The sequence below is a fragment of the Hibiscus syriacus genome, unplaced genomic scaffold (genome assembly GCF_006381635.1).
Source record: "Hibiscus syriacus cultivar Baekdansim isolate YM2019G1 unplaced genomic scaffold, ASM638163v2 tig00110584_pilon, whole genome shotgun sequence".
In the NCBI taxonomy this organism is placed as follows: domain Eukaryota; kingdom Viridiplantae; phylum Streptophyta; class Magnoliopsida; order Malvales; family Malvaceae; genus Hibiscus; species Hibiscus syriacus.
In genome coordinates, this window is record NW_024062792.1 from 318,110 (window position 1) to 462,288 (window position 144,179).

Below are 144,179 nucleotides of genomic sequence, written 5' to 3' on the forward strand. Positions count from 1 at the left end.
GGATAATGGCAATGAGTGGTCACCGATCCTCCAACACCAGATTTCATGGCCGATCGAATCAAATCCTTCTTTGATTTTTAATAAGAAAATACAAAGAATTGCATTTTTTGAAGGGGAAGAAACAAAAATGTCCATATCTTAATTCAATTATCATTCATTGAAAATACCTTTCCTAACCCTTGCTCAACATTTATTACCTATGTACCAACAAAACCAACATTTATTACTCGAGCTAATTTCAAGCAAAGATTTCATTCATATTTACTTCATTATATTTATGGTGAGCAATGGGGAAGATCAATTTTAATTCTTACTCGGCGAACTCGGGTTTCGCTTTTGGTTGTTGCTTTCTATGTTATTTGGACTCTTCATTTCAATATATGTGTTCTAAATCATACAAGCACATGTATATTCGATTCTCTAAACATTTGAAAAAAAAAATCAAAATATCGATAGTGCTCATACCTGATACTTGTCCCTAACTCGGGGTGACGTAGGGTGTTTCCTCTCTGATGTAAGGCAAATCTACACCCATCAAAGGAAGTGAATAGACATCCTTATTGTTGTCCCAATCTAGGAATGACAGAAGCGATGCCCTTGAATTGCAAGTATGGCCGCAATAAAGAAAGATAAGTAAAAATGATTAGTAAGGATAAATGAAATGGATAAGTAATTAAAATGATAAAAAATGAATAAATGGAAGAAAGAGTAGGTTGCGGAAGTATATTGAAGATGATGTTGTTGGTGGCCTTCAATGGAAGATGGATGATGGTGTCGAAGTTGAATGAATGAATATGGAAGATGGTGATGAAGTTGTATCTCAATCATGCCAAAGAAGAAGCTATGCTAAGGAGCACAACCCCGGTCTTCGCAAACTTGCTTGAGGGATGGTAATGGTGTCTTAAACCCACTAGATATGAAATTTAGGAATTAAAAGAATCAAGATGGAAAGAATGACGCACAAGTATAAAAATATATTTGCTTAATCGATAAAGTTCTTAAAGAACCTTAAAGAGAGATTAACTCACAAAGAAATTTTTATATAAATGAATGAGATGATTACAAATGATGACAACCTCTCAATTTATAGGAAATGAGAGGGCTGGCCGAATAATTAGATGCCCATTCGGCTAAGTACATGATTAATTGAAGGTGCATGATGCTTTGGACGAATGAGGATGTCACTTGACCTTGTGTTGGTTCAGTTACTCCTTCATGAAAGGACTTGATGATTCGGCTGGAATGAAGGTGCATCTCCCTTGGCCGAATGGTTATGTGTTGCTTCACTTTGGCGCCAAGTCTTGTTCATGTGCTAGGCGTGTGGGGCTAGTCGAATGGTCATGTTGCTTGCCTCATACCTCTTCGTGATTTAAGTCTCCATTTGATGAGATCTCTTCACCAACGTGCACCTTGATGAAAGGGCACTTTCATGGACAACAACATTCATGAAAGGTCACAATTGTTGAAAGGTATCCTTTCATGTTTTAGCTAGTTCTTAGGTGAATGAGCTGGAGGTAAGTTGGCCATAGGTGAGTTGTAACATGGTGAGTGTTATGACAACTCCTTGTGAAAAGTCACCTCCTGGAAATGCAACTCTTCGAGAAAAGGTACGATTTTAGAAAATTTGACTTGACCATATTTGAAGTATTCTGAGCGATGGTGATGATGGTGCAGCTCCCCAGCTGAATTGAAGTCATCTTCTAGCTCAACGCAGCTATGAGCCCACTTGTCTCTGAACAACTTTTCACCAAATGTTCCTTATGTTCTCCTAAATGTCCCTATATGAGTGTCCTGCTGTAGCTTTCATCATTTAGCTCAAATCAACTCCCTTAGGTGTGGCCGAATGTACCTTCAAAAGAAAACACAATATAAGCTAAGTATTTAAAGTAATAAATATTACATATAAAGATGTGGGCTAAGGCTATATAATAATAACTTCATGCATCACATAATAATGAATGAAATGTTATTATCATAGCTATAGATGTAATATATGTATATAAATATATCTATGCCATAAATGAGATATGAATCATATATTCTGAATATAATCATCATAATCATAGTGTAGGAAAATAATAAGATGGAGAAAGTCCTCCTTTGAATCTTATGAAAGGTTGGAGATGCAAGGATGAATATGATGTTCAATCGGTTCACATCACTCTCTTTCCGGATGCAAGTTTCTTTCAAGGACCTAGGCAGAGTAGGAATGGTCAGCCATTTCTTAGATTTATAATAGCTTACCTTACCTTCAGGGAATTCGGATCTCCACAAAGCTGGAAAAACATGAGGATGCACCCTTGGAAGTTGAGACCACCATAACATTATTGTCACATTCTTGTCAATAGGATAGATGGTCATCAAACATTAGATGAAAAGTGCAATTCCAGACTATTTTCAGTACCACAATCCAATTTGAGCATATAAGTTCACCAAAACCAGATAAAATAGTCATGGGCATACGATATTAAATGCGTAATATTTACCGAAGAGTTAATTCGGGCTTACATGTTTATTTCAAAAGCTTCTGAGCTCTGCAAAATCCCAAAGGAAAGATCTTTCTCCTCATGTCGCATGTTATGTGTTCTTCGAGTTTCCAGATTCCAGCTTCACATTTAGTTCAATCTCCATATAATTTTAGCAAAATTGTTACGGTTACCTTTATCAACCATAAAGAGTAAAGTGTCGACGGCTTGTGCTTTGAAAGGATCCAATCTTGAATGGTTGAGCAGGGATCCAGGAGACATAATTCATTGTCCAAAACGATATCGATTTCGCTATCCTTGCCGGTTTTCTGCTCGGAATGGCACAAAATACCAAAAAAAAGTAATCAAATGCCATATCAAACCAAGGGAAAGGAAACGACGATGAAGCCATAGAGCCTGTGGATATTGAATAATGCAGACTTAAATCCAAGGATCGAAAGAATAGTTGATTCGGACAATGTATGAATAACTAGAGCAGATAAGTCTCACCACCACAAATAGACTGTATTTGATCGAAAAAGGCAATGAAATTACAAAGAGCAAGTGCTTAATTCTATCCGCAAATGTGGCGTTTGGTTCGCTAAAATGTTTTCGAGGGAACTAGAATCTGGAAGGAATTGAAATCTATCAGGAATTGGAATTCAATTCCATATTCTGTTTGGTTAGCAGAATATTGAATTGGAATTCAATTTCATATTCTGTTTGGTTCGCAAACATGTCAGATGAATTTGATTTCAATAATGTAAAATGACACGATTGCCCTTCTTGTTTTTTTTTTGCTTAATTTTAGTTTGTTTTATAAATTACATGTAGCAATATATTATAAAAATTTAAAAAATATTAAATTTTAATTTTATTGATTGATTATTTATTTTAATAAATTATAAAAATCATGCTAATAAACATCATAAGTTAAAATCATCCCAATTAGGGATGGCCATGGGTCGGGTTTTTGGTCCACCAGACCTGACCCGAGAACAAGGGAACCTCCATCCGAGACCCGACCCGACCCGAAATAATAAAAAATTATTTTTATTCAATAAAAACAGTGACTTAATTGAAAAAAATTATATATAGAGGGGTATTATTGTAATTATTCCTAAATATATAAGGTAAAATTATATATTTTTAGGTCGGGTATTTTTCACCCTAAACCCGAACCCAACCCAACCCGACCCGAATATCACACTTAAAAAAAAACTGACCCGATCCGACCGAAATAAAGTTTCACCCGACCAGACCCGAATATATGAATTAGAAATCTGACCCGAAATAATAAAAAAAATATTTTTATTCAATATATGAATAAGTTACCAAAAGATTGATGAGGGTAGTATAGTCAAATTTCAATTCCATCCAACAAGGAAATTGAATTCCATCATAGAATGGATGGAATTCACTTTCACTCATTTGATAGAAAGTTGAAGTCATGAAGGATTTCAATTCCCTTTGAAAACTTGAACCAAACATAGAAAAATGATAGAATTAAATTACAATTCCCTCTAATTCTAATATATTTCTGCTAACCAAACGCCACCTTGAACCTTTTAAAATACTGATAGCATTACCGAGATAAGTCTTTCGTAAGATATAAATGGTCACTAATGGCAATGCCTATGCAAATTCAGCACTTATGTTGTTAAATCTTTCTTGTTGATAAAGATGACAAAAGATAGTATGCATTTGCATGAATCCGCCATAGAAATGCACCTTAACAACTCCATAGTTTTCGACATCATAAGAAGAGTTGTCACCTTATTTTTTACAGCAGGAATTCCCTGAAAACTCGAAGCATTAGCTGCAGCAAATTGAGGTATACAGAGATAGTCAGTTGCATGAAAAATCGTTAAATTTGTGGGATCAAATTGATGGTGATTTAAACCAGGGAAAATAAAATATGTTTTGGGAACCCTAAATAAATTTTCGAATGATTCTTCTTACTAAATTAACGCAACAAAATTTATTCTCTATGTTAAAAAAATATTCTGCATATATTCCTGAAATATTCATTTCACAGTCGTTAAACACCGGAGAATATTGATTTTTTCATGATCTAACAAAACTCGAATAGAATGATGTGAATTACTCGCATTAGAATGTTTTGGGAACCCTAAATAAATTTTCGAATGATTCTTCTTACTAAATTAACGCAACAAAATTTATTCTCTATGTTAAAAAAATATTCTGCATATATTCCTGAAATATTCATTTCACAGTCGTTAAACACCGGAGAATATTGATTTTTTCATATGATCTAACAAAAACTCGAATAGAATGATGTGAATTACTCGCATTAGAAGACCAGATTCCAGCATTTCCTGGAATTGTTTCAACGGATCCATCGTTAATTCTTGATCCAAACGAGTTTTTGTTCATTTTCTCGATTTTCTAGCTTCCCTGTTTTTAGTTTTCTGGCTGAACTAGCTCCTTTGCTTCTGTTTGGTTGCTGGGAAAATCAAAAGGAAACAAGAAAAAAAAGGAAAAACAAATAACGGTACGTTGTAATGCCACGTAATGAACTGTTATGCACGTGTTGGTCACGTGCTTGATCCAGCCGCTCGCCTTCTTAAGTATTAACTGCGCACAAAACAGAATGTGCTAAAAGAAAGAAAGATAAAAAAGTTTCCATTAAGGAAAAAATAAAATAAAATTCGTTTTCTTAAAAAAAATCCCAAAGATCAGAGAAACGGAGAAAATTCCCTTTCTCGTTCTTCTTCTTAATCGAAAATCTTCGTTTGATTTCTTTGTCTCTCCTTCCCTCTTTCTTTTCCTCTAATCATTTGACAATCTCATTGTTTTAATTCCATTTTATTGATTTTTTCGCACCAAAACTGTTATCTCTTTTTTTTTAAGCAATGTGGTTCATTGACCCAATAATTTCCGCCTCCTATTTCTCCCAATTGAGCCGATTTTGTTATCAAATCGTCTGATTATAAATTTTTATTAGAGTTTTTGATTATTTTTTGCTGAATAATCAAGTAAATTTGATAATGGATCGTGTACTCGGTGGAAAATTCAAAATGGGCCGGAAGATCGGAGCTGGATCTTTCGGCGAGCTTTTCCTCGGTAAATCTGTTTCTCTTTTTTCTTTCCTCTTTGTTTTTTTACCTTCTAAATTGAAGTAATAATTAATATGATTTATGGGAATTTGTTTTGATAGGGGTCAATGTACAGACAGGGGAAGAAGTTGCGATTAAGATGGTATGTGCCTTGTGTTTCTGGAATTAAATTTTTAGTATATATTTGATTAGCTCGATTTTTGTTAGTAATTTACTGGTTTTATATTGATATGTCACCATCTGGTTATAAGAAATTTCTAGGGAATTGTTTTACATTTCGAGTCTAGCTACTTGTATTTGTAATATCAATGCAATCAGTTGGATTTTAAATATTCTGCGTGGAAAAGAGTTAAATCAAGTGATCATAATGTTATGAGAATAGTTATGTATAGTCATTTTTGTAAGTGTGAGTTTACAAAATTTATTGGATCAGAACATACGTTGCCCTTTGATGAAGTTGAGTTGATTGCTAGATTGGATTGAGTGAACGCTAAATTATTGAGCTTTGAACTTGTGATGTGTTGGGAAATGCTGACCAGAACACAGATTTGGATTAAAAGATATATTAAAATTTAGAATATGGCCTTGTGTTTTTGGCAGTTTTAAGTTTTGTATTTCTCAAAACCGCGTTTGTGCAATGTCTGTCAATATTTTGTTTTTCCCTTTTGACCAAATATCTCTGACAAAAGGTGGATATGCGGCTGAAATTTATGAAAATGTAACTAGACTGAGTGTTGTTGCTTCATAGAAGTACTTTAGATGTCACTACTGTGCATGTATTGTGGAATGAAAAGTGCCTTTTACTTACTGAAATGTTGCGAGAAGTGAATTTAGAACATGTCTGTCAATTCCCTACTTTAATCTCATTGGATATTGATCAGTATGATATATTTTTGCCTACATTTTTAGGAACCTGTGAAGACCAAGCACCCTCAGCTGCACTATGAATCAAAGTTGTACATGCTTCTTCAAGGCGGAAGTAAGATTTTGTTATTTTCTGTGCTGATTATAAATAAGTATAATGAGAAAAATGAAATCGATATAAAAAAGATTAGCTAAAGTTCATTGTTCTTTTTCTTTATTGTTTTTGATGAAGCGGGGATTCCCCACCTCAATTGGTTTGGAGTTGATGGTGACTTCAATGTTATGGTTATCGAGCTTCTAGGGCCAAGCCTTGAGGACTTGTTCAACTACTGCAATCGAAAACTCTCTTTGAAGACAGTTTTAATGCTCGCAGATCAGTTAGTATGTTTACCTGTCTTACTGGAGATATTTGTTTTCTGCCTGCTAGTTTAGCATCAAGTGTGACAAATTCTCCTATTTCTGTTGCCCTTCAGATCAACAGAGTTGAATATATGCACTCAAGGGGATTTCTTCACCGTGATATAAAACCTGACAACTTTCTAATGGGTTTGGGACGAAAAGCAAACCAGGTACAACAGCTAAATTCTTTCAATTTCTGGTTAGATTGTGGAGTGCTGAGTGCCACTCATTTGAAATTTAATCATAGTTCATGGTTGGTGAAACAGATAAAGGGTGAATTTTGGAGAGTGGAGTTTATTATTTTATATCTTGCTAATACCAATAAGTGGTTCTTAAGATTATCCATCAGTAAGAACAATTCATCGTTCACACTTACAATTGTAGCAGTTAATAGTTTCAGACTTCCATAAGAGAGTTTAAAAGAGAATAGTATCATGTTTCCGGACTAAAAGCTAATCCTTTTTTGTCTGAACTGTGAGTTTCAATGGTTCAATGTCTGATACATGGTAACCAAGAAGTTTAAGGAGAGGACATCTACATGATCTTGTATCGCTAATGCATCAATATGATTTTTCTTTTGTGAAATTTTCACATAAGCATTTTTACATATTAAATATGATGCAATTATTTAATTCAATGAAGCGTTAAATTAAGATATTGAAATAACATATGGGCAAGTAAAATTTTATCATGATATCCTCTTGTAGAGTTAATTGTTTTTCTTCATGTATAACTTTATTCAAATATTATTGCATGTTGACGCCTTAGGTCAGCTCTGATTATGTATTAAAGTCTGCTACAGCATCTCTTGCCTGTATCAATAGTTGATAACTGTATATTCTAAATGTTATTGCAGCTGTATATATTTGTTATGTGAAGGGCCATCAGCTAAATGTATCAACTTGCTACTAATCATCACATTGATTTTGTAACAGGTGTATGTTATTGATTACGGCCTTGCTAAAAAGTATAGGGATCTTCAAACTCATAAACACATACCATATAGGTATGCATTTACCGGTGTTGCTTATCCATAATAGTCTTACTATGAGTCCTTGTTTTCTGCAGTTCCGTTTATCTAGTATGTGACATGTTTTTCTATCTGAAAGGTAGGTACTTGTAAATTAATTGCTTATGGGTGGTGATTCTCATTGAATGATAGCGTCTAACTAAACAAGCTAGAAAAGGCGGGTACCAGAGTACTTTGGAAGTTCTTGAACAGTTGTCGTCTGCTTTTACTTGCATTCTTTCATGTTCAATTGCTTACATGCTGCTTTAAATTGTCCAAAAAGCAATCACGTTTTGACTAGCATTGGCATCTAGGGTTAGTTTCAATTGTTTATTTGAGTGGCTGTGTTCAATATTTACTTTGATTTTGCTATTTTTACAGAGAGAACAAGAATCTTACAGGCACAGCTCGATATGCAAGTGTTAACACTCACCTTGGAGTTGGTGGGTCAAGTGCCAGATTAGTTATCATCTTGTCTCTGCTTATTCATGTTAGTCATGATGTGAATAGTGCATTCTAATTGTTTCTCAATTCATGTGCAGAGCAAAGCAGAAGAGATGATTTGGAATCACTTGGTTATGTGCTAATGTATTTCTTACAGGGAAGGTCATAGCAATATAAACACTATTCTTTTTTGTGTTCTAAATTTTACGTAAAATCTATTTCTCTTTATTCACGTTCTTAAAATTTTTGTATTGCTGGAATTAGCCTTCCATGGCAGGGCCTTAGAGCAGGAACAAAAAAACAGAAGTATGATAGAATCAGTGAAAAGAAGATGTTAACACCTGTTGAGGTATTTTAAGTTTCAACTTGTCACTTGCATGTAGGATACTATGCTTATAGTTTAATGCATGGTGAATTCGTATTGAATTCGATAAGGCAAGGCTGGTGCCATTACCCTGTCAGTACACTTCCCTTGTTTGTGACTAATCACCTAAAATAAGCTAATCCTTCCGTTAGGTACTTTGCAAGTCATATCCATCTGAATTCGTATCATACTTCCATTATTGCCGTTCATTACGCTTTGAAGACAAGCCAGATTATTCGTACTTGAAGAAGCTTTTCCGTGACTTGTTTATTCGAGAAGGTAAGAAAGAACCTAGCATTGTTGTTTCAAGTTCAAAAATACTTTCTTCATACCTCAGCTATTACAAATGGATGGGAGTTGTTTGTATCTTTTGTAATGCCCAAAAATATTTCTAATGTCTTGAATACCCTAGTCTAAGTGCGTCTTAACACAAGCACTACCATTCAAAGCATGACACTTATGAAATTTAAAATTCGTGCACTATAGTGGAAACAACTTGAAGATGGCTTGTTTTCTGGAAACTTGATGACCTACCTTTCTAGTTTCTTCTGGTCTTGTCAGAGTCACTGAAATGTAGAAGAAACTCTGCATATATTGGTGTCTCTGTTTCAGAATTGATTGTACCCAAATATCAGTAACTAACTCATGCACCTTCAAATAGAATAAGGATGTTGCATACCAACATCTGGTAAAATGTGTTTTAAACATGTTGTGAACACATTTTGTTTTTGCAAAATCGATAGCGTGTCTGTCTGCTCATTCTGTTTCTGGCTGAATTTAACTTTCCTGTTTTCAAGAAGTTGCAAAATATTTCTTTGAACGCAGGTGGAAGGTGGTTTTTGACCCAACTTGGTTTTGTTCACAGGATATCAGTTCGACTATGTATATGATTGGACTATACTCAAGTATCCCCAGCTGACTGGTAGCTCTAAACAACGGGTCAGTGAGTGTGACTGTTGAGCTGTACATCTCTCCTATCACAGATGATTCTTATTTGCTTTGTTGTGTCTTTTCAGCCATCAAGTGGAAAAGTTGCTGTAAACACTGGAACATCTGCTGAAAGAACAAAGAAGCCATCAGGTGTCTTCCGTTCTCTGGAGAGGTTGTAGGGAGGAGGATATACTGTTGTGTTGCAGTTAAAATATTTAGAACGCTTAGAACATATTTGGATTTTCTGATTTTTGTAGTTTTCTAGAGTTCCTTCTAGATACATTTCTTAATTGCCACTATCATGCTCGAGGCTCTGATACTTAACCTTGCCAATTTACAGCCAAGTGATTCAACATGTTTCTGGGCTGCTACTTCATTAAAGAAAAATGCTTTCCCTGTGTTAAGCAGATGCTAATCGATTTTGCCCTCTTTTTCTTCCATGTTTTTGACTGTAGCACGAGAAACCCGGGATAGAGTTTCAGGTGCTGCCGAGGCATTTACTAGGAAAAACGCTTCAGGCAGTGGACATCTCATTGATCATTCAAAACAGAAAGTATCAGAGAAGGCATCACCATCGAATGATAGGGTATGCATCTGACTTCCTTGAACTTTGTTGTATTTACTAGGTTATTGTTTTCTTTCCCATTTCCTATATGGATCTGGATCTATTTCATCGAATATATTTGGATATAAGGATGTATTTAGAGTTGATCATCTTTTATTCCGAATGCTATTATGAACTTCTATCATGGTTTTCCAGGATAATGATTCTGGAAGGGTACGGATTTCTTCCACCCGCCCTAGCAGCTTGTCCAAGAGGGCTGTTGCCTCTAGCGGCCGGCCAACCTCTTCTTTAGGGCCCATCGATAGTCGATCGAGTTGGCTTCTTTCAGGTAGCAGTCGCCTCTCCACAAGCCAGAGAGTCCATTCAGGGTCCGAGAAAAAATCATCTCTCTCCCGAGCTACGGAACGAAATTCTTGCATGCATCATGGGGTGTCGTTGCTGCCAAATTCCATATATTTTGGTGGAATGTCGTATTATATATATGCGTGTGATTATGTTAGTGGTTGTGAAGCTATGTTGTTGTAGAGTTAATGAAGAGAATCAGATACTTGGATCCAGGCTTATTTTGTTAAATATTTATTCATGGGAAAAGCTATGTTGGCAGTTAGGCCTGTAAACGAATCGAACGCACACGAACGGAGGTATGTTCATGTTCGTTCATTTAATAAATAGACGAACATAAACGGACACGAACATAAACGAACAAAATATTTTTTGTTCATGTTCGTTTATCAAGGAATATAATATGTTCATGTTCGTTCATTTAATAAATAAACGAACATAAACGAACACGAACATAAACGAACACGAACATAAATGAACACGAACATAAACAAACATAAACGTTGGAGACCCTACCTTCCATTGTTCTTTCATGAAAAATAGTCGACAATGTAAATAACCAAATCTACAGTGATAAATAGCGTAAGAGTTTATTAGCAGTGATGAAATGTTTGAAGATATTAAATATTTTGATCGATCTTTTAAAGATATTAAATGATTCACACAACTTTAATTTAACGCTATAATATTTATCTTAGTGGTCCATGATTACATATGAACAATCATTTTTCGCTATTACACTCTTTTCAGAAATTGCATAGAAACCTTTGTTTTGTTTTCTGGCAAATTCTATATATTTTTCTCTTTATTGATGTTCATATACTTCCGATTGTTACCTTTATCTTCCCATCTATTTCTAGAAAAAAGTATGATGTTTTCTTGAGTTTTAAATGTGAAGATACCTGCAATAACTTTACATATCAACTATTAAGCCAAATAAAACAGAGAAAGAGATGAAAACATACCTGTAAAACTTTATATTGCACTATAATATAATTTGTTTTGAAGCTTTCAGCGATCGTCTCCACTCTCTAGTGAACACTAGGGTTTGGGGAAAAAGGGGGAAATGAATATAGGTGCGATGTGCCTCACAGGTTAACATATTGGATTTAATCTCCAAATAAAATTGGGTTAATTATGGAGTTGGTCATCAGAATATCAGATTAATTAATATTTTTAAGATACTTACAAATTGGTCACCAAAATTGATTTAAGAAGATTGAGTTAAACATAAATGAATGAACATAAACGAACATAATCGAACGAACATAAACAAACATAACCGAACGAACATAATCGAACGTTCACGAACGTAAATGAACGAACGAGACCTATGTTCATGTTCGTTCATTTAATTAAACGAACAAAAAATATTGTTCATGTTCGTTCATTTAATAAATAAACGCACATAAACGAACTTCCCGCCGCACGGTTCACGAACGGTTCGCTGAACGTTCAGTTCATTTACAGGCCTATTGGCAGTTGCAGTTCCTATTTTCCTACTTTGTCTTGTTATGTAATTTCAGTATTTGTAACTCTTTCATCTGTCGTTGATTAAAAAAATAAGTTTCATACTTAGTTTCAAAGCTTAGTTATTGTTCAATAACTTAAAAAGATTTTGAATATATAATACTTTATAATCACATCGATTATTAAAAAAAACTTTCATTTTAATCATGAACTCATGATATTTTGATAAAATATAATATATAAGTTAAATTATGCCACCTAAATTATTTTTTATGTATTTCATAAAATAAATTAATAATAACATAATATTAAAATAATATAAGAGTATACTTTTAATTTTAATTATAAAAATAATTAAAATATTAATTTTATAAATATTATTTATAATTTTTATTTTTATAAAATAAATTTATTTCATAATTTAATTGGAATATTGTTTATTCATATTATATTATATTATATCAGATTCAAATATCAATACATACTTAAATTATGCCAGCTTATTGGTGGATATTAATTCATTATTAAGAAGGACGTGTCATCGTGCATATCAACTGTTATTAATTCTTTAGCGGTCTAGTAATCGTACAGATCAAATGTTGTTAATTTTTTAACAGTGTAGTGACCGAAATAAAAAAATTTCTTAATGCAATGACTCTAATAAATAGTTTTTGAGTTTAGTGACTAAAGTTAAAGCATCCTAAGAATTTAGTGACTACTGAATATAGTTTACCCAAATAAGTACACCTACAAAAATAGAAGGAAAAATTACATAACAAATATGTTTTGAATAATGAGGTTTCTTAAATATATAATATAATAGAATTAAATGGGATTTTTTTTAAAAAGAAATTTAATTTGTATTGAGTAACTTAATATTGTATTAGTTCAATATTAGTTTAAAGGTTTCAATTATAGAATATTATTTTATTAAGTTTTTTAACTATTAAAAGTTACAAAATGATCTTTCAATTATAGAGTGTAGCTTTATTGAGTCTCTCGACTATTAAAAATTATAAAATGATCATCTGACTATTAATTATATTTTAAACCCGCCATTTTTTTATTAAAGAATGACGATATTTTTGAGATGATTGGTCGATTATGATATGACAAAATTTAATTTTAAAATATCAAACGACTATCATATCTAGTTCATAATGTTACTATATAGCTTAAACAACTGTCAAATTTTTAATAATCAATAGATTTGATAAAACAACACTATATAATTAAAAATATTTTATAATTTTTAATAATAAAAAATTTAATAAAATAATATTCTATAATGAGGAAGGGGATCATATTCGTTATTTTATTACAGACTTTGTTTTATTCGTGGAGATTGAACAAGAAGGATGATCCTTGCAGATGTGTCTTCTCCCCCACTGGACACGTGGAATTATTTTAATTTTTCTCAAGGAAAATGGTAAACTCTTTTTCTTTCAAGTAGAAAAAAATAAAAAATAATCTGCTGCTCTTCTTCTTCTTCTTCTTATTCTTAGATGTTGCTAATCTCTGTAATTTCTTAGCTGACCTACCTCCCGAATCTCTCTCTTAATTATTTTTACGAAAATTGTAAATCACTGTGCTTCGTCCCAAATCACTCACTTGCTAACGTCTAAAGAAAAAAAAAACGGAAAAATAAGAAAAAATTGTCCTAGCTCGGTTTACCTGTTTCCACGGAGATCTAGGGTTTCCAGTTGTTTTCCAGCTCAAAATAGAAGTTCCTCGTTCACATTTTTCAATTGCTTACTAAAAACAAGTTTCTAAGCTTATATATGTTGGTTTTGTTTTTTGGAAGTTGATTATATTTGATATGCGAGGAAACTTTGTTTGAGCTGTGTTTGGTTATGCGAAGAAAAGAAAATGGAGGCAGTTGCTGTTGGAGATATAGCGTGTTTGGATCCGGAGCTGTTGCAGCTCCGGGAGATGTCTCCGTTTGTTCTCAAATCCAATCCTGAATTCACGCAGAAGCTTTTCGAACAGCGGTTTTCGCTCCCCGATGCTTACAAGCTGGTACTCTTTGTTACCTAATTTCGAATCTTCGGGGGTGTTTGATTTGATTTGTTTTCTTCATATCTTGAATTGAAAATGATTAATAGTTATCGCGGTAGGATTTTTCTAGTCAGTTCCTTGCATTTTTCTAATCAGTTTATTGCTGGATTATTTGATGGTAATATACTTTTTTTTTAAAAAGAAAGTTTAAACGTATGATGATTAAACTATATTTGATGACACATTCTTTTGGTTCTGCTTGGTTTATTTTGGTTCATTGTAAATATGTATGTGAACCAAGAATAAATTTAGGTAATTTAGCGGATTCAATTGACGTGAAAGGAATATTTGACGTCGGATTGTTAATTTTCCAAATATATTTTTTTCAGTAGTGTTTATGTGCAAATTGATTTTATGTTGGAGACTTGCAGTTGTAACAATATTTCCGAAGTAGCTTTTTGTACGTTCTTGAAAGAGAGGAAGCCAATAGTCTCTTCTGTATTTATATTTGGAATGTTTACCCTGTCTTTGAAGCAGAATATTTGAATTCATTTGATTTATTAAAATGTCATCTGAGCCTATGAGCGGAGTTGACTTCTGTTTAATATTTTTACTTTGCCAGGTGACATCATTGGTTAATGATGCAAAGGCGTCTAATCCCTTGAATGTTCCTGGAAATGTTTCCTCTGGAAGTATAACAACAAGCAGTGTGACGCCAGACAGAATAGTGATTATCCTGTAGGCTAGCTCCGACAGACGATTCACAAGAGAAAATTCGCCCAAAAACCAGAGAAAAAAAGTCTCTAGGGTTTAATAAAATATTATAAAATCAATAACTGTCAAAAGCAGTCCACAAGCCGGACTGTTATAGCTAAAAAAATCGTCTTTATTCGAATTTTGCCAAAAATAGCAAAAATCGTATTTATTCGAATTTTGCCAAAAATAGCAAAATCCCGAAAATCACTCTAAATTGGATTTAAATTGACTTCCTACTTAACAATCGGTAAAAAATAACTAAATCTAGGATTCGGAAAAACGGCAGAATTTGAGGTTGAAAAAAAGGCCACATGGAGCGTAGCTCATGTGGAGAGCGTGCGCGTCGAAAAGAGCTTTCCGGATTGGGGTCTTATGCGCGATTCTGACACCTGTAGCCAAAGTTATGGCCAAAAGACTGAAACATACTCAAACGACCCCAATAAGGAACATGTCACAATCAATTCCCGCCTTTGCGCTGATCTGCCAACTCATGGTATCTCAGCGCCATCAACGTGCAATCTGACAGCTCAGCATCATCTGTCTCAGATCCCCCTGCATCAGTCGCCCCGGGTTGGAAAGAACTCGTCCTCGAGTTCAGAGTAGTGTCATCAGGATCCACAAAACAATGACTCAGGTGCTTCACATTAAAGACATCAGAAGTCTTCAAGTGACTGGGAAGTCGCAACCTGTAAGCATTATCATTGATCTTCTGCACGACCTCACAAGGTCCAATCTTCCGATCCTTAAGCTTATTATACTCACCAACAGGAAAACGATCACGAGTTAATACAGCCCAAACAAAATCACCAACATCAAAAAGTACCTGACGACGATGATTGTCGACCCGAGTCTTGTACTTGGTATTGCTCTCATGAATGGTCTGTTTCACCTGCTCATGGATACCCCGAAGATACTTTGCAATCTCATCTGCTTTAGGACTGAAACGTCCTATACGTGGAATAGGGGCTAAGTCCAACACCCCGGATGGGTTCTGACCATAGACAATCTCAAATGGGCTTAAACCTGTGGTTCTGTTTTTTGATCTGTTGTAGGCAAATTCTGCCTGAGGCAATGCCAAATCCCACTGCTTCGGCTTCGTTCCTGCCAAACACCTTAAAAGGTTTCCCAAACTTCGGTTCACCACCTCAGTCTGGCCATCCGTCTGGGGGTGGTAGGCGCTACTGAAATTCAACTGCGTTCCCAGTTTCCCCCACAGGCTCTTCCAGAAATGACTGATGAACTTAGTATCACGATCTGAAGTGATGGATCGAGGAACACCATGTAAACGCACAATCTCCTTGAAATAGAGATGGGCAATCCGGTCAGCATCCATAGTCTTTCTGCAAGCTACAAAATGAGCCATCTTGGAAAACCTGTCAACCACAACAAAATGAGCCATCTTTTTTCCCTTGATGCTAAGGGAATATGTATTCTTCCGTCCATCATGAATGACACTGCGATCATACTGCCAAGGTCGACCCAACAATATATGACACGCATCCATAGACACAACATCACACCAGGCATTATCAAAATATTTTCTACCAATTGAAAAAGACACCAGGCATCGCCTATCAACTGTTACCTCACTGTCTTTATTTAGCCATGACAACTTGTATGGCTTAGGATGACGGTCCGTCTTCAACTGCAATTTCTGGACAACCTCCTCGGACACTACATTCTCACAACTGCCGCTGTCAATGATCATTTTGCAGACTTTATCTGCAACTGTGCAAGTCGTGTGGAAAATATTGGTTCTCAACCAATCGTCCCCTGAATCGCCCTTGGGGGTAAGTAGACTCTTGCGAACGACCAGAGTCTCATGACCATCTCCATACAACACATCATCAGTCTCATCATCGTCATACACGGGTTCGCCAATCTCCTCATTCTCGTCTTCCACGTTGTCCTCAATCAACAAATTTTTGCCCTTTTGACTAGCAGGCTTCCTGCAATCAGTCGCCCTATGCCCTTGTTCACCACAACGAAAACATCTAATAGTAGGGTTAGAATTACCCTGCGGTGGCTGCTGAGCAGGACGGGACTCTTGAGGGCGAACTGGTCGACTGTTGTGATCGCTCCTGATCACTGGTCTCCTGTTTTGCTGTTTTTCAACAGCAAGTGCACGCTGGTATGCTTCCGAAACACTCCACAATGAATGAAGGCTGAGGACATCTTGCAAGGGCTGGCGTAAACCCCCCAAATATCGCGCCACCATCTGCTCCTCCGTCTCAGATAAATCGTTCCGGGCGACCAATTGGTAAAACTCCTCCGTGTAATCATCGACTGATCGCGCGCCCTGCCTCAACGCATGAAGTCGCTGAAATAAGGTTTGCGTGTAGCCGAAGGGAAGGAAGTGGCCCTTCATCTTCTTTTCATCTTCTCCCAATCAGTGATCTTGGCTTTGCCCTGTCTTTCTCGTGAACGTCGTAACTGTTCCCACCACGCAGATGCTCTGCCCTTGAGTTTGATGGCGATCAGTTTCACTTTCACACGATCGGGGACTTCCTTATATTCAAAAATACGCTCCACTTCATTAATCCAATCCACGAATCCCTCGGCCTGTAATGTACCAGAAAACTCAGGGAGATCGACCCGAAAACCGAGGTCTCCATGACGCTCCTCCCGACCACGGTGCTCCCGGAATCCTGCGCCCGGAATCCTGCGCGATTGTGATATGGGTTTTCGAAAGTGGAATTTGTATCGTGATCAGAGGCCTCACGATCCTCTAAATCCTGCGCCGCTAGGCGCTGGGTTAATTCTGCGACTTGCCTCTGCAAATCCGCAATCATCACATCCTGAACGCTGCGATCACGGCGTTGGGCTTCCTCATTCGGAACCTGCTCACGACGACCACGACCACGACCTCCAGCCATTGAAACTGGTGAAATTTCCCAAGAAGATGTTGAAGCTCTGACACCAACTGACGCCAGACAGAATAGTGATTATCCTGTAGGCTAGCTCCGACAGACGATTCACAAGAGAAAATTCGCCCAAAAACCAGAGAAAAAAAGTCTCTAGGGTTTAATAAAATATTATAAAATCAATAACTGTCAAAAGCAGTCCACAAGCCGGACTGTTATAGCTAAAAAAATCGTCTTTATTCGAATTTTGCCAAAAATAGCAAAAATCGTATTTATTCGAATTTTGCCAAAAATAGCAAAATCCCGAAAATCACTCTAAATTGAAATTCGAAATAAAATAAGCAATCTCCCAAAAATCCGGTCTAAATCGGATTTAAATTGACTTCCTACTTAACAATCGAAATATTACCATAAATAGTAAAAAATAACTAAATCTAGTGATTCGGAGGGGAAAACGGCAGAATTTGAGGTTGAAAAAAAGGCCACATGGAGCGTAGCTCGATGTGGAGAGCGTGCGCGTCGAAAAGAGCTTTCCGGATTGGGGTCTTATGCGCGATTCTGACACCTGTAGCCAAAGTTATGGCCAAAAGACTGAAACATACTCAAAACGACCCCAATAAGGAACATGTCACAATCAATTCCCGCCTTTGCGCTGATCTGCCAACTCATGGTATCTCAGCGCCATCAACGTGCAATCTGACAGCTCAGCATCATCTGTCTCAGATCCCCCTGCATCACAGTGCTCTACCTTCCTTGTTTCCTGCTGGCAGTGCTCCTCCCCTTTCACCAAGAAGGGTGTCTGGCTCCCCTCGTATAACAAAACAAAGGGCTGGTCCTTCAAACTTAGGTTCTCCACTGAAAGTAGTTAGCGAGCCTGTGAAAGAGTTCATACCCCAAGTTTGGATCTTGTTTATTCGATATCATAGTTTTCTTTCCGCGATTTCTTGGTTTTGTTTTATTGCTTTTATCTGCTGTATTTTCCATTATACTCTGAAATCAGCTCTAACTTGTTACATTTGTACTTGAGAATACCTCCAGTTTTACTTCAAAAATGGTCGTCCGCCTCCAAATGATATGAAAGAACAATGCATGTTTCGAATCAGTCAGTTCTTCTATGGCCATCCGGATGGGCTGCATCTGCTTGGTAAGATAAATGCTTGTGTTTTTTAACACGTTTCTGGAGCTCGGTCTTATGTTCATTTTTTATTTTCTATTACGTTTCAGAATTCAAATTAGTGACCAAGGAAATTTGCAAATTGCCTTCATATTTCTCCCCATCACTTTTCAGAAAAATTGATGTTAATAGCACTGGTGTAGTTACAAGGTATACTTTCTTGTTCATGGAAATAGAACAGCTATACTTGTATCTCATATCCATCATATTCTTTGAACTGCTGGGGTATTTATTTGAAAATTTCGAAAATTCCTTATAATTGCTTTTCAGCTGTGATATCATTTTCTTAATTTTCTTTATTTTGAACTGTAGCTTGTACTGAATTTTTATCTAACTGCTTGCAGAGATGCATTTATTGATTATTAGGTCAATAGCAACATGCTGACCATGGATATAGCAACCCAAGTATATACAATATTAAAGCAACCTGATCTCAAATACCTCACTCAGGTCTTTATGTATTTTCAAGAGCTTAAATCAACAACATTATTTTTTTATAGTCTAATAGAATATTTTTAAATTTGATTTCCAATTTGACAGGATGACTTCAAACCTGTGCTCTGAGAACTATTGGCAACTCATCCAGGGTTGGAATTTTTACATAGTACACCTGAGTTTCAGGAAAGATATGGTTTGTTTTTTATCTGTTTGATACCTCTGGCTGTTTCACATTTTTTTGGGGGTGCTTCTTCACATTTTGATATCACGCCCTCCCTCCTCTTTTTCAATATCTAAGGCATTTGAACATTGTACCAAACTAACTCCTACACTAAATGCTGAATATCTGAACTTGCAAATTCGAATGCATATATTTTTATGGGAATTTCTACGAATGCAGTTCACCCTGGTTCATTGATGAAGTAGTTCTGTTTCTAATATGTTTGATAACGTAAAATGATATGTTAAAAACTATTATTAAAATGAAAATAGCATATTAATAAAGCAGAAATGCAAACCTGTTCTTTGATGAACTAGTGTTGAAATTTGCGGTTCTCTTGATGGAGACTTAAGACTAGGGTAGTCGAGTAGTGTGGGTCACATCTGTAGGGTGTATCATCTCTGTCTTCTTTTAATGTCTTTGTAGTAATTTTCATTACTTCTACTTTTTATACGTTTCTGTTATTGGTATTTATGAAGGCTTAGAACTGGGCTTGTTATCTTTGAATTCTGTGTATAATTCTCTCTATGTTTCCTCTTTTAAATTTAGCTGGGTCTTACGTTACTGTCTATATGCAGAGATTTTTTTGCAGGGTTTTATTTGCAGGGATTACTTCCCATTAAAGACGTGCATAGGATATTAATGACTATATATGAATACTGTTCAACTATGTATTTATGTATTTATTTATACATACATTGCATTTTATCTATATTTTTTAATTTTCTGACTGCCGGAGGTCTTCCACGGAAGCTACTCTCAACCTGGCGTTGGGGGCAGCCTACTACTCTACCTCCCCCTTACCCCATTGCATATGGGAATTGAGTTTTGTTGTTGTTGTTGTTGTTGTTGTTGTAAAGGTTTCTAATATATGCTATCTGTTATTATTAAAATGAGGTACTATTTTCCTCCTTCCGCTGGTTGACCTTTTCCCATTTGAAATGGTCAATTACGAATGAGGTTTTTAATGAGACCTTCAACTTCTATAAAAAAAAAAGTTTAGCATGCTGGTCACATATCTTCAGTAAGAATGATTGGCAGTGTAGTTCTCATTCCAGTCTTTAGTATCAATGGCTATGCTTCCATTTTCTGAAATGCATACATTTAGGATGATGAATTTGCACAAGTTCTTATAAAACATCTTTTTTTTTTAGTTTAATCCAGAGTAATTAGATCGTTCTGATTAGGGGTGAGCAAAATTTAACTCAACTCTAAAAACCGATGTTTTGACTCGACTTTAATCGAAAAAATTCAACTCGAATTGACTTCTAGTTGAAATTTCATAAACTCGACCCGACTAAAAAAAAATCAAGTTCAAATCGAGTTGTAAAATACAACTCGAATAACTCGAAAATTATAGTAAGTAGTAAATTGATTTTCAAGTTTGAGTTGAGTGCATCGACTTTATATGATATATGTATATCACATATGAAAAAAATATGAAGAAATATATATATATATATGGTTATAAAAACCATTTAAATTAGAATCAATTAATATCATAATATTATAAATATATACAATTAAATTTAAACATAAACTCAAAAATTCAACTCGACTCGACTCGAAAAAATTTAAAGTCAACTTTGAGTTGTAAGATAGGACTTATCAACTCGAAATTTTTTGACTCGACTCGATCAAATGCTCACTCCTAGTTATGATTATGTTAGGATTGGTTATTGACCATTTAACGAGCATATGAGACCGTTGCCATAGAAACATATTGTGTGACTGAAAGTGAAACTAAATTATCTTACACCAATTGCAGTGCTTAAAGAATATCCGTCTTAACATGCCCGGCTGTTGCCCATTATATATCCTGTTTGCTGTTGTCGAAACGATTTTTTCTTAAAAGGTGAAAAAAGTGAGATTTTGAAAACCACATTAATTTTTAATTATCTCTTTTAAATTTAAAAACAAATGTGATTTAAAAGACCTCTCGTTTCGAAAAATTTTAGATTTCCTTTACGATCGAAAAATACAGTTCGAAGAGTCGCCATCAATCCTTGATTAGGGTGTGATTGGGCACCAAAAAAATGTTTTGTCATTTTAAATAAAAATTAATTTTAATTAAAACAACAAATTGAGGTATGCGTTACTAAAAAAATGAGTTCGGGAGTCGGTTACGTGTGGGGAAGGATTAGCACCCCCACAACGCCCTAAATCGGTACCTAATTGATTAATTAATGTATTTGCAATAAACTTTACAAATTCGAATTTAATTTGATTTTTGATCCCATAAAACAAAGATGTAAATTTAAAAACATTCAAAAGCACTTAAATAAATTAAATTAAAATTACCGAGTCGTTTTAGAAAGATAAAGAATGTTCGATTATTTACAAATATCGAGACCAGATCTTAAAAGTTATAACAACCTTTTCTCGATAAATTTAAATAAACGAACATTTCATTTTCTTTCGTTCCCAAATTTTAGGTGACGAACCAATTTTTTTGTTTCACTTTCGGGATACACTTTTATTTTAAAATTATTAAAAGCAGACCTCAAATCAGTTATGACTGCCCACTTAATACAATTTTAAATTAAAAGTGTATTACCCTTAGTCCGATTATGTAATAGGTCGAGTTATGCAAATGAGGTTACCATGCGAATCGTGTAAAAAATGTCATGTCAAAATTGATTAAACAAAATTAAAAATATCATACAACGTGACATACAAAAAATCATATACACATATTTTAACTAAAAAAAAAATCATAAACCATGCATATTAACATATTATGTACACATGTGACCTAAAATATAAAAACAAAATCATAGCATGCTAAACTATAAATTAAAAAAGTATATATATATATACATAAATATAATGACTAAATTCAAATACACATAAAATTAAACATACTAATTAAGAATTAAAACAAAGACTTAAAGAAAAACAAACATAAATATAATGGACTTAAGCCTAAAATAAAGTATGGTGATATGGTACATACATGCATACAACGACATTGACATATATTAGAATTATACAATAAAACATACTATTAATAATTCGATTTCATATTCAAAATTACCATGAAGGACCAAAATAAAATAAAATAAATATAGGAATGCAAAAATGTAAATCTAACAATAAACTAAACGAACATGCCATAGGTCCAAAGTGTAAAGAAAATAAACAGCAAGCCTTTTCCATAAAAATTTCATTTCTAGGCACCTCAAACCTAATATAACCCAAGTGTTACATGGGACCAAAATGCAAGTTCCCAAAATTACATATCAAATGTAAAAACAGTAAAAAAATAGCCCCAACACAACACTGGACTGAAATGAAACACGAAGAAAATTAAGAGACAACATTAATATACTAGCAAAGCTCGATTTAGGGATCAAGACGATACAGTTCAAAGCTGCGACGACGCCGTTTTTGGCATACAAATATATAGGATATATGGGGTGAATATTTAACCTAATTCACTTCTTCTCTCAACCCCTAAGCCAGACAACTCCCCCATCGCCGCTTTTCTCTGGTTTTCTCCCAACCTCACCTTCTTCATCCTTCAAACCCTAGACGAAGCGTAGCCCTCAACCATGGCAACCACCACGGCTGCCACCTCCAAACTTCCCCGACAACAAACCTCTCAACCGCTAAACCAAAGCCCCAACGCCTAGGCTCTAACCGAACCCTCGAGACCCCTCAAAACCAAACCTACGTCCACTGTAGGTTTCCTTCTCCCTAAGTTTCAACGAGAAAATGACAAGAACCCCTAGATCCGAGGGCAATCCCGACCGAGACCTACTTAAAACCCATCAAATAAGTTTTAAAACCAACACGCATGACTGGAAGATAACAAAAAAAATGAAGGATTTACCTTCTCACGGGTCGTGGGTTCCTAGAAAAGACGACCAAGGCTTCTGGATTCAAGAGGTAAGTCTTTTTTCTTGGTTTTTTTAGAATGGTGATTTCTATTTTTTGGACTGTTTTTGGTTTCGCTGTGGTTGATTGTTTTTCTTCCTCTCGTCCTTGTCGATGGCTGTTAGTTTCTATTTTTCTTTTCGTTCTCCTCTACTGCCGATAATAGATGTTAACCTCTTTTTTTTAGTCGCCTCCCCTCCCCTGTTTACAATGCTTTTTCCCTTTTAATTTTCTATGGCAGTTAATTCTGATAAAAACTGACCCTCCACGTTTTTTTGGTTTTCAACTCCCAAAAACTACTTTCATTTGCCCATGATATAGGCCCAGACAAATTAAGCATCTACAGCTGCCCCTCTTTGCTCATTGTTGTGCAACGAGAATAGAGCAAAGATCAATAGATGATCAAGTTTGTCCGGCCATTAGAACTTCAGAAGATTAATCCGCTTCTCTGCTATTTCAGGATAAGCGAGACTTGAAAAGATCTTCAAATGGCGGGTCTGCTCCCTATTCTTTCAGGGAGTATAAGACTCAAACAATCTTCGGCAAACGTGTCTGCTCCCTATTCAGTCAGGGAGTATAAGACTTGAACAATCTTCAATAAAACGGGTTCGCTCTCTATTCCTTCAGAGAGTATAGAACTCGGAAAATCTTCAATAATCGGGTCCGCTCCCTATTCATTCAGGGAGTATAGAACTCGAACAATCTTCATAAAACGTGTCCGCTCTCTATTCCTTTAGAGAGTATAGAACTCGAACCTCATAAAATGTGTCTGCTTCACTAATCTTCCGTGAAGGCTTACAAATGGTTTGCTTCACTACTCTTCCGTGAAGGCTTAAGATTGACCTGTTTCAAAGGTCCAACCTGAAAATCAAACATTATTAATCATTAATGTATGTTTGAAAATATTATATTCAAAAATTTAGAATTTGATAAAATTTCTGAAAATCCATCTCCATCGCGAAAACTTGTCTGGAAACCATTGGATACGTAAATCTGCTTTGGCTCAGTTTTCGTATAAACATCATTCTTTTCAAAATCTCCAAACCAGTTATGTTCATCTCGATGCTTCAATATCTTCAACTATCCCTGGGAAACCTGTAACTGCTTAAGTCATCATGCAATTATGAATCCCATGATCCTATTTATGCCTAAAATGTATGCAATTTAATGCATTTTCTTCTTCGAATGAACTCCATTTCCTTTTGATCTCGATGGAACTCGGTTTCATCTTGGGCACAAACATTTGACCAATTCACCCCAGCTAACAATCTCAATTCCATATCTCTCGGCTTAACAGGACCTTGACTCATTTCTTTTTTGAAACCCACCAGTACCCATGACCAACTTCTTGATCAATGACAATCTCTTTGGGTTTTCTTATCATGGCTGAGATTTCTTATGAATTCCAAGATTTAAGTTTCCCGTAGCCACACAAGCTTACACGTTTAAACCATTGTCAGCTTCAGAATACCTGCATTTTCCAAAACCTTTTGCACAATAATACAAAATGATCTCATGTACTTCAAGTTAAGCTATATGTTTTAACTTTTCAAAATAAGATGCTTACAAAAGGGAAACGAACAAGGAAAGACATCTCTTTATTTATATAAATACAGAGAATTTTAGGCAATTAAATGGCAAACTTTTAACTGGAAACAGTATAAAAACAAAAGAGTAGGCGTCTTCAAATATCAATAATGCAAATGCTTTTGAACTGGCACGCCGTTAGAATGTCTCGAGTGTAGCTTCTATCCAAAAGATCTCCAAAATTGTGATGTTTAAGAGTATGAAACTACTTCTAAACTCTCAAATCTCTATCATTGGATGCCCTAAACCAGTATTGAATCTCATGTGCATTCAATTTCTCTTGGTTATTTCAATCAAGACTCACTCATTAATCTTTGGTCTCAATCTTGATTACCAACTGTCATTGTCCCATATCAGGAGCTCTTTCCATTTCCAAAATCAATTCAGAACCTTCCACCGTGCACGAATTCTGAATTTCAAACTCAACTTAAGTCGCTCTTTGCGGGTTTTCAACTTGAGACCTCCTTTGGTTTCAAGACGCCCTTTTCGGGTTTTCATCTTGAACCCTCCTTTTATTTCTATCTTTTTTTTTTTCTTTCTTTCATTTTCATTTTTCATTTTTCATTTTTCATTTTTTTTCATTTTTCATTTTTTTTATTTTTTTTCCTTTTTTATTTCTCCTTCAAGCGAAATATCTCTTAACAGCGTCGGAATTCACTGGATATGGTAATTCTGATCCGTCTATTTCAGTTAGGACTAGAGCTCCCCCAGAAAAGGCCTTCTTGACAACATAAGGTCCTTCCCAATTGGGCATCCATTTTCCTCTGAAATCCTTCTGAATAGGCAAAATCCTTTTAAGCACCAAATCTCCCTCATGGAATTCTCGAAGGCGAACTTTCTTACCATGTGCCCGTGTCATACGTTTTTTGATACATCTGACCATGACAAATAACTTTCAATCTCTTTTCTTCAATCAGATTCAATTGGTCATACCTAGCCTAAACCCATTCTGCCTCATCGAGCTTTACTTCTGACAAAATCCGAAGTGAGGGAATTTCCACCTCAATAGGTAAGACAGCTTCCATCCCATATACCAGAGAAAATGGAGTTGCCCCAGTTGACGTTCGTACAAAAGTTCGATAGGCAAACAGAGCAAATGGCAACTTCTCATGCCAATCTTTATAGGTCTCAGTCATCTTCTCTATGAGCCTTTTGATGTTCTTATTAGCTGCCTCTACTGCCCCGTTCATCTTTGGGCGATAAGTGGTGGAATTAAGATGCTTTATTTTGAACTGTTTACAGACCGAGTCCATCATCTTATTGTTTAAATTCAACGCATTATCGGAGATAATCCTCTCTGGTAAACCATATCTACAAATGATCTCATTCTTTAAGAATTTGCATATTGTAGACTGGGTAACATTTGCGTAAGAAGCTGCTTCCACCCACTTAGTGAAGTAATCTATGGCTACTAGAATAAAACGATGGCCATTTAAAGCTTTGGGAGAAATTTGTCCAATAACATCCATGCCCCACATTGAGAATGGCCACGGAGCTGTCATTACGTGCAACGGATGAGGAGGAGTATGTATCCTATCTCCATAAATCTGACACTTGTGACATTTTCGGGCATAATTGATACAGTATGTTTCCATAGTTGACCAATAATACCCAAATCTCATAATCTGCCTAGCCATAGCATGCCTATTAGCATGGGTACCACATATTCCCTCATGCACTTCTTCAAGAATCAATTTGGCTTCTTTCGTGTCCACACATCTTAACAAGACCTGATCCAGACTTTTCTTGTATAGAGTCTCACCATCAAGCACATACCCTGATGCCATTCTTCTAATGGTTCTCTTATCATTCTCAGTGACTTGTTCTGGATAACTCTGATACCTTATATATTGCAAGATATCATAATACCAGGGGTTTCCATCTTCTTCCTCTTCAATATTAAAACAATGGGCTGGATACTCATAAGCCTTCATTTCAATGGGCATCATATTTGAATGCTCGTTCATCTTAAACGTTGCTGCCAGTGTGGCTAAGACATCTGCCATTTGATTCTCTTCTCTGGGGAGATAATTGAAAGTTACTTCTTCAAATTCTTCAACAAGTTCCATAACTAACTTACGATATTCTACAAACTTGGGATTTTTTGTATCCCATTCTCCCTTGAGTTGGTAAATTACCAAAGCTGAATCCCCATACACTTTGAGCATATTTATTTTGCGATCAACGACAGCTCTAAGACCCAGAACACAAGCTTCATACTCGGCCATATTGTTTGTACAATCAAAATTAATCCGATTGGTGAAAGGATAATGCTCTCCCTCTGGTGAGAGCAAAATCGCCCCGATTCCATGTCCCATGGCATTTGAAGCACCATCGAAGTTCAACTTCCAATATTTGCTAGTGGATGCAACTGCTTCTTCTACCGAAATAGCCATTAAATCTTCATCTGGGAAATCAAAGCTCAACGACTCATATTCTTCCGAAGCCTGCTTGCAATGAATTCCGCTATAGCACTTCCTTTAATTGTCGTCTGGTTTATATACTGGATGTCAAACTCGGACAATAAGATCTGCCAACGAACTAATCTTCCAGATAATGCAGGCACACCCATTAGATATTTCAAGGGATTAAGCTTCGATATAAGCCAAGTAGTATGATACAACATATATTGTCTAAGCCTTCAGGTAGCCCATACTAAAGCGCAACACAACTTTTCAATGGGTGAGTATCTTGTCTCACATTCAGTGAACTTCTTGCTGAGATAATAAATAGCCATTTCTTTCTTCTCGGTTTGGTCACGTTGCCCCAGCACACACCCCATTGAATTTTCATAAACTGACAAATACAAAATCAATGGTTTGCCTGAGATAGGTGGCGCCAAGATTGGAGTGCTCGACAAATATCTTTTCACTGCTTCAAAAGCTTTTTGACAATCCTCACTCGATTCCCCTGAGTTATTCTTACGAAGAAGGCAGAATATGGGATCACACTTTTCAGTCAACTGCGAAATAAACCGAGCTATGTAATTCAATCTCCCCAAAAATCCTCTGACTTCTTTTTGTGTTCGTGGGGGTGGCAAGTCTTGAATAGCTTTTACTTTATCTGGGTCTATTTCAATTCCTTTTTGGCTTACTACGAATCCCAATAACTTCCCAGATGTCACCCCAAAAGTACACTTATTTGGGTTGAGTTTTAGCTGGTATCTTCTTAGTCTTTTAAAAAGCTTTCTCAAATTCCCAATATGTTCTTCCTCTGTCTTAGCTTTGACAATCATATCATCGACATAAACTTCTATCTCTTTATGCATCATGTCGTGAAATAACGTCACCATGGCCCTTTGATATGTTGCCCCGACGTTCTTCAATCCAAACAGCATTACTTTATAACAAAACGTTCCCCACATGGTAACGAACGTCGTTTTTTCCATATCTTCAGGGTTCATCTTAATTTGATTGTAGCCAGAGAAACCATCCATAAAAGAGAACAAAGAATTTCCAGCAGTATTATCAACTAGCGTGTCTATATGTGGCAAAGGAAAATTATCTTTTGGACTAGCTCGGTTGAGATCCCTATAGTCGACACACATTCGAACTTTTCCATCCTTCTTCGGTACTGGGACAATATTTGCCACCCACTCAGGATATTTAGCCACTTTAAGAAATCCAGCATCAAATTGTTTCTTCACTTCCTCTTTAATCTTGAGCAGCATCTCGGGTCTCATTCTTCTCAGTTTTTGTTGTACCGGTTTACATTCAGGCTTTATTGGCAGTTTGTGAACAACCAGTTCTGTATCTAAACCCGACATATCTTCGTATGACCATGCAAATACATCCTTGTATTGTTGAAGCAATTCTATCAAATCATGTCGACCTCCAACTAACAAAGTGGTACCAATCTTTACTTCTCTCTTATCCTCATCTGTCCCTAAATTCAAAATCTCAGTAGACTCTTTATGAGGCAGAATCTGCTTATCTTCATTCTCCACCATTTTCAGCAATTCAAAAGGTAGTTCACATCCTTCATCATCATCACAATCCTCGATTTCTCCTTGACATATAGGCTTCTCAAAATCAATCTCCGGGTCAGAATCATTGGCATTCATATTATTGATATCTGAGCTCCTGAAAAAATAATGAAAGAGAAGATATATATACATATATACATATGGGAAGATCTTTTCCCATATAAATAAATAGAAAGAAATAAATACATACATATATACAACAAAGAATGAATGAATGAAATGCATGGGAGAATGTTTGCCATTTGGAACTAACAGAATGCATCTTTTATTGAAAGCAAGAAAAAACAAACAGCTTAACCCTTTACATAAAATAACCTATTGCCCCAGGGTATGAACAACAGGGAGAAAGTTCCAGTGCATTACTTTGTAAAAGATTTGTAAACTACAGGTAGTTCTTCTGCGGTCCAATTATTCATCACGAAGCCCGGCGGTGCAGGATAAATGCCCATAACTCTCATTTCCTCAAATTCATCATCAGTTATAACGTTAATGCCTAAATCTCCCAAGGCATCCTTAACCATCACCTCAGTGTTCCTTGAATTCCCTTGAAACATATGTACCATAGATATGAAAATGTTGCTCAACGGCGGGAAGATCATGGGTTCCCAGCTAAGGTCTTCACCAGCTAGTATGGCCTTTCTCATTTCCTGAACTTTCTTAATTCCCCTCAGCTTATCCCTCGGAGTTGGCTGATACCCCAAACCAAATCGATCTCTTTTAGTAACAGGGCATATTGGATTCACTAGTCCTTGTAACTGACTTCCTAACCTTTTCCCAACTTTTGCTCCTCTTCCAAGGGTCAGCTTGAGTCCCATTTTGGTACAATTTGACAGTCTAGGCTTTGGTATCTTCCTGCCTTCAGCCACAAACGTAGCATTGACAAACTCCAACGATCTGAAAGAACACTCGACCGCTTGCTCATCCACTTCAATGTACGGAGCAGTAGTAGAAACAGAAGCAATAATGTCCTCTTCAGCATGAATACATACCAACCTTCCATCAATCACAAATTTGAGTCTCTGGTGCAACGTGGACGAAACTGCACCGACTTGATGAATCAAAGGCCTTCCCAACAAACAATTGTATGTAGGCATAATGTCCATTACGAGAAATTCCACTTCATAAGTTACTGGACCAATATTCAGAGGAACATCAATCTTGCCCAACACTTCTCTTTTAGTCCCATCGAAAGCTCGAACCACACTTTGACAGGTTCTCATAAGTGTACTATATAATGGAAGCTTCTTTAGAGTCACTAAGGGCATCACATTCAAAGCTGAACCATTATCAACCAAAACCCGGGACAACACATGCCCTTTACACTTAACTGTGATATGCAAAGCCTTCTGACTACCAATCATCCCAGAAGGGATCTCATCCTCAGAAAAAGATAAAAAATTATCAGCTTGTATATTGGAAACTAACCGGTCCAACTTTTCAATGGGAAAATCTTTCGTAACAAAAGTCTGGTTCAAAACCTTTAACAGAGCATTCCTATGGGCCTCTGAACTCAAAAGTAATGATAAAACAGAAATACAGGCAGTCAACTTGTGTAACTGTTCAACAACACTGTACTCACTGTGTTTCAGAAACTTCAAAAATTCTACCGCTTCACTCTCGATTACTGGTTCATTGATAACAGGCTTATCTTCTTCTATCTGCACATCAACCTTTTTCCCCTTATCAACTGCAACATTTTTCTCAGACTCTTTAGGTGGATTAAGAGAATAACACATACCGCTTCTAGTAAAGCGTCCCACCTCATCTACTTCCTCATTCTCTTTTGTTACATCTCCCATCTGGCAATCATATCTCCAAGGCACTTGTTTATTATCCCGATATGGGAATGGAGATGGAGGTGTAATAACCACTTTCGGAGCTACCTTCTCAGCAACTCGATTCTTGGGAGTAATAATTAGGGGACAACTGGCATTGTATACCCCTTTAGACGATCCTTCTGAAGCGCAAACTTCGGCTTCATCTTCTTCAGCAATCTCTCTAAAGAACTCAATTTCTTTACTGTCCATCATGTCTTGTACCAAAGATAGGAAGTCAGGACATTGCTGAATATTGTGTCCTTCACTGTTATGATACAGACATACCTCTCCACTGTTAAACTGTTCACCTGTCAAACTGGGCTTCAACAATCCTACCTTGACCATCTGGCACCACACCCAACTCATGGGTGATACCACCTCACTAACATTCCTTACAATTCTCTTTCCTTTCTCTTCAGTAATCGCGTTAACTCCTGTCCCTGCATGGCTTGGCAACGGATTCTGAGCTATATTTGGCTGCTCACTATCACCAAAGTTGATGACATTCCTCGTTCTCAAAGCTTGGAAAACCTTCTTAAAAGCAGTACAATTCTCAATGGAATGCCCAGGGTTCCCTGCATGGTACTCACACTGAGCACTAGCATCATACCATTTGGGAAAATGAGGTTGCATTGGTGTCACGTGATACGGCGAAACCACATGCCGATCATACAAAATCTGAAACAATTCCTTATAAGTCATCGGGATGGGGTCAAATTGAGGCCTCTCTCTCCTCTGGTCCCTTGCCCCTTGTCTATTATCATTTTGTGTTGACGACCCTGCTCCTTGAGGACGGGAAACAGTGATGTTATTAGAATCGTACTGCCTCACATTACTGACTTCGCTTTCCTTTTTCCTCGTTGGTGGCCTCTTACTAGACTCTCATCCTTCGAGCTTTCAACTCTTAATCGCCATTTCAATCATTTCTCCTGCTGTAACCACATCAGCAAAACTTCGATAAGGATTACCGATAAGATGCGAGAAAAAAGGAGCCTTTAAGGTGTTGACAAAAAGCATATTTGTTTCCTCCTCTTCCAATGGTGGGTGGACTTGCACTACTACATCTCTCAATCTTTGAGCATATTATCTAAAACTCTCGTTAGACTTCTTTTCCATTCCTTGCAACATCATCCTGTTGGGCCTAACATCTTTTACATGTTTGTATTGCTCAAGAAAGGACTTAGCCAAGTCTTTCCACAGTTTAATATTAGCTATACTCAGCTGGTTATACCACCGGATTGTCGAGCCAGTTAAGCTTTCCTGAAAACAGTGTATCAACAATTGATCGTCCCCTATGTATCCGGTCATCTTCCTACAAAACATTGTGATATGCGCAGAGGGACACCTGGTACCATCAAACTTCTCAAAGTCAGGAACCTTGAACTTTGGAGGCAAGACCAGATCAGGAACTAGACTTAACTCCTTTGCGTCAAATCCATAGACACTGGTATCTTCCTTCATGGCTCTGACCTCTCTTTCTAACTGCTTCTATTTCTCTTCCAGTGGATTGTTTTGGTTTTTCTTGGCTTCTTCATCAAGGTCCGGAACTTGATGATATTGATGTTCTTCCTAATATAAACTAGATCCAGGCTGTACGTTAGCAGAAGCACCGACTGGATTAATGTGCACCTTCCCAACATGAACAGGGGTCACTTGAACGTTCTGAGATTGTTCTGGGGTTAACCCTGGATGATGAAGTGGGTCCTCAGTCACACCTTCTGGCATAGGGCTTTTCCCATGTTCTGGATTTCTTCCTTCCAACATACTCGCAAACTTAGCAAACATCTCTTTTTGGGCATTCATCATATCTTCTTGCATTTTCTTGATATTATCTTGTAACTCCAACCGAGCCTTCTCAATTTGGGCAAGTTTGTCCTCCATAACTTTCTTCCTGGTTCTGTAGATATGCTTGGGATTTTCCAGTATTACTCTGTCACAGAGTCATTTTGTTATCACTGATATTTATTAATGAATATGAGATATATGATTATGAATGAATAAAATGCGATGCAAAAATTTAAATGTATTAAAAATGCATATGCAAAATGCAGGGTGTTGATCCTGGAACGACTCCTTAGAACAACTCTTTATATTAGAACGACGTTCAATTACAAAGTTGAAACATATCACAAATAGATCTGCACCATCTCTCCTATTTCCTGTACATGTGCAAGTAACTCCACGATCTTCTGGTTTTCTTCAGCCTCAGGATCCAGTTCTTCAGTCACATCAGTAGCTTCCTCAGATAGAATGACCAAATATTGAGCTATTCCCCGCGCGTGTTCTTGGTAACAAGTAATAAAGTCCTCTTTTTGCTTAACTCTCGCCTGAGCTCGCTCCCATCGAAAACACCACTGTATATCCCCCTCATAGGGAACTATCGATAGCTCACTTTTTTGCCTCTGAAAATCTTGAACCATGGCTTCAAGCTCACTCACTTATTTTTTCAGACTTTCAACCTCCCCTGGCTCGAGCTACCTTCCGTGTTTCGGTATCGTCGTAATGCAGTCTCTAAACTTGAAATTTTCTCCTTCAACTTTTCATTCTGAGCTTGACTCTTTTGTAACTGCTGCTCTAAAGAATCCTTTTCTTTCGATAAAATCTTCACTTGGTGCCTGCTTTGCTTGAGCTCTTCTTGACTCTCTCCGGCTACTCTTTTGAGGCTTGCCACCTCTTGCCTCAATTCGATAGACTTACTCGAGCTAGAACCTGCCTGAGCTTTTACCATTCGCTGATAATTTGACCGAAGATCGTCAAAGTCTAGCCGAAGTTGTTTCTCCACTTTTTTAATTTGATCTGCTCTACTCTTCTGAATGTCGATCTCTAATCCCTTTTGATACACTTCATCTTCCAGTTTCTGCAAAGTCATTCTCCATTGTCTTCGTTCTGCTTCGAAATCGCGCTTGGCTAACTTTAATGGAGATGGCACCACTCTCAACTGTTTCTCCACCGGCTGAATATTTTCAGGATTCACTATCGGGATGTTGTCATTTACTCGACCGCTTCTCCACTGCTCGTACTCTTGAGATAACTCGAGATCATAAGTGAACAGATTCACACGACGAGTTTATTTCCAAGCCTCAGCAACCCCTTTAACTTTACCCTTATACTGATCTCCTTTGAATGCAAAATCCGATCCTACCAAGTCCCACGTGGCTGGAATGAACTGCCTCGATCCATACTGTCTGGAAACTAGTAGTGGTGCATACCCAACAGAACCCCATATACCTGGCAAAGGAACCCAATCTCGCTCTCCGCATCGGTAAAGTATATCCGAAGAGGTATTCCACGAAGCTCGCCACAAAATATCTCCATCTCTGATATCCTTGAAGATGACCATCCATTTTTCTTCGGTGAAGCCCCCAGGCCATTCTTTAGAAAGAAAATCTTTCAAAGGTGAAAACCCCTCTAGAAACACTCGTCCTGGTGCTCTTTCAACATGTTTGAAATGACTCAGAATCCATACGAGCAGCAAAGACGCACATCCTATAAAGCGTCATTCTCCCTTGCGCCTACAAGAACTCAAAGACCGGAACATCTCAGCTAGAGTAGCTGGAACAGGATCCACGCGCTTGTCTAATCTTTCAAACATGTCAACAACTGATACGTCTACATATCCTAGCACTTTTGGAAAAATAACGAGCCCATAAATCCCTAAAGAAAACAAGTCAAGCTTCTTTCTCTTATCAGGATGATGAGCAATTACTTCTTTCAGAGCAGCCCAAGAGATGCACTCACAGTCTCCCTTCTACTTAATGTTTCTGACTACCCAATCTTCACTCATTCCGGTCATCAATAGTAATTTCTTCTTAAATGAAGGAGTGACTGGCAGCTTGGTATATATTCTATCTATCTGGGACCTCGGACAATGGACCAATGCTTGATACTCCTCTATTGTTGGTGTTAGATCCACTCTACCAAATGTGAAACAGCCATAAGCCGGATTCCAGAACTGCGTCAATGCTCTAAACAGATTTTGATCAATAGGAACATCCAGAAGATAAGGAATATCACTGTACAACTGATAAAACATCTCCTTATCGGCTGCTTCCCATCTTCCCCATATCTCTCTTAGCTCACTCAGATCATTCTGACGTACGTTGATGTGAGTGTAACCAAATAACTCTGACACATATCCAGGCATCACGCTATCCCCATTGGTCAATTGGGACTGTTCCGACCACCTCAGAATATCTGCATTGTCCTCAAACTCTTTCTGAACCGTTCGTTCCATATTACTGGCCTTCTATATGGACATCAACCCCAAATCAACACCATGTAATGGACAATGCAATGCAAAACAGAAAAGAAACAAGGCAAAAACAACAAAAGATCAGTTAGTAAACATAAAGCAATTAAGTCAGGTTAATAATTTGTTCAAAAATCCTACCCACATATGTTGACTACCCTATCATGCTTTATCAGATCCTACCCAACATGATATCTACCCCATGCTTTGTTATCCACAAAAAGAAATCCTAACCGCATGATATCTAATTCGCATGCTTATTCAAAAAAACAAACCTAACCGCATGATATCTAGTTCGCATGCTTGTTCGAAAAATAAACCTAACCGCATGATATCTAGTTCGCAAGCATTTATTCGAAAAATGAAAATAAATGACTCAAAAAAAACTTTTCTTCTGTACCCTCCTCACGGGATTCTTAAGGTTCGGGTTTGGTTCAACCTAAGTTCAGGCTCTAGGTTCACTATATGCCAGGTTAGGTTCTAAAGTAATAGGTTCTCGAATTGTCCTTGCCGGTGCCCCATTGGACTGCTGAACCCTCAATCCTGGCCCATCACAGGCTTTAGGGGATCGAGTTCAATTTCGAGGGAACACACCTCCTTATGTCCATGCGGAGGTGATTACCATCACGAGGACCATAAGGCGTGAGCTCCAGGAGCGATCCACTATCTCATGCGGAGGTGAAAACCACACGAGGGCATAGTCTCTCACTCCTACTTAAATAGGACGGAGCGGGGTTTTAGCTCATGTGATGATAATGCAGCTGTGCAGTGTGTGAGGAAAAGCAAAAAAAAAAAACAATAAAAACACTCAAAATCAATTCCTAAAACAAACAATTATTCTGAAACTATTAGCAAACAGATTAGTACAACTATTTAATTGTTAATCGAATTAAATTAAAAAAAATCAAAATACAAACAAAACTTATTAAAAACCAAACAAGGGATCAAAAATCAAATTAAAACGAATTTATAATTTTCAATTGCAAAGACAATTAATTAATCGACTATCGGCCTGACTCTCTAAAAGGAAGGTCCCCAGCAGAGTCGCCAAGCTGTCGAAACGATTTTTTCTTAAAAGGTGAAAAAAGTGAGATTTTGAAAACACATTAATTTTTAATTATCTCTTTTAAATTTAAAAACAAATGTGATTTAAAAGACCTCTCGTTTCGAAAAGTTTTGGATTTCCTTTACGATCGAAAAATACGGTTCGAAGAGTCGCCACCAATCCTTGATTAGGGTGTGATTGGGCACCAAAAAAATGTTTTGTCATTTTAAATAAAAATTAATTTTAATTAAAACAAAAAATTGAGGTTTGCGTTACCAAAAAAATGAGTTCGGGAGTCGGTTACGTGTGGGGAAGGATTAGCACCCCCACAACGCCCTAAATCGGTACCTAATCGATTAATTAATGTATTTGCAATAAACTTTACAAATTCGAATTTAATTTGATTTTTGATCCCATAAAACAAAGATGTAAATTTAAAAACATTCAAAAGCACTTAAATAAATTAAATTAAAATTACCGAGTCGTTTTAGAAAGATAAAGAATGTTCGATTATTTACAAATATCGAGACCAGATCTTAAAAGTTATAACAACCTTTTCTCGATAAATTTAAATAAACGAATATTTCCTTTTCTTTTGTTCCCAAATTTTAGGTGACGAACCAATTTTTTTGTTTCACTTTCGGGATACACTTTTATTTTAAAATCATTAAAAGCAGACCTCAAATCAGTTATGACTGCCCACTTAATACAATTTTAAATTAAAAGTGTATTACTCTTAGTCCGATTATGTAATAGGTCGAGTTATGCAAATGAGGTTACCATGCGAATCGTGTAAAAAATGTCATGTCAAAATTGATTAAACAAAATTTAAAATATCATATACACATATTTTAACTAAAAAAATCATAAACCATGCATATTAACATATTATGTACACATGTGACCTAAAATATAAAAACAAAATCATAGCATGCTAAACTATAAATTAAAAAAGTATATATATATATACATAAATATAATGACTAAATTCAAATACACATAAAATTAAACATACTAATTAAGAATTAAAACAAAGAATTAAAGAAAAACAAACATAAATATAATGGACTTAAGCCTAAAATAAAAGTATGGTGATATGGTATAAAAACAAAATCATAGCATGCTAAACTATAAATTAAAAAAGTATATATATATATATACATAAATATAATGACTAAATTCAAATACACATAAAATTAAACATACTAATTAAGAATTAAAACAAAGAATTAAAGAAAAACAAACATAAATATAATGGACTTAAGCCTAAAATAAAAGTATGGTGATATGGTACATACATGCATACAACGACATTGACATACATTAGAATTATACAATAAAACATACTATTAATAATTCGATTTCATATTCAAAATTACCATGAAGGACCAAAATAAAATAAAATAAATATAGGAATGCAAAAATGTAAATCTAACAATAAACTAAACGAACATGCCATAGGTCCAAAGTGTAAAGAAAATAAACAGCAGGCCTTTTCCATAAAAATTTCATTTCTAGGCACCTCAAACCTAATATAACCCAAGTGTTACATGGGACCAAAATGCAAGTTCCCAAAATTACATATCAAATGTAAAAACAGTAAAAAAATAGCCCCAACACAACACTGGACTGAAATGAAACACAGAGAAAATTAAGAGACAACATTAATATACTAGTAAAGCTCGATTTAGGGATCAAGACAATACAGTTCAAAGCTGCGAGGACCTATATAGATATTACCCCAACTTCTAAAACGCAGTTCATCTCCCCCAGACAACAACACACTGCCGTTTTGACCCTCTGGAACGACGCCGTTTTGGCATACAAATATATAGGATATATGGGGTGAATATTTAACCTAATTCACTTCTTCTCTCAACCCCTAAGCCAGACAACTCCCCCCCTCGCCGCTTTTCTATGGTTTTCTCCCAACCTCACCATCTTCATCCTTCAAACCCTAGACGAAGCGTAGCCCTCAACCATGGCAACCACCACGGGTGCCACCTCCAAACTTCCCCGACAACAAACCTCTCAACCGCTAAACCAAAGCCCCAACGCCTAGGCTCTAACCGAACCCTCGAGACCCCTCAAAACCAAACCTACGTCCACTGTAGGTTTTCTTCTCCCTAAGTTTCAACGAGAAAATGACAAGAACCCCTAGATCCGAGGACAATCCCGACCGAGACCTACTTAAAACCCATCAAATAAGTTTTAAAACCAACATGCATGACTGGAAGATAACAAAAAAAATGAAGGATTTACCTTCTCACGGGTCGTGGGTTCCTAGAAAAGACGACCAAGGCTTCTGGATTCAAGAGGTAAGTCTTTTTCTTGGTTTTTTAGAATGGTGATTTCTATTTTTTTTGGACTGTTTTTGGTTTCGCTGTGGTTGATTGTTTTTCTTCCTCTCGTCCTTGTCGATGGCTGTTAGTTTCTATTTTTCTTTTCGTTCTCCTCTACTGTCGATAATAGATGTTAACCTCTTTTTTTTAGTTGCCTCCCCTCCCCTGTTTACAATGCTTTTTCCCTTTTAATTTTCTATGGCAGTTAATTCTGATAAAAACTGACCCTCCACGTTTTTTTAGTTTTCAACTCCCAAAAACTACTTTCATTTGCCCATGATATAGGCCCAGACAAATTAAGCATCTACAGCTGTTGCTCAAACAGTTCACATTAACTACTACCTCAGTGTTTTTCAATTGTTTGCAAGTCCAGATTGTTTCTATTGTTCTCAAATATGTTGCTCGTTTGATCTGACGTTGCTTGTTAACATAACTTTTGTTTCACATGGCCAGCTGAAACTGTTATATACAGAATATATTACTACATAAATAGATCTCAGAATGGTCACCTCACTCTTATGGAGTTGAAACGGGGAAACTTGATTGATGCCATGCTACATGCTGATGAGGAAGAAGACATTAATAAAGTTTTGAGGTAGGGGCTTGGATTGGAATAAGTTTGAATAGTTTTTTCATGCATGCTTAATACATACCGTCTGATAACAGTTATTTTCATATTTCAATCTCTCTCCTTTTATACTGTTTGTATAGGTATTTTTCATATGAGCACTTTTACTTGATATACTGCAAGTTTTGGGAGCTGGATACAGATAATGATTTCTTGATCGATAAGGAGAACCTTATCAGATATGGTAACCATGAGCTTACCTACCGGATTGTTGATAGCATATTTTCTCAGGTTTGTCCCAGTCAGATGGCATTTTTGTTCCTTGGTCCAAACCACATTCCATATGCAGAAGAAGCTTTTCATTTAATTGAACTTTGTCCACTCTTCATTCTCTATCACTTCTATTCTTCTCTGATTGACTTAAATTTATTCACAGATTTGGATCTTTCACTCAATTTGTGTTTCTATCCCATCCTAGGTTTCAAGAAAATTTACCAGTAAAATTGAAGGAAAGATGGGGTATGAAGATTTTGTTTACTTTATCCTTGCAGAGGAGGACAAGTCGTCCGAGCCTAGTCTTGAGTATTGGTATGTTTGTGCACTTTCTTTGTAGAGTCGAGGGTATTACGTTGGATCTTGTTCACAGATTATCTATTTTGAAGTTTATCTTCTTAGTGTTGAAGTAAATATACCTCTACTTATCATATAAATCCACTTGTTTGAAAATGCCCCCTAAATGTTTAAAAAAGCTTTTTTCCCCACATTTATTGCCAAAAAATCTGAAAATATTTTTCAGAAGCTACTGATTGGGAAATTAGTCTCGATCAAACAAAAATATATCTGATGTAAATGATTCATTAGCATCTTTATAAATTTTCCTTAATATTTTCTGCTGGTACTTTCTGAGGGTGGAAAATAGCAGTGTGTTTTCAAGGGCTGGAGCTTCTGGATGATCACGTTAAGATTGGAGTTCCAAGTATTTATTATTATTGTTGTCTAGTTTTTCAATGTGGGTTTTTCCTTTTGTAGGTTCAAGTGTATAGATTTGGATGGCAATGGAATTCTAACACGTAATGAAATGCAATTCTTTTATGAGGAGCAGTTGCATCGAATGGAATGCATGGCACAGGAGCTTGTCCTCTTTGAGGACATCTTATGTCAAATAATTGACATGATTAAACCAGAGGTTCACCATTTTATTCTTGCGCTCTTTTTATTTCCTTGCCTATTTAATATGATGCGAATTGGATAGTGTTCATGAAAAATGACTCTTAATACTAATTTTGTGCTAAGATCTGCTTGTAATTTCAAACTTCAGATTTCTGTTGGTATAATACAACTGTCTGGAGGGCAGGTTACTGGCAAATTATGTTTAAATCTCCTCATGTTCCCCTGGAAGTAGATATTTCAAGGTTGCTTCTAATAGATCATTTTGTGTGATCTAATGATTAATGAACTAATTATATTCTGAACTGCTTTTACCATATGTTGGTTTGGGCTTTTAGGAGCCGAGATTCAATGCTCCTTTCTATATTCACTGCAAACTGAGATAGATTGTTTTACATGTTCAGCAATTGAAGCTTTTCTTATTTGCAGGATGAGAGCTATATCACATTGCGTGACCTGAAAGGTTCTAAACTGTCTGGAAGTGTTTTCAATATCCTTTTTAATCTTAACAAATTCATGGCCTTTGAGACTCGTGATCCATTCCTAATACGTCAGGTAAATGCAATACTTTAACTCTTCTTTAATATTACCATCACCAGGAACTGTATACCTTCATACATCTATGCAAGTTTTGATAACAACCTTGTTTATGTTGGAACAAACAGGAGCGTGAGAACCCTACATTGACAGAGTGGGACCGATTTGCACATAGAGAATATATTAGACTTTCAATGGAAGACGATGTTGAAGATGCCTCTAATGGAAGTGCAGAAGTTTGGGATGAATCACTTGAGGCTCCCTTCTAAGTTGAATACGGTTAGCTTGTCCGGTTTATGTTGTGCTGTTTTGTATTGTTCCGGCTTTTTCCGAATTCCAAAAAGAAAAAGAAAAGAAAATTAGATGCATAGAAGATTTTAGTACCCAATGCATTGTGTGCTGGCTATTTCGCAACTGCACCAAATCGAAGAATAAAAGCTAAAGTGACAGCAAAATATTGAAAATCAAGCAACCTAGAAGTTCATGCAATCTCGACAAATGCCTGCTCGCTACATATTTTTCTAATGATCCGTCATACTACAGGTGCTCAGAGAAGAGCTCAACACAATCTTGTCTTGATGACCAAGGAAGATACATTGGAACTCATAGGAGGAAAACTTTGGGCTTGTCCTTCTGGGACAGATGCATGATGCACGCATGATTTGAAAAAGCACGATGAATCATGCGATTGGGGCCAGCTTTATCTAAACAATTTTTCATATGGACTAGTTTTGCTGGGAGACTATAATCGAAATCCAGGTATAAGAAAGCTAGAACATTTCAATACCCTTTCCGTTCTCGATTTTCTAAGATACAATCTAAGTTCATATTTTCCTCTCTGGGGTCCAGGTTGGATCATTCAGTAGTAATTTTAGTGCTAGGATTGTCATTTTAGCTTTCTGTTTATGTAGCAATCTTGGTTTGGATTAATGGTTTGATTGTGTAGTAATTTATTTTAGTTCTCATTTCGATTCTTTTGCCATTTAGTTGGTTTATGAAAATTTGCAAATCTGTGGTAAGTTTGATTCTTTATCATGTGTTGGGTTAATGGTGTTTAAGCTTGTTGTAGCATGTTTATTATGTTGTACTTAGAGTTATCGGATGTAATTCTCTGCTAAGATCGGTTTGGAAAGATTAACATTTGTTGGGCACTGTCGTTGGTATTGGTTGGACATGAAGATTTTTATTTTAAACATGTTTGGCATCTTAAACATGAATTTAGTGTTTGTTTTACTGAAAAATGTTCTATTATTGTAACATATTTATTTAATTAAGTTAAAATTATTTAATTTTACGAGATATTTATTTATCTTTGTTAATCAGTAAATTGTATTTATTATAATTGTTTAACAATAAGTTAAAACAAAATAAAACTAATATACTATTTAGGAATATACACATATCAGCTCTTTAGTCCAGCCACATATTCATTGTTAAAACAAAACTAAGCACAAGCATGCATTATCAAAACACAACTCCATCCGATTTTGATTAGATTACTCAAATTTGTTGGTTAGGGGGCTGAACAAAGTTTGTAAAAATGCACCTGTTGCACTCTTTATTCTTTCACCCCGAGCATATCTTCTTTACTGAAATACAATAAAGCAGAGCCATACATTATCACAACACACTTCCGTCCTATTCTCTATAAATTACATACACCTGAAATGCCATTTATTCTCGCAAAAGGAAGTACATCGATTACACATTCGATGTAATCAACTATATACATTTAGGAGCCCAAAACACATAGAGCTTGTTACCAATATGCTCCAGCTTTGCATCGTAAGCATGCCTCCAAGACCTTATGAAAAACAGGGGAGCCACCACTCCCCGAAATCCCATTACAAACCCAACAACCATGCTCACGTAAAACCCATTCACTTCACTTCATCCACCTTTCATCGATTTCGTTATTTTGGTGTGTAATGTTTTGAATAAAGAGAATAAGAGAGTAATTTGTTACCCAAGTCTGTTCCCTATCACCAAAACCCTTTCATCGAAGATTACACCGGAGCTACCGAGACATGTAGTCAGAGTTACGGCCGTGGTAATATGAAGCCGGAGTTGTGACCTCTGGTGTTTATAGGAGAGTTTGGGTTTTTGTTTTAAGGGTCGGTTTTTGGATGGAATAGAAAGATAAGGCTTTGATTCTGTTTAGGTTCAACCGGCCACTAATGGTGGTGGTCGGAGAGAGGATAGAGCCGACTTACGACGATGGTGGCCTCGGTTTGCGATGGGAAAGTTCTCGGTTGAGGGTTAAACGAGGTTTTAAAAAAGGTGTGGTGACGGTTTAAAAGGTAACCGTTTAGCTTGCTCTGATGAGATTATGGGGTAGTCGGGGTTTCAAATGGCCATCGCTTACGGTGACCGGCGAGGTAGTTTGGGCTTTTGGGGAGAAGAAGGCAGCTGAATGGCAAAAGGGGAGTTGGAATAGAAAAGAATAAAGGGTGGCTGATTAGGATTAGAAATTAGGTTAATTTAATGTTAGGAATAAGTTTTATATCAATCAATTTGGGTTAATTATTTCGAAGCCATTAAAACTTGTTGGTTTACTTCTCCTCCTCCTAGTTTATGCGCGAAATTGCAACCTGGTCACTTGTAATGTCCTTTTCAAACTCATTTTAATTGTGATGTCCTGATTTTGTAAGATACGCTTTTTATTTATTAGAGAATTTTAGACTTATAAAATACGGAAAATTAAGATTTAGTCCTCTTAACTTAGGCTTTTTTTATTCTGGTCATTGTCATAATTCTATTTTTTTCATGTTTAATTTACATTTACGTTAATTTAGTCACCATGCTGAATTTTTTATGTTTCATTCATATTAGCTCCCTAAATTGATTTGTTAGTTATAATTTAGTCCCTAAATTAATTATATTATTAATTAACGATATTAATTTAGTTTAATTTATTTTGTAATTTATAAATTATTAATTAGTTTTTTTAAAAAAAATTGTATTGTTAATTTTGTTTCATTTAGATTTTTTATGCATGCTTGTTAACTTTTTTAATTACTTTTAATTTACTTTATTTTAAGTTTTATGTTTTCTTTAATCATTTAGATTTTAGGGATAATCCTTTAGTTTCAGTCCCCTTTAATTTATTCCTCACAATTTAGTCTCTGAACTTTTCTTAGGTATTCATTTGACATAAGTAATTAGGGTTAATAAATAGAGCCTCCATTTTAGGTTTATTTTCACTTTAATCCCTTAATTTAAGGAATAATTCTATTTGGCTCTCGCATTAAAATGCTCGAGGGTCCATTTTGATTATTCGATTCAATAATTTATTAAAATTGATTAGGATTAATATTGGAGCATCCATTTTAGGTTTAGTAATCTAGGTTCTTTAAATTACATAATTTGACACTTTAAGGTGGACAGAAACCTTAATTAACCCACCTACCATAATTAGGGTTTTAAATGGTTGTTTGTTGCATATTGATTTTAAAATAATAAGACAATGTTCATTTATCAAGGAATTAATAGTGTATCTTCCGAGCTATGCTCAGGGGGTGACATCTAGTAATTCCTGAAGTAAATCAACATCCTTTTCAAAACATATATCATGATTTCTTAAACTTTAAGAAAATTTTTGTTTACTTAGATCAATAACGAAACTTTCACATTAAATGCTCTAGGGTGGTCGTTGTTGGTCTTAGTAAACCAACATCCTTTTCCAAACTTTGCATCCTTAATAACTTTTAAATTAAATAAAATCTCGAACTCAAAATTTTCAATTTTTAAATATAGGGTAATCGTCTAGGTACCAATTTTTGGGTGTTGTGACATGCTAATCCTTCCCCATGCGTAACTGACTCCTGAATCCAATTTCTGGTTTTACGCAGATCAAAATTTGGTGTTTTTGATAAAATAAAATTGTTTTATTAAAACTATATGATTTTAGGTGTTCCAATCGCACCTTAAAAACAATTGGTGACAATTCCCCTCATTTCATCAAAAATCATTTCAAAAGAAAAACTTTATCGTTGCAACTAGTCAGCTTTTCACCCGAAGCTTCGGCTGGTTGCGACACTGCCAAGTTGCCTTTTTCTTCTTTAATGTTTCCGCCAACGATCTTGCATATGCATATATAAGAGTTAAAATGCCTTGTTCCAATCTCTTTTTTCCTAGTTTTGGCACATTTGCTTTGTGTTGAGCTAAGGAATTAGCAATTTTAAACGAAGAGAGAGAACAACTTATGTTTTCCTTATTTTTATTATAGTAAAAAAAGAAAATAAAGCCATCGGATTTCAAAATGAAAATTGGAAAAAACCAATACAGTTGGCCCTTTCCGTCTCCTTTGATATATTTCACGAAAAATTTGGACCAGTACTTCATAATTGCTACATTAAAACATAGGAAGATATGTGAATTAAATAAAAATTAAAACAAAAGATGAACTCGTGAGTATATTATATCATTAAAACACATGAAAATTTAAACAAAATATATATACAAATTTATGTTCTAACAATGAACATTTGGTTTACTTATTAAATTATTAAATTTTTTTAACTGAAATGTTGAGGCATAACATATTGTGATATGTGAATGATATTACTCAATTTTAAGAGAAAAAATCACCATGATCTATGTATTATGCTTTGAATTTAAATACTCATAGATAATACAAACCAAATGAAAATATATTAGATCATTTCCACATAAGATGGTTTGTATTAGTGAAATTCTAACCATTATTCTAGCAATTAAAGTTGTGGTCATAAAGTACTTCACAAGCATGTATTTGAAGAATGTTGAAAACTAGCTTTGTAAGTATTTAGTAAGCAAGTATTTGGGCAAAACACACTTCATCCATATATTTATTATTGAAATACCTAACACACTTTCATCCATATTTCAATATATTACACAAACCTTGTTAATGTGTTGAGGTTGATATTGGAAGTTTAATATGTTTTGTAAGACATCTATAATATTGTTTATTGGTTATTTTTTTTAGTCTTTTTTAAGTTAAGTGTTGCTTTTACACTTAACATCTGTAATTTTCCTTTCAAGCAAGCTTTTGCTTTGTAATCATGTTTTAAATTGGCTTTATTAGAATGCCTAAGAGTGCAATCTGATGCAATTTCCATCTTTGTTCAATATTGCTTTGATCTTTTGCATTCCCTTCTCTTTGTTTTATGCTCTTCCTCGTCTTTTTGCTTTGAAAGCTTGTTTTCTTATCTTAAAGTTAACAGTGGCGTCAGAGCGGTTTTCTTAAGGGTTGTAAGTTTCCATTGCTGTTATTGAGTGATTAAAACACTTTGAGAGTTTGAGTTTTTTGAGTACTTTCAAAAATGGCTTCTTTGAATGCTCCACTCATTATCATGTTTGGGCATTTAAGATGAAAGTTTATTTAAGGTCTCTTGGCTTGGGGAGAGTTGTAGAAATTGACAAAGATCCACTAGAACTAAGACCATATCTTACTCTTGCTCAACTTAGAGCTCATGATAAAGAAATGTTAAAGAAATATATAACTCTAACGTGTATTCACTCCGGGTTGGCAGGCCATATTTTTACCAGCATTATGAATCTTGAAACACATAAGAGTGTTTGAAATAAACTTAAAGAAACTTATGAAGGAGGTGTTAGAGTAAAGAAAACAAAGCTCTCGACTCTAAATAGAGAGTTTTTTATGCTACAAAAGAAGGATGATGAGTTAATCAAAGATTTTTCAATGAGGTTGATGGACATTGTAAATCAAATCTGTCTTTATAATGAAGATTTACCTGGTGAAAAGGTGGTGGAGAAAGTCATGATTAGTGTTACTTAAAGGTTCGAAGTAAAAATTTCAACTATTGAGGAATCTTGTGACATTTCAAGATTGACCATTGTTGATCTTGTTAGTAAACTAGAAGCACATGAACAAATAGTGTCTATGAGAGTAAATGAGGCAAGTGAAGGTGCTTTCCTTACCGCTCATGAAAGAGTAAAGTTCAACAATTTTGGGAAGAAACCTGAAGGCTCTAAGGGAAAGTTCTTTGGTTCCTTTGCTAGTGGTCATAATGGAAAATTTCCTCTATGTCTTGTTTGTAAAAAGAAAAATCATGCTGAAAAGGATTATCGGTTCAAGGATAAGGGCAAGACCAAAATTAAGTGTACCTTTTGTGATAAGATGGGCACACTGAAAAATTTTGTTGTACTAAGAAGAAGCAAACAAAGAAGCAACCTCAACAGCAAGTAAATGCAAGTGAAGAGAACCAAGAGCAGGGTGATCATTTGTTTATGGTTTCTCATGTTTTCAAACCATCTCATAACTCTATTTGTCTTGTGGATAGTGGGTGAACTAGTCATATGACACTTGTGACAGGATACTTCAATTCACTTGATTAGTCTTTCAAGACAAGTGTGAAGTTGGGAAATGGTGCTACGATTCAAGTTCAAGGTAAGAGTTTGATTTGTGTTAATACTCTTCAAGGTAAAATAACTATTTACAATGTTCTTCTTATTCATGATTTATAACAAAGCCTACTGAGCATTCCTCAAATGATATAAAGTGAATTTAGTGTTTAGTTTAGGGGTGACGTCTGTAATATATCCAATGTTTGTGGTTCTAAGTTTGCTAAGCTAAAAATGAAAAACAAGAATTTCTATTTGAAGCTTGATGTTGATTGTGAACATATTTTCTTAGAAAAGGATGAAGTTAGTGCTATTTGGCATAAAAGAATGGGTCATTTTAACCTTAGAACCTTTAAGTACTTGGAATTGAATGGCTTTGTAACTGATTTGCCTAAGATGAATATTTATGATGAAAAGTGTGAAACCCGTCAGCTTGGAAAGTCTCATAGGTTGTCGTTTTCCCATGATTGTGTGATGAAAGCTAATTTGAAGTTGGAATTGGTGCATTATGATTTGTTTGGTCTAATGAGTGTTTTATTTCGTTAATACTTTGTTGCTAATTACTTTGCGGTATCCTCTTGATATTGCTAATTTGGATAATTTATGTTCAATTCTATGCATGACTCTATTTTGCAGAAAACAACAATTAAAGGACAAGTTCTATAGATTTTTTTTATTTTCTAGAATCAAGGTTGGACATATAGGCATGACTTTGGACATGATGTTGTCGACATGGCAGAATTTGCATTCTAGTCAGCGATAACTTCTAGAAGACAATCCAGTCAGTGGAATCAAGGAATAAAAGCCAGGCAGACAAAACTCTATTGGATTTTAGAGTTGTGATTGAATTCAAACATCGAAATTCCTTTAAGCATCTCGACATCTTCAATTTAAGAAGTGCACATTGGCTTGATCGACATTGTGATTTACTGTTGGGGAGGAAAATCGGCTTGTAGCAAATTCAAATCTCTCATAACAAACTAGTGGTGGTCGATAAGGGAAATTACGATCGGGTTCGATTCTCATCGAGACACCATAATCTGAGCATATGCTTTTCTGACTTTGGACATGATGTTGTCGACATGGCAGAATTTGCATTCTAGTCAGCGATAACTTCTAGAAGACAATCCAGTCAGTGGAATCAAGGAATAAAAGCCAGGCAGACAAAACTCTATTGGATTTTAGAGTTGTGATTGAATTCAAACATCGACATTTCCTTTAAGCATCTCGACATCTTCAATTTAAGAAGTGCACATTGGCTTGATCGACATTGTGATTTACTGTTGGGGAGGAAAATCGGCTTGTAGCAAATTCAAATCTCTCATAACAAACTTAGTGGTGGTCCGATAAGGGAAATTACGATCGGGTTCGATTCTCATCGAGACACCATAATCTGAGCATATGCTTTTCCAATATTAAACCAACATTTGAGTTAACGTCGATAGGTGACATTAATCAAAACAAGGGCTAAATTCCAAGTATTGGTTTTGGAAAATTAGTTCACCAGAGAGAAGCGTAAGTTACAAGGGTTGGGCCTTGTATACTATAACCGAAAAGTATCCGAAGCAAAATCTATTTCAGTGATTGAGATGAATTGAGGCAAAACGAAGATGGAGGCTATCTTTCATCATATTTATTTTTAATAATTTATTATTCTTGCATTATTTATTTATTTGTTTTCATGTTATTTAATTTATTTTTTTTAAACCACCTTCTTTATTTTTCTTATAAATTTCTTGGTTAAAGATCAATTCAAATCGACATTGGAAATTTCTAAATCCCTGCAGATCAACCTTTTCTTCTTTATACTACGTTCTTAGCTTATTTAATTGAGAAAAAGACATTTATTTGAAAATTACAACACTTGTCAAATTGGCGTCGTTTCTAGGGATTTCCAAAAATTACTAATATTGTTTGTTTTGATTTATGACTAGAAAAATCCAGGTGAACTAGTTGACTATGACCCTGAGATTGAAGCATATGCCCAAAGACTAACGCAGACACAACGAGAAAAAAATAGTGACAATAGCAACCCGAACTGGACACACTTTCTGATTTTGAAACACACCTTGAATTCAATGAAGAACCGATTCTAATGGCTGAACAAAAAAAAATTAGCTGCAGCTTCCGCTGTACAACAACAGTTGTGCATCGTTTTCCCTCAAGGTAAAACATTGTTCAAACTAAAAATGGGTTTAATTCATCTTCTGCCTACTTTCCATGGAATGTCGAATGAAAGTTCTCACAAGCACTTAACTGAAGTTCACATGGTTTGCTCTAGCATGAAACTACATGGAGTATCTAAGGATCAAATTAAACTTTGTGTTTTTTCTTTATCCTTAATTACCTAACTCGAATAAAGATTGATTATTTTTATTTACCTCATAATTCTGTTAATACATGGGCTGATATGACTCAAATTTTTCATGACAGGTTCTTCCATGTTGCAAAAGCGAGTGAACTAAGAAGAAATATCTTAGGAGTGCGACAAAAAGGTGGAGAATCATTATACAACTACTGGGAATGATTCAAAAAACTTTGTGTTAGCTGGCCACAACATGGACTGGCATTATTAAGGATTACATCCTTTGGAGATGAAGATGATTGACGCAACTAATGGAGGAGAACTCGTTAATATGACTCCAAATGCAGCCAGAAATCTAATTTCAAATATGGCTGGTAACTCTCAACAATTTGGCTCTTCTAGTGAACTTACTCGACGAGTTCATGAGATAAGTACAATTTCATTAGAAAATAAAATTGATAAATTAGTTGATATTGTTCAATCTCTTGTTGCATGCAAAAAACGTACCGCTAGACTCTGTGGAATATGCACAATGTTGGAACATCTCACGGATTGTTGTTCGATATTACAAGACAATCCTACAACACAAGTTAATATAGTTGGAAATTCTCTGGGACCTCTACAGAAACAATATAACCCTAACTCAAATACATATAACCTAGAGTTGATGGACCATCCAAATTTCAACTATGGACCAAACCTGAGACCAAATCAGCCATATCAATCGAGACCTCATCCACAACAACCAAATCAACCACCGAAACATTCATTGAAATCAATCATTGAGCAGTTAACACTATCTCAAGAAAAATTTCATAATTGAACTGAAGAAAATCTTTAAGAATTGGATAAACAAAAAAGCAACTAGATCAGACCGTGGGACACTTGGAATTGCAGAGAAAGTTACCATCTCAAGTCAAGGCAAACCCACATGAAAGCATTAGTGACATCACCCTTTGGAGTGACACGTTTATCATGCCAATTCCTAAATAAGTTACCACAAAACCCAAAGAAAATGACCATGTTGTCACAAATTCTAGGAGAAAGAAATCGATGCAAAGGATGATGCCGCAAAATTTCAAGAAAAGAAAGAAGTCCATGTAAGATCCTAGAGGAAAAAGAAAGATGCATCTCCGACTTCTCCCACGGTATCTCCCTATGCGACACTACCATATTTTCCCTCAAGGTTAGTTAAACTTAATAAGTAAGCGGAGGAGAAAGAAATTTTAGTCATTTTCTGAAAGGTGGAGATTAATATACCGATTCTCGAGATAATACAAAAATTGTCAAATATGCTAGATTCTTAAAAGATATTTGCACAACCAAAAAGAGACTTATCGGCAATGAAAAGGTAAACTTAGGCGAGAACGTCTCGGCTATTTTTCAACGTAAGTTTCCACCAAAGTTAAAGGACCAATGTATGTTTGTTATACCCTGCAAAATTGGTAAGGTAGGGATTAAACTTGCTATGTGTGATCTTGGTACTTCTATAAATGTTATGTCATTTTCTTTTTACAACTTACTTTCTGTTGAGCCTTTAAAGGAAAGTAGAGTAATGATTCAGCTCGCTGACAGATCCGTCATCTATCCCGAAGGACTTATTGAAAACGTATTGGTTAAGGTAAATGAGTTAAATTTTCAGATAGATTTCTATGTCATCAACATGAAAAATGGCCGAAACAACACCTCTGAAATCCTTCTTGGTAACCCATTCTTAAGCACGACTAACACTAAAATTGACGTTACAAGTAGAACTCTCACCATGGAATTTGACGGTGAAGTGGTGAAATTTTACGTTTATAGGGCAATGAAACATCCTAACTCTATGGCTAATGTTAGCTTTGTCGATATAATTAAACCTTCTGTGAATGAATATGTTGAACATAACTCTTTTGGTGAGTTGTACAAAAATTCGAAAGTTGGAATTGATATTGCTTCTAACGTGGACTCACAGTCATCAGGCGAAGAGCTAGGTAAGAATTTAAATTTCATGTCTTCTAAATCTAATGTTTTTTCATCTATTTTGCAGGCATTAAAGTTGAAATTAAAATTGCTTTTGAAACATTTAAGGAACATATTTTTGGGTGAAGTAGGTAATTTATCGATTTTAGATAAATTTCCAAAGCTGAAAATAATCCAAAGAAAAACCTCTGAGAATGGCATAATCTACAAGGATAAAAGAAGGAAAAAAACCATTGAAGTGGAGAAAGCGTCTCTCTCGAAACCTATAGTCTGAATCAGTTCATTGAGCTAAACGATGTTAAGCAAAGCGCTATAATGAGAGGCGACCCATTTTTACGATTTTCTTTATTTTTTATTATTTTATTTATTTATTTTATTTTCATTTTTAGGAACATCAAGGAAACAAGCGATTTGATGGAGCTCAGTTGCATCAATTCGATTAAGCATCAAACTAGAATTTTATTTAAGGCGTGAGGAAATTTCAATGATGATACAAACTTTGACAAGCTTCTCTTTCTAACTGTTCGTCACTAACCATGGGGAGTATCTCTATTCATTCTCCTATGTTTTAATTTTTCATATTGGGACAATAAGCTTTAAGTGAGGGGGTAAAGAACGCTTGCATCAAATTATCGTTCGCTTGTTTATATGCTTGAAATTGAGTTGCCTTGGCTGATTTATTGAAATCTCTTGTTATTAATCTTGATTCTTGCTTTATCTAATTGATTACCTTATGAGTTTGTGATCACACTTTTATTGGATTTAGGGTGCATAATAATGAAACAACATGATTGATATTTTTCTTTAAAATTTTGCTTGATATTCCATGAGTTAATTGGTCGATGTGTTCCTTGACTCGAAACACAATACACTTTCTTGTGAGATTTAAGCCTAAACATGCATACCTTATTATTGCTCATTTGTTTGATTGAGTGTTTCAGATTAATTTTGATATTTTACAACTTGTGATTAAATATATATTGAGACTAAATGTTGAACTTGATGCTTTAATATGATTATAACACTTAGGATTAACCCATTTCTCTACCTAAACTGCCTTTACCTTTTCTTTGTTTTTACAACATTATAAAACCCGAAACCTTTCATTTTTATTTTTACCCTCTGTTGTTACTCATGTTAAATGAAAAAAATTGATTCGAATAAGTGTTCGAACATAACAAAAAAAAAACAGCAAATAAAATAGCAAATAAAAAAAATGAAGAATAAGGAAAAGGTTGATTGTTTGATTACACTTATTCGAGTTTATTTATTTCGTTGAACTCGTGGCTTTAACTTATATATTTTTATATCTCTTGTCTTGACATTTAAACTAATTTTTCGGCCTTATCCCTACCCTAACTTAAGTCCCGTTACAACTTTATTAAAGACCCTTTGATTAAATGCATCTTGTTCATTGTATTAGTGGAGACTTGATTTTCTTACAAGCCTATGGTAATGTCTTTATTGAACTTGGCTTTGAGCGATTTCTTTTACCCGAAACACTTTGAGCAATATTGAGTGAATCCTTATGAGGTATTGAGTCTTGTTACATTGAAATTGATGGATAATTGGGATATCTTAGCTTTTCGTTAATATCTTGTTGCTAATTACTCCATGATATCTTCTTGATATTGCTAATTTGGATCGTTTATGTTCAATTCTGTGCATGACTTTATTTTCTAGAAAACATCAATTAGAGAGCAAGTTCTGCAGATTTTTTTATTTTCTAGAATCAAGTCTGGACACATAGGCATGACGATGTCGATATGGCAGAATCTACACTCCAGTCAGCGATAAGTTTTAGAAGACGATCCAGTTAGCGGAATCAAGGAATAAAAGTCGGGAAAATAAAAACTCTATTGGATTTGAGAGTTTTGATTGAATTTAAATATTTGGAATTTATTATTTAATTAATTAGGATTTTAGTTTGCTATTACTTAGGAACTTAATATTTGAATGTTCTTGGGATTATTCTTAGGATTTTATTTTCTTTAGGTATTTTATTCTCATTAGGAATTTTATTTTCTTTAGCTTTTCTCAAGCTATAAATACCCATCAGGGTAAAGCTTGAAAGATGTATTGTTTTCTGGGCTTTAATTAGCTTTGAGATTTTTATAAAGATTATTTTTCTTCTTCATATTCTTTATTTTCTTTCTTTTTTCCCCATGCTAAGAATGGTTTCCATCATGCTTAGTTAAACTTCTATTTAGCCGATAGCTGAGTGACGACTCAATCTGTTTCATGAGAATTGTAAAAGTGCTTCACATCCTTAGATTTCTTTCTTGATTTTCGACAATCTAGGATTGGAAATCAAACATTCCTTTAAGCATCTCGACATCTTCAATCCAAGGAGTGCATATTGGCTTGATTAATGTTGTGATCTACCGTTGGGGAGTCAAATCGACTTGTAGCAAATTCAAATACCTCATAACAAACTTAGCGGTGGTCTGCTAAGGGAAATCAAGATCATGTTTGATTCTCATCGAGACACCATAATCTGAGCACGTTGTCACGAAATTGGGACTTTTCCCCAGACTTTGGGCTATTTTGGCCATGTTGGGCCACATCTGGTCTTGGAGGTTGATAGAATAGTGTAGATTATTCTAGAACACTCAAGACTTGTATATATTCTAGAAGCATTCTAGAGTCTTCCATGTTAGGTAGGAAATTAAGGAGCATTCTAGAGAATCTCTCCCTACCGTAGGATCAAGTCAATCTCCACCGTCCATTGAGGAGGTGAGATGCTATAAATAGATGTAGATCATTTGTAAATCATCCAAGAGTTGTAAGCTTTCAAACATATCAACAAGCTTTCTCTCAAAGTTCATTCATTTCTTCTTTGTTTCCTTGTCAATCCTTTCCCACATTAGCACGAGTTTGAGTGAGGCTGACTTAGCTATCGCGAGGGGCGAAAATGAGCTAAGGTCGCACGAGGCTTATTGAGAGATTAAGTCCGTGACAGTTGGTATCAGAGCCGGTAAAGGTGTCAATATTGTGCACGTGTCTTGTAGAAATGGTCGGGAACTCGAACGAGTCGACTGTTGCTGAGGAACATGGGAGAGAAGCTGCACCCACCAACCCGAAGAAGAAGAGGGACCAAAGTAAGGCCCATGAGGGCGCTTTCTTAGAACCGATGGCGGCGGAGTTTGGCGAGAGGCTGGAGAGGGTCCAGCACGACTTCAAGACGTTGGAGGGCCATGTCTTGGAGCAAGTTGACACACTCAAAGGAAATGTCGAAGAGACCAACAATGAGGTGGAAGCTCGGTTCATACGGCTAGAGGATATGATCCAAGCTGTACGTGAAAGCATCGAGGGGATGCGAGAGGACTTGACGCTCTGCAAGAGAGCCACCGTTAACGGGGGTGCTAACAATGTCTCCACCCCGAGGGTCGAGTGCCCCAAGCCGTAAGGGTTCAACGGGGTAAGGGACGCCAAGGAAGTCGAAAACTACCTATGGCGAATAGAGCAATACTTCGAGGGAATCGGCCTTAACGACGATGCCGCCAAGGTAAAGACCGCTGCCTTATATCTTTTCGATACTGCTATGTTATGGTGGCGTAGGAAACATGCCGACATTGAGCGAGGGGCTTGTTGGTTAGATACGTGGGATGAGTTCAAGAAAGAACTCAAGAAGCACTTTTATCCCAAGAATGTGGTCTACGAGGCTCGCAAGAAATTGCGGGAGTTGAAGCAACGGGGGTATTATGTGGGACTATGTGAAAGAATTCACAACCCTTATGCTTCAAATTCCCAATATGTTCGAAGAAGATCTCTTGTTCTCTTTCATTGACGGACTACAAGGATGAGCCAAGCAAGAGATGCACCGTCAGGATATTAGAACGGTTGATGAGGCCATTGCCATCGCCGAGTCACTCGTCGACTTCCAACCCTACTCCCACACCAATGTGGCGAAGAACAAGGATAAGTATCCAGCAAGAGGTGGGGGAGAACGGCGGGAGAATAACCAAGGTAACCGAGACTGAGATCACCGAATGCCACAAGCTAAAGAGGGGGATTGAGATCGGCGTCCGGGTCGAAGGGACTACGAAGAGAAGAAAAAGGCCTTCGTTCCGAAAGGAGGATGCTTCTTGTGTAAAGGGTTGCATCCGATGAGTAGTTGTCCCAAACTTGGTTCATTATCCGCCATCGTCGATCGTCAAGATAGAGTCTCAAGCTGAGATGGGGCCACTCCAAGTTCTAAACGCCTTGAAAGCCAAGTCATTGACACTAACACCGAGTAATGGGCTCATGTATGTAGAAGCGGTGATCAACGAGAAGCCGACAAGAGCTATGGTGGACACGGGGGCTACCCACAACTTCGTGTCTAAAAATGAAGCCAACCGTTTGGGCCTGAAGTACACTGAGAGCAAAGTATGGCTCAAGACGGTAAATGCACAAGCGACACCACTCTATGGCGTGGCACGAGGGGTCGAGCTATGCTTAGGCACTTGGAAGGGCCGAGTGAACTTTTCTGTCATTCCCATGGACGACTTCAAGGTAATTTTGGGGTTGGACTTCCTCCGACAGGTAACCGCTTTTCCTATGCCTTCCTTTAGTTCTGTTTGCATCTTGGAGAAAGGGTCTCCTTGCATGATCCTCACAGTCGAGGCACCAAAAGAACAAGATCGAGATGCCACACAACTCTCGACCATACAACTTGGTAAAGGCATCAAGAAAGGGGACATTGCTTACATGGCCATGCTAAAAGAAGATGACGAGATCGAGAAAACGGATGACCTACCATTGATCATCCGTGAAGTCTTAGAGGAGAACAAGGACGTAATGCCGCCCGAATTACCAAATAAACTTCCACCAAGGCGTGAGGTGGATCACAAGATCAAGTTGGAACCCGGTGCCAAGCCGCCTGCCTTGGCACCCTACCGAATGGCCCAACCCGAACTTGAGGAACTTCGAAGGCAACTCAAGGAGCTAGTCGATATGGGAATGATTCGACCTTCGAAGGCACCGTATGGCGCACCGATACTCTTCCAAAAGAAGCACGATGGGTCGTTGCGCATGTGCGTCGATTATTGGGCACTTAACAAGGTAACCATTAAAAATCGCTACCCGATCCCTTTGATTACCGATTTATTTGACAGACTTGGATGAGCCAAGGTGTACACGAAGATGGACCTGCAAAATGGCTACTACCAAGTTCGAATAGCAGAAGGCGACGAGCCAAAGACCGCATGCATCACTCGATACGGATCGTACGAGTGGTTGGTCATGGTGGTGTACTTGGACGATATCGTGGTATATAGTAACTCCATTGGAGAACATGTAGACCACATGAGGATTGTGTTCAAGATACTTCAAGAGAACGAGCTGTACGTCAAGAAGGAAAAGTGCACATTTTCCACCGAGGAAGTACACTTCCTTGCACATGTAATCGGCCACGGGAAGCTATTGATGGACGGGAGCAAAATCAAGGCCATAACCGAGTAGGAGCCGCCGACCAAGGTAGGTGAGATGAGGTCTTTCATTGGTCTAGTAAATTATTATCGCCGGTTTATACAGGTTACTCAGTGCGAGCATCACTATTGACGGACCTACTCAAGAAGGGAAAGACGTGGGAGTGGTCCAAACAATGTCAAGAGGCCTTTGAGGACTTGAAGGCAGTAGTTAGCCAAGAATTTGTCTTGGTCCTACCTAACTTTACCAAGCCATTCGAGGTGCACTCTGATGCATCTGACTTCGCTATCGGGGGAGTACTAATGCAAGAGGGACATCCGGTAGCATTTGAGAGCCGCAAGCTGAATGACACCGAGAGGCGGTACACGGTGCAAGAAAGGAGATGACAGCCATCATCCATTGCTTGCGGGTATGGAGACATTATTTACTCGGCGCGCACTTCACCATCAAGACCGACAACGTGGCGACGAGTTATTTTCAGACTCAGAAGAAGTCACCAAAACAAGCTAGGTGGCAGGACTTCCTAGCTGAGTTCGACTACACGTTGGAATACAAGCCGGGCAAAGCCAACGTCGTAGCCGATGCCTTAAGTCGAAAGACAGAGCTTGCAGCGATCTCTTTAGCCAAGGGAACCGTGTTGGAACGCATCAAGGAAGGCTTTGAGCAAGATCCACTGACAAGAGAATTAGTAAAGCTGACTAGCGATGGCAAAACCCAACGGTTTTGGGTAGAAGACGGTCTACTCTACACCAAGGGACGGCGAATCTATGTTCCAAAGTGGGACAACTTAAGGCGAGATCTTATCAAAGAGTGCCACAACACCAAGTGGGCTGGTCATCCGGGTCAAAAGCGCACTATGGCATTGCTAGAGACATCATACTTTTGGCCCCATATGAAGGATAGCGTGGAGCTTTACGTGAAGACTTGTCTTGTGTGCCAACAAGACAAAGTAGAGAACCGACAGCCGGCGGGATTACTCGAACCTTTACCAATTCCCCAAAGACCTTGGGATTCAATCACCTTGGATTTCATTAGTGCATTACCCAAGTCCGAGGGATACGGTTTGATCATGGTCGTCGTGGACCGATTTTCCAAGTATGGGACTTTCATACCATGCCTCAAGGATTGCACTGCGAAGGAGACCGCGCGAGCGTTCTTCAAGAACGTCGTGAAGCATTGGGGCTTACCAAGGAGCATCATTAGTAACCGAGACCCTCGATTCACCGAACGCCTATAGACGGAATTATTCAAGCTCCTTGGCACCGAGTTAAATTTCTCCACAAGCTTTCACCCTCAAACTGATGTGCAGACCGAACGTTGTTGGAGTGTTACTTGCGGCACTTCGTGAGTGCCAACCAGCGAGATTGGGTAAAGTTGCTAGACGTCGCCCAATTCTCTTATAACCTGCAGCGGAGTGAAGCCACAAGCCGGAGTCCGTTCGAGCTTGCAACCGGACAACAACCGCTCACGCTGCACACATTGATAATGCCACTTGACGAGGGCAAAAGTCCTGGAGCCACCAAGATGGCTAAGTCATAGGAGGAGAACGCCGACATCGCCCGCGCATGTTTAGAGAAAACGAGGAAGAAGATGAAGAAGTGGGCGGACGAGAAGAGGCGACATCGAGAGTTCTCCGTTGGAGACTTAGTCCTTGTGAAGCTTTTGCCACAACAGTTCAAAGCTCTTCGAAGCGTTCACAAAGGACTAATACGGAGACACGAGGGACCGTTCCAGGTACTTGCCAAGGTGGGTAAAGTGTCTTATCCCTTTTTTTATTTTTCTTACAGATTTCTTGGTTAAAGATCAATTCAAATCGACATTGGAAATTTCTAAATATCTATGGGTCAGCCATTTCTTCTCTATACTACGTTTTAGCTTATTTAATTGAGAAAACACGTATTTATTTGACAATTATGATGCTTCTCATGGTCCAATGAAGATACATTCCTTGAATGGAAGCAAGTATTTTGTGTTGTTTATTGACGATTTAATAAGGATGTAATGGGTTTATTTCTTGAAATCTAAGTTGAATGTATTGACATCGTTCAAAGAATTCAAGAAATTTGCTAAAAGCCAAAGTGATTGTAGATTAAAGGTTTTAAGAATAGAAAATGGTAGAGAATATGTTTCCAAGGAGTTCAATGATTTTTGCAAAGACGTTGGGATTCATCATCAGCTCACTATTCCTCCCACTCCTCGACAAAAATGGAGTTTGTAAAAGGAGTATATTTTTTTTTGAATATGTCAAGATGTATGCTCACTGAAAAACAACTTCCTAAGTCATTTTAGGCAGAAGCTGTTGCTACCTCGGTGTACTTGTTCAATAGGTTAGCAACTAAGTTTGTAAATGGGAAGACTTCTCTCGAAGCTTGGTATGGATTTAAGCCATTTGTGGAACACCTTAAAGTATTTGGCTTAGTTTGTTTCGGGCATATACCTGCCAATATGAGGTCCAAGTTAGATGAAAAGTCTAAAAAGGGATTTTTATTGGCTATTCCTCTCAATCCAAGGGGTATAGGGTCTTCAATCTAGAAACTAAGAACATTATGGTAATAAGAGATGTTATTTTTTATGAAGGTTCTTATTGGAATTGGGAGAAGAATGATATGCAAAAGCATGACAACAGACCTTAGACTGAAGAGACCATTACAATTGATAATGTTGAGAGGTGCAATTTCATCTTTGTTGAACCAACAAGTTTTATTGAAGCTGCAAAGGTAGCTGAATGAATTGAGGCAAAGAAGGTAGAAATTTTTGCAATTAAGAAAAATGATACATGGTTCTTAACTGGTCGACCTATTGACAAGAATATTATAGGCGTAAAGTGGGTGTATATGACTGAGTTCAACCTTAATGGAATTGTGTTCAAGTACAAGGAAAGGTTAGTGGTAAAAGGGTATGCACAGATAGATGGAGTTGATTATGGTGACACATTTTCACCTGTTGCCAGAGTCGACACCATCAGACTGATCATTGTTATAGCTGGTCAGATGGGATGGAATGTATTCGATTTGGATGTACAGTCTGCTTTCTTGAATGGAGAGCTTGAAGAAGACATATATATGAGTCAACTTGAAGGTTTTATAGTTTTTGGAAATGAGCATCAAGTGTACAAGCTCAATAAAGCTTTTTATGGCCTGAAACAGGCACCAAGAGCCTGATATTATAGAATTGATTCCTATTTGCAGAAAATGGGATTTCAAAGGAGCATCAATGAAGCTACTTCGTATCTTAAGAAAAGTGAGAATGATTATTTTTTTATTGTTTCTCTTTATGTTGATGATCTATTGGTAATGGGAAGTAATGTTGAAGTTGATTCAACATTCAAGTTGAATATGCAAGAGGAATTTGAGATGTTTAATATTCGCTTGATGAGCTATTTTCTCAGCATGGAAATAAATCAAATGAGGTTGGTATCTTTATTTCAGATCAGAAATATGCCTTAGATGTTCTAAGGAAATTCAAGTTGGAATCATGCAAAAGAGTTGCTTCACCATTTTAACTTGAACCTGTTAAAGAATGATGATGAGTAGCTTGAGGATCCCTCCTTTAGAAGCTTAGTTGGAAGTTTGTTATATTTTGACAACAACAAGACCAAATTTAATGTTCCTTGCAACATTGCTATCAAGATTTATGAGTTCACCAATTGATGTTCATTTGGGTGTTGCTAAGAGAGTTATCATATATGTGAAAAGCACAATGTGTGAGGGGTTGAATTATTTGAAGATTGGTAGTGTATTGTTGAATGGATACTCTGACAATGACTGGGCTGGAAGTTTGGATGATACGGAGAGTACATCTGGATATGTTTTTTTAATCTTGGTTCAGGTGTAATTTGTTGGAGTTCAAAGAAGCAACAAGTTATGGCTCAATCAACTGCTGAAGCTGAATACATTGTTGTTGCATCTACAGCAAATCAAGCAATTTGGTTGCGAAATTTGTTTTCTATCTTGGATTTGAGCAAGAAGATGCTATTGTTCTACTTTGTGACAAGTCTGCTATAGCGATTGCTGAAAATCCAGTTCAGCATGGTAGAACAGAGCACATAAATGTAAAGTTTCATGCAATTCATGAAGTTGAGAAGAATTTGCAGATTAAGTTGGAATTTTGCTATTCAAAAATACAGGTTGTTGATTTGATGACAAAAGCTCTTTCGATAAATATAATTCTCTTTTTCAAACACGAGCTTGGTATGTCCAATATCAATCTCAAGGTGGAGTGTTAATGTGTTGAGCATGATATTGGGAGTTTAATATGTTTTGTAAGACAATTGTAATGTTGTTTATTGGTTGTTTTTTGAGTCTGTTTTAAGTTAAGTGTTGCTTTTACACTTAACAACTGTAATTTTGCTTTCAAGCATGTTTTTCCTTTGTAATCATGTTTTAAATTGGGTTTATTAGAATGGTTAAAAGTGAAATATGATGCAATCTCCATCTTAGTTCAATTTTGCTTTGATCTTTTGCATTCATTCTCTTTGTTTTCTGCTCTTCCTCATCTTTTTTGCTTTGAAAGCTTGTTTTCTATAAAATTTTCAATATATATGAATCTTATATGATAAACTACAAACACACGCAAACATTAATTATACATGTTATTGTTTCCCCATTGAACTACATACACTTAGTAGCCCAAAACGCATACAACTTGTTACGATTGTGCTCCAACTTTGCATAGTAAACATGCCACCAAGACCTTATGAAAAACAGGGGAGCCACAACTCCCCAAAATCCCATTACAAAACCGACAACAATGCTCACATAACACCTTTTCACCCTACTTCTTCTACTGTTGTCTCCATTCTTTGTAGTATCTGTCAGAAAACCTTCAGCGCTGTAGCTTTTCTGAGGGGAGGCTCGCAAAGATAATTGCCCAAGAAGGAAGAGATTTCAAAGCTTTGAAGCTGAGTGGCTGTTGGGATTTGTCTAGTTAGGTTGTTGTAGGACACGTTGAAGTGATTCAAGAAGTTCAAATTGGACAAACTTGAAGGGATTCCACCATGCAATTGATTCATCGGCAAATCAAGAGATTCCGTCAACTTCAAGTTGCCAATGTTGTCTGGTATATTTCCTGTTAGGAGATTCCTTGAAAATTTTAATGACAATAGCCCAATGAGAGTTTCAACTTCTTTTGGAATCTCTCCTATGAAACTGTTATCTGATAGATTCATGCTGGTTACAAGTCCTAGTGCGGTACTATACAAGTCCTCTCGTCCTTTCAGTACCAATGACGCACCCATAAAAGAAATGCTTGTTTCTGCATTAGCATCATTGTACAACCACTCAGAGTAGTAGGTATGTTGTTTTTCTTCAGTGGCCATTGCACTTAAATGTCAAACAATTTGGAATAGCTCCTTAAATGTTGTTGTGTCCAAGGTCCAAGTTCTGAAGATATTGAAGAGCGCAAATTGTACGAGGAATATGACCATCAAAGTTATTTGAACGGAGGCTTAGTACCACAAGATTAGAGAGCTTGTCACCAATCCATGCTGGTACACTTCCACTGAAATGATTTTAACTGAGATCAAGAATAACCAAATTAGTACAATTTTGCAAAGTGGAGGCTAATTATCCAAACATGTTATTGTTCCGAAGGTTTAGCATTTAAAGACTTGTATCTCCCAAAGAAGATGGGATTTTTCCTGTCAAATTGTTGTTTCCCAAATTTAATAACTTCAATCCCTGCCCAATGTTCCATCAATCTGGAATTTCTCCAGAGAGAAGATTTGTATCAATGCAAAGAACTAGCACTGATGTCACTGATAAATTGCAAACAAATTCAGAAAGGGATCCTGAAAATAAATTCCTTGATAAACTTAAATATTCTAATGGACCAGAGAATCGGTTTGACAACAGTCTTGGCAGTGGACCAAAGAATCGGTTTGACAACAGTCTTGGCAGTGGACCAGAGAATCGGTTTGAGCTTAGGTCAACAATGTTTCCTACATTCAAATATGGAATCCTTCCAATAAGTTGATTAGAGGAAAGATTCACATATTCAAATTGAGTGGAAAGTTTCAAAAACCAAGTGGGTAGGACTTCTGAAATTCCTGCATGAGAGATATCTAAAGCATACAACTTCGTTTGGAACTTCAACCACTGGGGAAACTTGGAGCCAAGATGCCATTGGCTCAATTTGATAATTCCAAATTGAAACGGAGGAATCCAACTTGAGTTTGATTCAAATCTTATCATGTTTTCGAATGCCACTGAAGTTATCAACCTCGTGAGATTAGAAAAGTGAGTTTCTAATACAACTCATTCCAATTGATTTTGCCCAATATTTAAGAGTTTCTAAATTTTTCAACTGCCAAAAACTTAAAATACCATTTAATTGATTTTTTGAAACATGAAAGACTTTCAAAGATGATAACTCCCCTATCAACAATGGAATGGGACCAGAAATTTTGTTTTGAACAAGGTACAGGATAGCTAAATTTTTAAATTGGCCAAGTTGATATGTTAAATGGCCAGAAAGTTTGTCATATGCCATACTCAATGACTCTAAGCTATTCAAACCGCATTTAGACAAACTCTCTAGGATTTGTGAAATGTCTAGATCAATTCCATTATATGACAAATCCATGTCCTTCAATTTGCAAAGATCTCCCAAAGAAGCTGGTACTTTTCCTTGCATCTGATTAGCTGAAAGATCAAGGTGAATGAGAGAGCTCAAGTTTCCAATGGCAATCGAAATTTCACCTTGTAAACCTTTAAGAGCAAGAGTAAGGAATTGAAGATGGTTTGAACTATACAAGGAGTTTGGTATGGATGAATTGAGTGAGTTGAAACCAAGATCAAGGACTTCAAGAAACGACATGTTCCCAAAATAATCTGGAATTGGGCCTTCATTAAGATTTATTGTTTTATATATTTTGCTTCGGAAAAAAAAAATGAATGATAGGCCAGTAGGATTCTCTGAATTCCTTGTAAAATTTTGTAATTTAAGTTGATCACTTAATGGAGTACTTAAAAAAGGCACCTACTCCAACCATATATTCATTTTTGAAATACGATTAAACATAGTCATGCATTCTCAAATAAAGAACCACCAGATGCCCTCATCCTTCAGTTTTGGGATGGACACATAATATTATATTAGGGGTGAAGTTGATTGCGAATTTATATAATTTCAGGGAAGAAGCAGATCATCAATAGAAAATACAAAAAAAAAATCTAAAACGCGTTATAATTTGAAAAATTCAAGGAGTGACTGCCCTAGCCATCCTCTCAGTCCACCTCTATTGTTGTACCCTTACGCCTGTCTCCAACATACCAACGTCGAGCTACTCTTCCCGTCACTTGGATACCCATACCTCACAGCAGTAATCATCAACACTCAATTATTGAGACTTCTTGCACTGTGTTCACTGGTGATTTTGTGGTTTCTCACACTCAAGTTTTGTCTGAAACTTTCAAGTTGTGATTAATCGTTGCTGGCAAGTTGGCTTTATCTTCTTTAATGTTTCCACCAACGTTCTTGCATATGCATAAGAGTTAAAATGCCTTGTTCCAATCTTTTTGTCTGGTTTTGTAAGTATTTTCTATTTAGTAAGCAAATATTTGGGCAACTTACTTATAAGTACTTTGAAATTTGAGGCCATAAAGGAATGGATCTTGATGGAAACCCTAAAAATATACAATCCAAGAGGTCTCTCTAGGTACAAGTTCAAGAGGTGTTTTGAGTGTTTAGAAGACTTTATCGTTTTGATTTTTTATACATACAGTGAAACTTAACGTGCTGGACGATGAAATTACAACATTGTATTGAATTCAGGCAGTAGTTAGAAGTAATTATTTTTCAATCTTCTACTCCTGTTTACGCTATGAATTGAGTTTTTTTTATTACATGAAATTGCAACCGTAGAAGCTACCACGGATAGCTACAATGATAAGACGAAATGAGAATAAGGAAAATGTAACATTTGTCATTGTTGCATTTGTATGGCAGCAACCACTGCTGCAAATCAATATTTCATTGTTACCACCACGCCACATTGGAAACAAATTATTGAAATCAATCAGAATTCGAGATAATAAAGGGTTTGAGTGCTTTGCAAGAAACTGTTTGCACAAGGGAAGATGCCATTGTTATGATCATTGCTCGACACTACCAGCCACTTGCCTGGGCAAAATGGTACCGGAGGCTACCCAGGATTGTTGCTCGGCAGCTCGTATCCGTGACTTTTACATGGAGATGTCTTTTCATTTTGAAAGTTCAGTCATTCCGTTTATAGGAAGCATTGTACCATCAGACACCTATCGCATTTGGAAGAAGGGTTTGAATCTCCGTGCTGATATGACACTTACTGGATTTGATGGGTTTCGTATTCAAAGATTGGATCAAACATTCCTCTTTCTAGGAGAAGGCTATACTTCTGAGGATGGGAATCTTTCGCTTCCTCCAGGATCTTTGATTGTTCTTTCTCACAAGGAAAAAGAAGTTACAAATGCTCTAGAGGGGGCTGGTGCACAGCCCACCGAATCAGAAGTTGCTCATGAAGTGCAATTGATGTCTTAAGCTAATATGTATAGGCCTGGTATTGATGTCACTGAGGCTGAACTTGTTGCTCATTTAAATTGGAGGCGACAAGAGAGAAGTGAGATGGTTGGAAACTGGAAGGCTAAAATCTATGGTATGCTTCATGTGACAGTCAGTGTGAAGTCAAGGAGGGTTCTTGGTGCAATGACTGATGAAGGGATTTTTCCTGTGGACGAGGAAGAAAGGATGTGTCACGATCGGGAGAGAAAAGAGAAGAAAAGAAGGAAGCGAAGATGAAATTGGGGGAAATGAAATCAAGGGTTAGGGATTGATAGAGAATTGGGAATGAGTACCTGATTAATGATCATGTAAGGAGCACGAGGAGTTAATTACCATCAGGAGAGCTGAGACCACGAGCAGCAGCAAGCCCAGTTGGTGGCCCTTTAGCTGAGAAAATAACAAACGGTTATTTGGAATCTACAACTGGCATTAGTTAGATTTGTTGGTACCTTGTAAACAAATAAAACAGTAATATGTAAAGAGACAATCAAGCATATTTTGAATGAAAATCCTATTTCTGTATCTCTATTCTGCTCTTTACTCTACGATTTCTTCTTCTCTATTTCCCTAATCTATCTTCTTCATCACAAATTGGTATCGAGAGCCTCGGTTTCTGGCAAGTTTGGTGGCATGCCCAAGAAAAATCAGAACATGGCAGAAGATTTAGCTAGGTTGCAGAAACAAATGGAGGAATTGACAACACTGGTGAAACAAGGACAAGATGAGTCTAATCTCCTAAATGGTAGGAGAATCAGGATAACATGATTTCTGCATTGGAGTCTAGGATGGCTACGAATCATGGTTATGTTGAGGAAATTTTAAAGATTCTGACTGGTAGGAAGGAGGATCAAGACCAGTCTGCTGAAGATCAGGTACAGACCCCTGACTCATTTAATATGAGTAGCAAACAACCTGTTAAAGTGACAGTAATTAATGATAAGACTCGGTTTACTTATAAACCAGATGAACCTGGTATTCTAAAGTCTAAACCGAATGATTTGCATGTTCATCTAGCTAGCTTCAAAAATGATAACCAAATGGGGGAGAACAGTGCTGCTAGAAATCAGTTAATGGCTTTAGAAGTGGATAAAAGAGGTACAGGGGGGTCTTCTAGTATGTCAGTGATTATGCTTTGAGCTACCTTTTTTTTATGGAAGTAATCCAAGAGGTTGGCTACAGAAATGCTTAAAATATTTTTCATTATGTAGTATTGCTGAGGAGCAAAGAGTGGAAGTAGCTACAATGTATTTAATTGGTAAAGCAGAGATTTGGTTTGATGGTTATATTATGCAAAAACATCATGTGACATGGCATGAGTTTGAGGCAGATTTATGTTATAGGTTCTGTGATAAAGCCTTTGTGGATATAGTGGAGGAGTTTACAAAATTAGTCCAGAAAGGGTCGGTAGAGGAATATCAAGACAGATTTGAAGAGTTACAGCCTCATATGCTCTTATAGAATCCTACTTTAGGTGATAAATTTTTTGTCTCTTTGTTTATTAGTGGATTATGGGATGACATTAAACATAGAGTCAAAGTTCTAGACCCTAAAACATTGTCTGAGGCAAGCAGGCAAGCTAAATTGTATGAGCTATCTGTTGAATTTGAGAGCAAAAGATTCAGACCTTTTGTAAAAAAAACTAGCTTATTCAAACCTTATACTTGGTTCTAAGCCTAACCAGCTGCCATTACCACAAAAGAATGTATCCAATAATCCACAAAGACAGAACCTGATAGACTACAGAAGACAAAACAATTTATGTTTTATGTGTGGTGAAAAATTTATTCCAGGCCATCAGTGTAAGGTAAAACAGTTGAATATGATGATTGAGGATGACACTGTTATACCTTCAGATAATTTACCTACTGATTTGGAACAAAAAAATCTATAGGAGGAGGAGAACTTAGAGATATCAATGAATGCTATCACATATTGTATTGGCCATAATACATTAAGGATTCAGGGAACTATTCAAGGGAGACCATTGAATATTCTGATTGACAGTGGGAGTACCCACAGTTTCCTAACACCTAAGTGGGCTGATGCTGGTATTTTAGTGAATACACCTTTTCCTTTGGCTATTACAGTGGCTAATGGACAACAACTTTTTAGTTCAGCAAGGTGTAATAAGGTGGAATGGCAGATGCAAGGTCATTCTTTTGTTCATGACTTTAGACTCCTAAAATTGGGGGGCAGTGATAAGGTGTTAGGGGTGGATTGGATGAAGTTGTTCAGTCCAATTTTGATGGACTTTAACAAATTGACTCTGAGTTTTGTTCATCAAGAGGAAAATATTATTATACATGGCCAGCAACCCTAAAATATTTTGCAACAAATTTCAAGGGCTACCATGCTAAAAATGACAGCCTCTGATTCTGCTATTTTGGGCCATGTGGTGTTGTTATCTATGTTTGAAGATTCAAAGACTATTCCTACAGCTCTACAACCTCTCTTGAATAAATATCAGTCTGTTTTTGTTGAACCTACAGGTCTACCACCTACAAGGAATCATGATCATGTCATTCCTTTAAAACCTGAGTCTGCTCCTATAAATTTGAGACCTTACAGATTTCCACATAATCATAAGGAGGAGGTGGAAAAACATATAGCTACCATGCTCTCCTCTTCTATTATTCAACCTAGCAAAAGTCCTTTTGCTTCTCCTTGTCTTCTTATAAAGAAAAAGGATGGGACTTGGAGATTTTGTGTTGATTACATAAAACTAAATAGTATGACTGTGAAATACAAGTTTCCTATTCCTGTTGTGGAGGACCTCTTAGATGAACTACATGGAGCAGTTTACTTTTCAAAAATTGATCTCAGGTCTGGTTATTGGAAAATCAGAATTAAGGCTGAGGATATTTACAAAACAGCATTCAGAACTCATCAGGGTCATTATGAATTCAAGGTAATGCCTTTTGGGTTTACTAATGCCCCTGCTACATTTCAAGCTCTAATGAATGACTTGTTTAGTTCATTTCTTAGAAAATTTGTTTTGGTATTTTTTTATGATATCCTAGTCTATAGCACCTCTATGAATGATCATATTAATCATTTGGAACTGGTTTTGGAGATATTGCACACTAACCAGTTATTTGCCAAGTTGTCCAAATGTTTCTTTGGACAAACTCAGGTAGATTATTTGGGTCATATTATATCAGCTGCTGGAGTTTCAACTGATCCTACTAAGGTGGAATCTATGAGGAATTGGCCTATTCCTAAATCTTTAAAATCTTTGTGTGGCTTTTTGGGATTGACAGGATATTACATGCGATTTATAAAGGATTATGGAATAATCAGTAAGCCATTGACACAAATGCTTAAGAAAGATAGTTTTACTTGGAACAGTGAAGCTTTACATGCTTTTGAAAACTTGAAACAAGCCATGTGTACTGCTCCAGTTCTAGTTTTACCAGATTTTGGTAAGCAGTTTTATTTGGAAATAGACACCAGTTCAGGAGGCATTGGGGTTGTTTTAACTCAGGAGGGCAGACCTATTGCTTACCTTAGCAAGGCTCTTAGCCCTAGACATGTTGCCCTCTCGATATATGAAAGAGAGTACTTGGCTATTCTACTAGCAGTCTCTAAATGGAGGCATTATCTAGAGAGCACTCCTTTTATAATCAAGACAGATCATGAATCTCTTAAATATCTGTTGGAACAGAAGTTGACTGCTGCTATTCAAAAGAGGGGGTTGACTAAATTATTGGGCTTGGATTATACTATTCAATATAGAAAAGGTAAGTCCAACATAGTAGCTGATGCACTATCTAGACAATGGGAAGATCAATCTCACTGTTTTGCAATGGGGACTACCTTAATTATTCCTAGTTGGGTTCAGCAGGTTGAGGAAAGCTATAAAGAGGATTCAGTAGCTACTGAATGGATTTCTGTCTTAACTGTCAATCCTAATGCAGACTCTAGATGGAAATACTCTAGAGGTATCCTTAGATATAAGGATAGAGTTTATATTGGTGTTGCTAGAGCTCTAAGATTACAAATTCTTCAAACCCTACATGATTCACCTCATGGAGGTCATTCTAGAATTCAGGCTACTTATCAGAGAATTAGAGCTTGTTTCTACTGGCCTAAGTTAAAATCTATGGTGGTAGTTTACATCAAGTCTTGTTATGTATGTCAACAGACTAAAGTAGAGAATGTTCCTAAACCAGGACTTTTACAGCCATTACCTATTCCTCAGCAGGCTTGGGAGGTAATCACTATGGACTTTATAGAAGGTTTACCTACATCCTTGAGAAAGAATTGCATTCTGGTAGTGGTTGATAAATTTACCAAATACAACCATTTTTTAGCATTATCACACCCTTATTCTGCATCTGATGTGGCTAAATTGTATTTGGATAATGTCTACAAGTTTCATGGGCAACCTAAGTTAGCCATTTTTGACAGAGACAAAACATTCACTAGTCTCTTTTGGAGAGAACTAATGAAACAATTGGGGTCTAAAACCTTATTTAGTACTGCTTACCATCCAGAGACTGATGGTCAAACAGAAAGGGTTAACCAATGCTTGGAGCAATATTTAAGGAGCTTATATTTTTTCAACCAAAGCACTGGGCTAAATGGTTGCCTCATGCAGAATGGTGGTATAATACTACCTACCATTCTGCCCTAAAGATCACACCCTTTCAAGCACTTTATGGGTACAAACCACCTACTATGGTTTGGTATACAGAAACTAAAGTGCAGTCTGTCAATGAACTAATGCGTAGCAGAGAAGATATTCGAAGGCTAGTTAAAGAACAACTTGAGATAGCAAGTAACAGAATGAAACAAAAAGTAGATAAACACAGATCAGAAAGAGTTTTTGAAGTGGGGGATTCTGTTTACCTGAAGCTGCAACCTTATCGTCAGACGACACTAGCCCTGAGAAAGAATTTAAAATTAGCAGCAAAATTCTATGGGCCATATAAGATTACAGAGAGAATCGGGGAAATGGCCTATCGTTTGAGCTTACCTGAAACATCGAGGTTGCATCCTGTCTTTCATGTCAGTCTTTTGAAGAAACATATTGGAGATTCTGTCGTTTCCTCTACGGACCCTCCTGCCATAGGCATAAATGATCAGTTTCGAATCGAACCATATACAGTTTTGGGAAGACGAATCATTAATCGCCAAAACAGACTTGTGACTCAGTTGTTGGTACGGTGGACGAACCTTGATGAGACACATGATACGTGGGAGGATTATACTGTTATTCGAGGCCAGTTTCCAGGCTTCGATCCTTGGGGACAAGGATCATCTCCAGCAGCGGGTATTGTCACGATCGGGAGAGAAGAGAGAAGAAAAGAAGGAAGCGAAGATGAAATTGGGGGAAATGAAATCAAGGGTTAGGGATTGATAGAGAATTGGGAATGAGTACCTGATTAATGATCACGAGCACGAGGAGTTAATTACCATTAGGAGAGCTGAGTCCACGAGCAACAACAAGCCCAGTTGGTGGCCCTTTAGCTGAGAAAATAACAAACGGTTATTTGGAATCTACAGCTGGCATTAGTTAGATTTGCTGGTACCTTGTAAACAAATAAAACAATACTGTGTAAAGAGACAATCAAGCATATTTTGAATGAAAATCTTATTTCTGTATCTCTATTCTGCTCTTTACTCTACGATTTCTTCTTCTCTATTTCCCTAATCTATCTTCTTCATCACAGGATGGCAAATGGTGGTGAAAATGACGAGTATGATGATGTATTGACAGCCGAGGAAAGGATGCAACTGAATTCAGCACTTCATATGGGAAATTCAGATGGTTTTGATGATGACGAGCATGGAGTTGTTGACTGCAAAGAAAATTGATCAGGATGTTCCTATGAAAATTGTGAATCAAATGGTGATGCTAAGGAAAAGAAGAGCTGGTTTGGCTGGAACAAGAAAGGCTCAAAGAATACTGATGATCCTGATGATTCAAAGATTGGGAAACTCTCAAAATCGGCTCCAGAAGGTAGCAATCTGAGACAAGCTGATAGTCATAGATCATCATCCGAATTTGCGAAGGAAGATGCTGCGGATGGCAAGAAGGGTAAAGATAACAGCAGCAATAAAAAGAAGAAAGGGGGTAATACTGATTCTAAACTTGAGAGTGAGTACAAAAAGGGCTTGAGACTTGTTTTGTGGTTAACACTAGATTTCCCGTTAAAGACACAGGAACTCCTGCCTTTACTTGACATATTAGCCAATAAGGTCAAGGCTATAAGGAGATTAAGGGAGCTTTTGACAACTAAGCTGCCTTTGGGAACATTTCCTGTCAAGGTAATTTAAGCTTATATCAAGCCAACAACGCAAACATTTATCTGAATTTATGGTAAAAAATCAGTTTAGGTTTCAATTGTATGCATAAATAATGATTTTATTTGTGTCTGAAATGTTCTATTTAATTTGATTTTTTTGGTTGGAACAGAGGAAGTTATGATAAAAGATACTGAAGTAGAATTCATGCTTCACAATTGACTAAGAGTGGTAGTACTCTGAAAATACAGAGCGATTAATATATTTAGGCAGGGAAAAATGTACTAGGTTAGAGAAAATTCTTAAATTGCTACGAAGAACACTTTGCTGCCCATATTTTATTTGTCTCCTGTGATCTAATCACCTCATTTTTTTTTCACATCAATTCTGACAAACACAGGGAATGAGTCTGTTAGTGGTATCCTTGGTCCTATGGTGCTTTAAACCCATATACATGTAATAATGGTTGAAAATTAACTTGAAAAAGTGCTGAAGTAGGGGGTTGCTTTGTGTTTACCAGTGAATTGAGGTCCGGTTGTGCAATAGATTGCGGCCTCATTACTATTTGAGAAATGCATTCTTATATACATACATGTGTATCAGAAGTCGTTCTTATATTATTAATGGTTTACTATAATTTTTTCTGGTTGAAAATCTTATGACGGCTTGGCAATTGCTCACCCGAACCTGTGTTGTTGGTATTTGTGTCTGATAATAGAAGGCAAAGATGGTTTTTGTGTGGAGGTGGTGGAGAGATAAAGTTTATTTGATGGGAATATGCTCTTTTACCATCTTTCTTTCTGTTGGATCTGCAATTCCTGCAACTGTCATAATGCATTAGTGCCTGATGCTTTTGGACCCTAGCTGTAGTCACTAGGTGAAGGCTTGTCTTATATAGGTATTAAGATTTAAGAGTGTCTTCGTCATTTAATCTTTCAAAATGACATTGGAACTATAAACTATGCTAAAATGTGGGATGGATATTGAACCTATAAACCTCTGAAGGTGAAGGCACTTTATGATCAATATTTATGTTCTCCATATCCTGGAGTCTGTTCTGAAACTCTACATTAAAATATGTAGATATGATTCAGGGTTTACAAAGCATGGTTTTGGTTATTATTTACATTTCTACCTTTGTATTTCTAGTTTAGGAGGCCACCTTTTTGACAGTAATTATAGTGAGGCTGCAAAATACCCTATTTCTTCTTTTGCCGGTTCTATTGTACTTATTTTGAACACTTATATCATTAATTTAACTTTGAAACTGGCCCTTATAAGATCATTATAATGTTTATATGGAAACTGTTGTGCAAGTACTGTAGAAAGTGTTGTCTGATGAGCGTGACATGCTTTCTTAACAATTTGTGTTGTGTCAGTTCTGTAAAATATTTATATTTAAAAGAGCTTTCTGTTAAGTTTTGAATGAATTCACATTGATACTTCATGCATTCCCTTTTCTAGGTTGCCATTCCTATTGTCCCTACTATTCGAGTCCTTGTCACTTTCACTAAATTTGAGGAGCTTCAGCCGATGGACGAGTTCGTGACCCCTCCTTCCAGCCCTGTTCATTTCCTGGATGCTAAGTCAAAATAGTCAGAGGGTTCAACATCATGGATTTCGTGGATGAGAGGGACTCGTGGTGGCCAGTTAAGTGATAGTGATGGACGAGTTCGTGACCCCTCCTTCCAGCCCTGTTCATTTCCTGGATGCTAAGTCAAAAGAGTCAGAGGGTTCAACATCATGGATTTCGTGGATGAGAGGGACTCGTGGTGGCCAGTTAAGTGATAGTGATAGTAATCGATATAAGGACGAGGTTGATCCTTTCTACATACCATCCGACTATACCTGGGTGGACGCAAACGAGAAAAAACGTCGCATGAAAGCCAAGAAAGCCAGAAGCCAGAAGCACAAAAGGCCTGCCATAGCCAAAGGTGGGGATGGAGGCCAGCAGGTGAATGAAGAGGTGGAAGAATAAACACACGATCCCGGTTGTTTTACTGTTTTAGTGGCATCTTACAACAGATTGAGGAGGCAAGTCTCCTCCCTACACCCATCTGACGTTTCACTATTTGCAAATAGCCAAATGGGACAGTTGATTTGCTGAATGATTGGTAGCGTAATCACTTTGATTAAAGAAGAGCCTTTCTTTCTGTTGTTTTGTTATGTGATGTGAAATTGGAGAGGGACCAAAATCTCCTCGTTTCTTTATTAGCTTTGTTTCAGTTCTAAATTTTATTGAACATTACATCTTTGTATCCAAGTTCTTGGTCGTCAAAGTTTCAAATCACAGTTTCATTTCTGTGATTGTTATTCTTTTACCTGCCAATTTCTTGCCCTTTCGCCACCACCTTTCGGCTCACGTAAAGGTAAACATCGAGTGATTAATCAGATTCAGGTGTAACTGTCGATCGAAGAGTCGAAATAAAATAGATGCTCATTTAAAGCTGAGACAAGGGATTTGCTCCATTTAATTGCAACTATATTCTACATATGTAGTCAGTGATCTCGTTACATGCAAACAGGCATAACATTATTTGCAAAATGGCATGTATGAACAAATTTAATAGCTATATATTGTTTATCTACTATATACATGCCTACAGTCATTCTCTGGTTCACAGGTTTCTCTACCAGAACCTATCCTTATTGACGCTTAAATACCCAGCCATTACTTTCCCTCCGGTGTTCCTCATGCCATCTATGAGAAAGCACCATGTCGATCCCAATGCACCGATAAAGAAGTCTGATTCGACTGCCATCAAGAAGTTTACAAGAGGATAGTTTGTGCTGGTTTTCCTTCCAAGACTTGCCTCGTATGCAGCCATTGATGCATTCCCGACTTGGCGTTTCACGTTTGTGTAGTAGAAGTTCCAAAGAGGGTATGATTTCGTTTTATCGATCACTTCCTGAGATTTAGTTATATCATTCGTCATATTAGATAGATAGCATATGGATTGTTCTCAGGGTAAAAATTTTAGAAAATGCTTACCTGCATTTCGGTGGAGAGCCAAATGTTGTTGAGATGCGGAAAGCGCATTCGAATTCGGTGAGCAAGTCCCATATATTGTTCGAATTCTACCACTTTCATTTCACATGCCTTGTCTCCCATTCTTACATGCATGCTTAGCAATGGCCTAGGAACCCAAGGTCTGTGATTTGACCACACAAATTCTTCAATATCCGACTTCGGCTTGTTCGTAATCACCTGTCAAACAAAGCTCAAGTGGGAAATAGTCACCAGGGCAATTTAAAACGAGAATGAGTTCAGTATGCATAGTAATGGTTCATCAAAGTAGGTGATCATGATTCAGCTCTTTCTAGTAAGATTTTCATTACATCAATCGAATTAAGGATGAGTGTTGGATAAGGATATGTATCCGACACGGTTCAGAGGATCATTCCCCCGCACCTTTGTCTGAATTGAGACATATATCACCAGGGTTGGGAAGATGCTCAATTCAGTGTAAACTACAAGCCGAAATCAAATCCGAAAAGGCTAAGGCTTAGATGAACAAACCTTCGGCCACTCTCTGTCAATGCTTGCAAGAACCATTTTCGCAGCTTCTTCCCCAAATGCAGCATGCCGAGCGATGTTCAATAAACCACAAGTATACTCTGTTTGAAATCTCATTAGATATCGAATAGCCTGTTTAAGTCAAAGAAAACATCAGATAATATTCGCAGCACGGATTTCGCGTACGAAAGAAGGTTGTCACTCACATTCTCATATTCAACACGTTACAAAAGTTGAGATAACACGAACATACCTGTGCTCTCCACCACCTTCGGTCCATCTTATGGTGAATGGCGATTAAACTTCCGTTTATATCTGTCGTAGGCTGCAAATAACTCCAAGGATCACCCCATACCCTGATCAAATAGTGAAATCATTGATAGAAGACACACTAATGTTTTCCGAGTTCATGTTTATACATAACACATATAACAAATTTGCAACTGCTGTGAATTATACCTTGGAATCTTCCCTGTCCATATTTCCTTAGATTTATAATCGTCTTTTCGTTTTATGGTTCCCTTTTCCCATGCCTCTTTGTTCTTCGTAAGCTTGAATGCAAGATCTCGGCATTCCCGGGATGTCTCTAGGAAGAAGTAGCAAGACCAACTACTGCATGATGCTGCAATCAACATCATACCAGAACAATGCTGTTGTTAAGATTATTCTTACAGTTCCAAGAAAATGTTGCATATAAAGCAATAAATTGTTACGGTTCATACCTTTACAACCATCGTGGTCGGCTCGATTGTAGTGTCCGGTAATGAGCACCCTTTTCTCATTAATTGCAATGGCAAGAAGCCCTGCCATACCGGCAAGCTGAGCCCCAATGCCAAAGCCGGGTAATACTTCCCAGTCAGCCACGAGAAATTTTATGTTAGGATCACTGCAGTTTATTGGATGTTGATGGATCCAAATGTCACGCTGCACTTTCCGGGTAAGAGGGTAGTTTTCTTCATCCGATCCCACAATCTGTAAATAAAAGATCCAAATTTTCAGAAACGAACGACGCCAAAACATACCATAACGTGAAGTATGCAAACACAATAACAGAATGAACAAGTATGATCACATCTGCAAGCATCTACGGATTATGTAGCTAAGGAACATACCCATGGAGGATGAGCACTGTCCGAGACTGGCTGATGGTTAAGGCGTCTTACATTCCCATCGGTCGCAGTTGCTGGATACATGTTTAATGAACCCTTCCAAGTTGTCCATGGGGGAAATTTCCCAGCTCCTGAACGTGCATCGAGACGCTTATTCACTCGTGCACTTAATTTACAGTTCTCCAAATGCGGGGCATCCGGTAAACTTGATTTACTTAGTCCGAATCGTTGCAAGAACTCGTTTTCTTGGGGTTGCCTATCAGCTAGTAAAGCACCCCATGCTTCAGTCAATAAAGAAACTCTCTCACCATCATCGCTCTCTGGTTCCCTTTGCTTCAAATCCACCCATCTCTCGGTTTCTTTTACTTTAAAGTTGCAATCCGAACTCGAAATAACATCTACATTTCGATACAAGAACACACATTGATGTTAAAACAAACATGAATATGTTCGACAAAGTGTAGGACATGTTTATGTATCCGATCTAACCCCGAACCCGAAATACAAATAACATCTAACAAAGTAAAAATAAAAGAAAAAGAAGTTGAGATGGTGGCTTGTAGCTAAAGTATGTCAAGTGATTAGGATTAAAGAAACTAATCATCATTATCTACAAAGTCAAAAGTCATCTAAACAAAAAAATTGTGCAACAAGTAATGCCAAAACTTTTAGTTTGCTTCAACAACACCCTTGGAATATCATGTCCATCAAACCATCAAATTTTGACTGAATTTCACTGGAAAAATTCTCATGAATTCATATGAACATCACATCATCATCTGGGAAAACTAAGAACTTTATGCCATTAACATACAAATAAATAGAATTGAGGGGTAAATTACAACTTACTGATAATCTCAGAGCTTGAATTCCATGGAGAAATCCCCATTGACAGTGATGAAAAGGAAATCCCAGTAAACCCAAAAGTACCAACAGATGTAAGAACAGCCAAAAACAAAGAAGTCAAGCAAATTCCACAGAGAAAACCCACCACACAAATCTGACATGGAAATGAATTCCCCATCTGTAGAGCTCTCTGTGAAACAACTCTTTCCAAAAACTTATGGTTTGTTGGCTCCATTGATCCTTGTTTTAGCTATGAACTTACAAGAACAAAGGGCTCCTACGGCAACTTTAATTCACATGAAAGTGTTTTATTGTTTAAAAAAAACATGTTGATGCTTTCATATGAAACAACAGGAAAAAAAGTTTGCTGTACGTTCAACCAATCAAAGGAAAACAGGAAAGCAGAAGAACAAAACACATTCAACAAGTTGTCACTCTCATATTCTCAACCTCTTCATTAAATTACTCCATGGCTTGGGTGGTCCATTGCTATCTTTCTCCTTTCAGCTGCAAAAATGAATTCAAAATTCTCATCGGAATTCACTTTCTTGAAGAGAAAAAAACTTGCAGATTATCATAAAAACCATGAAAGAGATGAACGGAGAAGAAAGGGAGATATTCAAAACAAAAAAGGAAATTTCAAAGATAAACCTTGAAATTTAATTCAATAACAGTAAGCAAAAAAGATGAACAGCATGCAAAAAGGACACATGCCACTAAAGATCTACTAAAAAACAAAACGAATGACACAAGAATCTTTCACTTTTCCTCAGAACCAAACACCCCACAGTAGTAAAAAGTGTGCTTGTGGTCATTTTTACTTCAAAATTTTTATTATTTTATACAAAAATTTAAATATTTTAAGTAAAAATCAGGAAAAAAATGAATAAAAATTTTACAGTAACAAACAAATAATATTAGAAAACTCATTATGTTATCAGTTTTTCAAAGAATAAAAATTTAGAAACAGACATCCCTTAACGTAAACATATGATATACTTTTATTTATTATCTCTATAGGATAAAGTTGTGTCAATTTTAGTTTTATCTTTTAGTTAGAATTTTGTGTCATTGAAATTGTTGTTTAAATAACTCAAACCGGTGTCGGTTGTGATTCTATATCGAGCTAGTGGAGGTGTAACAAATAACATTAATATTAAACTACACGTTTAATATCTCAACTATTATTTTTATTCTGTTTTGGTCACACAATTATTATTTTTTTCCAAAATTATACCTAACATGGACGGATGTATAAAGTGGAGTAGGAGAGCAGCTGCATCCCATTATTTTAGAAAAATTGTTAAATTTAGTTCAATGGGTTAAGAGCATGAGAAAAAAAGAAAGAAATTTGCATATCCATTTTATTTTTAAAAGATAGTATTAATATTTTAGACATCTATTTTTTAATTTTTAGATTTGTCATTGATGCCTAATATTACATATTGATTTTATTTTGATCACATTCCGTTAAAAAATTAACAAAACTTCTAATTGGGGATGTACTTAACCCTTAATGGGCCAAGTGCATTCTCGTAATTTTAGATAAGTTATTAAATTTTGTTCAATATGATAAACAAATGAGAAAAAAGCGCATATATATTTTGTTAAAGAAAGTGGATTTTAATTTTTTTGATCCGCTACTATTGTTTACATGGTATTTTTCTAAAATAAATCAATGATGACAATATTATTTTATGGTGAAATATCGATATCATCGTTAGTTTCTTTAGTACTGGATGATCTATATGAAATCAAAACGTAATGTTATGTATGATTTTAAAACAAAAATAATTAAATGACTAAAACGAAATAACAGTGATAATTGTGACATTGAAAAGATAGTTTACCCTCACATTAAAGAAAGCAAATATATAAGGCCTTTTTGTTTGGGAGCAGGTTTAAATATCCTTTAATTATTTTAAAATTTAAAATTTAGTTATTATATTTCTTCAAAAGTAAATTTGTTTTTTATTTTTGTACAAAGATTTTTATTAATTATCAACATGTTCATAAAGCTAAATTCTAAAATAATATGATTTTTATATATTTAATATATTCTGGTAAATATATTGTAGAAAATAAAACCGGTCCGGTTGCCACGGTGATGATGATGAGGGTGGGCCACTCACAGCACAGTGGGTTGCTTGTTACATAATTATCAACATCATTCACAATTCATTTACAATAGAAAGCTAAAAAAAAATTTGTCTAATTTACGATAATTTTAATATACCGTTAAAGAAAGATGTAATTGAAAATATTATTTTTTTAATATTTATGATAAAATACTATTTGAAATATTATTTTTTTACTGAAAATGTTAATATTGAGAATTACCTAAAATGTTTAACATTTTCGATAAAGCACTACATAAAATATTATTTTTTTACTAAAAATATTAATATTGAGCGTTACCTAAAATGTTATTTTTCTATCAAAAATTAGGTAATGAAATTAACATTTATGATAAAAATAAATAATATTTTAAGTAACACTTTATTAAAAATATTAAAAATATATTAAAATTTTGGATATATTTTTTTCTTGATTGTATATTATTATTATCGTACACCCAAACTACCCTAAAAAATACATCAATTTCATGCCACTGTTCCCTTTCTTTTTCTCTAGAAAGCTACTCCCAATACCATTTTATTATATATACTTTTGGTTTATGATTTTTATTAAAAATATATATATTAATTTTGATCGATGTGATATTTACGTGGAAGTTAATAAGATAAATATGATGATTTATTATAGAAATGTCCATCCAGTTCAGTTGGTAGAGCACAATACTCTTAATTTTGGGGTCGTGGGATCGAGTTCTACGGAGGGTATTTCATAATTTGGAGGTCTCCTACGGAAGTTGCTCTCAACCTGGCGTTGGGGGCAGCCTACTATTCTACATTTCCCTTATCCCATTACATATGGAAATAAGGGTCAACTAATTTATTGATGATTTATTATATTAATGTGATTATTTACATATGAACGAGGACTATATTCTTTTTATTTTTAATGGTATAATTGATTTTGATTGAGAGTTTAAAGTCTTATTTAATCTTTAAGAAATAATAAATTTAAAAATATTATAACAAAAAAAATAAAAACACTAATTTTTAAAAATAAGTACAATTTATAAAATCAAAAGATAAAATTGATATGATTTCCTTAGAAGAGTCCTGTCAACATTCTTGAACATATTTTCAATAGAACTAACCTTATACTATAGTAACAATAAAAATTAAATTCTTTTCATTTTGTACACCAAATAGTAATAAGCATGCCATAAGATTAGTTGTCTTTCGGTATTTTATTATTTATTATATAAATGTTTTATGAGAATAAATTTATATATGATGAGATATATATATATATATATATATAATTGGGAGTTAGAAAATTTTGATCAATTGGAAAAATATTTTAATTTTGAGAAACAACAATAAAAAAATCCTATCCTTAAAAAATACCAATCCAAACGATATCTTGTGCAAATAGCATTTTGCTCTTTAACCTAATTTAATTAACGAGAAAGTCCAATTATCTAATAAAAATTATTAACAGTTTGTTATGATTTCAAAATATATTTTAGATTATTGACAATAAACAGATATTTTATACGATACAACTATTTAAACTCGAATTATTTATAAAAATATTATTTCTTTTTAATATTTTGCATCCTTCTATAAATTCAAATTTTGAGTTTTAAAAAGAAATAATAGATCTGCTATTTTCCTATCACATGAACTATGTCTATTAAAAGGATATGGGAAACTGAGAGCAAAAGGACAATATTTTTTTAACAAAAACACAAATGTTAAAATGTTTAGTTGAATAATTGCACCACTTCAATTATTGCTCTATAAACGAGGCAAGTTTTGCTTTAATTGACACACAAGCAAAAACTAAATCATTTATGCTGCTCGTGAGTTTACCGATGTCGCCAACGTCGTTGGTGTGTGAGGAGTGAAGGAAAACAAATTCCTCACATTATCGAATCAAGCTCTCCATTCGTTCATAGTTGTAAACCGAGTTAGGTTTGTCTTAAAACGCTTAGAACTATTTAAAAAAAAAATTGTAATTTTTAGTCATTTTTAGTCCCAATAAGACCTCGCATGCACTGTCGCTGCGTGTGGGGGCTTGTCTACCGCCCTGGTGGGCTTCTATAAGCGGGTCAACTCGACCCACTACTTAATCCGTACTCGTGTTCGATCCATATCTATATCCGACCTGTATACCTATCTGGCCCAAACCCAAATATAAACTGGCCCATTTCATAATCGGGCCGAATAGTACTGAGTCGAGCCGAGTCGAGTCATTGATCGTTGACTATTACCGTTGACCATCACTGTTGACCGGTGTTGACTTTTTTGAAAACCTCCATTTGACATTTTTTCGCCATCTTGAGTACGGTTTTTTATTCTGTTTCACCAAATTCTGACATAAAAACCCCAAATTTATTTTTTAATTATAGTTATATAATTATATTTATTATTTAATATGTTTTACCTTAAATATTATGTTGTAGTTAATTTGAATCATTTTGTTTCACTTAATTTTATGGTTTTTAACTTATATATGTTATGACTTGCTTTGAATATGACTTGTGATATAAAAAATTATTTTTTATTAAATATTTTTGGTATTTTTATTTAATTTTTTAAATAATTATGACGTTGTCCGGTTCTTCCGACCGATCAGACCGATTCGACCGATTGAATCAGTGAACCGATAGCATGACCGGTTAACTAACCGGTCTGGTTCTGAAAACCATGTTCACAACTCATTTACAATAGAAAGCTAAAAAAAATTGTCTAATTTACAATAATCTTAATATACCGTTAATGAAAGATGTTACTGGAAATGTCATTTTTTTAATATTTATGATAAAATACTATCTGAAATATTATTTTTTACTAGAAATGTTAATATTAAGAATTACCTAAAATGTTTAACATTTTCGGTAAAACACTACATAAAATATTATTTTTTTACTAAAAATATTAATATTGAGCATTACCTAAAATATTATTTTTTCTATAAAAAATTAAGTAACGAAATTAAAATTTATGATAAAAATAAATAATATTTTAAATAACACTTTACCGAAAATATTAAAAATATATTAAAATTTTGGATATATTTTTTTCTTAATTGTATATTATTACTATCGTACACCCGGACTACCCTAAAGAATACATCAATTCCATGCCACTGTTCCCTTTCTTTTTCTCTTGAAAGCTACTCCCAATACCATTTTATTATATATACTTTTAGTTTATGATTTTTATTAAAAAAATATATATTAATTTTGATCGATATGATATTTACGTGGAAGTTAATAAGATAAATATGATGATTTATTATAGAAATGTCCATCCAGTTCAGTTGGTAGAACACAAGACTCTTAACCTTAGGGTTGTGGGATCGAGTTTCACGGAGAGCATTTCATAATTTGGAGGTCTCAACCTGGCGTTGGGGGCAGCCTACTATTCTACCTCCCCCTTATCTCATTACATATAGAAATAAGGGTCAACTAATTTATTGATGATTTATTATATTAATGTGATTATTTACATATGAATGAGGACTATATTCTTTTTTTTTTTAATGGTATAATTGATTTTGATTGAGAGTTTAAAGTCTTATTTAATCTTTAAGAAATAATAAATTTAAAAATATTATAACAAAAAAAATAAAAACACTAATTTTTAAAAATAAGTACAATTTATAAAATCAAAAGATAAAATTGATATGATTTCCTTAGAAGAGTCATGTCAACATTCTTGAACATATTTTCAATAGAACTAACCTTATACTATAGTAACAATAAAAATTAAATTCTTTTCATTTTGTACACCAAATAGTAATAAGCATGCCATAAGATTAGTTGTCTTTCGGTATTTTATTATTTATTATATAAATGTTTTATGAGAATAAATTTATATATGATGAGATATATATATATATATATATATAATTGGGAGTTAGAAAATTTTGATCAATTGGAAAAATATTTTAATTTTGAGAAACAACAATAAAAAAATCCTATCCTTAAAAAATACCAATCCAAACGATATCTTGTGCAAATAGCATTTTGCTCTTTAACCTAATTTAATTAACGAGAAAGTCCAATTATCTAATAAAAATTATTAACAGTTTGTTATGATTTCAAAATATATTTTAGATTATTGACAATAAACAGATATTTTATACGATACAACTATTTAAACTCGAATTATTTATAAAAATATTATTTCTTTTTAATATTTTGCATCCTTCTATAAATTCAAATTTTGAGTTTTAAAAAGAAATAATAGATCTGCTATTTTCCTATCACATGAACTATGTCTATTAAAAGGATATGGGAAACTGAGAGCAAAAGGACAATATTTTTTTAACAAAAACACAAATGTTAAAATGTTTAGTTGAATAATTGCACCACTTCAATTATTGCTCTATAAACGAGGCAAGTTTTGCTTTAATTGACACACAAGCAAAAACTAAATCATTTATGCTGCTCGTGAGTTTACCGATGTCGCCAACGTCGTTGGTGTGTGAGGAGTGAAGGAAAACAAATTCCTCACATTATCGAATCAAGCTCTCCATTCGTTCATAGTTGCAAACCGAGTTAGGTTTGTCTTAAAACGCTTAGAACTATTTAAAAAAAAATTGTAATTTTTCGTCCCAAGAAGACCCCGCATGCGCTGTCGCTGCGTGTGGGCTTGTCTACCGCCCTGGTGGGCTTTTATAAGCGGGTCAACTCGACCCACTACTTGATTCGTACTCGTGTTCAATCCATATCTATATCCGACCTGTATACCTGTCTGGCCCAAACCCAAATATAAACTGGCCCATTTCATAATCGGGCCGAATAGGACTGAGTCGAGCCGAGTCGAGTCATTGATCGTTGATTATTACCGTTGACCATCACTGTTGACCGGTGTTGACTTTTTTGAAAACTTCCATTTGATATTTTTTCGCCATCTTGAGTACGATTTTTTATTCTGTTTCACCAAATTCTGACATAAAACCCCCAAATTGAGCATGTTAAACAAAAAATGCTTATTACTTTTAGCATTTCTGCTTATTTATCTGGGGTTTGATTATATAATTGATATTGGAGTATATTTTTTGATTCCCCTAATCAAGGGTCGCCTAGATCCAATGCTTAATGTCGGTATATCAGTATAGTCCGCATATTTTCAAAGCTACTCATAGGTTTCCGTAAATTGTTTAGTTAAAGTTTATTACTTATTTTATTAAATTTTTTATTTAGTACTGTCGCTGGCCGTGATCTTGAGAGTAGCCTACCGTCTCAAACTTCTCAAATCAGTACAAGTGTGTTCCTGTTGGAGTTACATTGTTGTTTTAAAATATATGTCTAAACTATTTTAAATTTTTTATTTTATTAAACACTCTAACTGCATGATATCTAATTATCATATGTTTTTGACATTATCTCTGGTTACCGTATTTTTGTATATAATTATGATATATGACATGTTTTAACGTTTTAATAAATTAAACTATTGTTTTCACTCAAATGCATGCACATTTACTATAATTGGTGGGTATGATTGGAGGAAGTATCTCAGGCTTAGTCTATGACTTGTAAGTCTTAACCGCATGCTTCTATGCTTTGTGCACAAGGTAAGTCCTTACCACATGCCCTTATGCTATTAGTATAAGGTCCTTACGAGGTGTATAATGGGTGTATAATTCAGGGGAACCTACATATTCTGGTATTCAGATGGGGTAGTGTTCATGTTTTCAAAACCTATTTTATAAGTAATTTTTATCAAAGTATTTTATATGTATGTTTTATACACCCCAAAGAGCACACTAGGCTTTTTAACTCATTCTTTAATTTTGAACTTTTCAGATACTAATCGATAGTAAGCTAGCAGACTTGGCATCAGGAGGATCAAATATTCTCCATTTTTTGTATCATTGTATATTTTTATACGTCTTTTTTTTTATATTTTGGTGACATATGTTTTACTACTACTTTTGTATTTGTTTACCGGTATTTTGTTTCTTGACATGTATATACATACTTCTGATGTTAGTACATGTATATGTTTATTGTTATACGTACTATTTTAACTAAAATGATTTTTGTATACGACATGTGGCCGTTTGGATTCAATCGTAACTCTAAAGCCTGGTTTAGGGGGTTACACTTGATGTATCAAAGCTTTCGATTTTAAACATTTGGACTATGGATGAGTCTTAAATATTGTATTTTCAAAGATTTTATGATAATTTCAAATATTGTGTCACTTTATTTTATGAGTTTTAAATAAATTCAAGATTTTTTATGCCAATCTAACTTAGGTTTAAAAATTTTATGTAGAGCCTTATAGACTATTCAGATGAGCACTTGAGGGAGTAGGCCAGGTCATGGCCATGATTGTGGTCGTGGACAACTAAAACATCCCTATATTTCCGTAAAAGACTCGTCGTTAGCCAAATATCCTCCTACTCTGCGCGTCCATTCGTCTACCTCCCAATAAAAGCTAGTAACATTTGTAAGAGATCTTCTTGTCTCCGAGCATGAGTATTCTAAGTTGGATTAAAGTACGATTGATAGAGTTGTTTATCAAATGTTTCATAAAGCAACTAGAACTCATGCTAATATGTCTGTTGTGGTTATATATAAATCTTTGGTGGTTGTTGAAGTAGTTTCATTTGAGGACATTAATGGGGGACCTCCGAATGATACCGAGTATTCGCTAGATGATACCGAGAGGACTATGGATAAGATAGAGTTTAGGTCTGAGCAGAAGTTGAATGTAGCACTAGTTTTGATTAAGATGAAAATATTGAGATGATGGATACTTACAGGAGTGACTTCAAGAGTTTCAGAGTTTGGAACAGAGTGACATGTTTGTTATTGATTATGAGATTAAGTTCATTAGGTTGAGTCGTTATACTTCGGGATTGGTGGACACCGAGCTGGATCGATGCTTGAGGTTTAAAAATGGATTGAGATATGAGATTAGGGATATGGTTGCTACCCACCGGGAGAAGAACTTTGATACCTTGGTTGAGATAGCCAAGACTGCTGAGGAGATGGAGTAAGTAGGTTTGAAGTGTAGGAGGAATAAATATCGATATCGATTTATGGACGAGCCTTCTCAAAGAGGTCATTTCGGGGAAATTATGAAAGACATCATTTCGGGGAAATATATGAAGAAAATAGGTACTTGTTTTAGGTTTGAATGAGGAGACCATTTCTTATGAGATTGTCTGGAGCCAACTCTCACCGCTCAGGCATCATTTCAGATTCCTACTCGTACTCAGAGTACAACTCAGACTCCAACTAAGATTCATAGTCAATCAAGAGCATCTGGGTCTACTAGTAGAAACCAACCTTCTTAGAGTAGGGGTACAACTCAGATTGAGGCCAGACAACCTACATTGGTTTATGTTGCTAGACATCAATATGATCGTGATGAGCTTGATGTTATTACATGTACTATTACTATTTATTCAGTTATATACTTTGATTTATTTGATCCTAGATATACCCATTCATATGTATCGTGTTTGGTATCTAGGGGACTTAATAACCCAGTTGAGAATACCGAGACTTTTATGACATTTTAGAGTCATGTAGGTCAATCCATTGACTTGGACCGAATTTTTAGATGGTGCTCTATAGAGATCCTTGGCGAGATCTTCTTGGTTGAGCTGATGAAGTTTCCATTAAAAGAGTTCAACGTGATTCTTGGCCTGGATTGGTTGGATAAACGTCAAGTTAATCTCAACTATGAGACCAAGAGAGTTGTTTTGAAGACTCTTAATGATAGGAAGATAGTGATGATCACAGAACGTCGTGGGTTTCTAATGAATGTTGTGACCGCTTTGTTAGCTAAAATGATGATTAGGAATGGTTCAGAGGAATTTCTCGCTTATATCCTAGATACCAAGGGTTCTCGATCTAACATAGAAAGAATATGATATGTTAAAGAATTTTTTGATGTTTTTTCCGATGAGTTGTCTGGTTTACCACCAGATAGAGAAGTTGAGTTGGAGATTGAAGTATATTCCATTTCGACTTCAATTTCAATGGCTCCTTACCATATAGCCCCTAAGGAGCTTAAGAAACCGAATGTCCAACTTTAGGAGTTGTTGGATAGGGGATTAATTTGTCATAATCGTGGGGTGATTCAGTTTTCTTTGTCAAGAACAAAGATGGGACATTGAAACTCCGTATTGATTACAGAAAGCTGAACAAGCTTACAATTAAAAACAAATACCCTCTGTCGAGGATTAATAATATGTTTGACCAGTTCTGGGGTTACTATATTTTCAAAGATAAAATTGAGATCTAGTTATTACCAACTCAAGGTGAAAGATTCTGATGTCCCAAAAACTGTCTTACGTACTTGATATGGGCATTATGAGTTCTTGGTGATTCATTCGGGTTAACCAATACCCTTGACGTCTTTATAGACTTGATGAATTGGGAGTTTGACCTTATATGGACCAATTTATGGTTATGTTCATAGACGATAGATTGGTATATTCTCGGACTGATGTAGAGTATGATGAGCATTTGAGGATTGTTTTACAGACCTTGAGGGAGCATAAGTCATTTGCCAAGTTGAGAAAATTTGATTTCTGGCTCAACGAGGTGGTTTTTCTAGGATATATCGTATCTGTTGAGGGTATTCAGTGGATCCAAGTAAAGTATATGCTACTCTAAGTTTGAAGTAACCTAAGAATGTCTCAGAGATTTGTAGCTTCTTGGGCTTAGCTGGCTATTACTATCATTTTGTTAAGGGTTTCTTCATCATTGCAGTTCCTCTAATAAAACTGTTAAGGAATGATGTCTCGTTTGTCTAGTTCAAAGTTCAGTAGTCTAGCTTTGAGAAACTGAAGACAATTCTAACAAAACCTCTAGTGTTGATTCAACCCGAGTCAGGGAAGGATTTTTAGTTTATAGCGATGCTTCTCACTCTGTATCAGGATGTGTTCTGATGAAGGATGAGAAGATTGTAGCTTAAGCGTCTCGTTAGTTAAAGTCGTATGAGCATAATTATCTCACTCATGATCAAGAGTTAGTTGTTGCTATGAAGATCTGGAGACATTATCTCTATGGAGAAAAGTGTTATATCTATATCTATCATAAAAGCATGAAGTATATGTTTACCTAAAAAGAGTTGAATGTGAGGTAGTGTTGCTGGTTGGGGCTTCTAAAGGATTATGATTGTGAGATAAAGTATCATCCGGGCAATGTCAAAGTAGTTGCTGATGCCTTAAGTCGTAAGACAATATATGATCTGAGAGCCTTATTTGCCAGGTTGAACTTGTATGATGATGACATACCATTAGCAGAGTTATATGTTAAGTCAACCTTAGTCAATGAGATTAGGGCTAAGCATCTCCTAGATAGCTCATTGCTTTCTACTACCAAGAAAGTTGAGCAGGGATCGAGTTCAGAGTATACTCTTGATCAGGATGATACTTTGTGCTTCCATGGCCATTACTGTGTTCTTAATGATGGTGAGTTGAGATATACCATTTTCCAGTATGCTCATATAATCCCTTATGTTATGCATCCTAGTGGGGACAAGATGTATAAGAATCTCAAGTATCATTACCAACATGTTAAAATGAAGGACATTTTTTATTATGTGGTGATGTGATTGACATGTCAACAGGTCAAGGCAGAACATTGGCATTTGTCTGGTCTGTTGCAACCCATTATGATTCTAAAGTGGAAATGAGAGCACATCATGTTGAACTTTGTGACTAGGTTACCTCTGACTCATTCTTAAAAAGGATTATGTATGGGTGATAGTTGATAGATTCACCAAGTCAGCTCACTTTATTCATGTTTGAGTTAATTATTCCCTCGAAAAGATGGCTAGGTTATTTATCTGAGATTGTCATACTTTATGGTGTTCCGTTGTATATTATCTCTGACCAAGACCTGAGATTTACTTCTAGATTTTGAAAGGCTCTGCATGAGGCTATGGTACTCGTCTGAACTTCAGTACAACGTTTCATCCTCAGACTGATAGATAGTCCTAAAGAGTGATACAAGTTCTAGAGGATACGCTACGGGGTTGTGTGATTTACTTTTGTGGTAGCTGGGATGACTTTTTACCGTTAGCTAAGTTCGCTTACAACAACAGTTACCAGGCTAGCATCCGCATGACACCTTTTGAGGCTCTGTATTGACGTAAATCTCGTACTACTATTTGTTAGATTGAGTTGTATGATAGGAGGACATTGGGTCCGAAGTTAGTCTAAGAAACATAATATTTTCATATTGATATGTGATCGCTTGAGAGAGGCCTTTGATAGACATCTTATGCTAATCAGAGGAGGAAGGATATCAAGTTCATGGTTGGGATCATGTTTTCCTGAAGGTATCTCTGTGGAAGAAGGTGCTAAGATTTGGACGCAAAGGTAAGTTGAGTCCGAGATTCATTGGGTTGTACCGTATTCTGAAGATAGTTAGACATGTTGCTTATCAGCTTGAGTTACCTCATCAGCTTAGCCGCATTTATGATGTTTTCCATATATTTATGTTGAGGCGTTATTGCTTGGATACGGGTCATGTTATTCAGATCGATGATGTATAGTTGAGACCTGATTTGTCTTATGAGGAGGGGCCTGTTCAAATTTTGGATAAGGATGAGAGAGTTCTTCGAAACAGACATATCCCGATGGTCAAAGTTTAGTGGAGTCACCGTGGTCCCACATATACTATCTAGGAGACATTGGAGTCTATGGAGGCTCAATTTCCGCACCTATTCAGGCCAAGTAAATTTTGAGGAAAAAATTTCTTTTAAGGGGAAAGTTATCACATCCCAAAATAGGGCTTAGAACTTTTTTAATATTAATTTTGAGACTAAATTAAAATTTAGTTAAATTTTAGGGACCAATATAAGTTTTTAATTAAATTTTAAGCTCAAATCAAAAAGTAAACAAAACCCAATTACTATTGGCATAATTATGCCATTTCCTAAGTTGGGTTTAAAACACCCCAAACCTCAAATCTTCCACTTTAGGAAACTATATTTCCTCTCCCTCTCTCTCCCCCTAAACTTTCCATTTTTGGGCATTTCTTCTCCAAAAATATTTCAACCTCATTTTACTATCTACAGCTACTTCATTTAGTGCACTGCTCGTACCTTTGGATTCCTTGTTTCGTTCTAAGTTCACCGGTGTCTGCTTTGTCACCAACATCACCAATATATGAGGGGGGGTGAAGGAAAACGAATTTTTGACGTTACCAAATCAAGTTTTTCCCCATTCACCATTGTGAAACAAGCTATGTAAGTGTATTAAAATGCTTAGAAATATTTTTATAATATTTTTTGTAATTTTTTGGCAAAAAATACATTGTATGTTCCTACACACGCCGCAACTGCTCATGGGGCTTGTCTACCGCCCTGGTGGACTTCTAGAAACGAGTCAACCTAACCCGTTAACCTAATCCATACCCATGTTTGGTCTATAAATGTATCCAACCTGACCCGTGTACCCGTATGGCCCAAACCCAAATTCAAATTGGCCCAATCAGACAAGCCCATTTCTAAATCAGACCGAATCGGTTCAATCAAATTGAAATGAACTGATTGAACTGGACTGAGTAGAGTCAAGTTGAGCCGAGTCAAGCTGTTGATCATTATTTGCCATAGTTGACCGTTGACTTTACCTGTTGACCGGCGTTAAATTTTTTGAAAGCCTCTCTCTTGATGTTTTTCGACGTCTTGAGTATGATTTTACGATACATTTTGCCAAATTCTGACCTTAAAGCCCCAAATCGAGCCGTTTAGACTGAAAATTCTTAATATTTTTAGCATTTCTGCTTATTTATCTGGGATTTGATTATAGAGTTGTTCTTGGATTATATTTTCATGAATGTACTCATGATTTCTCTCATCGAGGTTCGCCTAGATCTGGTGCTTCCCGTCTGATAGATCAGTATGATTCTCGTACTTTGAGTGCTACTCGTAGGTTTTCGTAAATTGTTTAATTAAAGTTTATTACTTATTTTATTAAGATCTTGATTCAATTATTCCAATTTATAGGATATAGCACTGTCACTAACAGTGATAGACAAACCCGGGAGTAAGCTATCATCCCAAACTTCTCAGATCGGTACATGTGTATTCCTATTGGTCTTATAGTGTTTTGAAATATCTGTCTGAACTGTTTTAAATTTTTGATTTTATTAAACACTATGACTGTATGATATCTAATTACCATATACTTTCAGTATTATCTCTGATTATCGTATTTATGTATTTGATTCTGGTATATGACATGTTTTAACATTTTTAATAAATTAAACTATTATTTTCACTCAAATACATGCACGTATACTATCATTGGGGGTATGATTGGAGGAAGTATCTTAGGCTTAGTCTATGACTTATAAGTTGTTACCGCATGCTCCTTTGCTATGTGCACAGGGTAAGTCCTTACTACAAACCCTTATACTATCAGTATAAGATCCTTATCGGGTGTACATGTGGGTGTATGGTTCATGGGAACCTATACATTCTGGTGTTTGGATGGGGGTAGTGTTCATGTTTTCAAAACCTATTTTATACGTAACTTTTACCAAAGTATTTTATATGTATGTTTTATACATCTCAAGGAGCACACTGTGCTTTTTACCTCATTCTTTAATATTTAATTTTTAGATACTACTGTAGACTAGCAGACTTGGCATCAGGAGGATTCAATATTCTCTGTTTTGTATCACTACATATTTCTATACACATTTTCTATTATATTTTGGTGACACATGTTTTAGTACTACTTATGTATCTGTATTACCAATATTTTGTTTATGGACATGTATATACAGACTTCTGATGTTAATATATGTATATATTTATCGTTATACGTATTATTTTAACTAAAATAATTTCTGTATACGACAAGTGACTGCCTAGATTTGGTCGTAACTCCCAGGCCAAGTCTAGGGGTTACAGTATGAACCAGACTATTTTGGGAATTAAATTGATGATTATTGTCTCTAGAGGTCCTGGATTTGAACACCAACATTAACAAATGTATTTGATCTTTCATTGTCAAATAACTTAAAATCTTTAGAACATATAACATCTTAAAATCACTCCAATCTAATAAAAGAGAGTTTAAACTTTTATTTTAAATAGATTGAAAATTATCAAACTCTTATTTATTTAGGTAGGTTAGACCTTTATGCTACAAACCCTTAAAAATGAACCTTTATTTGAACATTTAGCCTAGAGGCGGAACACCACGAGGACTTATGCGATTCCTCAAAATTTTGAAAAATTATAATTTAGATATCTAAATTTTTTAATTTAATTTGGTCTCCAATAAAATTTGAGAATTTTAGATTAAGCTTTACATTTTTTAATATTTTAAATTAAACCCCTCCCATAATTTTGAAAAAATTTCATCAAGTCTCTCAAATTAAAAAAAAAAACTAGTTGGAACCCAATTATTTTGAAAAAAAAAACTAAACCTTTCAATTTTTTTTTTTTGTAAAATTTAATTTAAACCTCTAAAATTTTTAAAGTTTTAAATTATCCCTAAATTATATCACTAGTTCCGCAACTGAGTTAGTCCAACATATTATGCGGAGAGATAATTTCATTGTATGGGTAAATGGAAGATTTTTTTTTATAGAAACAACTAATTTTATTAAAAAATAGAAAATATCTAAATTATAATGAAGGTTTACAGCCACAATTGTAAACTAAATACGAGAAAATTAGTCAGTTAAGATTACAAGGACCATACAAGGAAAAATGTTAGAAAAACTAACCAAATAAACTTGGATAAATGTAGATATGAACATATTTGATAGCACTGACAAACAAATCACAAAAGGGGACAGAGCTATTGAAAGATCACCGACAAAATCGTAAATTAGAATTGAGCGACGTGTAAAATACTATCCACGAACACAAATTGTGTATCCAAATCTAATCTGAGGGTCTAAAGCATGGAAGATCAACATGATAACAGATAAAATATCATCTTAATCAGTTGTGGTGATGTAAAATCCAGTCCTGAAAAAAAAATGAAAATAATGGTCAAACGACCGAAAACGTGACATAAAAGTAGAAGAAGACATGTTATAAAGGTAGAATTATTAAAAATATAATAAAAGAAGAAAAAAATAAAGACATACTATAATAAATCAAAGAGAAACAATGAATACCGACAGTTGAGGATTAATATCAAAGACTGATATCATCGTGAATTACAAAGATGAAGAAAAAAGAAAAGAAATTATCGACGACCAACGAAAAAATGGGTAAATGAAAATGTTAGATTCAAGAGTCAAATATATCATCATATATGTTTAAAAAAAACTAATTTTTTTAAATGATAAAAAAATAATGATTTTTTGAGATAGATATTGAGAGTATACATTTACTTTGATAAAATATTTAACGTAATATACAGGTTTTCAATTTTTATTGATATCTGTATACGAAATTTTAATTTGATTCAGTTCACATACTATAATTTTACGTATATTTATATGCATAAATTATTATATTCACCTAATATAAAAATTAAATAGATATATTCATTTTTTATAATGTGTACAATCGAATAAAAATCAAAGTTCCATATTTTTAACTGTAGTAAAAAAATGTGTATAATTACATCAAATGAAAGTTCATATATTATATTTCTCATTCGACCAAAATTTTGTTTTGATATTTATATATGTTTATGTTGGACATGTGAAAACGAAAAATAACCATGAAGATATCCAAAAAAAAAAAAAAAAAAAAAAACTGCGAGAAAGGTAACAATAATTGAATGAAATTGATAGAGATAGATCCATTATTATTGCCTTTACCCTACACATCTCCCAATTATTAAGCAGAAAATTGAAATTTATAAGGGATATTTATATAGTACGAAAATCATAATATACGGTTAAAAAAAATTCTATCGAAAATGTTAATATTCTTTTAATATTTACGGTAAAGTATTATTTAAAATATTATTTTTTATCGAAAATATTAATTTCGCTACCTAATTTCCAGTAGAAAAAATAACATTTTAGGTAGCACACAATATTAATATTTTCGTTAGAAAAAAAATATTTTAGATAGCCCACAATATTAACATTTTTGGTAGAAAAAATAATGTTTTAGATAGTATTTTACCGAATATATTAAAAAATATTAATATTTTCAATAGCATATTTTTTTAGTCGTATATTAAGAATATCGTACCTTAGGCATCTTCAATTTATAAGTACTCTCAAGAAAAGTGAAAACCCAACGGTTGCATTAATCTCAGTGCCAAATCTTTGCCTTCACTTTAAATTTAATCAACGTTTTATCTGCGCGAAAATAATATAATTTTAATTTTATATATTTATCGTGTCCCATCAGTAAATCGTTAAAAGTTTAACAATCATTAACTTTCAGTGACCAACGAAATGAAAGTGACCAAATATTATGTTTTATTAAATTTAATGATTTTTTTTTATAAAACTCAAACGAAAGAGATTAATTATGTAGTTTATTACAAATAAAAAATAAAAATAAAGGATCAAATGCTAATTTTTCGAAAATCTTGGGGATCCAGGGCCTCTCTGGCTTCCGTGTAAGTCTGCTTTTGCTACAAGATTCTCCAGAAGGATGGGCATTGGAGGTCATCCTACCGCCTTTATTAGGAAATTCGTTTGCAACATTCTTAACCTTGAAGATAAGGTTCGAACCAAAAAGGGCCTTGTTGATTATAATTACCATAAACCACGAGCCATAACCATCCACGAATCGGCCGATCGGCTGCGGTGCTCGACATCGAAGAATATGTCCACCAATACTCAACAAAGGAGATGAAAATGGTGGTATATAAACTATCAAGACTTTCTTTTCTTATCCCATGTGAGATTAAACTTTGTAAATTCGTAAGCATTTCTAACATTCCCCACAAATGTACATACCACTAATGTTACTCACCCACCGGAATCCGCAGTAAAACGACACAACAGCGAAGGAAATCAAGGCAGGGAACTTGAGGTTGTTCAACGTCCAATTGGGGCTATGATCTCGGAGAACTCTACTCCCGGGGTGGGATCTGAACCACCGTCGATCTTTAGTACTCCATGAACATCTACGATTATTGATAATCCATCGGTTGCGGTCGTGTCAGCTACACTGCGGTTGCTGTCGTTTTGGAAACAAGCAGTCTCCTGCTGCAGCCACGCCTGCTCCAAATTCCACAATACTTCACCCATTGTCGGCCTTTCACTTCCCTTATCACTCAAACATTTGCTTGCAGTGTTTGTGAATGTTTTCAAACATGTTGGATGTATCTTGCCTTGTAGATAAGGGTCAATGATTTCGTCAAGCTTTCCTGATCGACAACAAAACAAGGCCCACTCAGCCAAATGTACCTTCTCTTGCTGCTCTTCCTCCATCTTCTCTATTCCTCGTAGAACAGCAGGCCTAGCACATAGCACCTCAAACAATACTACCCCAAAGGAGTACACATCTGATTTCTCAGTTAATTTCAGACTTTTGTAATATTCCGGATCCATGTACCCGAAGCTTCCCTTCACCATAGTAGTAACATGAGTGTTTGATTGGGTTAGCATGTTGGGACCAATTTTCGAGAGTCCGAAATCCGAAACCTTGGCCACCCAGTTCTGATCTAACAATATATTGCTGCTCTTCACATCACGATGTATAACGCTGTGCTTTGAACCTGTATGAAGGTAATGCAACCCTCGAGCTGCTCCGATACAGATTGTGAGCCTTCGAGTCCATGAAAGTGGAGGCTTCTTCGTCTTGTACAGATGATCACGTAAGGTTCCGTTAGCCATATAATCGTAAACAAGTATCATTTCCTCCTCCTCCTCGCAGTATCCGATCAAAGAGACTAAGTGACAGTGTCGGAGCTGTGATAGCAGAAAAATTTCGGTTTGAAACTCGTTTAGACCTTGGCGAGAACATGGATTGGCTAGTTTTATCGCAACGATACCGGTGCCACCATTAATGGATCCCTTGTAAACATTCCCATAACCCCCAGCCCCAAGAAGTAAAGCATCACAGAAGTTGTTGGTGGCTAACTTCACCTCATGAAATGTGAAGATCTGGCTGTGATCCGATGGTTGGGACTGCATACAAGTTTTTCTCTGCCCTTCTGAACTTGTTCCGACTACCGTTTGCCAAATAAAACCTAGGAATGCTACTAGGAAAATGGAGAGCAAGACTCCGGCAAAAACATTATAAGCTTTATAAATTGGACCATCTTTTGTCCATGGATTTGAGACTGAGTACTTCCCCATTCCAAATGAAAATGATCCTGCAAGACTGTTGTTGAAATCGGACAACTTCAAAATTTCTAACCCGTTTAAGATCGCTGTCCTCCGATGTCTTGATTGAACCATTGCTGTTTTGTATTGAAACTGACAGATTTGTTCTCCTCTTGGTATGTTCAGAAAAATCTACAATGTAATCTCTATAAACCGGAACACCAGCTCCATTGGCCCAGAGAAATATGTCTGCCTGATCTTCCGCAATTTGATCCTTAATATAGACATGGAAAACTCTTTGACCAACACCCTTAATCTCATTTGAGATCTCGCAAAAATGGAGTCTAACAAGGTAATAGAAACCAGAATCGATCGGCAGTAACCATGTAGTTCCATTTTGATTACTTGCATCAGAAGCAACTGTCCTTGCGGAAGCATAAACTTGCTCTGGAGCAACGTATGCCGGCATTGCAGAACTTTGCTTTAAGCGAACATCCGAATTAATGATACCGGGTTTAATTTCATCAGTTGTAAAAAAACTCACATCGGGTATCCATTGCCGAAACATGCCAGTATCTTCTTGCTCAGGGATCAAATCTCCCCCTACGTTCAGTCGGTACATCATCTCGAGAGCTGTCAAGTTCATGATATAATACGGAGAAGGTTGTCCGATCAAGGGCAGCGAAACAACTTCTCGGATGTAAAGATTTGAAGGCATGGATACAACCTCGATCTTGTTCACAAATGCATATGCATCAGAAACATCTGGTGACGGGGTGAACGTCACATTTAGCACCTGGCCATCGACTTCGACACAGAATTCCTTCACGGTGTATGAGAAAGGATCATGCGGCCGGTATTCAGAATATGAAGCAGCGGATGTTTTCAGAAGAGTGAAGCGAGTAGCAGTAACAGAGAACAGTGCTTTGGAAATATGGAAGCCAGAATATGAGAAAGGATCGAAATGAAGTCTAATGAAAATGGGACCTGGATATACAGGAAAAGTATATGTGAATGGTTTCTTGTGGATGCAAGGTTGTAGATTTTCTTGACCGTAGTTGGGTTCCTTGGAGTAAACTTTTGAGACGACAGAGAAATTAGTTATAGGAACGTGAAGGGAACCAATATTATCCATGTCTCTAAGGGGTTGTAGAACAGATGAGGAACAATCCAGGATTCTAATATCTTTGGGCTCATAAGGAGATGCTAGTTCAACCGAGAGAGCCACCGGACTATTATGTGTCAAAAGCAAGAAACTATAGAAAAACAACATGGTAAACATGGAGGGCATTGGGCTTCTGGTTGTGTTTTCTGTCCTCTTAGACATGCAATTGTGGATATGCATAGGCAGATAAGAAGGTTTACTGTTATTTAACTATCAGATAGCCAATGACAGGAAGTATTGAAGTTCCCATAATTTGGAAACAAATTTCTAAGAAACTCATACAATGACCATTTCAACATTTTTGGAGTACACGAGAAGAAATATGCCAATATGGTCCCATGGATGTAACTCAGTTCCACAATTTGAAAATTTCAAAGAAATAGCAACCGACCATTGAGAGTCTTCGCCCCGTGGTTTACTTCATGCATGGTCTTCGCGTATGAATGTTTGCCAACGTCCCACCAATACCATCGTTGTCCCCTTAAGAAGTTTCAAAGCTGAATCCATGGCAGTCTATTCTTTAGTTATCACTTGGACTAATGCTGCAATTTCCTGAATTTCCAGGCAAGCTCAATAGCCCCACTATACGCCTACGCACGGATGGAGCTGGGATCAAATGTTAAAGTGAGACAAAAATAGTTTTATATAAAAAATAATAGTTTATTAAGTATTTAAATATAAAAATTGGGAGATACAAAAGTCTTATTTAATTAATATTTAAACTAAAAAAAAGACTTAAAATATTATTATACTAAAAATTTTGAGGGAGCAACAGCCCTTCCAAGCACCCATGTAGTTTTATCCTTGTATATACGTATCGAATATAAACCATTTTCCGATCAGGCACTACTAGATTTCCTTCATACATTCGTGTTATCGTTATATTAGTTTTCTTTTGATAAATTTTAAATCTAATTCTAATTGAACCTAGAGAGGAGGGGAATGAGGACTCTAGTGAAAGGAAGAGGATTGCTCTTAATAGGTCTAGAACTCATGACCTAAGAGAATATGAGAGAACAGAGATGAGCAGCATGGTCAACCGGTTAAATAAACTTGCTCTGTTATCTTCATATTAGTTTGTTTGTTAATTAAAAGTCAAAATTAATTAATTAATTAACGAAAATCGTCGATAGAAGAAGTTAATTGATTTTTTTTAATTAATGGAAGACAATTGGGCCCACTTTTATTTTATAAAAACTCAATTGAAAGCATTTTTTGGGTAAGGACTCAATTGAATTTTTTTAACAAATACTTCTTAAATTCTTTAACTAAAATATAATAAACAAGAATAGGGGTTCTCTTATTTTTTTCATAATTTTATAAATATTTAAATAAAATAACTAAAAAAATTATTTGAGATTTAAACTTATAATTAGAGTTAACTTTATATACCAATCTTATCTAAAAAACTATTTTATATACAAGCCTTCTATAATTTGGCTTATAATAATCTATTAATTTAATTTTGGAATATAAAATAAAATAACTTATAATTTTTTTTTTATAATTCCTCGTAGTCTTAGATTCTTAGAGACCAATGCAATAGCCTCCTTGTTGTCCGTCTCCACTATCACCATCCTTATCCCAAGGTCTCAAGCAACACGCAGACCCTCTAGAATTCCCCTAACCTCAGCATCTAGAGTGTGCAGTTGGCTTGGCAAAACCTGACACCCATATCCCCAAGGATGCCACCGCACGTACTATAGTCCAAACCTTCTAGGGCCATCAACGTTACGCTTGAACCACCCGTCTGGTGGAGGTTTCCAACGAGCATCTCTGTCAACTCTGGGGTGATGGATTGTATTGAAATTCTCCTTTGTCCGCCACTCCTCGACTAACCATAATGCACAGGCGAGCACTTTCATGAATAATACTCTCAAGTCTCATAGGAAGAGCTGAGTCATTAGGTGAGTGCGATATAATTTATTTTTTATATTATTTATTAATTTAAAATTTTATTTTTTAACTCATTAGGTGAGGCCGATGTAATTTATTTATTAATTCATTTATTTTTGTATTTTTTTATTAATTTAAATTTTAATTTTTAACTCATTAGGTGAGTGGGATATAATTTGAGTAATAATAATAACTAGGGATAAACAGAGTCAAGTTTTTGGCAATCTTATATGATATGAAAAAATATATAGTTTTCACCCGAAACTTAATTCGATTCGGATTTAGAGTAGCTTCACCTGATTTGAACTAGATCCACCTTTTTGAGAAAAAACCCGAATCTTGCCCGACCTGACCCAAAATAAATATATTTATAAAAATATTAATTTTATTCGATAAAAATAGGGATCTAATTGAAAAAAATAATATAAAGAGAGGAATCATTACAATTATCTCTAAATATATAAAGTAGAATTATATTATTATTGAGTCGAATCGGATAGTATTTTCATAAGGTAAAAACTCACATAAAAACCAATATATTTTTTTAAAACTCAATCCAATAGGGTTGGATCGAGTTGAAAGCCATCAAATAATAACCAAATTATGTTGAAAATTGGCAAACCAAATTGCATCAATTGTCATCATTATGGGTGACAATTTGGTGGCATTAATGGGGTGACAAAATTGGTCAAATTTGGCCACCAAATTGTTGAAAATTTTGGATGGTAAAACTATGTAATTAGTCATTATAATTTAGGATATTTACAAATTAGTCCTTAAAGCTTCAACTATAAATACCCTAGCTCATTTAGCTTCAAAACCATCCCAAAGCATTCTAGCTTTCTTCCAATACTAGAGAGAATTTAGAGAGTTTCTTGGGAGTTGTTTTCTCGTTTTTATCAAGGGAGAATTATCATTGTTTTCTCCTTGGTAGATCGAGAGAGGTTGTAATTCTTATTTTCTCATAGTGAAATTCTTCTACCGTTACCCGTGGTTTTTACCCTATATTATTCAGGGGTTTTCCACGTAAATTTTGTGTCTCTTTTATCTTCATTTTTATTTTCTCAAATTATCAGTTGCGATTTTGCTCTATCCGATAGCCGTATCCCGCAACAAATTGTTCATTGGTCAATGCATTAACTTATTGCTATCAATCTGCAGGCAATGATAACCAAATACATACAATCAGCAAATTGATGGTTGGTAAACCTGCAAGTTCTTGTTGCACACATCATGTGCTCAAGAGCAACTGTCTAACGTGGTTTCACATTCTCCCCATTCTCGACACCTTCTAACTCGGCCACTCCAAGGATCAATATATATATTTCTTATAAATGGTTCACCATTATTTACAGCTGCGTGCCTGTGTCTACAAGGTTTATAATTTCAACCTTCATCACACATGTCCTCCTCCAACAACTAATGAAGGTCAACGATTCGAGGATCTAGAACAATTCATTGTCTCAATCACGACCATCTTAGTTGTTGGTGTAATGACTTTGTCACTTATTGTCACAAGTGTTTTAATCATTTCAATAATCATCTTATTTGATTGATATACTTATCACAATAACTGCTTTTATCTATTATATTTTTCTTCATCTTCAACAACCCATCAAAATTTTACACTAATTGAAAGTTCATGTATTACATTACTCATTCGACCAAAACTTTATGTTGATATTTATATAAGTTTATGTTGGATAAAGGTAACAATAAACACAAAATTGAATGAAGGGTTCCTACGAAAAAGGTAAGAATAATTGAATGGAATTGATAGAGATGGATCCATTATTAGGGATGGCAAACGGGTGGGTCGGGTGCAGATACCCCCTCCCCCATCCCCATACCCACATAATATTTTCCAATCCACCATCCGCCCACAATCCATAATGGGTAAAATTTTTCAAATCCACACCCGTCCACGCGGATACATTCTCAAATCCATCCCCACACCCACTACCCAACTTGAGACGTACCCGGCTAGACCCGTCTGACAGCTAGGGGTGTGCAAAAAAATCCGATCCGATCCAAAAATTCAGATACTCGATCCGTTTTTCAATTTTCGGATAGTTAGGATCGGGGTATCCGAAATTTTTTCGGATTATCGGATCGGATACGGATCGATAAAAAACCAAGTTCGGATTATCCGAAAACTCGAAAAAAAAAAAATTGGACTATATTCGAAGACCAGAGGAGGTTTTCGCATAAGGCTTAGGCACGACTTATTCATCCTGAGCTATCGCAGAATAAGTCGCAATTAAGGCGTGGACACGCCTTACCAGTTCGTACAAAAGAAGTTTAATGACGGTTGAAAGACTCTATTGAATCATTCTTATCTTTAAAAAAGGAGTTTAAGGCGACAAGAATTACAAATGCTGGATAGACACCTAAACAAATCCATTCTTTGAGTTGTAAAAATATTATGGACATAACTTTCTCTGAGTTATTTAATTAGTGACTATTTGTTTGTTGTTGCACCTGTTTCTAATTATAATAAAGTTTCACTTACCCAAAATTAAAACATGATTTCATCTCTTTCCCCACACCAGCAACCAAAAAAGCTTACACAAATCTAAGCAAATGATCCAAGATGCGTAAAATATAGCCCGGTGTTTGGATCTTTACCTTTGCATTATCCCAATCCAGAAAAAGAAAATCAAATCTAAGTTGTATTGGTTTTGGGCTCTTTTTTTCAAGATGTTTTTGTTTTTCAATGCATGATTATACAAATTATAATGCATAAATTATTCATAATTTTCAAAATCAGCAGAATGTGTGAATGCACTTAAATTCAGAAGAATACCAAAATCAATAATTCAATATACGTACATATAACACGTTTCTTAAAAATCAAAATCAATATATGAATGCTCTTAGATTCAACAGAATATCCAAATCAAAATAACTGAGTATTGACTATTGGCCTTGTATCTTGAACAGAACTAAGAGGATTAGATATGAAAACTGGAGTATTCACCTTACGACAAATTAAAACGGCTACAAACAACTTCGATGCAACAAACAAGATTGGGGAAGGTGGTTTTGGATCTGTGTATAAGGTGACATACAACTCTACTACCCGTAGAGGAGATCAGAGTAAAGAAGAGGAAGAATGTGCATCTGAATGAGCTGGAGACCAGAGTTTGAAACTTAGAGAAGAAGAACTACCATAATATCGGCGCAGTAACCAGCAAGCAAAGCATGAGAGGTTTGAAAGAAAAAAAATTGATTCATAAACTTAGGGGTTGTTTGTTTGCCTTTTAATGGAACCATTCAGCGCTAAATGCTGAACCGTTCAGCATTCAATGTGTTTGTTTCGCACCTCTGAATAATTCAGTGCTGACTGATTCAACAAAGCATTGTTGAATTATTCAGCACAGAAGTACATTCTGAATGATTCAAAGTCATTATCAAACAACATGTCACATTCAGAGTTAATTCATACAGAGCCTCTGAATCATTCAACGCTTAATCATTCTGAAGTAAACAAACAACCCTTTATCCCTAATATTTGGTTAAAGTATAAGTTATATCTTATACAATATTAAGATTTATAAATTAGACTCTAAAATTATACTTAAATTCATAATGATCCAAAATTTAATAGATATTTAGTGGGCGGGTGGATGCGGGGCGAGTAAGGTCTCAAACTCATCACCCACCCACTACCTGCGACAGGTACCACTTTCTAAATCCACACCCGCTCACTACCCACGACGGATACCACTTTCTAAATCCACACCCGCCCACTACTCACTAAAGTTATACCCATCCCCATCCCAATTGAAGCGGGTACGGTACGAAATCCATGAAATTATACCCCGTTTACCATCCCTATCCATTATTATTGCCTTTACCCAACACATCTCCCAATTATTAAACACAAAATTGAAATTTAAAGAACTCTCAAGAATAGTGAAAACCCAACAGTTGCATTAATCTCAGTGCCAAATCCCTGCCTTAACTTCAAACGTCTAATTATGCCTCCACTCCCTGTACTCTTCAGACCTTCAAAATTTAGCATGCTTATTTTTAATTTCATATTGTGTTAGTTTTTTTTCTTGTTGGATTTAAAAAAAATTAAATTCCAATGATAAAATTGTTGATTTATTTTATTAAAATTTGAATATATTCTTTCAGTTTGATTTTAATTTCTAAATAAAATATTTAAACGCATTTAAATTTGAAGGAAATTTATTAACAATATTATCAATATGAACTAAAAGTAGAGGGATTGAACTCTGGAACATTCGAAGAGTACAGGGACTGGGTAATAATTAAACCTACAAGCAGTAACGATCATATTTTTCAAGTCTTTATCTTCTTCACATTCATTGACCGATCTCTTAGTTTTTTCTTGCATTGATTTTATATTATCTGTCACTCTCCAAGAAGACGATTTTCTTCAAAAGGGTGTTGGGAAAGAGAGATTAAAGTGAACTTTTTTGAAAGAAGTCGATCAGGCTAATAATGGGTTGCTCTTTTCTTGCTTGTTTTTCTGCTTCCAAGAACAAAAAAAACACCAGCATTTAGTCGATGGAGCTTCCTCTGTTGATCAGGTTAGCTTTCTCTTCACTTTCAGCTTATAAAATTCTTGGGTTTTTCTTTTTTATTTGAATAAATTTGTTCAACACAGAAACCCGAAGCCAATGAAGCTGTTCGATATAGTAAGGAAGGAGATTTTTGGAAACCCTTTAACCCCATCATAGTGAAGAAGTAATGGCAGTCCAGTTTCAGGCCTTTATTTTCTTGATTACTAATGTTAATTCATGCATGTGTTGAGTTTCTTGTTTCATGTCAATTCATGTAGAGAGAAGCTAGGGAACTATTGAAGAACAACAGTGGTAAAAAGCAGGTAGCTTTAGATTTGAATGTGGAGACTCATGATGAATTGTCTGTTGAATCATCTGATAAGGAGATCGAAGGAACAGTAAAAAGAAGTGGATCTTGTGTTTTGAATTTGAGTGCTTCGGCTGTGGTTTGTAAGTCTCAAAACAATAGATATCAGGGAAAGGCTAACAATGAGCCACAATTGGACATGGAAGAGACATCTGAGTCGCTGTTTTCGTTGTCAATCGAATCCAGGAAACATGTTTGTGAAGTTGAATCAGATGAGAAGGATGAAAGCAATCAGTTCTGAATCCTGTTGAAAATCTTGCTCAATGGAAAGGAGTGAAGGCAAAAGCAGGCTTACCAGTGAAGGATGAAGAAAAGGAGAACATCAATGTGGAGCAATGTTCTGATTTTAAGCTCAGAACTCCGAGTTCGAGACTATGTTCCAATGGGAAGAAGCTGGTAGGGCAAGAAATTGCTGTTGATACAAGTCTTTCTAGCTGGTTAATGGGACCTGAAAACACACCGAATACGAAGGGTAGTACTAATTCAGTTGGGAATTCAGCAGCATCCCTGAAAACAAATTCACCTAGAAGCTATGAAGATAGGGTTGTTTTAGGAGCACTAGCCCTGGAAGAGCTTAAACAACATTCCACATCTACTCCCAGGGAGTGCAAGAGCCAGAGGACCGATGAAACAGCTATCATTGGGACTGTCGGGAGCTATTGGAATCGTACCGGCCAGATAATGGATGCTGATTCAAGCTCTCCACACAAAGGAACACCGATAACAAGCAGCAGAAACATTCAGGTATACGAATTGAGTTTTCAGTTGATTCTCATGTATACATTTTACATGTATGGTGGAAGGATAAATACTTTGGTTGTGCAGGAAGAGAGACCGAAATGGAATGCTATACCATTTGAGGCAAGGTTGGAGAGAGCTTTGGATATAGGGACTGCAGGAGTATAGCATGCATCTGCTGCATTCTCATGAATGTTTCTGTTGATATGCATTTTTTTGTTGCTTGATTTGTTTTATTATGTGAAAGCATTAGATTTAGTGAAGAACTGAACATCCTCTTGGAATTCTCTCTAATTGATTCCTGATTTGGATGTCTACATAATTTGAGCTGCTTTAATAGCAAAATAATATTGATTTTCCTCCACCAATGAATCTGATTATTGAACTATTTTAGGGCTAATGGATCCCAAACCTCATCATCAAATCTATCCTGGACCAAGATTTTCCATTGCACCCTTAAGCAAGTACCCAGGCAAAATAATACGTTTAATGTGCTACATGTTAAAGATGAACTTAAAGATTTCTGTAAATGGATTTGTTTTGGTGTACAAATGGTGACTGACCATGGTTGGATGTTTGTAGTTTCAAAGCTACCTAAACGTTTATATAAAATTGTCTTTTCAAAAATGACAGAAATAATGGCAACAATATAGCAAGAAAACAATGAATTCCCTACATTATTTTCGTTGTGCTCGTCTTGGCTCTCTGTCCTTTGGCAGGTTTACATACACTATCATGGATTAATTTACATACATTATATCCGGCAAGGATATTACATATCATGGAAGAGCCGCCTTATCTGGTCGATGTCTGCTGGCATTAATGTGACCGGGCAGCGCTTATACTGTGACAATGAAATACAACACAAATCAAATAAGTTATTCAAGCTTAAAAATAAAGAAATAAACTACTAGCAGAAAAGAACAAAAGATGAAAATCAACATGGATAATCAAATTTTACACATACATGATTCTTTTCACTGAACCTTGCATGGTCTAAGCTTATAACAAATAACCTTTATAAACTAGTAAAAACAACTAAATCTAGTAAATGCATGAAAACTTGGTTTTAAGAAGTGGGTGTCCTTGAAGTTGGATATGAGAGAAATTGTTTCTCATCAACAGCTAAATAAAACATATTGAAGTTTCACTTAAGATTGGAACAGATGAAACAAGGATAATATGAATTGTCAATTTTATGACATGATAAAAGGGTATCCTTCCAAAAAGTAATTCATACATCCTATGAAGCCATTTTGGCAAGTTCAACCACATATCATCATATCTGAACTGTGAAAAGAAAAATCATTTGGTTTCACCAAATAGGGTTTGAAGGCCAGACCTGAGAAACATACTTGTGTATGCAAGCATAGCAGAAGACAAATCCTGAAACTGTAACTACTGATGGATTTGTGCGCTTCTGTGAGCACAATGGACAGATTGTTCTATCAGGCGGCAAGGGGATCCCATCTTTGGCTACCTGCAAGTGAAATATTTGGTTGAGCAAAAGGGTGACAAAAGCTTTCCTTGCTTATTTCTTCTATTTTCTGATTGATATTTGATAAAATAGGAACTGCTGCCAAAATCCTCAAATGGTTGCATAGTTTATGACCAATGCAATAAAAGAAACAATGCCATCATATCCTTGATGAATATCACTGATTTAATATATCCATCAATTTATACAATGAAACATATGTACATAAACAAGCTCATAAACCATTCTCCACTTTCTTAAAATAAATTATGAGGAATTGCTTGTGTGTGGGTGAGTATACGTGAGGAAGCAGAGAGGTGAATTTCTCACCTTTGGGGGTGGCGGTGGCGGAGGAGGTGGATACACAGTAGGAGCTGACATTCTCTCCTCAGCAGATTGATACCACCATTCCATCATCTATGATTATGGAAAAGGAAATCATAACGAATTCCATTACTATTTCCAGAAATAAAATTGACTGTTAAATGAAAATACAGGTTTCAAGAAAAAAAGAAAAAAAAAGCATAGCAAAAAAGAAGTTAACATGCAAAAACTTTGGAAAGGATGACAACGTTAAGAATTGTCAGATTTTATTGATATTAATTATTAGACCTCAATAGAAGCATGCAGCTTTTTTATTTTATAACCAAGTTAAATAGAAATCCAAAAGTGAATGTAGGTTAAAGCAACACTACAAGAGTTTAAGAAAAGATTATGAGTCATCATGACATTCTGGTAGGGCTCACTGTTTTGGCCTAAAGCAAATAAGAAACTGATTGGTTTAGTTTGGTTTGGTCCAGCTATTACATATTTTTGCTTAGAAGAATGTACTATCCGTAAATATTTTGCATATAATATGTTTTTCAGATATAGTTATTATAGTTAACGATAATATAGCATCCCTCAACCCCAAGTGGTAAAAAATTGATAACCAGTAAACTACACTTACTTTAAAGATGAACACTGCCGCGATTAAACCAGTTTGTGCATAGTCCAGCACCACATATGCACATTTAAGCAAAGCTCCTTGTACCGCCTGCAGGTATTATATTGTCTAATGAGTATGCTAACTTTAGCATTAGCTAAAGTTAGATATGATTAACAATCCTAACTAAAACATTTAGAGAAACATACCTTTACCCATGGAGGCCCCCGAAGCCTCTCGCGCTCACGACTTCGAATTTTGGAAATTCTAGAGGAAGTATCCATCTATCTTGGCATCAAAATAAGTATACTGAGTATGTGTGCATATATCATATAAATAAGAGCAAAATGAAGAAGTCTGCATGTTATGAGGGTGTGGAAAAAGCATGCAGCAACAAAAATACTGCACCATGTATATTAGTGTAATAAAACATGCAGTAAGAGAACATAAATTATATTTAAATCTGATACCAATTCTTGTCCAGTTGCTCGACAAACATGAATCCCAAGTGCATGTAATCCAACAGAATAGAACCCAGTTGCATCCAGCAGATATAAAAGTTGATAAGTAAATGTTAGTCCTGCCCCACAAATGTCGATATTAGATTAACGCATGTATCTTGAGTTCCAACCAAAGCATGGTCAAAAACAGATAATGGTCATTCAAAGCTATTTCAAAGAATCATATAAATATGATTGTGGAAAATTAGAAAACCTACAATATGGGGACACAAATGAGAGCTCCATGTTTGGCAACCACAACTTAATTTTTAACTTATTACTTGGCGATCACGACATATCATTGCTCACCCCTAGCCTTCTCAATCACAAGTTCCACTTTAGGTCATGGTAGTCCATGCACAATGATTAGATTAATAAATTGCCTTCATTATTGAAAACATGGAATCATGGATATAAAATGATTACTTAGATCTGAACACACCTTCAGCGGTAGCGTGTATCCATGGATAACATAAGCCTATAATTTTCTGAATATTCTTCGCCAATTGGGTTCTTATTGTTGTTTCTGCTTCTGTTGATGTTCTTGAAGCAATAGAGGCCTCCCCTTCAACAAAGTAGTCGATATCTTCAAATCTTTCATCACCAGGACCCCATAAACTTGCTTGAAGCCTGGCTTCCCTTTCTTTGTTATAAATTGAGTGCAATTTTGACTTAAGGTATGGCAAAACAACCTAGAAAGACATAGCAAACCAGAGGTTACTACTGCATCTAACAAAGGTTGTTGGAGGGAAACTGGTGATAGAGCATGTAAATGAGTTCAAACTGTCAATACCCTAAAGTAATGTTTTACAAAAAAATATGTTCTTCTACAAAAGAACATTTGCAGATTATTTGTTCATAAGGTTAGTAAAAGATCATAACAAGGGGGAAAAAAGAAAAGAAAAATAGATGCAGAATTCTACCAAAAATACAACTGAGAGAACTCTTTGACGCTTTTCTAGATTAGAGTGTTGGATCCCATCACTACTCTTTGATCGGATGTCAGCCTGTTTTATTCTTATTTTTGCTGCTCTCCTCCGCAAGCCATATAAAGATTCAGCGAAAGAAGCATCTGTATAAGAATGTTATATTAGAAAAATGAGTCTCATCTAGTCAAACATACATCTTCCAACTGCAACTAACAAAATTAAATTAAAATTTACACCCAAACACTGCAAACAACATATAATGGACATTACTATAATCTTCCAAATTAAGAAACAGATGTTGAATTCCATAAAGGGATAATAATGATAGCTTATCTACTTTCTCGTATACATAAAATGACCATGTTTTCTCAGGGTGAAAAAAAGAAAAAAGGGGAAAAAACCATGTGCTGCTACCTCCTTCCACGAAGCAAACATGTTAGTTGTAGGCTTGTGGTTAAGGTTCATTAATGTTTAAGTAACGGAAACAGTGTCCTGTATGTTACATCTAATGATGGTCTGCTACATCTCTCTCAAAAAAAATGATGGTCTGCTACAACTCATTTTGGACAAGTGAGATCATGGAGCAGAGTCAAGCTATGAAATTTAAGTTCTACATATCATATTGAGAAAACCAGAATGAATTAAATTACCACAAATTTCCATACATGACTCCGTCTCTGCTTATTCTCCTACTCCCTACAATCTTGACATTCAACATCTTCATATGGAAGGGAATAAATTTCAATGGGTGAACAGATTCTCAACAGAATGAAGACATACTGAACAATTTTCAACACCTTCTCCACTATCAAAGATTACATTATATTTCACACAAAATGTTATGAATTCAATGCCAACTGCCAAGTCAGCTTCCACCTCAGCACGAGCCAAGTCAAGCCAGGAAACGTGAGAGGCATCATCCACAGAGGCTTGCTGACTATGTGTAGTTAGTTATGCTTGTTTGGGTATTATAGATAGGAAAGGGTAATGAGGGGTTATTAATGCATTCTGTTAAGTGTTGTTTGCTTCTTCTCTCCTCTGTTTTCCTAAATCTGCTACTATTTTTTAGAATTCAATAAAATTCATTACAATTCCTTTGAATTCATATCACAGAAGCAAAAAACAGATCCATAGTTCACAGAGGCACAATAGAAAACTAAAAGTAACTCCACACATAAATTGAACACAGAGTACAAAACCAGTGAAATCGGAGGCAGCATTAAAGTTTAGAAGAACACATGTAATCTGGAAGAAAACTAGAACCAGGGTACATGAAAACACTATCAAGAATGCGTGGAAATAGGAAGATTCACGTACATGCTGAACAAAAATACCTAGAAAAGAGATTTTTAAGTAATAAAGTAACTAAGAGAAAATCAAAGCAGAAGGAAACCTGTAGTTCGTAAGCTATGCGTCTCAAGAACCAACATCAGCAAAGCATAGAATTCATCTTCATAGTCTAACACCTTATGCAGAATTGGTCTTCTCAATGCCAATACCTATCAATCCACGAATAAACCTCAAAATATTCAATATCCAGTAGCTATAATAACAATAATTAAAGCCACACAAAACAGTAGTCATTGAAGCAATCTGAAAATAAAAAACTAAAATCAATCTACAAACTGAAGCTTTCTCCCAAGGCAATTAACTAAAATAATCAATTTATTTCATTCATCTTAACGAAAAACTAAGATTGACCCACTAATTGAATAGGCAAATTTTATAGAAAAACTGAACAATTTTGAGAAATCAAGAAGGAAAACGAAAATGGGTGTTTCATAAATATATAAAAAATCTTTTTTTTTTCAAACGTAAAGACAAAAAGATAGAGGTTGACCCCGATTGAGTAAGTTAGGGCTGCACGGAGACTAGCCGGGAGTTGCTGAGCTGCAGCCATTTCAAAGAAGGTGGGACGAGTCCCTTGTCCTCCCACTTGAAACAACATCTTCTTCTTCTGCTAATCTCTTCGCCTGAAACTTCCCAGCTACCGGTATCTTGATTTGGCGCACCAGCAGCTTCTTTTCTTTGGTGAAGAATATTTATTAATTTAGGTGATGTTTGTTTTTGTAGGGTTAAAAAGTTTGTAGTCTGTGTATTATATTTGTAGGTATTTATAGTAGAAGAGGTAGATTAAAAGTCTGTATTTTGTAAGAAGAAGACTATTTAATTTTTAACGTATGTGAGATTTAAATAATTTTAGTTTATAATACTGAAAATTAATAATCCATATAATACATAATAATTATTTAAAATAAATCAATCCATATTTTAAAATAATTAATTCATATAATAAATTATTTAAAATAAATCAATCTATACAACTACAATAATAAATCAATCGATATTTTAAAATAAATTAATCTATACAAATAAATTATTTAAAATAAATCAATTCATACTAATAAATTATTTAAAATAAATCAATCCATATTTTAAAATAAATCAATTCATACTAATAAATTATTTAAAATAAATTAATCCATATTTTAAAATAAATTAATTCATACTAATAATTATTTAAAAAAATCAATCTATATAAATAATAATCATCCATATTTTAAATAAATCAATCCATACAATAAATAATAAATCAATCCATTTTTAAAATAAATCAATCTATACTAATAATTATTTAAAATAATCATCCATATTTAAATAAATCAATTATACTAATATTATTTAAAATAATCAATCCATACAACTAAATAATAATAATTATTTAAAATAAATCAATCGATACTAATAAATTATTTAAAATAAATTAATCCATACAATAAATAATAAATCAATCCATATTTTAAAATAAATAATCTATACAAATAATTATTTAAAATAAATCAATTCATACTAATATATTATTTAAAATAATCAATCCATACAACTACATAATAATAATCCATATTTAAAATAAATCATCCATACTAAATTATTTAAAATAAATCAATCTATATTTTAAATAAATCAATCCATACTAATAAATTATTTAATAAATCAATCCATATTTTAAAATAAATCAATCCATACTAATAAATTATTTAAAATAAATTATTTCAAAATAAATCAATCCATTTTTAATAATTTATTTTAAAATAAATTATTTTATAATAAATTATTTTATAATAAATTATTTTAAAATAATTATTTTACAATAAATTTTTTAAAATAAATTATTTTAAAATAAATAACCTTATTAAATTATTTAAAATTATTTTAATAAATAACTATATTTTATAATTATTCTTGAAGATATTTGAAGACCTTTGAAGACATAAAACCAAATCTGCACCAAGAAAAGCTCACGCAGACGTTTGAAGAGCTTCTGTCTTCTAAAAAACAAACAGTATGCGAAGCCTAATGTCTACGCGTGGTCTGCGCGACTAGGGGTGTAAACAAGCCGAGTCGAGCTCGAGTATTGCCGAGCTCGACTCGAACACGAAAACTTTATATGTAAGCTCAACTCGACTCGAAAACTCGCGAGCCTAAAATTTTCAAGCTCGACTCGAACTCGAAAAGGCTTGAACTCAAAAAATATTTAAGAGCTCGATTCAAGCTCGAGACTCAAGCTCGATTAAAGCTCGATTTTGAGCTCGATTGAAAAACTCGATGCAAGCTCGATTGAGAAGCTCGATTAAAAAGCTCGATTTTAAGCTCGATTTTAAGCTCGATTCAAGCTCGTTTCAAGCTCGATTCAAGCTCGTTTCAAGCTCGATTCAAGCTCATTTCAAGCTCGAAAACGAGTTAATTTTTATTTGCTGAAACTCATCCCCTTTTATACACACACTTTACCCCTTATTCCCCAAACACCACCGATGTGGGATATCAACTCACATGACCAACTGGCATCCCCCTAAACGAAGTCGAAAAGCTTCATCTCTCTGTGCTCAATACCAATGTATTGCCTTTCGGACAAGCCACTCTTGACATAACCATTGTTGCTCAGGTATTGTACGATTTACAGGTTAAAACCCTTGACTTAAACCTCGAATATTCCATGGTAATTAACTTATTATCGTCGACTCGTCGTCTGCAGATGGAAGCTAAGTTTTCGATGACAGTGAAGGATCTCGTGAAATGCCTACAACTGACTTTGCTTAAGTTCATCTGATATGAACAACTGCAAAACAAGATTTTTACATATTTTTTTTGGATCAGTAATGATTTTATATAGTTTATATTTGTTGGTGTTTTTTCCCTCAAACCTTAAAGAGAGAAACAATAACCAGTGACCTGCAATTATATTCAATAGCTCGGAGGATCAAGGTTTTGAAGCAAATGATGGTTTCCATGTGTTTAGTAACTATATTTTTTTCGTGGAGCTCACCACGTTTAATTTTTCCCTACTTGGCTCGGCTGTATTTGGATTTTCCACCATAGCTATTTAGCTTCAAGAGGTTTTTGAGGGGTTTTGACCTGAAATTATGTAAATGATCCCTCTTTCCCCTTGCTCTTCTTCTTCTTCTTCTTCTTTACTTGATGAGCTGAATAACAAGCTTCTTCTTCTTTTCCCTCTCTCTTCACTTAGATATCAATATATATTATTCGGGAGATAACAAAGATGAACCAAAGTAGGATAATAATGAACCGAGTCTTAAAAATTTGAAATTATCAAAATTAGTATTGTTGGACAATCGTTAGAATGGATCGAAATATTAGTATATCAAAATTTTAAATGAATTTTCATCGATTTTGAGTGAATTTCAAAGAAAATATTTCCATGAGAATAAAGAAGAGTAAAATACGAATATTTTGACACCGATGGTGATTGTATGATATTGATGTTAACCTCTTGACTAGGGTATGATAAAATATGATCCCATCGTTTTAGTTGTATTTGTACATCAAATCTCCGTTTACATTATGTTGTCAAGTCAGCTCTTGAAATATTGTGTTGGTGAGTCAGTGTTTGAAAGCAATGACGGTGTCGATAATCATCATTAAGATATGATAAAATCATGTCTTAATCAACAAGTTGTGTATATTTTATTTTGCATGTTGATATGTTTATGTATAAGTACGTGAATGATTTATTTAGGAGTCGCATAACATCATTTTGCATAATTTGTATGTTACCTTCATGTGCATAATTTAATCTCTATCACATAATCGGATTTAGGGTTTAGGATTTAGGGTTTAAGGTTCATTACAAATACATTAATTAATAGACTTGGTACCGATTTATGAGGTAAGTACAATATAGTATATTGATATTAAATGCTTAAACCCTTAATATTTATGATATTTGAACCCGAAACTTGAAAATACAACAACAATTTTAAAAATTAGTTATTTAAAATATTATCATTAGAAATATATTAAATATTTTTCATTAGATAAATATTTTTTTTATTAATTTAAAATAAATAAAAAAATAATTTTTAATCATTTTCAATTCAAGAATATTTTATTCATCAATAATGTATTTTTAATATATTTTTAATAATGTAATTTTAAAAAATCAAAAATATAATATAATATTTTTTCGAGCTGCTCACGAGTTTTTCGAGTCGAGTATCGAGTAGCTCGTTTCGGCTCGTTAAGAACTCGAGTCGAGTTCGAGCTCGAGTCGAGTCCATTCCATCCGAGTATTTATCGAGCCAAGATCGAGTCGATCTCGAGTAGCTCGCGATCTGTCTCGTCTCATTTACAGCCCTATGCTCAACGCAGACATAAGTGATTTGAAGAGCTTGCACAGTGAAAACAAACACCACCTTAGTTTCTTTGTTCTTTGTTGCACTTGTCTTCGGATGACAAATTTCAAGGTCTTTGGTTCAGCTTCATTTCGTTAGGATGATAAATATTTATTTTTATTTTTAATACATTTAATATAAAAAATAAGTGTATGAATTATATATATATTTATCTAAGTCTCTTATTATTTTTTTATTAATATAAATATCTAACATTACAAATATTATTATTTTAAGTGTTTAGCTATAATGATAGTTAAGAATTTTCATCAAATGACAAGTATCGCATTTTTCTATTGTAGACACTCATTTTCGTCCCATTTTTTTATATATATACATATATATGTTATATAGTTTAAAAACATTTTTAAAAAAACATATATATAATATATAGTTTTAAAAACATGTTTGAAAAATATATATATTATATAGTTTTTAAAACATTTTGAAAATAAATATAATATATAACTTTTAAAACGTTGAAAATATATATATATATATTTATATATTATACAGTTTTTAAAACATTTTGAAAATAAATATAATATATAGTTTTTAAAATATTTTTGAAAATATATATTATATAGTTTCTAAAACATTTTAAAAATAAATATAATATATAATTTTTAAAATATTTTTAAAAATATATATTATATAGTTTTTAAAACATTTTAAAAATAAATATATTATATAATTTTTAAAATATTTTTAAAAGTATATATATTATATAGTTTTTAAAATATTTTAGAAATAAATATAATATATAGTTTTTAAAATATTTTTAAGAATATATATTATATAGGTTTTTGAAAATATTATTATTATTATTATTATTATTATTTATTTCCTTTTATTTTATTAACTTTTTTTTATCTAACATTTGTTTATTATTATATTTTCTAACATTTTTTTACTTTTTTAGAAGAACTCCAACCAATCAAGGGTAAGTAATTTGGATCGGATTTTTAAATTTAAATTTAAACTTTTTAATTTTCGCAATTAAGACAACCGATAAATTAATTGGTACCGAAAGGGCGGTTCAAGGGTGCTAATCATTCCTTGACCGTAACCGAATCCCGAACCCGACATGTTTCTGGTACAATGCAGATCAGGTAAGAAATAGGGTATCCGATCAACCCATTTGTTTTAAAATAAATAATCGGTGACGACTCCTAATCCATTTTATCCAAGTCGAAGCCCAATTCCGGGCCCAACCGAAAGACGGTTCCGACAGCTTGGCGACTCCACTGGGGTCAGGTAAGTGAGTCAGGCTGAAATTAATTTTCGGTTGTCTTTTTATGCGAAAATGTTAAATTTTAATTTTAATTTATTTATTCGATTCCAATTATTTATCTTTGATTATTTTTTTTAAATAAATAGTTGTACTGACGTTTTTTAATGATTTCAGATTTTTTTTCAAAATTGTCATCTCTAAGCTCTAAACCCGAGTTCCGAACCCGTCTTAAGTGGGGGTGAAAGCGATGCATTCGTGTGAATTTATTCACCGCATATGCCTAGCAAGTAGCCTTCGGGATTCATATACCTTATGTCCTTCGTGTGAATTTATTCACCGTGCGGGCATAAGGGAATGTGTCCTCTCGAGTTTAACTTAGTCCACACAAGCCTGTGAAGGGCTTAGGACTGAGGGTCTGATAAGCCCAAGGGGCACCGGCAAGGAGAATTCAAGTACCCTTTTTAGAACCTAAACCGGGAGAGTACAGGGAATTAGAGCCCACCCCAATACCTCATTCCAAACCCTAGGATGCTTTGTTTCCTGCTTTATTTTCTGTTCAAAGCATGTGAACTAGACAAATATGCGGTTAGGATTTGTTTGAAATTAGCATGCGGGTTAGAAATCATGTCTGTGTAGAAATATTAAGCATGTTTGGGTAGATTATCATATGGGGTTGGATTTTTTTCATTTTTTTTATTTTGATTTACCTCACTAACCCCTTTTATTTTTTGTTCTATTTCGTTTTGTTTTCATCATTCGCTTCATTTAAAACGAGGTGTTAATCCACCAAAAATGTGTTTGTTAAACATGAATAATCTGCATTAATGGACAAAGGGATTATAATACAAAGAGATAAAATGCTCAGAAGCCCAGCCGTGGTCAAAGAACACTCGGAGGAAAAGGTTGTAGGGGCAAGACGAGGAAAATGTTACTCACCCGGAGAGTCCTTTCGAAAATTACGAGAACAAGATGAAGAAACCCTAGCTAAGCTGGAGACCATTATGGATAAATTCTAGAAACAAGTCGATAAACTTCGGGTGGAGGGCTCCGATGGCACTTTCGTTTGGAACAGGCTCGACATATAGTGAAAGCCGGAGATACAGTCCTTCGAGACCTTGTTTGGGCAAGCAGCTCGTCATCTGCACAAGTTTAGCCAAAGGAACCAGAATGGTTCGACGGGATATTCAACCGAGGAAAAAAGGCAGAAGACCAATCAACTTGTCAGAAGTTATGCGGGATCTATACCATCAAAAAGTTTTCTGTCTCTTCAGACGTAACACTTTTGTCACCAATAAGGGTTATTCAGAATAACAGGCACATTTTTGGATCAATGCCTCGGACATTTCATGCATCATGCATTTAGACATTTTGCATTTTCTTTGCATTCACATTAACTAACATATACATGTCACATCAAAAGGAACAAATACTGGATACACCGTCTCAAGTGTCGGACACACCCCATCCGCATAACACCCGTTTGAAGAAGAATAGGATAGAAGCCAGAATTACACAAATCGAGGAGAATATGTTGAAACTACAGAAAGAGCTAGAAGACAAGATAAACCAGAACATTCGAAATACTCTGGAAACAATCATGAAGAACCAAGAGTCTTTGGTCGATCAGATTGTTTCCAAGTTAGTTGGCTAACAACAGACTAGTGCATCTGGGGCAGGTTCACTGGAAGGGGTAACTATACAACCTACCCCGCAAGTGGTTATCTCACATGAAATCTTACCAGAACTTCGAGGGGACTCATCTGCTGCAAAAGCGAAGCCCTCGTCCTCTGTATTTAACCCTAAGAACAATCCAGGTTATTATCATGTACTTGATTTGGACGAAGATGACAAAGCGAAGAAGCTGGAGGAAAAAATCAAACAATTAGAGGACCAAATAAAGGTAGTCAAAGGAGACCATGACTACCATGAAATCGATACAGCGAAACTTAGTCTAGTCCCGGACTTGGTTCTTCCTCCGAAATTTAAGTCCTCGAAATTCGAGAAGTTTGACGGGAACAATTGTCCATCCGCTCACATCACCATGTTCTACCGAAAGGTGACAGGATATGGAGGAAACAACCAACTCCTGAGAGTCTGTCGGGCTCAGCCATTCGGTGGTACAACTAGCTAAGTCGGTCAAATATCAAGACCTGGAAGGACCTGGCCAAGTCATTTCTGGAACAATACAGGCATGTCAATGACATAAGGCCAGATCGAGTTATGCTACAAAGCATGGAAAAGAAGCATAATGAAAGTTTCAGGTAGTACGCACAAAAATGGAGGGATTTGACTGTGCAAGTTCATCCACAGTTAGATGAAAAGGAAACCCGAAAACTCTTTGTGTAGACCCTGAAGGCTCCATACTTCGGGCACCTAGTTGCGATCACATCAGGAAGCTTTTCAGACTTGGTTATGGCCGGAGAAATGATTGAGTCGGCCATAAAGTAATTCAAAATTAATGATGGGGAGGCCAGTAGGAAACCTCCTATGCGAGAGCGGGATGGAGAGATTAACAATATCAACCATGCCAGTAAAGGTATTACGATCACCAAACCAAAATCAACTGCAGTTATACCGTTAGGTACTTCTAAACAAGATTCCGGAGAACCAAGAAGGGAAAGAGAACATTTTGACCCTATTCCCATGACCTACAAAGAGCTTTACCATCAACTTCTTAACACCCATGTAGTGTCACCATACCCGGTGGAGCCCATGAAGCCCCCATACCCCAAGTGGTATGATGAGAATGCACATTGTGAATATCATGGCGGTGTCCCAGGGCACACAATTGAGAACTGTTACGCATTCAAAAGAGTCATACAGAAGATGCGTAACCATAACTGGATCGACTTTAACAACTTAGGGGCATCCAAGTGAGAAATATCATATCATCATTCGAGGCATTCTGTTTGAACTTATTTTTTTTCCACTTTTTCAAGTTTTTGTAAAAACATTTAAATAAATTTATGTTACTTTAATGATGACGAGCAATGAATCACATTTGCAAACTTACAATTCTTTGAATATCATTTGAATTAAGAAACTCTGTGAATGGTTCAAAGTTACGGATCTTTGACAAAGTAACATGTTTTAAAACAAGGACCTTGACCTTACCCAGAATATACCCTCAAACACCGTACCTTGCTCTTATAATTAACCAATACAACCTTTTCCTTTTATAAGGTGCGGACAACATGGGGCATCATTTGCATATGACAATTACTATGCTTTTCATTTAAGACGTTCAGTTATGATCATGATCTTTACAGATTGAATAGTCAAGTAAGTGAATCTAGTTTAGTTCAGTTGTTTGAAAATTGAACTCTAACGATGAAATTTTTGACTTCCAGCAAACACCTAGACTATAACAGTTTCTTCTTGACAATCTTAAGAAATTAAATCCGTAAAGCTGAGCTATTCCACTAAGGCAATTGGTTATAGAGGAAACTTGAAAGCCCTGGCCTTATGAGTAGATTACATTCAAACCATGACATTGCTTGAACACTTGGCAATTCGGTGTTTGCTCTACTGCTATTGTCCGGTCGAAGACTTTGTGATGAGATGAACCCTTCAGTGAACTTGATAAAACTGATTATAATGTTAAGTTGTCCCTCTAAAGCAATTGGTTAAACGCCCCGACTTTATGGATTCAGCTAGCCAAATAACGGCAAATTAAATCAAATTTATCTAAGCAATAAATTTTTGGTAATGATGGACTAAGGGAGTTAAGAAACACCTGTTATAGTCAACTACACACGAGCACTCAAGAATTTCATTTTTAGACCAATATTTTTTGCATTGCCTTTATTAGAGGAGCCTACAAAGCTTGAACAAACAAAAGATTTCAGAGGATCGAAATAAAAGGTCTAGTAATTAATCATGCTAGTTGCGTCATTTTGTCCGCATCTAATTAAAATGCCAAGCCCTTAGAAAGGAGGCCAACCTAAAGCCAACTCATCCATTTGAACATTTGTCAAAAATTTGTAACTCTGAAAGCATTAAAAGAGCTCTTGATTCCTTTGATATTCTTTGAACTCACGTTTACAATTTGAGTCAATTGCCAACAATATTTTACAACATTTTTTCTCCTAAAACAAGAAAAAGGAGAAAAACATTTTCAAACAAAGTAGTCTCAGATTTGAAAGGTCTGTAAAGCCAAAGCTCGAGAAGATAGTGGGGCACGATCGATTCTAAGGACTTGATTGACAAACAAAGCGCGAGACTCCATCCAGGAGATAACACATAATTCATTCATATTGCATGCATCTTAGACATACTTAGGTGCATCACATTCATCATTTTAGCATACACATTTTTTGTAGCTTTTAGAGTCAAGTTTTGACTTCAGGATGAAGGATACTCGATTCTCAAGCGCCTTTAAATAACGATGGTGGTTGCTTAGCTCAGTGGTGACCGACTTGACATATCTACAGATATTAAAGTCAACTTCAAATGAGTTCGAGAACCAGTTCAGAACAAATCCAGTTCGGCTCAACTTAACAACAAACAACATATTTCAAGTTAATATCTTCAAGCCAGATTTTAATTCCACAACGAAAGATATTTGGCTGACAGAATTCATCAGTGGGCTTTCCCATAAAAGGGGAGTCATTCAAAGATCATCTCATTTGGTTCAGACTCGCTCAGAGGAACCACCTGAAGAACTATGACCGGCTTAGACCTGTGAAGAGAAGCCATTTTTTTAAGACATCATTTACAGCATAACTCAAGGCTATAAGGGTTATCTGTGACCAAAAGACCTTCGAGTTTGACTACGCTCAGCTCCAAGGCACATCATTTGCAGCATAGCTTAAGTCGAGAAGGGCTATCTGCCAAAGACCCCCGAGTTCGATTACACTCAGCTCCGAGGGCATATCATTTGTAGTATAACTCAAGGCTAGAAGGGTTATCCGTCAACTAGAAGACCTTTGAGTTCGACTACGCTCAGCTCTAAGGCACATCATTTACAGCATAGCTTAAGTCGAGAAGGGCTATCTACCAAAAGACCCTCGAGTTCGATTACACTCAACTTCGAGGGCACATCATTTACAGCATAACTCAAGGCTAGAAGGGTTATCTGTAACCAAAGACCTTTGAGTTCAACTACGCTCAGCTCCAAGGCACATCATTTGTAGCATAAATTAAGTTGAGAAGGGCTATCTGCCAAAGACCCTCGAGTTCGATTACACTCAGCTTCGAGGGCACATCATTTGCAGCATAGCTTAAATCAAGAAGGGTTATCTGCCAACCAAAAACCTTTGAGTTCGACTACACTCAGCTTCGAGGGCACACCATTTGCAGCATAACTTAAATCGAGAAGGGTTATCTGCCAACCAAAAACCTTTGAGTTCGACTACGCTCAGCTCCAAGGCACATCATTTGCAGCATAGCCTAAGTCGAGAAGGGCTATCTACCAAAGACCCCCGAGTTCGATTACATTCAGTTTCGAGGGCACATCATTTGCAGCATAACTTAAGTCAAGAAGGGTTATCTACCAACCAAAGACCTTTGAGTTCGACTACGCTCAGCTCTAAGGCACATCATTTGCAGCATAGCTTAAGTCGAGAAGGGCTATCTGCCAAAAGACCCTCGAGTTCGATTACACTCAACTTCAAGGGCATATCATTTACAACATAACTCAAGGCTAGAAGGGTTATCTGTCACCAAAGACCTTTGAGTTCGACTACGCTCAGCTCCAAGGCATATCATTTGCAGCACAACTTAAGTCTAGAAGGGTTGTCTACCAACAAAAGGCCTTTGAGTTCGACTACGCTCAGCTCAACGGTACATCATTTGCAACATAGCTTAAGTCGAGAAAGGCTATCTGCCAAAGACCCCCGAGTTCGATCACACTCAGCTTCGAGGGCATATCATTTACAGTATAGCTCAAGGCTAAAAGGGTTATATGTCACCAAAGACCTTCGAGTTCAACTACGCTAAGCTCTAAGGCATATCATTTGCAGCACAACTTAAGTCTAAAAGGGTTGTCTGCCAACAAAAGACCTTTGAGTTCGACTACACTCAGCTCAACGGCACATCATTTGTAGCATAGCTTAAGTTGAGGAAGGTTATATGCTAACTGAAGACCTCCGGGTTCGATTACGTTCAGCTCAGAGGCAAACCAAATTTACAGCATAGCTCAAGGTAAGAAAGGTTATCTGTTAATAAATTTATCAAATTCGATTTCATTCAGCTCGATGACACCTCAATCACACTAGTGTCTAGTTACAATCAAGGTTTTCAAGTTAAAAAGAAGACCCGAGTTAACCGTGCCTCAATGACAAAAAAGTTGTTTTCCGGCAGCATAGCTTAAGTCGAGAAAAGCTATATGTCAATGAAGACTTTCGAGTTCAAAGGCCTATCAACGACATGGTGGAGTCAAAGAATTATTTTTCAGTCGAATTTTTTAAACCAAGGTCTTTAAACCGAGAAGAAGACCGAGGTTGACTACAATTGGGCAGCAAGAAGCTGTATCCCGATTCAAATCTCGAACTACGACTTCAATTCTATATCATTTCAAGGTGAACTCGACTTCACGACGGAGGAGCCATCTGCAACTTAATTCGACAGGGAGTTATTCTTCAACTCCACCAAACGAAAATTAGTGTCTTTTTATCTTTGTCCTATTTTTCGTTCTACAAAAAAGGACAAAGAGGGGCAGCTGTAGACACTCATTTTCGTCCCATTTTTTATATATATACATATATATGTTATATAGTTTAAAAACATTTTTAAAAAAACATATATATATAATATATAGTTTTGAAAACATGTTTGAAAAATATATATATTATATAGTTTTTAAAATATTTTGAAAATAAATATAATATATAACTTTTAAAACGTTGAAAAATATATATATATTATACAGTTTTTAAAACATTTTGAAAATAAATATAATATATAGTTTTTAAAACATTTTTGAAAATATATATTATATAGTTTCTAAAACATTTTAAAAATAAATATAATATATAATTTTTAAAATATTTTTAAAAATATATATTATATAGTTTTTAAAATATTTTAAAAATAAATATAATATATAGTTTTTAAAAGTATATATATTATATAGTTTTTAAAATATTTTAGAAATAAATATAATATATAGTTTTTAAAATATTTTTAAGAATATATATTATATAGGTTTTTGAAAATATTTTTATTTTTATTATTTATTTCCTTTTATTTTATTAACTTTATTTTTTTTATTTATCTAACATTTGTTTATTATTATATTTTCTAACATTTTTTTACTTTTTTAGAAGAACTCCAACCAATCAAGGGTAAGTAATTTGGATCATATTTTTAAATTTAAATTTAAACTTTTTAATTTTATTAATTAAGACAACCGATAAATTAATTGGTACCGAAAGGGCGATTCAAGGGTGATAATCCTTCCTTGACCGTAACCGACTCCAGAACCCGACACGTTTCTGGTACAACGCAGATCAGGTAAGAAATAGGGTAAATGATCAACCCATTTATTTTAAAATAAATGATCGGTGACGACTCCTAATCTATTTTATCCAAGTCGAAGCCCAATTTCGGGCCCAACCGAAAGACGGTTCCGAAAGCTATATTTTTTAAAAAATTAAAATATTATTAATTTAAAAAATTCTATTTTTTAATCTAAGAGTGCGTTTGGTTCGCCGAATGTTACATTACCAAGAGGAATATTTTTTTCCGGAATTATATTTCCATGTTTGATTCACAGAATCTTACATTACCAAGAATACTCTTTTCCCAATAATAACATTTTTTGGTTAAAATGGTAGAAACATCATTACCTCCAAATTCTTAGGTAATCTTACATTCCAACCACTTTGGACAAGAATATCTTTGGACTAATGAATATTTTTTATAATGATCATTCTAAATTCTTATTTTTTATACTTTACTCAAAATTATAATAATAATAATAATATTATACAAAGAGTTTGATTTACTAAAATATTAATAATTTTGAGAATTAAAAATATTTTATATTTTTAATATTCAATATTTTACTATTTATAATTTTATGAGATGAAAAAAATAGTGTTATTGTAAAAATGTAATTATTTAAATAATATTTTACTACCATAATATTATTTTTATATTATAGTATATTTTATATATATAAATATAATACTTATAAACATTATTTAAAAATATAAATTTAACATACTAATTATATTAATTATATATTAAATGTAATTTCTTCTCAAAAGTTAGATAGTATAACGATTAAAATATTTTTATGAATTTTCATTAAAATTTTTATAAATTAATATAAAAGTTTAACTTTAAAAAAATATATCACAAGGATAATTTGGTAAAAATATGTATCCAAATAATCTTATATTCCTCCAACCAAACACTGTAATCTTACATTCCTGCTAAATAAACCAAGGTAATACAATATTCTCATAGTAATGTTACATTCCATTAATGTTATTCCCAAAGGTAATCTTACATTTCGTGAACCAAACGCCCCCTAAGTCCTATGTTTTTATCCCATACCAACCATTGTTGGTCACCTTTGCTCTCGTCGAACGACTACCCTCTTATTGTCAAACCTCTATTGTCGATTATCTCTCTTATTATCTTCCCAATTCCTCTAGGTTCATAAATCCCTAACCCTAATCCTAAATTTATTAGATTATTTTGTTGTTTTTGAAGAGAGGAAGCATGTATGATGCACAAAATTAGTGTGTAATGATGCAACGATAAAGAGGAGAAACAACGGAGAGGGAAGCGACAATAGTATGCTATTTGAGCAAAGTTTTGGGCGCAATAATGATGTGTTTGTCGAGCAAAAGTTTGAGCGTATAAATGATACAATTAATTTGGGGTTGTTGAACGACGACAGATTGATGACGATCGATGATGATATAATTGTTCGACAGTTGTGATAATTAGGGTTGATCAAAATCGGCTACCCACAGTACCGGTTCTCTGGGTAGACATAGTATATGTTTCGGTCCATTAAGTTCGAGTACCCGTTAGTCAGGTACCCGTATTTTTAGGCCACAAGTACATAATTCATATATATTATTTTTAAATTCAAAATTTAAAAAAATCACATATGAATTGCAAAAAATTTAAAATTTCATAATATATAATCCATACACAAAATAAGTGTTTTAAAGTTAGTTTTAAAGATAATTATTTATATATTAAAGTTTATTTCCAAAAGAAAACTTTAAAAATATTAATATTGATCTCAATTTTTTCCTTCAAATATCATATTAACAAATTAATAAAAACTTTTTTAAAAATTTAAAACATAAAAGTATATAATAGAAACCTATAAAAAATTTAGGAATTTATATTCAATTTTAAGGTAAAATATTAAGAAACCTAAATTAAAGTACAATTTAAAACTAAAAAAATATTTATATGTAAATACTACCAAGTTCGGTCGGGTACGTGGTTATAAAAAATTCAGCCCAAATCCAGTCCAAATACTCAGGAAAAATCACGGATTGGGTATCTGGCCCAGTTGAATATTTTTTTTAGAGAATACCCAATTTTTTGGGTTTGAGTCAACGGGTCAATGGGTCGATCAGTCGGATCGAGTATTTTTTAACATTCCTAGCAAGAACACCAGTGACAGTCGATGATGACTTTAATATTGGAATGATATATTTTAAAATTTTAGGGCTTTTTCAAATCTAAAAAAAGTTTTTTTTTAAAATACGATTTTAATTTTTTATTTTAAATAAAATTTCTAAAATTATATGAATATGACACATGTCAATTCACAAAAAATTTTAACGATCATTACGACTGAATAACTTAAAATAGTAACATTTGTAATATTAGACATCTGAAGTGATAAAAAAGTAGTTTAGACACCAAAATGAGAAAATGTTATAGTTTGAACATTTGTTTTTATATTATGCCTTTTAATATAGTAATTTGTATAAATTTAGCGTTTATTCATCTAAAATTTAAGGATAAACTAAGTATTTAGTTACTGAACTATTTTTCTGATTATGTTTGATCACTCAATTATGTTTTTTTCAAAATTATATCTAAAGTTCTATTTTAGTCACTCACAATTAAAAAATAACAGTGATATAAATGTGCCGCCATAATATAGTGTCACATAACATTGAGAAAAATAAAAAAATATCCTCTCAACATTTTTATTTTTAACGGTAAATGACTAAAATTTAAATTTTAAATAATATTTTTTTAAAAAAAAATAAAAAATATAAACGTAACACATGTCACTTAATAAATTTTTTAATGTTAGGCACCTAAAAGTGTAACGGAGAAAACAATAAACACCTATTTTTAACAAAAAATTCTTTAGACACCAAAAGTCAATTTGAGATATAATTTAGGCACCTAAAAGTGTATTAAGCCTTTTAAAAAATAGTTAGATTACTTTTTTTTATTAATATGGGGTAATTATAAGACAATATATGTTCAAAGATATCTTTCAACCATTTGACATTAAACGTCCAAACCCCTAATATTCCTAGTGCTCGAACTCGAGACCTCAAGGAATAACAACAATTCATTTACTATTGAGATCACTTGATTTATGCAAAAATAGTTGGATTACCAAAAAAGAAGAGTGACTAAATAATGTCATATGAATATTTCTATTCTTTTTAACGGCAATTAGCTAAAACATAACTAAAATGTAACTTTTGATATGATTTTAGAAAAAAAAGTTGGATAAGAAAAACATAATTTATTAAATAGTTGAATGACTAAATACGTAGTTTATATAAATTTTAGTCTTATAATTAGGGTTCATTACGTTGACCGTTTGAATATATATATATATTTATATTCTATAACATTTTCTAACCATTTGGTGCTCAACATCTCTACAATTAAGATGCCAAACCATCTTCAACAGACAATTAAGATGCCACTACATAAAAGAATAACTTCTCCAGTAGTTAAAGCATAATTTTGAGTTAGGTTTGGAATAATAAATGGATCGTCCTCTCAATATTATTCCTGTAAAATGGAGTTCCAACATTTTCTCCACAAGTATAAGCTAAGCTTTATGGAGGCGAAGGAGAACGACATACTGCCATGCGTGGGGTGCTTGGATATCATTGTTGGTCCGACTTATTTTTGTGTAGATGGTGACGAATTTGGGATGCACAAATCATGCGCTGAATTGCCGCCTTAAATCCAGAAACATACTTTTCACCCCCATCCACTTAGATTCAGTATGACGGACCTATTTGTGTGTGATGCATGTAGAAGATTGGCGTTTAGTTTGATCAATAACAGGTGCATGCTGAAGCTTGATTTCAAATGCGCTATGGCTGTTTTTAATGATGAAAATGAGATAGCCAAGCGTGCTGAGGAGGAGCATCGCCCAATTCACCATTTTTGCCACCCTCATCAACTCAAACGCTGCATAATTTCTTTAACGACCCAGCTGGAGAAAGAAATATGGGAGGGAATGGAGTTCAAGTGTGTGGCATGCAATCAGCTGCTCATATTGACTACTCAATCTTATATGTATGTATGCCTTCCTTGTGAATTTCTCATCCATGAATCATGTATGAATGAGATGCCGATGCATGTTGAGAGAAGCCCCTTTCACCCCCACCATATTCTTCTACCTCGATTATTCCCTTTGATTAAAGATGCAAGGGAACAAGTTGGATGTTATGCTTGTAGGGAGACTGTTGGGAAATAAAACCGAGTACGGGTAATTTCCCAATAACCAGATTAGTGAGAAAGCGAAATAAAAGCGGAAAAATAATACCCGGAATTGATAACGGAGTTCAACCAATTGTACCTATGTCTCCGGACTGCTGCAGATCTTTTATTAAGAGAGAAAATTTACAGGTGTTTACAAAACAGTCACTACTCACAAGAAAGCTCTATAGTATTGGGAGAAATAAATAATTTGAGATGATTTTGAAGCTAAATGAGCTAGGATATTTATAATTGAAGCTTAAGGACTAATCTTTGAAAATACCCTACAGTGCAATGACTAAAGTGTAATTAACCCTATTACATTTCAACAATTGCTGCCCATTTTTCAGCAAAATTAGGCAGCCCACCATGGACCAAATTTAGCTGTCGGTTGCTACTAATTTTCAACAATGATGGCTCTTGAATATTCAACAATCTCCCACTTGAATACTGATTTTAATCTGTCTTCACACATCAATCAATGCAGCAGCATTTCTGGTCTTTAATTCTAGCATGCCAACTAAAGTTGAACACAACTTCAGTTTTTCCGTAGTCACCGTCTTTGTCAACATGTCTGCCGGATTTTGAGCTCCACTAATCTTTTCAAGTTTCAAAATCCCATCTTCCAGAAGAGACCGGATAAAATGATATCTCAATTGTATATGCTTCGTCCTAGAATGAAAAGATTGATTCTTTGCTAGATGGATAACACTTTGACTATCGCAATACAAAACATTGTTTTCTTGTTTCTTGCCTAACTCTTCCAAGAAACTTTGGAGCCAAACCATCTCCTTGTTGGCTTCCGTAACAGCGACATATTCTGCTTCAGTTGTGGAGAGAGCAACTATCTTCTGTAGTTGAGAAACCCAACTCACTGCAGTTTCTCCTAGAGTATAGACATACCCTGTAGTGCTCCTTCTGATGTCAACATTTCTGCTAAGTCAGCATCTATATAGTCTGTCAGTATCATATCTCCACCTTTGAAACAAAGTTCTTTGTTTGTAGACCCCACAAATATCTGAGGATCCATTTGACTGCTTCCCAGTGTACCTTGCCCAGATTATTCATGTACCTGCTAATAGCTCCCACTGAGCAATATCTGGTCTGGTACAAACCATGGCATACATTAGACTTCCAATTGCTGAGGCATACGACACCTTTACCATGTGTGCACGTTCTTCCTCCTTCTTTGGTGACTATTCTTTAGAGAGTCTAAAATAAACACCTAAAGGTGTACTTACTGGTTTGGCATCTTGCGTGTTAAACCTGGATAGTACTTTGTTAATGTACTCAGCCTGTGATAATATCAAAGTCCCCGACTTTGTGTCTCTCTTGAACCTTATCCCAAGAATCTGCTTTGCAACGCCTAGATCTTTCATTACAAATTACTTCGACAATTTTTGCTTCAAGTTTATAATCTCTTGCATGTTTGAGCCTGCAACGAGCATGTCATCAACGTACAATAATAAAATAATGAAGTTGTTGTCGAACCTCTTGATATAGCAACAATGATCTACTTGGCATCTGGTAAAACTACTGCTACTCATGAAACTATCGAACTTTTTGTACCACTGTCTAGGAGCTTGTTTTAAACCATACAAACTCTTCTTCAACCAGCATACCCGATTTTTCTTGCCTGCCTCTATGAAGCCTTCTAGCTGTCTCATATAGATTTCTTTCTCCAAATCACCATGAAGGAAAGCTATCTTTACATCTAACTGCTCAAGATGTAAATTCTCTGCAACTACAATTTTCAACACCAGTATGATTGTAGACAGTTTTACGACTGGAGAGAAAATTTCATTGTAGTCAATACATTCTTTTTGCTGAAAACCTTTGACAACCAATCTTGCTTTGTATCATTTTCTCCCATCGTGCTCTTCTTTGATCCTGTAAATCCACTTGTTATGGAGCGTTTTCTTGCCTGGTGGTAATTCAGCTAATTCCCACGTCTGATTTGACATAAGTGAGTCCATCTCATCTTTCATGGAAGACTCCCACTTGACTGAATCCTCCACCTACATTGCTTCATTATAGCACTCTGATTCACCATTGTTAGTCAGTAACAAGTAGTGCAAAGAAGGCGAGTAACGCTGGGTTGGTTTAGGAATTCTGGAGGAGCTTCTTAATTCTGGTGTACCTGGTTCTTTTTAAACTGCTTCAGGATTGATCTGAACTGCTTCAGGATTGATCTGAACATCATTTCTAGAAATCTCCTCGAGCTCAGCAAATTCCTTTGTTTCATCTTCGATTTGGAGCTACTTGATTCTACAGTTGACCTGTCTTTGTACATTACATTCTCATTGAAAATAACATCTCTGCTTCTGATGATCTTTCAATTTTCGTAGTCCCAAAATTGGTAATCGAACTCATCACCACCATAACCAACAAAGACGCATTTTTTGGACTTGGCATCAAGTTTACTTCTTTCAGCAGAGTTTATGTGTACATAAGAAATACAACTAAACACTCTTAAGTGTGAAAGGTTTATTTCTTTCTTGCTCCAAGCTTCCTCTGGTATTCCACCATCCAAGGGAACTGAGGGCCCACGGTTGATCAGGTAAGCTGCAGTGTTGATAGCTTCAGCCCATAGCATTTTGGGCAAGCCGACATGTATCCTCATACTTCTGGCACGATCATTCAGAGTTATGTTCATGCGCTCTGCTACGCCATTCTGCTGCGGTGTCATGGGAACTGTTGTCTCCATCTTGATCCTATTGTTTGCGCAGAAATCTATGAATCTTCTATTTCTGTACTCTCATCCATTATCAGACCTCAACCGCTTAACTTTCAAACCAGTTTCATTTTCCACCATGGCCTTCAATTTTCTGAATGTATCAAAGACTTCTGATTTCTTCTTCAGAAAATAAACCCATACCTTCCTTGTAGAATCATCGATGAAGGTGACATAATATAGTGAGCCTGCAAGAGATGGAACTAGATATGGTACCCATACATCAATATGAACCAACTCTAACTTTTCTGCCTTGGGTATCTTGCCAATCTTTGAAAAACTGACTTTCTTTTGTTTGTCAAAGATGCAATCCTCGCATAGTCCGACATCTACACTCTTTAGATCAGGCAGCTTCCCTTTTGATAAAAGTGTCTCCATCCCTTTCTCGCTCATATGGCCAAGCCTTTGGTGCCATAGGTTTTATTTTCCATCAACATCTGCTACTGCAATGATATTCTCTAAATTTGAGGTTAAATAGAGAGTATCAGTCTTCTTACCACGAGCAATGACGAGTGCTCCTTTGGTAATCTTCCATTCAGAGTCTAAAAAGGTTGTGCTATATCCTTCTCCATCAAGGTGTCCTATAGAAATCAATTTTTTTTAGGCCAGGAATATGTCTCACTCCTTTCAGCGTCCAGGTGGTCTGGTTTGACAACTTTAATCGGATGTCTCCTTTTCCGACGATCTTCAAGGTTTCATCATCAGCTACATGAACCCTCCCAAAATCACCATTAATATAGTTCTCCATGATTTCTTGGCATGGGGTGAAGTGAAAAGATGTCCCTGAATCCAAGATCCATGATTCAATCGGACTGTTGACGCTTAGAATCATGGCATTACCTGTTTCCTATGTCATGTTGGCAGATTCCTGTGCACCGGTATCTTTCTTCAGTGCTCGATAATCTCTTTTCAAGTGACCTTTCTTGCCACAATTATAACAGGGAAAATCTTTCTTTCATGTTCTTGATTTGCCCCTTTTGGATTTCGATCTGCCACGATTTGAATTTCTTTCTGAAGTTCTCCCTCTAGACTCGGTGTGCAAGGTCGATGAGGTTGATGCTTCACCCAATTCTCTCCGTCGAATTTCTTCGCTCAATACCAGATCCCGAACATCGTCAAATTTTAATTTGTTATTTCCCGACGAGCTGTTGACTGCTATAACAGTAGCATTCCAACTGTCTAGTAGAGATGATAAGAGAATTAAAGCTCGAACTTCATCATCGAATTCAATTTCCACGAAACTCAACTGGGTTGTGATTGTGTTGAGTTCATTCAGGTGTTGAGCCACTGATGCCCCTTCTGCCATCCACAAATTGAATAATCGCCTCATCAAGTGCACTTTGTTTGAGGTCGATGGCTTCTCATACATACTGGATAGAGCCACCATAAGACACACCGTGGTCTTTTCCTTTGCTATGTTGAAAGCAACATTGTGGGATAACGTCAGTCGGATAACTCCGAGGGCTTGTCTGTCGAGAAGAGCTTAGTCTTCATTCTTCATGCCCTCTGGTTGTTTTCCTGAGAGAGGTTGATATAGATTTTTCTGGTATAGAAAATCTTCAATCTGCATCTTCCAAAAGCCAAAGTCCGCACCATCGAACTTCTCAATTTTCACATTTCCTTCGTCTGCAGTCATCGCTCCCACTCAAATTTGGCTTTGTTTGGATCGTTTCTGACAATTCTTGCGAATTACCGTGTATTAGAACATCTCCGTCGATAAATTCGTATCACCGACAAAAATTTACTATGCACAAAATTTACTATTCATGTGAACAGTAATGAATAGTAACCTCGCAAAAAATTGACAAAATTCACAACCAAAGCTCTGATACCAGTTGTTGGGAAATAAAACGGAGTACGAGTAATTTCCCTATAACCAGATTAGTAAGAAAGCGAAATAAAAGCGGAAAAATAATACCCAAAATTGATAACGGAGTTCAGCCAATTGTGCCTACGTCTCCGGACTACTGCAGATCTTTTACTAAGAGAGAAAATTTACAGGTGTTTACAAAACACTCACTACTCACAAGAAAGCTCTCTAGTATTAGGAGAAAGAAATGATTTGGGATGATTTTGAAGCTAAATGAGCTAGGGTATTTATAGTTGAAGCTTAAGGACTAATCTTTGAAAATACCTTATAGTGCAATGACTAAAGTGTAATTAACCCTATTACATTCAACAATTGCTGCTCATTTTTCAGCAAAATTAGGCAGCCCACCATGGACCAAATTTAGCTGCCGGCTGCTACTAATTTTCAACAATGCTGGCTTTTGAATATTCAACAGAGACAATAGAAGGTTTCAGCTTCTACTGCAATGAGTGCGATGCCAACTTGCACGATTCATGTGCAAACTACCCAACTCGTGCTATAAAGCATGCTTGTCATCCTCATAATCTTCTTCAACTCGGGAAAAGCATTTTCCACGACATATATTGTAATGCTTGTGGTGAAGGTTGCAATAAGGGATTCAAAAAACTGCCGTGTAACGGTATAACGGTCGTTATATCGCGGTATCGGCGGGCCTCGTTATCGATATCAGCCGAAATCACGGTGTGAAACGGAATCACACCCATAAAGGTCGATAACGACCGTAATTTAATGGGTAACGGTCGATCGCGGCTATAACAGACCAGTTTTCCCATTAATCCCCATTACAATACCAAAAATCACCAACAACACAGTTACTTAAAAAAAGGTATTTTTTTTACAGGAATTCAAAGACGGAAAACCATATTATCTCTTACCCTTACCAACTGGAAATGAAACTTTGTGGGTGGGAATTGCGTATCAAGCTTGCTAGCCCTCTTACTGGAGGGAGAAACATCCATATTTGGCGATAAATAAGCATAACTTGCAGCAACTCCAAAGTTAGGGAAGTAGGCATCAGCCGAGTTATTCCCAAGCTAGAGAATTGTTTTGTCTCTGAAAGCCAGAAGGTTCAAACAACCCAGCTAGATCGGGCGAGTTAGGAAAAGGCAATGGGTTTCGAAGGGTGGGTATGGTGAATGAATTGCAGGTGAGTAGCTAAGTCAAGCATTGGTTTGGTTTTAATGGGTCCTCTTCATCTTCCTCGAGAAGAGCTTCTAACCAGGTGGCTGGCACTGAGCAGAAGCGGGCAAGTTCAACTCGACTCCCTTCACCACCATATTTTTTAAATAGGTTTCGAAGGGCAGTGTCAATAGTAGATTTGGTCATTATTCTTAGCTGTCACATTCATATTTTAAATCTTATTATTTACTCAATATTTTTTATTTTTTTATTTGTTATGAGTTAATACAACATTTTTAAGAAATTTATAAATAAATACAAAAATAATTAATGATGGTAAAAATTGTGTTTATGTATTAATAAAAGTCTATAAGTGTTACAAAATACTCTAAAAATCATTAAAAGTGATTTTCTATAATTATAATTATAATTACTATATTTTATAATAAGTTGTGCAAATTTAAAAAAATTCACGTCCGCGATACTCTCAGTGACCGCAATAGCATCCGTTACGTCCGCGACCACAATAAACGCAATGCGACCGAAAACGCGGCCGCGACCGCAATTTGAATCCCTGGTTGCATTGACTCTTGCTTCAGCTGCAAAAAGTGTGATTTCAATGTACATCTCAATGTATTCCACTTCCGCCAAGTTTTAAGCATAAACGTCACTTGCATCCACTTACGCTTGTAAGTCCATTTGCTGAAGATGACTCGGGAGATTATTGTTGCTATATGTGCGAGACGGAAAGGAATCCAGACCTTCAAGTTTATTACTGTGAAGAATGCAATTATATTGCAGATATTGATTGTGTCTTTTCCAAGGTAAGACGCCAACAACTATATATATATATATATATATATATATATATATATATGAAATTGTATGATTAAAGTTTGAAAATAAAAGGGAAGATGCACCATGAAATGGTTGGTCATGTAATTAAAAAGAATATAAATAATCCATATTTATTATAACGATTTCTGTTTTATTTTTCTAGATACAAAGAGATTCTTTTCATCCTCATCCGCTGATACTAGATAAATCAAAAACAAAATTTGTGTGTGATGGATGTGAAGTGCTATGCCTTGGTTCATCTTACAGATGTAAAATCTGTTCGTTCAACCTTGACCGTAGATGTGCTACTCCAAACGATGAAACCCAACAAGTAAATAAAACCAAAACCACAATCACACATTTCAGTCACTCCCATCAACTTACACGATGCAAGATTAATATTTTGCATGTTGACCCAAAGCTTGTGGAAACTTGCAAGGCATGCAGGCAACGCCTTTTCGGTATAATATATGCTTGCCTTCCTTGTGAATTCTTTCTGCATGAACCTTGCCTCAAGAATATGTTAGAGGAAGTCCAGAGTTCATTCCACCCACAGCATCCTCTTCGAACATTTGCACGTATGAGAAATGAAACGCGTGGCGCCTGCAGTAAGAAAACTAATGGCCTAGTGTTCCGTTGTTTAACATGTGATTTCAACATGCATTATTCATGCGCAACATATTAGTTCGTGAGGTAAAACATGGTTGACATGCCGGTCACTCTTCTATATTTGGGGAAAGGCTTTTTAGGTGATGAGTCACCCCAATGTAATGCATGTGGTCAAGCTTGTGAAAACACTTTGTGGGGCTGTCTTGAGTGTAGGTTTTACATTCATCTTGAATGTATTTCACTCTCATCTATCGTCAAATACAAACGTTTGCATCTACTTGTACTCACAACTTTGATTGAAAATGATTCTGAAAACTATTACTGTGATACATGTGAAACACAAAGAAATCCGGAGCATGACATTTATCACTACGAAGAATGCAATTACATTTCCCATATTAAATTCATAATTTCAGAGGTAAATATCAATCGTTACATCAATCTTATAGTTAAAAATGCTTGTTTTCTAGTTATTTGATGAAAACCAAATGTTATATTTGTTGTTATTTAGGTTGAACCTCCGGAACATATACTTGAATATCTAAGTCCCTGTCTAAAAGGCAAAATTTAAGAAGATGGCCTCAATGAAAACAAATCTTTGCAGGTAAGCACATATCTGATCTGATACCTTTGTTCTCATTTATTTTGAACTTAAACTTTTCTTAATCTGAGAATATTTTCTTTTTGATTGATTTCAAGAGACTAAAGAAACTTGTATTCGTTTGATATTGGTGACAATTTTAACATTCATCGAAGTCCCTTCAGACTATCTGTCACTACAACCATCATCAATACGAACAAATAAGGGCAATTTGTTTGAAAAGATGGATCAACTGCAAAGATGAATTATTGGGATGAGAAAACTTACACAAATGAATTAATTCATTCATGGAATGGAAGATGTATGTATGTAAATATAAGTTAAAACTTGAAGGAGATTCATAATAATGATTTAACTTCATAAATAATGTGTTAATTTATTACATCTTGTCAAATGTTAGTGTAATTACACATAAATGTGGATCTAAAGATCGATCTAATGTTTCAAGAACTGCTGGTTTATCTGTCTTAACAACATCTCCGGGAGAAAAGCCGTGTTTGTCCATAAAAGAAAATTTATCGGATGTGAAGTCTAACAATGCTGCTAATTCACGGTTCTGCATCGTTTCAGAACCGGGAAACCGGACTCATTATCGTTCTTCTCTACACGGAGAGACGATTCTGTTTCCGGTGCTTTTTTCATTTTTACTGTTAGCATTTCCTGGATCAATCCCAGTTGTTGAGTGATCTTGCTCTAAAGCTTTTGAATCTGATTTATCATTGTTGCAAGGCGGATGATTTGAGCATGGTACTGGTGTGGGAGCGTCATCCAAGGAAGAAGAGGGCGCTACACCTTTTTTGTTTTCGACCTTTTTTTGTTTCTCGAACATCATTTGCAGATACCTTCCTTGTTCTTCAATTCGAAGCTGCAAATTTCTCTGAATCTGGAGAAATAATGTAGCCCGCGTTAGAAAATATACGTGCATACAAGTGCATAACTCTGCATGGATACAAGTAGCTAATTATAGAAAAGCTCGGAGCCCGTAACGTTTGGATCTGGGAACAGAAGTTATTATATAAATAGCAAGAAGCCATAGCTGTGCCTTGAGTTAGCCTGCATAATTTGTTACTGAAACGAATTAATGCTTAGTTACCAGTAGCATACCTCAAGTTGTTCATGGAGCTGCTTCTGGACTTCCATCTGCATCCGAAGTGCTTTGGTAATTCCTATACTCCTGTTACAAAAAAATAACAAGGTCAAAATCATATAGATGTTATCGATCCTGGAAGCTAAAATGATATTCTATTTTCAGTTCTCGTTGGAGTTTCGGACGAAAGAAAGGATCGAGTTTGATTTCCATTCTAAATGTCATATTTCGCCATATAAATAAAGAGGCAACCAAGCTACCAATGCAATGGATGATGGCCCAAATAAGCTCTGAAGTCTTAACTGTAACACTACATGAGATTATAACAACATATATATTCCGATTAATCTGTAAATTGTTTTTAGAAGAAAGTTGAAAAGAAAAATGGTTTGATCAGTTACAGGTGCATGTATTGTAAGTTGTAGTTTGATTTCAAATGATGGCTGTTTTTAATGACGAGAATGAGATAGCTAAGCGTGCTGAGGAGGAGTATCGCCCAATTCACCATTTCTGCCACCCTCATCAACTCAAACGCTGCTTGTATTCTTTCACGACCCAGCCGGAGAAAGAAATGTGGGAGGGAATACCATTGAAGTGTGTGGCATGCAATCAGGAGCTCCTATTGACTCAATCTTATATGTATCTCTGCCTTCCTTGTGAATTTTCTCATCCATGAATCATGTATGAATGAGATGCTGAGGCATGTTGAGAAGAGCCCCTTTCAACCCCACCATATTCTTCTCCCTCGACTATTCCCTTTGATTACAGATACATGAAGGCAAGTTCGATGTTATGTTTGTAGGGAAAAATAGAAGATTTCAGCTTATACTGCAATGAATGCGATGTTAACTTGCACGCTTCATGTGCAAACTACCCAACTCGTGCTATAAAGCATGGTTGTCATCCTCACAATCTTCTTCAACTCGGGAAAAGCATTATCCACAACATATCTTGTAATGTTTGTGGTGAAGGTTGCAATGACTCTTGCTTCAGCTGCAAAAAGTGTGATTTCAATGTACATCCTCAATGTATTCCACTTCCGCCAAGTTTTAAGCATAAGCGTCACTTGCATCCACTTACGCTTGTAAGTCCATTTGTTGAAGATGACTCGGGAGATTATTGTTGCGATATGTGCGAGACCGAAAGAAATCCAGACCTTCAAGTTTATTACTGTGAAGAATGCAATTATATTGTTCATATTAACTGTGTCCTTTCTGAGGTAAGACACCAACAACTGAAATGGTACGATATTTTGTTTTTGTTTTTTATGAAATTGTATGATTAAAGTTAAAGTTGCCCTTTTCTTCTTTGGCTATTTCATTTATGTATGAAACTAAACCTATGTGTTTAGGTACTTGAGCCTACAACAAAGATGCTTTTTGATCCTCAAGGAAAGGAAGAGAATTCTAGCCATCAAAAATTTGGAAATGAAAGGGAAGATGCACCATGAAATGGTTAGTAATGTAATTAAAAAGAATATAAATTATTCATATTTATTATAAAAATTTATGTTTTAATTTTTTAGATACAAAAAGATTCTTTTCATCTTCATCCGGTGATACTAGATGAATCAAAAACAAAATTTATGTGTGATGGATGTGAAGAGCTATGCATTGTTTCATCTTATACTTGTAAACTTTGTTCATTCAATCTTGACCTCAAATGTGCTACTTTAAATGATGAAGCCCAACAAGTATATAAAACCAAAGCCACAATCACACATTTCAGTCACTACCATCAATTTAGACGATGCAATATTAATATTTTGCATGTTGACCCAAAGATTCAGGAGACTTGCAAGGCATGCAGACGACACCTTTTCGGTATAATATACGCTTGCCTTCGTTGTGAATTCTTTCTGCATAAATCTTGCCTCAAGGATATGTTGGAGGAAGTTCAGAGTTCGTTTCACCCACAACATCCTCTTCAAATATTTTTACTTGTAAACACTACAACACCTATAAGTGGCGCTTGCAGTGAGAAAATTAAACACCTGGTGTTCAGTTGTTTAGCATGCGATTTCAACATGCACTATTCTTGCGCAACATACCAGTTTCGTGAGGTGAAGCAAGATTATCGTGCTGATCATCGTCTTCTACATTGGGGAAGGGCTTTTTGGGTGATGAATCTCCCTGATGTAATGAATGTGGTCAAGCTTGCGAGAACACTTTGTGGGGTTGCTTTGAGTGTAGGTTTTACATTCATCTTGACTGTAGTTCACTCCCATCCGTCGTCAAACATAAACATCAGCATCCACTTGTACTTTCGACTTTGACTGAAGATGATTCTGGAAACTATTACTTTGATATATGTAAAGAAATCCGGAGCATGACGTTTATCAATGTAAAGAATGCAATTACATTTCTTATATTGAATGCATATTTTCAGAGGTAAATATCAATCATTACATCAGTCTTATAGTTAAAAATGCATGTTTTTCTAGCTATTTGGTGAAGACCTAATATTACGTTTGTTGTTTTTTAAGTTGAACCCCTGGAACAGATACTTGAATATCTAATCTAAGTATCCGCCCAAAGGGCAAAATTTAAGAAGACGGTCTCATTGAAAACAAATCTTTACAGGTAAGCGCATATCTGATCCGATACTATTGTCATCATTTAATTTGAACCTAAACTTCTCTTAGTCTGGAACTATTTTCTTTTTGATTGATTCCAAGACACTAACGAAACTTCATTTGATATTGGTGACAATTTTAACATTTATCGAAGTCCCTTCAAGCTATCTGCCACTGCAACCACCATCGATACGAACAAATAAAGGCAACTTGTTTGAAAAGATGGATCAGCTGCAGAGATGAATTATTGGGATGAAAAAACTTTCATAAATAATGGAATGGAAGATTTATGTATGTAAATATCAGCTTTTCTTAAAGTTTGAAAACTTGAAGGAGATTCATAATAATGAATTAACTTCATAAATAATGTACTAAGTTATGCATAAGTTGTTGTAAACTTACTCAACTTTCCTTACTATCATGCTCATGTGTGGCAAAGAACTATTTACATGGAATTCTAAGACTTTTCTATGATTCTGTCAGACATGAAATAATTTATTACATCTTGTCAAATGTTAGTGCAATTACACATAAATGTGGATCTAAAAATCTAATGTTTCAAGAACTGCTGGTTTGTCTTAACAACTCCGGGAGCACAGCTATGTTTGTTTACAAAAGATTATTTATCGGATGTGAAGTCTAACAATGCTGCTAATGCTCGGTTCTGGCTCGTTTCAAAACCGGGAAACCGGACTCGTCATCGTTCTTCTCTACATGGACAGTCAGTTCTGTTTCCGATGCCTTCGAGCTTTTTCCATTTCTATGACTAGCATTTCCTGGATCAATCCCAGTTCTTGAGTGATCTTGCTCTAAAGCTTCTGAATCTGATTTATCATTGTTGGAAGGCGGATGATTTGAGCCTGATAATGGTGCCGGAGTGTCATCCAAGGCAGAAGAGGACGACGCACCTTTTTCATTTTCGACCTTTTTTTGTTTCTCGAACATCATTTGCAGGTACCTTCCCTGTTCCTCGATTCGCAGCTGCAAATTTCTCTGAATCTGGAGAAAAAATGTAGGCCGCATTAGAAAATATACGTGCATTCATATAAGCTCGTAACCCTGCATGGATGCAACTTGTACTCTCTGCAGCAACTCAACCAGAAAGGATTCAACGTGACTTATTTCAAAAATTAAAAATGGGACATGTTCCGAAAAGAAACTAATTATAGAAAAGCTCCGATCCCGAAACGTTGGGAGCTGGGAACAGAAGTTATTATATAAGCAAGAAGCCAGCGCTGTGCCTCGAGCTAGCCTGCATAATTTGCTACTGAAACAAATTAATGCTTAATTACCAGTAGCATACCTCAAGTTGTTCATGGAGCTGCTTCTGGACTTCCATCTGCATCCGAAGTGCTTCGGTAATTCCTATACTCCTGTTACCAAAAATAACAAGGCCAAAATCATATGGATGTTCTCGATCCTGGAAGCTAAAATGATATTCTATTTTCAGTTCTCGTTGGAGTTTTGGTCGAAAGAAAGGTTATAGTTTGACTTCCATTCTAAATGTCATACGTCGAGATATAAATTAGACGCAACCAAGCTACCAACCAAATGGATGATGGACCGAATAAGCTTTTAAGTCTTAACTATAACACTACATGAGATTATACAACATATTCTGATTAATTTGCAAATTATTTTTAGAAAAAAATTCAAAAGAAAAATGGTAGATAAACTTCACCCCAAGATTCCGGAAACAGAAGGTTACTTACATCTTCAAGTCTATTGATTTCATTTCTTCAATTGAAGTAACTTTTCTTTCTGATGTTCCTGCAATGAGAAGCAAATAATACATATTAACCGGTTTCCTCGTGTGCTATGTGCTATTGCTTGCGCATTGAAAATGGAAAGAGATACGAAGAAGCAACGGTATTATGAAAATAATGTGCAATTAGTTGCTTATTGTCTTACCTTCTGATGATTCTGGCATGTATCTGGCGGTTCTATATTTCTAGATTCCGAAAAAGAAAATGTTCCAGTAAACGTATAAGATTGTCTGAGAAGGTAGTTAAAAGGATCAATAAAACGAGATTACGTTCAGACCTGCAGATGACTTTTAACATGATATATTGTCAAGCCTTCTACATTCATTAGCTTTAAGATGCCTTTTGGAGTAGCTCCTGTAAGTTTAAATTATACATCAAGATTAGCAAAAGATGCAAATAGATTATTTCCTACATGCTAATGAGATGAAGATACATACGTTCGCTGCCACCCAGTTGATCAACAGCTTCGAGAAAAGCCTCATGAAGCTCAGGTGTCCAGCGCATACGGGGCTTTGCTGGAGGAGCAGTGGATGATGGGTAAGCATTGCTCGAAAATTCTCCATGTGGTGCAGGTTGATTCTGATGAAACTGAGGCAGTTGCTTCGACACCTGATACATTTTTTTTATTTTTCTCATAAAACCGACAAATTAAAAAGAAAACGCAAAAAGGTACAGGTCACTAGATCATTCATCTTGATATTCTAATAAGAAAAAATATCAAACAAAGCTGCTGATGGCACATCAATAATTTAGGTAGAAAATCGTATATGCGTAATGTTAACGGTTATAAATTAGTTTGACACTACAGCAACAGAGGCAAAATCGTATCCGGTTGAGTGACGTAAAACAAGTAAATTCCAAGGAAAAAAACCGAGGCTCTATGAAAGAATTTTAAGAATGAACATCATAAGTTGCCCGAGACATTTCTGCACCAACTGCATCTACTAAAATTTAGGAACAAACCTTCAGTTTGGGGTCTGAGACATTGGTATCATCGAGAATCTTACTCCAGTCAGGATCCGGAACATTGATAAAATCATCCCCCCATTCGTGCCAATCAGTTTTCTTGTGGTCCTCAGATGCGATGACACCAGCGCCGATTTCCACCAGCCGATTTGGAGCAGGAACAGCATTTTCAGGCAAATCAAGAAATTTTTTTAGCTGGTCTAAAGTCCATGAAACATCCTTATTTCCCTGTGTGTGATTAAGCGGAGCTGTGGACTGCAGAAAAGAAGAATCGACTGGTGGCAAAGATGCTAAACCCCTTGATGACTGTGAAATGAATGGGGGATTTTGAGAACATTGAACATGTGCTAGAGCCGAGGCATGCATATCACTGGTAGCTATGGAAGGGGATGAAGATTCTTCAAGTGATACGCTGTTCTTCATCACCTCCCTTCCCGAGGAAACCTGAAAAGAACTCGACAATTCGGTGTACTTGTCGATGAAAGGAGAAGTAGGAGCTAGAAAAGGCGAAGACATAGCAGCAGAGACCTATGTTCCTGATTGTCAACTGTTTTATATCTAAATATCAACAACCTGAATATAAAACCATGATGCCTGTTAATGCCATATATGAAGACATTCAATAATCTTTGATTTAATAGCTCAAAACTTATTTTGCAGATATATTCATGAAATAAATTGTTGGCTATAATTAAGAAGGCAAAACAAATGAGATTTATCCTAAGGTTAATACCATTCTAAATTCTTTGAGATTTATTTCAACTACTTATGAATTGAAGTTACTATCGAATAAGAAATCCAAAGAAGTTCGAAAGGGCAAAAGAAGTTGCACTCAACACCCTATTTCCCGGTTTGTGTCCTATGGAAACTTATCTAAGGGGTTGTTTGTTTGCCTCTTAATGGAACCATTCAGCGCTGAATGTTGAACCGTTCAGCATTCAGCGCGTTTGTTTCGCACCTCTGAATGATTCAGCAAAACAGTGCTGAATGATTCAGCACAGAAGCACATTCTGAATGATTCAGAGTCATTATCAAACAGCATGTCACATTCAGAGCTAATTCATAAAGAGCCTCTGAATCATTCAGCATTTGAGTCATTCAGCGCTTAATCATTCTGAAGTAAACAAATAGCCCCCAAGTCTTATAAAGCTTTTGTGTCTAATGTTGGCTCTATAGAAACACCAAAAAATATAAAAGAGGCTTTTAAATCTGCTGAGTGGAGGAAAGCTGTGATGAAAGAAATGAAGGCACTCAAGGCAAATGTTGGGAAGTCTTGAATCTACCTAGTGGGAAAAAGACAATAGGATGCAAATGGATCTTCATTACAAAGTTTAAACCTGATGGCAATATTGACCGATACAAGGCTCGGCTCATTGCTAAGGGTTTCACCCCAAACCTATGGCCTAGACTACGACAAGACTTTCGCACCAATTGCCAAGCTAAACACCATTCGAGTTCTCCTATCCCTAGTTGTCAACATGGACTGACCTTTGACTCAATTGGATGTAAAAAATACATTACTCAGTGGAGAGTTAAATGAGGAAGTATGCATGGATTTCCCACCCGGGTTTAAAGAAAGCAAGGGCCAAGATGCAAGTTGAAGAAGTCCTTATATAGGCTGAAGCAGTCTCCAAGGGTGTGGTTCAGCCGATTTGCCAAAGCTATGATCAGTAGGAGCTACACATAGGGGTAGGCAGACCATACCATGTTTTACAAGCATTCGGAATGTAGGAAATGTTGTATCCTCGTTGTTTATGCGGATGATATCATATTAACAGGGGATGATTCAAGTACAATTGAAAGTCAAAGAATTTCTTAGTGCTGAATTCGAACTTAAGGACTTGGGTACCTTAAGTACTTCCTTGAAATGGAAGTAGCATGGTCTAAAACAAGTATTTCCATCTTCCAAAAAAAGTATATTCTTAATCTATTATCTGAAGTTGGGTTGTTGGGGTGTAAACCAGCCGAAACTCCTATCTATTATCTGAAATTAATCATAAATTAGGAACTAATAGAGATAGAGAAGAAGTCGACAGGGGAGATATCAATGACTGGTAGGAAGACTCATCTACCTATCTCACAGCCGTCCAGACATAGCCTTTGGTGTGAGTGTTATCAACCAGTACATGCATGCCCCAAGAGAGAAGCACTTGGAAGCTGCTTACATAATTTTAAAGTATCTAAAGGGGACCCTTGGTAAAGGCCTACACTTCAAGAAAACTGCCAACCGAAGTGTGGAAATTTACACTGACACAGACTGGGCAGGGTCTGTTAATGACAGACGTTCTACAAGTGGTTACTGTAGCTATGTGTGGGGCAATCTTATGACGTGGAGAAGCAAAAAGCAGTTTGTTGTAGCAAGCAACAGTACAGAGGCAAAGTATCGAGCACTATCCCATGGCATATGCGAAGGAATTTGGATACAACGACTAATGGGAGAGCTAAAAGTGCTCTACACTAGACCTATAAAGATGTATTGTGACAACCAAGCAGCTGTCAACATAGCTCATAACCCTGTTCACCACGATCGCACCAAAAATTTAGAAATAGATCGCCACTTCATCAAGGAAAGAATTAACTTAGGAGAAGTGTGCATCACTTACCTACCTACCAGACAACAAGTTGCAGACTTGCTAACTAAAAGCTTAAGTAGAAACATATTCGAGGAGCTCATCGGCAAGTTGGGTTTGATAAATATCTACACTCCAGCTTGAGGGGGAGTGTTAGAATTCCTAAGATTAAGGAAATAATACTTACCTTAGTTCTAAGAGG

General features: G+C 35.5%; 8 protein-coding genes and 3 pseudogenes across 8 annotated transcripts in view; 5 read left to right on the forward strand and 6 right to left on the reverse strand.

Moving 5' to 3' along the window:
- The first annotated feature begins 5,272 nt into the window (after positions 1–5,272).
- LOC120133710 (casein kinase 1-like protein 10) lies at positions 5,273–10,417 on the forward strand. The gene is made up of 14 exons (XM_039150234.1): positions 5,273–5,552; positions 5,647–5,687; positions 6,455–6,524; positions 6,642–6,790; positions 6,883–6,978; positions 7,744–7,814; positions 8,199–8,260; positions 8,360–8,423; positions 8,526–8,610; positions 8,778–8,904; positions 9,491–9,564; positions 9,642–9,705; positions 10,011–10,151; positions 10,314–10,417. Coding segments are annotated over exons 1-14 (1,122 nt in total). The 5' UTR covers positions 5,273–5,476; the 3' UTR covers positions 10,316–10,417.
- A 3,172-nt stretch (positions 10,418–13,589) lies between these two features.
- LOC120133709 lies at positions 13,590–41,144 on the forward strand (annotated as a pseudogene).
- Positions 41,145–61,398: 20,254 nt separating this feature from the next.
- On the reverse strand, positions 61,399–61,902 carry LOC120133657 (receptor-like protein EIX2). The gene has a single exon (XM_039150203.1). The coding sequence runs from the start codon at positions 61,900–61,902 to the stop codon at positions 61,399–61,401; it is 504 nt and encodes a 167-aa protein (XP_039006134.1).
- Positions 61,903–62,278: 376 nt separating this feature from the next.
- LOC120133658 (receptor-like protein 35) lies at positions 62,279–63,401 on the reverse strand. Its single transcript, XM_039150204.1, has 2 exons — positions 63,101–63,401; positions 62,279–62,631 (listed from the first exon to the last, which is right to left on the reverse strand). Exons 1-2 carry the CDS (start codon positions 63,399–63,401, stop codon positions 62,279–62,281), a joined length of 654 nt encoding a protein of 217 aa, XP_039006135.1.
- A 1,068-nt stretch (positions 63,402–64,469) lies between these two features.
- Positions 64,470–73,620, forward strand: LOC120133659 (annotated as a pseudogene).
- Positions 73,028–73,632, forward strand: LOC120133575. Its single transcript, XM_039150135.1, has one exon. It carries the CDS (start codon positions 73,036–73,038, stop codon positions 73,348–73,350), a length of 315 nt encoding a protein of 104 aa, XP_039006066.1. The 5' UTR covers positions 73,028–73,035; the 3' UTR covers positions 73,351–73,632.
- Positions 73,633–73,797: 165 nt separating this feature from the next.
- On the reverse strand, positions 73,798–77,430 carry LOC120133518. The gene is made up of 8 exons (XM_039150086.1): positions 76,848–77,430; positions 76,002–76,396; positions 75,612–75,861; positions 75,349–75,511; positions 75,143–75,245; positions 74,893–75,021; positions 74,365–74,580; positions 73,798–74,281 (listed from the first exon to the last, which is right to left on the reverse strand). Exons 1-8 carry the CDS (start codon positions 77,077–77,079, stop codon positions 74,003–74,005), a joined length of 1,767 nt encoding a protein of 588 aa, XP_039006017.1. The 5' UTR covers positions 77,080–77,430; the 3' UTR covers positions 73,798–74,002.
- A 16,986-nt stretch (positions 77,431–94,416) lies between these two features.
- Positions 94,417–97,450, reverse strand: LOC120133637 (annotated as a pseudogene).
- A 6,131-nt stretch (positions 97,451–103,581) lies between these two features.
- On the forward strand, positions 103,582–105,092 carry LOC120133530. The gene is made up of 4 exons (XM_039150100.1): positions 103,582–103,743; positions 103,821–103,900; positions 103,995–104,827; positions 104,909–105,092. The coding sequence occupies exons 3-4, from the start codon at positions 104,525–104,527 to the stop codon at positions 104,987–104,989; spliced, it is 384 nt and encodes a 127-aa protein (XP_039006031.1). The 5' UTR covers positions 103,582–103,743; positions 103,821–103,900; positions 103,995–104,524; the 3' UTR covers positions 104,990–105,092.
- A 232-nt stretch (positions 105,093–105,324) lies between these two features.
- Positions 105,325–110,702, reverse strand: LOC120133529 (peroxisome biogenesis protein 12-like). The gene is made up of 10 exons (XM_039150099.1): positions 110,493–110,702; positions 110,046–110,151; positions 108,647–108,795; positions 108,166–108,415; positions 107,694–107,803; positions 107,433–107,507; positions 107,248–107,334; positions 106,629–106,715; positions 106,164–106,301; positions 105,325–105,665 (listed from the first exon to the last, which is right to left on the reverse strand). Exons 1-10 carry the CDS (start codon positions 110,598–110,600, stop codon positions 105,594–105,596), a joined length of 1,182 nt encoding a protein of 393 aa, XP_039006030.1. The 5' UTR covers positions 110,601–110,702; the 3' UTR covers positions 105,325–105,593.
- Positions 110,703–135,602: 24,900 nt separating this feature from the next.
- LOC120133660 (myb family transcription factor PHL13-like) overlaps positions 135,603–144,179 on the reverse strand; it is a 9,553-nt gene continuing 976 nt past the window's right edge. Inside the window, exons 2-14 of the mRNA XM_039150205.1 lie at positions 141,859–141,980; positions 141,405–141,804; positions 140,879–141,050; positions 140,719–140,795; positions 140,587–140,626; positions 140,388–140,445; positions 139,979–140,048; positions 139,328–139,674; positions 138,340–138,394; positions 138,151–138,232; positions 136,975–137,093; positions 136,118–136,255; positions 135,603–135,896 (exon numbers count right to left, since the gene is read on the reverse strand). Of these exons, the coding sequence (XP_039006136.1) occupies positions 135,603–135,896; positions 136,118–136,255; positions 136,975–137,093; positions 138,151–138,232; positions 138,340–138,394; positions 139,328–139,674; positions 139,979–140,048; positions 140,388–140,445; positions 140,587–140,626; positions 140,719–140,795; positions 140,879–141,050; positions 141,405–141,804; positions 141,859–141,923 (1,917 nt within the window). The 5' untranslated portion in view covers positions 141,924–141,980. The remainder of the gene's footprint in view (positions 135,897–136,117; positions 136,256–136,974; positions 137,094–138,150; positions 138,233–138,339; positions 138,395–139,327; positions 139,675–139,978; positions 140,049–140,387; positions 140,446–140,586; positions 140,627–140,718; positions 140,796–140,878; positions 141,051–141,404; positions 141,805–141,858; positions 141,981–144,179) is intronic.

Coding starts and splice junctions, on each gene's coding strand:
- LOC120133710 (XM_039150234.1), top strand. CDS start 5,477: ATGGATCGTGTACTCGGTGGAAAATTCAAAATGGGCCGGAAGATCGGA. Junction 6,979..7,743: donor TGGGACGAAAAGCAAACCAG/GTACAACAGCTA, acceptor ATTTTGTAACAG/GTGTATGTTATTGATTACGG. Junction 8,611..8,777: donor AGATGTTAACACCTGTTGAG/GTATTTTAAGTT, acceptor TCCTTCCGTTAG/GTACTTTGCAAGTCATATCC.
- LOC120133518 (XM_039150086.1), bottom strand. CDS start 77,079: ATGGAGCCAACAAACCATAAGTTTTTGGAAAGAGTTGTTTCACAGAGA. Junction 75,862..76,001: donor ACAGTGCTCATCCTCCATGG/GTATGTTCCTTA, acceptor TTTTATTTACAG/ATTGTGGGATCGGATGAAGA. Junction 74,581..74,892: donor TTGACAGAGAGTGGCCGAAG/GTTTGTTCATCT, acceptor TTTGTTTGACAG/GTGATTACGAACAAGCCGAA.
- LOC120133530 (XM_039150100.1), top strand. CDS start 104,525: ATGGGACCTGAAAACACACCGAATACGAAGGGTAGTACTAATTCAGTT. Junction 104,828..104,908: donor CAAGCAGCAGAAACATTCAG/GTATACGAATTG, acceptor TTGGTTGTGCAG/GAAGAGAGACCGAAATGGAA.
- LOC120133575 (XM_039150135.1), top strand. CDS start 73,036: ATGGACGAGTTCGTGACCCCTCCTTCCAGCCCTGTTCATTTCCTGGAT.
- LOC120133658 (XM_039150204.1), bottom strand. CDS start 63,401: ATGTCGTTTCTTGAAGTCCTTGATCTTGGTTTCAACTCACTCAATTCA. Junction 62,632..63,100: donor AGAGAGTTTGTCTAAATGCG/GTTTGAATAGCT, acceptor TCTCTCATGCAG/GAATTTCAGAAGTCCTACCC.
- LOC120133529 (XM_039150099.1), bottom strand. CDS start 110,600: ATGTTGTTTCAAGTGGGAGGACAAGGGACTCGTCCCACCTTCTTTGAA. Junction 110,152..110,492: donor CCCTAACTTACTCAATCGGG/GTCAACCTCTAT, acceptor GTGGATTGATAG/GTATTGGCATTGAGAAGACC. Junction 107,804..108,165: donor GATACACGCTACCGCTGAAG/GTGTGTTCAGAT, acceptor TTTGTGGGGCAG/GACTAACATTTACTTATCAA.
- LOC120133657 (XM_039150203.1), bottom strand. CDS start 61,902: ATGGCCACTGAAGAAAAACAACATACCTACTACTCTGAGTGGTTGTAC.